General features: G+C 40.3%; 3 protein-coding genes across 7 annotated transcripts; 1 reads left to right on the plus strand and 2 right to left on the minus strand.

The window, feature by feature from the left end:
* The first annotated feature begins 12,988 nt into the window (after positions 1–12,988).
* FBXL4 (F-box and leucine rich repeat protein 4) lies at positions 12,989–92,013 on the plus strand. 3 transcript variants are annotated; one of them, XM_077902997.1, is made up of 10 exons: positions 12,989–13,145; positions 19,473–19,598; positions 29,488–29,605; positions 30,261–30,844; positions 39,038–39,383; positions 46,635–46,879; positions 54,427–54,640; positions 75,279–75,350; positions 79,604–79,916; positions 91,459–92,013. In XM_077902997.1, exons 4-10 carry the CDS (start codon positions 30,333–30,335, stop codon positions 91,620–91,622), a joined length of 1,866 nt encoding a protein of 621 aa, XP_077759123.1. In that variant the 5' UTR covers positions 12,989–13,145; positions 19,473–19,598; positions 29,488–29,605; positions 30,261–30,332; the 3' UTR covers positions 91,623–92,013. The 3 variants fall into 3 exon arrangements, with proteins under 3 accessions (XP_077759123.1, XP_077759124.1, XP_077759126.1); XM_077903000.1 differs by having other exon boundaries at positions 13,006–13,145; positions 19,505–19,598; XM_077902998.1 differs by lacking the exon at positions 19,473–19,598 and having other exon boundaries at positions 12,992–13,145.
* Positions 51,137–118,630, minus strand: LOC144317091 (uncharacterized). 3 transcript variants are annotated; one of them, XR_013382970.1, is made up of 5 exons: positions 118,365–118,630; positions 93,567–93,713; positions 90,969–91,101; positions 52,153–52,324; positions 51,137–51,462 (listed from the first exon to the last, which is right to left on the minus strand). XR_013382970.1 is itself a non-coding variant. In XM_077903001.1 (4 exons), the coding sequence occupies exons 1-4, from the start codon at positions 118,387–118,389 to the stop codon at positions 51,408–51,410; spliced, it is 399 nt and encodes a 132-aa protein (XP_077759127.1). In that variant the 5' UTR covers positions 118,390–118,626; the 3' UTR covers positions 51,137–51,407. The 3 variants fall into 3 exon arrangements, 1 of the variants encoding a protein (XP_077759127.1); XR_013382969.1 differs by having other exon boundaries at positions 90,969–91,152; XM_077903001.1 differs by lacking the exon at positions 90,969–91,101 and having other exon boundaries at positions 118,365–118,626.
* A 4,564-nt stretch (positions 118,631–123,194) lies between these two features.
* Positions 123,195–127,669, minus strand: POU3F2 (POU class 3 homeobox 2). The gene has a single exon (XM_077903002.1). The coding sequence runs from the start codon at positions 127,345–127,347 to the stop codon at positions 126,016–126,018; it is 1,332 nt and encodes a 443-aa protein (XP_077759128.1). The 5' UTR covers positions 127,348–127,669; the 3' UTR covers positions 123,195–126,015.
* Between the last annotated feature and the right edge of the window lie 16,510 nt (positions 127,670–144,179).

Consider the following 144,179-nt stretch of genomic DNA (forward strand, 5'->3'; position numbering starts at 1 on the left):
CCTGCTTCTCCCTCTGCCTGTGTCTCTGCCTCTCTCTCTCTCTCTATCATAAATAAATAAAAATTAAAAAAAATATTAAAAATAGAATTACCATGCGTTCCAATCATTCCACTCCTGGGTATTTACCCAATGGAAACAAAACACTAATTTGAAAAGATATAAGCAAAGCACTCCTATGTTTATTGCAGCATTATTTACAATAGCCAATATATGGAAGCAAACCAAACATCTATCCAAGGATGAATGGATAAAGAAGATGTGGCTATACACCAAAACAGAATATTACTCAGCTATAGAAAAGAATGAGATCTCACCATTCGCAACAACATGGATGGATCTAGAGAATGCAATGCTAAGTGAAATAAGCCATCAGAAAAAGACACTGTATGATTTTACTCATATGTGTATTGAAGAAATAAAACAAATAAAGAAAAAAAGACACAAATAAAAAACCAGACTCTTAAATATAAAGAACAAACTGGTAGTTGCCAGAGGGGAGGTGGGGGGGATGGGTGAAATAGGTGAAGGAGATTAAGGGTACACTTATCATGATGAGCACTCAGTAATGTACAGAATTGTTGAATCACTATATTGTACACCTGAAACTAATACAACACTGTACTAATTATACTTGAATTAAAAAAAGAGAGCTTCTGTTTTCTCTCAGTTTCTAATTCCTGCCCGAGGCCTTAAGAATGTCTCATTTTCCTAAATGATTATGTCACTCACCTGATCCAAACTCTGCAGTCAGTTCTCCACTGCCACAAAACCAAGTCCCAAGTCCAGCGTAAAACCTAAATTCTCAGCATGACATTTAAAGTTCTCAATGATTTATCCCAAGCCACCTCTTCAGATACTTTTATCCTTCCCATACTCCAGGAATATTAATCTATATTGAGTTTGAATTTTGGAAACTCATAATAAGCTAATAACCCATAATTCTCCTAAGCAGCGTCCAGACTTATTAATCCTCTGTCTCTCTCTTCATTTAAGAAACCACCAACAGTTACAAAGGTATAAGAGAGGGAAAGAGAGGGATGGGCAATAGTATTTGTTCTATGAGCTCTATAGGGCCCTGTGGCAGATCCTTTTTCCAAATATGACTATAGCAGTGTTTCTGGTTTGACATGCTCTTAAGAACCTTGCCATTCTTCCTCCCAAGAGGTGGTGTCTCTGTTTTCTCACTTTGGATTTGGGCAGGAGCTTGCAACCACTTCCACAGGTAGCATCACAGAAGTGATGCTATATAACTTGCAAAGCTAGGGCGCATAAGGACATGTGGCCATATGTGGCTCTGTCCCTTAGGATGCTTGCTCTTTAAACTCTGCCACCATATTGTGATGAAGTCAAACGAGCTTTTTTGCAGAGAGACCACAGGTGGAGAGGAACTGTCCAGCCAACAGCCTGCGTAAATGCAAGATATTTGAGAGAATGAGCCTTCAGCTGATCCAGTTAGTCCTCTGCTTTCAAGTCTTCCAGCTGAGGCCCAGATAGTATAGAGCAGAGGCAAGCTAATGTCAAAAACTTGACCCACAGAATCTGCAAACATAATAGTTATTTTTCTCCATGAAGTTTTAGAGTAACTTGTTATACAGTCACACTAAGTGGAATAGGCCCTTTGAGCAAATAAGTCAATAAATAGTATGTTTGAGGGTTTTATTCCCAGAATCTTGAGTTAGAAATGGTTGAAGAAACACCTTGGTTTCAGCAATATTTGCTCCATGCCATCCCAAACTCCCAGTCCCCGTCACCACAGGGCTTCAACTGGAGTATGAATTGGTACTTGGTGCCTGGACTTGTGTCTCAGTTGGCAGATTCTCATCCAGTGGCCTCTTAGGCTTTGCCGGTCATCTTCTCTGTGCACTGGGTTGGTCACATGGTTGCCAACATCATATTATCAGATGATTCTTTTTTCCTTTTGGGTACTCCCTAGGCCCCCATGAATGTTTACGTTAGGTAATGCCATCCTCAGTTGTCTTTGGTGATTCAGAGCAGTGAAATTATTGTGTATGTTCTCCCTGGGGAAATCACTTTCCGCTATAGAATTTCTTCACATATCAATCTGTATTCAAAACCAATTTTTCACAGCATTGATGAAAAGGAGGTAAGATTATCACAAAGTGCTCTGTGTAGAAAAGAAGTAGGAGATACCTGGATAGTCTTTGCAACTCTCTCTCATCACCAATCCCAAAACACTTCTTGCTTTTTTTCCCCCCGCAAGCTTTTTTTTTCATGTTGTTCTCTTTGCCTGGAAATCCCCGGAATTTTTTTTTTTTTTTTTTTTTTTTTTTTTTTTAGCCCAGTTAACACGCCAACTCCTTTAAGCAGCCATGCTTAGTGACAGTTTTGTTCAACTTTATGCTCACACAGAATTTTGTTTATACTGCTTCTAAGCTGTCCTCTTGTGATTAAGATATTTGTACACATGGATATTTGTACATCTAGATAGTGAGGTCCTTGCTGGTTTTTATTTACTCCACAACATTTAGCAGAGTGCTTTTCACATTATAGATTGTGATATTATAATGTCACAATATGATATTATTGAATTAATTTCTAAATGAAAAGGAATGGCAATATATATATATATATATAATGAAAAGCTTCAGAAATGTAAAACTGATTAAAGGCCTCAACTTGAGTCCAGGCTGTGCGTGTGTACACTTATATATAGGAATACATGTACATACATATATATGTACATGTGATGTAAACTGGTATCTCATCTCACTCAGCATTTCTATAAATTATTGTTCCCACTATTTGGGTTTCCTTTTGCATATAAAATCAAAAAAGGCTCTGAGAGACCTACCTGAAATAACTAAGGGATTTTAGTGATGGCAAGCTATCACTCACATCTAGAAGTATTTTATCCGTATAGTTAGTGAAGTGTACTCTAATTATCCAGATCTGATCAGGAATTAATAAGACTGACAGTGATGATGTGAAAATTTGAACACAGGAAGTGATAGAAAACATAGTAAGAAGGAGCGAGGAAGACATTTCAGTGTTTCAACATAGTTTTTGCTTTAAGTTAAAAATATGCTAGCATAATTCCATTTCAAAATATTTCCTAGATACATTGAATAGCTTGTATTTTGGAAGTGAGATAAACTACATAAAATAATTGTTTAGAACAAGTACATGTGAATGAATTATTTCTTACTAACAATATGATATACATTTTCCATTCAAAGATATTAATATCAATCCTTTCATTATGCAAGATTTTTTCCAGCTACAGCATTCCAATTAACATACCCATCTATTTCCATATGAACAGGGATCTGTGCTAATTTTACACTAATTCCTAAGATGAATAATTGAGATATTGGAGTCAATGTCTCAAAAAACTGAATCTTGTTTGGTGTTTGAAGTAACAAGTCCTGAGCCATGAGTTAATCAAGAAAACTATACATAGGTCTTCATTAACATACTAAGAATCAGCCTACCAATAAAGAAATCACTGAACATGCACATTTAATGGTATAAAATTCAATCAAACTCAACTCAGCCTGAAAATATCAGTATCTTAATAATTCCTTATATTTATATAGACTAGAACCTTTCCTGTGGAGAGAGCAAAGTTCTTTTGCATATCTTCTTTGATTAACCACATTTAAGAGGAGATGCTATTATCCACACTTGACAAAATATCAAAAAGGTGAAGTAACTCAGCCAAGGTCACATTGCCGGAGAGAAATCTAAATCAGCTCTAGACGTCTTGGCTGCAATTAGCACTCTCCTGAATCTAGAAATAAACAGGACAAAATATATTTCTATCCTTGGATGCTTCCAAGATATTATAAGGTCTCATTTGGTCTCACCAACCTCTGCTTCCCTCCCAGTGCTGTTTGTGATGAATGAGGAAGTGTGAAAAGAGATGAAGGAGGCACCTGACAGGAGTTTTTGATTCTGGAAAAGGAATTAACTGGAAACCAGAGATTTATCTATGTGTCCCACTATTGTGAGCTGTGGCTTGGTCATAAATATTTTATAGTATGGTTCAAAGGTTGCTGTAACATAATCATTTGGGCACAAAGCACCCATAGTAATATGGACACCTTTGGAAATGCTAGAGGACAAAGGCTGCTGTGGAAGTGGTTCTGAGAAGCCCCAGGTGCTTGGTTAATAATGGAATAAGTAGAAGAAGTTTGAAGGGAAGTGAAATTGATAGAGTTGTCTTAGGCTCTTGATATGACCCTAATCCTTCCTCAGATCTAATTTTGAGGTCTGGTTGGTACTTGTATCTAGGTAGAGAGTGTCAGATAAAGAAGAAAGAAAGAAAAGAAAAGGAAACAAAAAACAAGAGAAGGGAAGCATGGACTAGAAGTTAGGGTTGTTACTAGTTCTCTATCAGAAAATAAAAGGCATATCTGCCTTCATTCCTCTGTCCTATGACACTAGAAGTGAAATCTATGTTATCCTGGACTAGATGCTCTTTAGAAATCCTTCTAGTTATATCATCATCTTATCCTGCTTAAGTAAAGAGCTTTAAAAAATGATAGAACAAAATTTATTTCCCACATGCTATATTCTGTTAATTACCCTCCCTGAATGCCCAGAAGTGCGCTTTTCTTTCTTAAGTGATAACTTAAGGCAAGTGAAGTACTACAAAGTCATCTCAGCAGCAACAGGTAAAAGGGCAAGATGTCCTCTATTTAGATATGTCAACAGCAAAGCTCACGGAGAACGTGAACTGACTGATTCAACACGTCTCCAGAAGATGAAGGTATATTAAAGTCCTGAAGAAAACAAGGCTGAGAAAACTTTGCCCATAAATCAGCAATTACTGGTAGTTAGTCAATATCACAGGTTTGATAAAGTGCCAGAGCCCACTAATGGTATGAGAACATTAAGTCTTTGGTCACAAAGTCACAGCAAGACCTTGCTCAGATTTACTTTGAAGCTGTCTGGGCTTGGAGCTGTTGCTGTGAATAACAAATCTGATGTTTTTCTTATGCCCTCATTTCCCTGCTACACTTGAGCTGGGTGAAAACAAAGGCACGGTGGAGCAGAACAGCAGCTGGAGACATGACATTACTGGTGGACAACTTTGACGTATAAAAAGTTAAATTGGTCAAGCTCATGCAGTGTTGGCATATGTCAGAATTTAACCCCCAAACTGTTCTATTATTGGCTGCTGGATTTCTCAATTACCCTGTAAGATGGGCTCACCACAGTCTTCTGAGCCTAAAAGGATGCCCGCTTACGGCAACACTTCATAGATTTTTCTCTTGAACCTTACTTTTCAGTAAAACAGAAAGAGAATATGGATTGACTGTCCCTATTCCCAAGGAAATCTAAAACCATCTAAAGGAGTCAACACAAATGTTTAACAAGATTCTATCCATTTACTTTATTTGAGTCTCCAGTTGAAGTTGAGGTATTGCTTTGTAATCTTAGTACCTATTCATGGTAAGTCTTCACAGTTCAGATATAATCCTCTGCAGGTGAAATGGCCTAAAGCTTTCTACTGAAAGTGTATTGCATGTTTCAGTAGCATCTGGATCATCTGGGAGCTTGTTATAAGTTTAGAACTCAGGCTCCATCCAGTGAGAATCGTATGATTCTCAGGAGATTCATATGCACATTTAAGGGTTTTTTTTTTTTTTTTTAATGGATGAATTGGATATGTAACATTGTGTGAGTTTAAGGTATACAACGTGTTGACACATTTATATATTGTAACAGGATTGCCAGTGTAGCAATATTTATGGCATTACATAATTATGGTATAACACTATATTATCTGTATTCATGATACTGTGCATTCAATCTCTATGGTTTATTTACTACCTGTTAAAAGTTTGTTCTCTTAAACATCAGCATTTTAATCCTTCCCATTCCATTCCCTGGTAACCAATATTTTGCTTTTTTTTTTTTTTTTACAGGTTTAACTTTTTAAAATTCCACATGTAAATGGGATGATAGTCCTTGTCTTTCTTTCTCTGTCTGACTTATCTCACTCAGCATAATGTGCTCAAGATCCTTTCACGTTGTTACAAATCAAAGACTATCTTCCTTTCTCATAGCTGAATAATATTCCATTGCACATTAAAGTTTTAGAAGTATTGACATATAGGACCATTTTTACCTAAATTGTATTTGTCAAGTATTCCATGGAAAAGAATGCTTGCTTAGATTTCTGTTTGTAATTGGAGGCACAGACAAAATTGGAATAGAAAAAAACATCAAGTACAATTCGTATGTGAATCCCAACTCTCAGTCTAAATGAACATAAATTATTTGAAGAATGAAAACTAATATTGCTCATAGAAATATCAAGGTGCCTCTTCCCATCCTCAAAATATGACCTTCAAAGGAAGTAGCTCAAAGACCCACTCTTCTAAATTTCAAATACTTGTGTTGGTTCTCTGAAGAGGTACTTTTGAGCAATTGCATTAAGCTTGTTTACCAGCTGCACTAAAGGCTATGGAAAAATATTCATTATTAGGGAAATAGGACATGCAAATATGAAATTAGCTCAAGATATCTTATCCTATAAAATAGCCCAACACTATATGAATAGCAATCTACTTAGTAAATAGTAAATAAAGTGCCCAGTTCCATAACAGATCGATCCCAACTGACCATCGTTAAATCTCGTCTGGCCCATCTCCAAGTTGTTTGTGTTGTGCTGGCAGCTGCAAGCATTCTCAGGGGGCAGGAGGCCAGGAGGCGAGCGGAAGGGGGGGAACACTGCCAGCAGGCCATCCTGGCTTCTCACCCTCTTCTCTCAGTGACTTGCTTTATGACTCATTTGATTTAGAGGAAAAGACCCCTACTCAAAAGCAATCAAATCTCTCACCATTAGAGGCTGAAATGATAAGCAAGGAAAAAAAATAGCTAGAGAATAGTATATATTAGGGAGCTTTATCTGAAGTAACATTCTGAGAAACCTATTAAGGAAAAGTCAATTTCTCCTGGAAATTCTGGAAACCTTCTACCAATTTATAATGGGGGGTGGGGGTGGTGGGGAAGGCAAGCCTTATTAGTAAATTTGTTTTCTATGTTTCTTTTTAAATAACTTTGAAATATAGGGATTTTTCTCAGTAAGGCACTGAGGAATCTAACCAAGAAATCCCAAATGGAGTATCTCAAAGAATGTTATTTATTTAAATATTTTATTTATTTATTTATTTATTTATTTATTTATTTATTTATTTGAGAGAGCGAGTGGGAGAGAATATAAGGGGGTATTGGGGTGGAGAGAGGCAGGGGCAAAAGCAGACTCCCCACTGAGCAGGGGGGCCAGAGGACAAGGATGATGAGGGGCTCAATCCCAGGACCCATGAGATCATGACCTGAGCCAAAGGCAGCTGCTTAACCAATGGGGTCACCCAGATGCCCCCTCCAAGAATGATGCTTAAAGATGTACTTTTAGGGAGCTTTTTGCCAGATGACCTTTGTTCTTTTATACACTGTCCATGAGAGATGCAGGATTGTTGGATGAAAGAAGTGCCTCAGCAAAGAGTACTGGGTTTCGTGGAAGCTTTATAATAAAAGTTCAGCAATTGTAAGGATTTCATTTTAAATTATGCTTAATAAATTATTCTTGAGTCATTTGTATTTACTATATACATTTTATTACTCCTATTAACTAGATGGGGAACATATTTATGGCTCAATAACAAAAATAGGATATACTTCTTTGTATTCCAAAGGATTTGGGTTACCCAGAAAATAGCATTTTCCATTTTTTGTTTTAAATATACAGCTTATATTACAGTGAGGAAGGGACATGCACAGTTGTGCAAGGGCATGAATAAATAGGTGAATGATACGTGTTTATCTGGATAATCCAGTCCCCTCAAATCATCCATTGAGGACAAAATAATTCTGAGGGATTAAGGACTGAATTATATGGAACATTAACATTGAAACTCTCAGATATTTGTTTTACCTGTATGGACAGAAAATCTTTGCTTTTTTTCTATTGATCGCCATGTCACTCTGTGAATAGACCACAGGGTTCTGCCTAATATAAATACACAGGAACTCTTTCAAAAGCACCTTTACTTAAAAAAAGGAAAAGTAGGAAGAAGAGAGATTGTAGCCTCAGTTGGCCTTACCAGAGCCCCTGCCCACAAGCATCATTTTCGTGGCTGTGTTTTCCATCCTCATAGAACAATAGGCAGGAAGTTACATCAGGAAGAGATTCGATTTGTCCACTGTCTCCAGTTGGTCTTTCTCCTACGTTAGTCTTAACCACCGACATTTTTTTTTTTTAAGTTGTATTTATTTATTTGAGAGAGAGAGTGCACAAACATGGGGAAGGGTAGAGGGAGGGGGAGACGCAGATTCCCCACTGAGTCAGAAGCCTAAGTCTGGATCACCCAGGCACCCCAACCACCAAAGATGTTTTATTAATGCAAAGTTTTTAAGTAAATGACCCAAGATACAGGAAAAGGAACATTACAAGGCAAAACAGCACAGACAGTATGAGTTAGACAAGCATTTATTTTTAAAATATATTTAAAAACTACTTTTGAAAAGTATTTCAAGATATCACTTCTAGGCCTGTGTAAATTCAGTCTTAAATTTTATCAGGTTGTTTTAAGCCATCTTACTGATAGGTACTTAGTGTTCACTTATCAAACACATTAGAAGTTCATTGAAACTGCACGTTGGGAGACCTAATTCAAGTCTTGGTTTGCCAGCAACTTGCCTTACGTCTTTGGATAAATTATCCAGTCTTTCTAGGGTTTTCCCTCCTCTGGTAACAATCGAAAGGATTAGACTAGAATGGACGTGAAAGTTCTATTCTGACATTTTGTGCTGGAAAGATTCAATTTCTTATCCTCAACATGTTTTAATAAATATTAATAATATTCATGCATCTGCATACTACTTTATAGCTCACAAAGTGCCTTCATATATATGATCTTTTTGAATCTCTCCAGTGCCTGTGAGTTAGGCACATTTCATTGAATTGAGAACAAGCTCAGAGAAGTTGTAACTTATCCAAGATCACAGAGTTACTTACATAGCAGAGCTGGATACACGGGTCTTCCTACTCCCAAGTTCAATTTTCTCCTACTGTATTCAGAGTACTTCAAGGTTATGGTAATAGGACTAGTTAAGCTTCTGTTAAATCATAAAGTAATGCTGTATTGTTAAAAAAGAACCCTCCACATGTAAAGTCAGAGAACTAGGTGTCATGAACAGTCTGATAGAATGTTTTGGAGAAGTCAATCTCTCTGAGTCTTAGTTTTCTCATCAGCAATACAGGGGTTTGGACTACATGACTTTTGGGCATACTTGCTTAAAACTCTTATTTTTTTTCATCAGGCTGCGACTGTTTCTAGGTGAATATTGTGGTAGATTAATATTAAAATAAAACTTGCTATAGATTGTAAGAGGTTTAAGAAAGTACGCCAAGAGATTACCCTTAATGGCTCTTATTCATGCTGTTTGGTCCATGGCTTAATAAAAATCTTGGCTAATATTACTCACCAAAAGCCACTCTTCAACAAACTAGTTAACTTCAGATTTCACAAAGAGGTAAAAAAAAATTTTTTTTTTTGGCTGACTTAGGCAGAAAATGTATAGAGTTGCATTTTCTGAGAGATCTTGACTGGACAGGAGACCTTACTTGGTACCAATGATGGAAAAACATTTTTGATTCTCTCTGCAGTGTGCGGAATGGATGCTATCTCTGCCCCTCTGATCCAGTGTTTTATTGCTATGCATACTCCTCACCCTGAAAGTTTATAACTGGTACATACTTCCTTTTAAGATAAAGACAAATCACTTGAAACGGGAGAGGCTATGATGGTGAGTGTTTTAAGAGTTAAGAGACAAAGAAGAGTTTTGAACCTGCTGCTTCTTTGCCCGCCTCCCCATCTGAGTAGAACATTGTAACTTTTGAAGCGAACATAGAATGGATCATAACCAGCTTGCTGAGCTGGTTCTTTATGCACAATTAAGCTTTGTTGGGACTTTCTTTATTTGTAATAGTGCTGTTATGGCGTGGGATGCTATTCAGCTCCAAACAACATTCCATTTAATAACTAGTTCACCCATTAAATCAGCGCCATCACTAACTGATAAGTATCGCCCCTTTCCTTGGCCCTACTTGGCTCTTCTGCTCAGCAAATGAAGCAAGGCAATGTTATGGCACTTGAGACAAGAAGGTTGGAGGGAGGGTAAATTGAGCAATGATGACCGAAACTCTGGTCACAGAAATGGAATTTTGCCCTAGTTTTTCACTTTCCTAAAATATAAACTTTTATACTTTCCAAGCAGCACCTTAAGTGCCTTAAAAAAACCAAACCAAACCAAACCAAAACACTAAACAAATAATAGCACCAACTACTATATCTCTTATACACCAAGGAGATTAAAATGTATGGGGGGCATGCAAAAGATATGCAACAGAAGATATGAATAAGAATGTCATAACAGCACTGTTTGCAATAATCAAAACCAAAAATAGCTCAATGTTCACCAGGAGTAGAATAAGTAAGTTATGGTATATTTATACAATAAAAACTCAAGAAACCACTACTACACACAGCAACATGAGTAGCTCTCATAGACTTAATGTTGAGAGAAAGAGGCCAGGCCCCAAAGAGTATATAATGTATGAATGCAACTACATAAAGGCAAGAATCAGTCTAGTATTTGTCAGGAAAATGTTTACCTTTGGGGAGGAGTAAAGGATAGAGATTTAAGAAAATAAGTTGGGGTTTCTTTTTTTTTTTTTTTAAAGATTTTATTTATTTATTCATGATAGACAGAGAGAGAGAGAGAGAGAGAGGCAGAGACACAGGCAGAGGGAGAAGCAGGCTCCATGCAGGGAGCCTGACGTGGGATTCAACCCTGGGTCTCCAGGATCGCACCCTGGGCCAAAAGCAGGTGCTAAACTGCTGAGCCACCCAGGGATCCCCCATAAGTTGGGGTTTCTGAGTGCTAGTAATGATATTTTTTTTTTAAGATTTTATTTGGTTGATAGAGAGAGCAAGAGAGAGCACACAAGTAGGCAGAGGGAGAGGGAGAAGCAGGCTCCCTGCTGAGCAGATAGCCCATTGTGGGGCTCCATCCCAAGACCCTGGGATCATAACCTGAGATAAAGGCAGATGCCCAACCAACTGAGCCACCCAGGTGCCCCATGATCTATTTTTGGATCTTAGTGATGAATAAATGGGCATGTTCATGTTTCATCAAACTTGACATTCATATTTTGTGTTCTTTTCTGAATACATTTTATAAAAAATATATTTTTATTAAAAAATTAGAAATAATATATTTTTAAAAATTAGAAGTAAGAAACTGTTTTAGTTAGACTGGGTCTGAGTGCCTAAAGACATCAACTCAATTAAGTCTCATTGGCAATCATAAAAGAGCAGGTTTTGTTTACTCATTAATAAGTTAATTTATTTGTAGTCCATGTGTGATTTTAGAATGTACTTGAGATTTGCAGAAAAGTTGCAATGGTGGTACAGAAGGTTCTACATACCACTCATCCATTTTCCCTTTACTTATTAACATCATATATTATAATAGTACCTTTGCTACAATGAAGAAAGCAACATTGGTACATTACTATTAACTGAATTCCTATTTCATTAGTTTTGCTACTACCATCCTTTTCATGTTCTAGGATCCCATTCAAAATACCATGTAACATTTAGTGGTCCTATCATGCAAATCCCCATCTGGTCTGTGACAATTTCTCAGTTTTTTCTTGTCTGTTTTGTTATATTTTTTTCCATTAACCTGACAGTTTATTCAGGTATTTTGTAGGTTTTTCTGGGTTTTCTGACGTTGTTTCAAGGCCAGATGGGGTTTATGGGTTTTGAGGAAGAATATTATGGAGACGAAGTGCCTTTCTCATCACACCATATCAGAGTGCATACTATCAACTTGGTTTATCATTGATGGTGTTAACTTTCATCTGACCAAGGTAGTGTTTACCAGGTTTCTCCACAATAAAGCTACTTTTTCCTCTCTTCCATATTCTTTGGCAGCAAGTCACTAAGCCACCCACACTCAAGGGAGATTGGAGATTAAGCTTCAGTTCTTTTTTAAAATGTCCAGTTTTGCGTACGATTTGTACTGGACATCATGTATTCTTTTTAAAAATGTCCAGTTTTGTGTAGAATCTTTATTGCACATCATATATCAGCTCAGTTCATATGTGTGCTTTATAAATAAATATATTATTTTGCCTCTTTAGGGGCAAATAAATAGCAAGTGATGTGTTAACATCTCTTCATTTTTCAATGTTTTTACGTCTTAATAGAAATCTTGTAACAAGATCAGTATAATGCAAACTTTAAAAAGTTGATGTTAGATACAATATCGACTGAATTAGATACAATATCTAACTGTATCTAACACTGAATTAGATACAATACCTACTGAAAAGAAACAACAGTAACTGAGTAGGGGAGACGTGAGATCATCTTGTTCATGAGAGGTTATGGACAACAGTTTCCAAATGTGAGGGAAATGAGCTTGCAGGATGGATTCGTATTTGGGGCAGAAGAGGTTTGCAAACTTGGTGAATCAGGCCCTCCAGAGCACCTATAATTTTGTTTTCCGCTTTTGCTCTGAGGACCTTAGGCATTACCCGGCTCGCCAACTCTGGACTGCAAAAGCCTTGGCAGGACTACACTACAGACGGCGGCCTGGTGCAAGGAACGCGTCACTCCCGCAGTGGATTTCAACCACTGCCTGCTGGGTAGTGAGTGAGCAATTTATAGGGCGCGGCTGGGGCTGGGGAGTCAGTAGGAAGCTCCTCCCCGCGGCCTGGGAGGGGGCGGTCCTGGAGGACGCCGCGCGGAGCTCCAGCTGCGGCGGCGCCCCGCCTCCCCGCTCGGCCCCGCCTCCCCGCTCGGCCCCGCCCTCTGGCCCCGCCTCCCCCGCTCGGCCCCGCCCTCTGGCCCCGCCTCCCCGCTCGGCCCCGCCCTCTGGCCCCGCCTCCCCGCTCGGCCCCGCCCTCTGGCCCCGCCTCCCCGCTCGGCCCCGCCCCTCCTCGCGGTCTCCGCGTCTTCCTTCCGGGTCGCGCTGGGCCGGCCTCTGAGCCGTCGCGCCGCAGCGCGGGACTCTGGGAGCCGCCCCCGCGCCCGCGTCTCCCGGTGCCGCCTGGGTCGCTGGTGAGGCCCAGGGCGTGCACCTCTCCCGGACCCGGCAGGGTACGGCCCTTCCTTTACCTCTTTTCCTCCGGCGGGTCTCCGTCTTCCTCCCTGAGCGCTGGGGCGGGGCCGGGCCAGGGCGGAGCGCCGCGCTGCGGGGAGCCTGGGCGCGGGCCGAGGTCCCCGCCGGCCGCCCCTCCCCCCGGGCCCGCGCCCGCCCGCCCCCCGCCCCCCGCCCGCCGAGCTTGCCGGGCCCCCGTGAGCGGCTCACGCGCCGTGCGTGCGGCTTCTCTGCCCCAGCGTGTCCGCACGGCGTGCGGCGGCGGCCCGACTCCCACCCCGCCGGGGCCTGTTTACCCCGCGGGGCCCCCGGGCCCGAGCCGTGAGTGCAGCCCGCGGCGGCCGCCTGCCCGCCCGTGTCCTTGTTGCCCCCGTGCGTGTTGCCTTGATTTCCCCGTAGCATCGCTGCTTTGCGCTAACCAGGCCCGTGGTCTAGGACTGGACAAGATACCGGGCGGCAGCCCTGTTCCCAAGTGCAGGGGTGTCCCTGGGCGTAGTGTTGGCGGTGACCACCCCCTCGGCCTCCCCATCCTCATGTTGGCAGTGGGAGAGGTTTGGGGTCGCCCTGATGGTTCCCAAGGGCTTATTGGCACATAGCCGTGGGCTGCAGTCACTAATCGGGATTTACGAACAAATAGAAAGTCAAGGTGATTAATAAGCCTGTGGTCAGGTAGCGGCGTTGACGGGACACCGTGATTGGCACCTTGCCCTGGGGGATCTGACGCCAGGTGCGGTGATCTTGATTGTTCCGCTTGGAGGACAGCAGCTGCCTTTCCTGCTTCCTGGCGTGCGGTTCCTCGGGTTCAGGCACGCTGTATCCTTTAAAGAGCTCGCTTAATGCCTCTGTAGGTCCGCACTCCGTATTGTACCTGTTGGTGAAGTACAGGGAGATTTTCCTAATGCACCCACGATCCTGCAGCTCCTCAGTAGCTCTTTTAGGTTATTGGGGGCGCCCCGCGGGCGGCGATGTGCCCCATCACCCTGGTGGGCACTCTCGAATTGCTCATTGAGTTGGATTCTTCTTTTCATACCTTTTTTTTTTTTTTTTTGAGTACCAACTTTTTAAGCTCCGATGTTGGCTTTTCTGAGCCCTTCAACTTCCGGCGCTTCTCTCCCGGTTTTACGGACTTGAAAAATCAGAAATCATGCGCAGTGGTTAACTTTCTTCTCTATAACGCCGTGATCGAGTAATGCAGTTATCGTACTGCTCTCACCGTGGCGTCTTAAAATATTGCTAACCGCTGTCTTTTACTTTCAAATATAGTCAGCAAAAACTGTCCCTTTGTTCTCTGCCGTCTTAGTCTCTGCCTCGCGCTCTTAAATTTCCTGGGATCAACATGCTGGTTTTACTTCATGGAAATGTAACCTTGGAGTTTAACTTCATGGAAATGTAACCTTGGAGAACTGCAAATATATATGTACCCACCTGTTTTCTTCTAGTACTTTTAAATTTTTTTTTTAAAGATTTTATTTATTCATCATAGACACACACAGAGAGGCAGAGACACAACACAGGCAGAGGGAGAAGCAGGCTCCATGCAGGGGGCCCAATGTGGGACTGGATCCCGGGTCTCCGGGGTCACGCCCTGGGCCGAAGGCGGCGCTAAACCTCTGAGCCACCCAGGGATCCCCTGTTCTAGTACTTTTAATGAACTTAGTCATCATCCAAAACTCTTTAACTTGCCTCACGTATAATTTAGCGTGAAAAAGGAAGTAAGGCGCTTCCCCCACCCAAAATTGTGAGCCATGGACCCCATCATCATTTGTTGGATTCTGTTTTTCCCAGCTGATAACAAATACTTTATTTATCCAAGGTCCTTCCTCATTCTTGTGTGTTCTAAGGACGTTTTCTGAACTTTTGTTCTGTGATCTCTGGCTTCCTGTACTGATCCCATGCTGCTTTTCTTTTTTTTTTTTTTTTTTTAATTTTTTTCCTTATTTATTTATGATAGTCACACTGAGAGAGAGACAGAGAGGCAGAGACATAGGCAGAGGGAGAAGCAGGCTTCATGCACCGGGAGCCTGACGTGGGATTGGATCCCGGGTCTCCAGGATCGCGCCCTGGGCCAAAGGCAGGCGCCAAACCGCTGCGCCACCCAGGGATCCCCATGCTGCTTTTCTTACTCTAGCTTTATAGTGTGTTTAATGTCTAGTGATTCAAACAGTGTCTGCATATTGTTGACCACTAAATATTTTTGGAATGACGACACTTAGTGGGGTTAAATTGATTTCCTTTTTTATATACCCCCTTTATTTTAAAAGAATTTATCTATCTATCTATCTATCTGTTTATTGTGGGAGCAGTGCTCTAAATAAATAAATAAGGGGCAGAGGGAGAGGGAGAGAGAAAATTCAAGCAGACTCCACACTGAGGGCAGAGCCTAAACCAGGGCTGGATTCCCAAGACCCTGAGAGCACGACCTGAGCCAAAATCAAGAATTGCTCGCTCAACCTACTGAGTCACCCAGGTGCCCTGCCCCCCTTTAAAGTTTCTTCACTATTCTTGAAATTATTATTATTTACTTTTAGGTAACCTGTTTCATGGTACGTTGAATCATTAACCATTGCTAAGTAAATCCCTTCTTTTGATACCTCAGAACTGGTGCCGCATAGAGTTGCTCCTTAGAGTTGTATGTAGAAAAGCAGCTGTTCAAAATCTGCAGGTCTTTTAGCTTTGCATTGTGTTGTTCAGAAGTATAGGCTCTCCTCAGCCATGACTCAGGACTTTCTGTACGGGTTTCAGCAGCTCTGAGGAATAAATGCAGATAGAAGTAACATCCAGGGCAGCCCCTTGTCCATTTGTATTTTACTATCCTAACTGTATGTCTTAGGTGTAAAAACTTAACAGATACTTAGAAACTTTATTAGATTATAAAATGTATACATTCTTCAAAAAAAAAAAAAAATCAGGTAATACAGAAGTAGCCAAAGGAGAACGTTAGTGTTGTGTGCCCACCTATCTCACCTAATTTCCCAGAGATCATCATTAATCATTTGTTCTCCTTTCAGAGACTAGAAATACATGTGTACAAATCTCCATTTGTTTCATAAATGACAGTGTACTCTATGTAATTTTCTATAACTTCCAGTTAGTAATAATTGATGAGCATCTTTCAGTATCAGTGCATAGAAAATTGTTTTTTAAAGGTCTTTTTTGGTATTTCAGTGTAGGAATAACCTAAAACGTGTTTAACTGATTCCCTATTGATATTTAAGCCATTTCAAATTTATTTCTATCACAGACAAACTGCAGGGATCATTTTTGTATTTATCTATTTGCACATTTGCTTATTTCCTTGGTGTAGATGCTTAGACATGTAATTGCTGGGTCAAAAGCTATATATATTTTAAATAATGATAGATCGTGCCATATTGCTTTTCAAATGTAAAATTTGAGTGACTTGAGTAAATTTTTACACTTTATAAGAATGCTGCCACTGCCATATCATTGCCAAGAATTGTCACAGATCTTGAGATTTAACCCTACTTGTAAGCCAACAGTTTCATGGACACTGGCAGAAGACATGAAACTCTTGGGCCAGAGACAAAGCACAGCAACAGCAGTAGCCAGAGTATCGTCATTTTCTTATGCAGCTTGCTTGAACTCCAATTTCTTCTGGGTGATGTGGTAAGGACAAGATGACTCCAGCACACACAGTAGATTACAGGACAGGAACCCTGAGTTTGGAGAACCTGAATCGTTCATAGAGGGCTGCAAGTAAACTTGCTTAACCTTTTCCCTACAGAGAGGCATTATATTTATAATGCTACAGACTTTCCCATTACTCTAAAGGGAAATCTCTCTTTATCTACCATGGATGTTTGCTATATAGACATCCTTGAAAAGATAGTCTGGAACAAAGGCTATCAGTGCCCCCTGCTTATAAGATGTGCAAAAACATGAGAGACCTGTCAAGAATTGTATCAACATGATACAATCGTTTCTTACATTTTAGAAATTTTATGGATGAAAAATGCTGTTTTTACTGTTTTGATTTTACATTTCTTTATTGATAGAGTTAAAAATCTGTAAATGTTTATCAGTCATTTGCATTCTTTTTTAACTTATGTGTTCATCTTCTCAGTTTTCTATTGAAGTGTATCTTTTTCTTATTGGTTGTAATGGCTCTTTATGTGTTGTGGCTATTAGTGACTTGGTACACCATTTAATAGTATTTTTTTTCATGGTCTATTGTTTTAATGCTGTTTCTGGGAACTTTACAGAAATTTTTATAATATTAATGTTGTCCTATTATTCTCTTCCTTTATACCTCTTAAGTTTTCACCTCAGGATTATTAAAATACTTTGTACATATTCTCTTAATTTCATATTTTGTATCATAAATTTAGATTAAAAACGGTTGCTATGGTAATATTCTAAATTATTTTTCTAAATGTCTGGACATTTTTCTAAAACATTTATTTTGATAAGCCATCCTTTCCCTGTTGTTTTCCCTGACACACTTATTATACTACATTATTTATTTCCTCAAAACTGACAAATCAGTAAGCAAAATATGTTGGTTTCCTACTGTGACTATGAATTTGGTTGAATTCATCCTATGTGTAATTATTTGGATTTTATTCTTACAAAATATAATATACCATTTTGCCATGCTTAATTTTTGCCTGGGAGTCTATACTGTCTGATATTACTCTTGCCATCTCTATCATTTTGTGTATATCAGATCTTTATTGCCCATATTTTTAATTTTAGTAATTCTACATCATTTTACTTGCCTCTTGTAAACATCAAACATCATATACCTGGACCTTTATTTCTTATTCTAGTCTTCCCTCCTCCTAAATTGAAAGTTTGTCTTTGGGTTTTTTTTGTTTTTTTGTTTTTTCATTTTAAAACTTTTTTTAGAAAGATAATTATTGAGGGGTGCCTGGGTGGCTCAGTCATTTAAGCGTCTGACTCTTGATTTCAGCTCAGGTCCTGACCTTAGGGTCATGAGATCAAGGCCCTTGTTGGGCTCTCTGCTGAGTGTGGAGCCTCCTTAATATTCTCTCTCTTCCTCTCTGTCCCTTCCATCCTCTGAAGGAAAAAAAAAAAAAAAGAATTATAGATTCACATGCAATTATAAGAGAGAATATAGAGAAATCCTATGTATCCTTCACCTAGTTTCCTCTTGTAATAACATCTTGCATAAAACTACACAGTACAGTATTTTACCCAGGAAATTGACATTGGTACAATCTACAGACTTTATCCAGATTTCATGACTTTTACATGTGCTTGTGTGTGTTTGCATTTAATTCTTTGCTAAGATAATTTTATGTAGATCTTGTGACCACTACCTTGGCCAAAATATAGAACAGTTTCATTACAAAGATCCTTGTGCAAAAGGCTTTATCTTTTAATAGGAAAATTTAACCTATTCATATTTTCCTTTTTTTCCTCTTCCTTGCAATTTCAGAAATTCTAAAATCATCTATAACTGTTTCCCTTATACCTCCATTCAATAGTGACTCCTTGCCTTCCCTACATTCTTTAGGTTTATTGATTTGATTTCTTTTTTACATATGTTCCCTCCCCCCCACCCCTCCACCCCCAGCCATCTTTTTCATCTTCACCAGTACTATATGTGTAAAGATTTAAATTTGACTGTAAGGTCACTAGTTACTTGAATATTACGTCTTTCCTTTTAAAAAATAATTTAATTCCTTTGTTTTTTGACTGGAATACTTTCTTCAAGATATTTCTTTTTTTTTTAATTTTTATTTATTTATGATAGAGAGAGAGGCAGAGACATAGGCAGAGGGAGAAGCAGGCTCCATGCACCAGGAGCCCGATGTGGGATTCAATCCCGGGTCTCCAGGATCGCGCCCTGGGCCAAAGGCAGGCGCTAAACTGCAGCGCCACCCAGGGATCCCTCTTCAAGATATTTCTTAAGAAGAATTTGGGAAGTATATTTGTATGTCCAAAAATATTTTTCATTGTGTTGTTTTTCCTATGTGAATAACAGTTTGAGTCAGGTTTTTTCTTTAGAATTCCTGAAATATACATTATCTTCTAGCATTTCCTTGAATTTCCATCAGCTTCAGTCTCTTGCATTTATATAAGCATTAGGTTTCTTGCATCTGTGTTCTAAGTCACTTATTTTTTCATTTAAAATTGTAATTTACTGCAGCCACCATGTTTTTAATTTCAAAGACCTTAAAATGTTTTTAAATTAGTTTCTACTTGTTTTATGAATTCTATACTCTATTAATTCACACTAAAGATAACAATTATAATTTTAAAACTACTCTTCTATTGTTTATTAACTTTTATTGGAGACCATTTGCTCTAATTGCCCAACTTATTTCTTTGTCTTTAAGATGGATAATTCTGTGCCTACCTATAAATGCAGATCTATGTTGGCTGATTTGTTCCTGGTTGGGAATCTCTGTGAAGTCATGAAGGTCACTGTTCTCTCTTCTAGAAAGGTAGTTCCCTAAAGCCAGGTGAGTGGAAGAGTCTCTGTGATCGGGCTTTGTCCTAGACACAATGAATGGGCAGGACATGTCAACTAATAGATATCTTTCAGAGTATGCTGGTCAAGAACAGACTAATGAAGTAGGACCATAAATAGGCCAATGTGGGGATATTAAATCTCTAGCTTGATTTTGTTTGGTCCAAAACAAAGACTGCAATCAATAGCATACAGGATAGTCCTATCACCCTAGGAATTCCTTTGTATGGACCCTTTGTAGTCATTGGAGTTAACCCATCTTTCCTTTGACTTCCTGGCAATCCCTGATCTGTTTGCCTTCCCTATAGTTTTGTCTTTTCTAGAGTATCATATAAATGAAGTTATACAATATGTAGCCTTTAGGTGTAGCTTCTTTCACTTACAAAATCATTTTAAGATTCATCCGTGCTATTTGCTGAATCAGTGGTTCATTGTATGGATAGATGTATGATGGTTTATCCTTTCACCTGTTGAAGGACATCTTGGATGTTTCCAGGTTGGAGTGATTATGAATAAATAAACATTTGTATATGGGTTTTTGTTTGAAAATAAATTTTCAATACACTTGGACAAGTAATATAGGATTGAGAATGCTGGATGGCTTGGTAAGGGTATGTTGAGCTTTATACTACACTGCCAAAGTTTTCAAAAGTGGCTATACCATTTTGTATTCCCACCAGAAGTATTTGCAACATCCAATTTGGTATCATCTTAAAATTTCATTAATCTGTAATTAACTCGTTCCAGGTTTAAGATATTAAATATTACCTGTCCCAGAGTTACCCTTTTGAAATTATGCTTGACGTTGCTCTCAAGTAAAATGTTTTCTAGGATACCCAAAAATATGCCATAAAGGGAAAAAATGATAAATTGGGCTTAATAAAAATTGAAAAGTTTTTTCTTTAAAAGATATTATCAAATAGGGACACCTGGGTGGCTGAGTGGTTGAGTGTTTGCCTTTAGCCCATGGCGTAATCCTGGAGTCCTGGGATCGAGTCCCACATAGGACTCCCTACATGGAGAGAATGCTTCTCTCTCTGCCTGTGTCTCTGCCTCTCTCTCTCTCTGTGTCTCTCATGAATAAATTTTAAAAATCTTAAAAAAAGAAAAAAAAAACGGTATTATCAAACAGATGAAAAGCCAGGCACAGACTGGGAGAAAATGTTTGTAAAACATTTATCTGATAAAAAACCTTGTATGTAGAATGTGCAGAAACTCTTACAACTCAATAATAAGAAAACAAAAAAACCTGATTTTTAAAAATGGGCAAAATATACATTTCACTAAAGGAGATACAAATGGCAAATAAAGACATGAAAAAATGCTCCACATCATTACTAGTCAATTGATATTTACTACCCACCCGATGGAACGGCTCAAGACTGATGATGTTAACTGTTGATGAAGATGTGGAACGACTAGAATTTTCATATATTGCTGATGGAAATGTAAAATGTTGCAGACATTTTAGAAACATTTTGGCACAAGAAACAACCCAAATGTTTATAAACAGGCGAATGGGTATGTCTGTATCATGAATATGATTCAACAATAAAAAGGAGCAAACCGTGAATATACATAACAACAGGGATAAAGATAGGCTGTGCAAAATAACCTAGACACAATAGGACACATACATATTATTTCACTTATATGTAACTCTAAAGGACAGTCTGATTTATAGTTATATAAACTTCTTGTTATCTGGTGCAAGAAGTGGCTGGATGATTGGGAGGGGGCGGCAGTGAACCTTTTGGGCTGATGGAAATATTCTCTATTTTCAATTTTGGAGGTGATCGCATTGGTATATATCTTTGTCAAAACTCATTAAACTATATACTAATTTTTTTTTTGGAATGTGAATTACACAGTAAAGTTAATTTAGCAGTACTACAACATTTTAGTTCATTGCTCTTTTAGTATGAATGGTTAGCTGTGATGTACCTATGATCTTTTAATTGGATTTTTGTTAGGAAGGCTGAGTATAAATTCAATATATTTCTATTAGGTAAAATGCTCTATTTTACTGTCCAAAAATGTATAGTTAGTATTTGAATAAAGTAAATTCAGTATACTTTATGGTTTTAGTAGCTAGAGAGATTTTTTTTCCTCTCTTCAGTGAGTCCATTTAAATTGCCCTTAGCCAAATATCCCTAATATTTTAGATTTTAATTAAATAATACATTGTGATTCTGCCAAAGTTTTAGGGTTATTCTAAATTCACAGTTCTTCCCATTCAGATGATTTATTCTTACCCATCATTAACAAGAGAATAAAAGATAAAAATAAAGATAATATGGCATGGTGGCAGCTTATCTAAAGTACTTTGTATATCATACCTGTTTTATTAGAAACACGTCCTTCCTTGTCACTTTGTGAGATGGTGCTTTGGGCAGGAAGAGGGTTTTCAGGTCCACTGTGTTAAATCACTAAACATCTTTCCCTACAGCTCTGCTTTTTAAAAGAAAAGAAAACATTGACTCCTTGATTCCTTTCTCTACTAAAGAAAGTTCATGAAATATTTCATAAGTTAAGATATGCTTGTTGTTGTTGTTGTTGTTGTTTTTAAGATATGCTTGTTAAAGAAAGTTTAGGAAAGAGGAGAGAGAACTAACCGTCATCAATTTCTAGGTTAAATTGATTTTAAATCTAAATTTTTTTTAAAGATTTTATTTATTTATTCATGAGACACACAAGAGAGAGAAGCAGAGACACAGGCAGAGGGAGAAGCAGGCTCCCTGAGGGAGCCTGATATGGGACTGTATCTCAGGACCTCAGGATCATGACCTGAGCCAAAGGTAAACATTCAACCACTGAGCCACCCAGGCTCCCCTTCTCCGTTGTTTTCTGACAAGGTTATTCTTGACTTGATTTTTTATGCACTTCTTAACATGGTCCTCACCATTTGTTCATGAACTCAGCAGAAGTTTGGAAATGCCTGCTGCTGCCATACTTTTTCTATTTTTGAGTTCTACTTTGATTCCTGGAAGAGAAAGAAGTACTCTTGGTCTTTTTGTTTTTCAGGATTTTTCCTTGGCCTTTAGGTTTTTCCTTCCTGAGTGGTTCAACTGCCTTTTTTTACTCTATTTGTCTGGATTTTCAAGAAGCTCTGAAGCGGGCTAGGAGGCTGTATTTTCCCTGTCCATACGCATAGTTCAGTTAAGAAGTTTATTCTATATCAGAGTCTTGTTGAATAAAAACTGTGGTCAGAATAAGTGTTTTAACTGGAGGAGAATAGAGGAGGAGAGATGCATGTAAAATCGTAATATTCCACTTCCAATAGTCTCCTTACTGACAGTGGTACATTATTTTAACATAGTACATTGAAATGTAAATAATTACTGTGAAGAAAAAGAGCTGCTTTGCTACCACTCAGCCTTTGCTCCTCCCTAGCTCGTCTAATACCAGAACATATCAACCTGTCTTTTTACCCTTGCTCTTTTATTATTGCCTTCCCTGTCTGGCTTCTGCCCTCTTGTTCCTAGGTTATCACTTTTTCTAAGAACTTCTTTTCCACTCATAGTTTTTCCTGTTCTTCTTAATCATTCTATGGTCTTAACATAGATTTGGAGTGTTAAAAAAAATTCATTGTATTTGAGAAAATAGTTTCCTTTTACCTCTCCAATCATCTCTTTCATGAATCTTTCTTTAATTTCAATCAGAGTTTCTTTGTAGCCAAGGTCAAGTCTCTTTTATGTGTTCAGGGGCTGCTTTTGTACTAACGGAGGTTACTACTTTTTTACATTCTCTTTGAACAGTAAAATTTCAATATGTATACTATTCCTTATTGGATGGCTTCAAAGAAGGTCATACATTTGATTCTTACCTATTGTGTTTCGGTTTTTATTATCCACTTTTCCCCTCTTTTGCTCTGTATCAAGATATGGAATTTTTTTTTGCTTCATTTTTCGGTCGACGTGTTCTTATCTTGAAGAGTCCCTGGTTTCATTTCTGTGTTCATTTCTGGCCATCTTCTCTGCCAGTCTTCAAAAAACAGAACAAATGCTTATTGAGCATATATTGGCATGTGCTAAGCCCTAAGGGTCTAGTTATGATTAAGTCACATTCTCTGAACTTGAGGAATTCATAGTCTGTTAGGATAGAAAAAATCTCTCACCATGTAAGAAATGGCACACAAGAGTGTAAGAGCAGAGAAAAAGTGAGTGGTAGACAAAGTCTGGACCTGACCTTAAAGGATGAATAGAGGGTGCCAGGTGGGAAAGAACAAGTTGTTCCAGCCAGCAGCCCAGCCTCAGTGGAAGACTTGAAGATGCTGAGATGTGCAAGCACACGTGTGGTTGGGGTGAGGCATATATTCTACAGCAAGGGTGCTGAGTGTGGAGAAGTGGAAGGGAAGGGGAGAAGATAGGTGCCAAGGTAGTTGGAACATTCTTGGATCTCATTTTATCAAAAGACAGTCTTCTCTTAATGGTACCTCTGTCTATTTGAGAATGAAGAGGAAGAAGGCCCAGGGAGAAGTTATCAGACAGGCAGAAGGAGACCTAAAAGCATGTGGTGTGTGTGTGTGAGGGGGCAGGCCAAGAAAGAAGGCCAGTTGTGAGTGGCAGCTCTTGCACTGGATTCAAATATAATTCCCTTCTTCTTGATATTTTCTCCATTCACTGATGTCTTGATTCCTAGACTTGTCCAGAAAAGTCCTTTCCTCAAAATAGTGTCTCTTGATCAGTTTCAGCAGGATTCAGAAATGAGAACATTACCAGGTTTGGCTTTTTTTTTTTTTTTTTTAACTGATTTCTTACCACATTATGCAACCCTGTTAGGTTTGGTGTGATGCTGTGGAGCTGCCTAGGCCCTCGTCTTTCCCCTTCACTTCAGCGACTTGTCTCTGTGGGTCATTCTGCAACAGGACTGTGTTGTGGCTTGCCTTCAGTATCTGGCCATGCCTTGTTGCCTGTCCTTTTTCCTTTTCTAGATCTTTTCACCTTAAGTTGAGAATCCTCTTGGAGTTGTAAGCTTGTTTCTAGGTTCTTTCATTGCACTGTGAACCTAGCCTTAGCGTGGTCCTGGCTCAAGTTCATTCCGATGGCCTCCTTTTGTTTATTTTATGGAAAGTCCTTTTCCTTCCTCCTCTTTCCTGTGCTGGAGCAGGAGCCGTCTTCTCTGCAGTTCCTGCCATCCTGCTTCTCTCCGCCTCATCGACTCCCCATCTCACTTCAAATCTCAGTAGAAAACATATGTTCTCCCTTGCCTATACCTCTTAATTTCTCTTTTCCACTGTTATTGCTTCCTCTGTAATTGTATTATTTAACTTTGTTAAGCATTTTATAATATGAAAGATGTAGTTGAAAATAAAGTTGTATTATAATAAAATCATGTCGTGTAGAGCAAGTTGTTTCCCAAGGAGTATGAAAGTCTCAGGATAGAAGTTAAGATGACTGTTGTTCTGTATTCCTTGATTGTGCTGGTATAAAGGTTCCGTGTGTTGCGGAAAATTTTTCCCCTCATAGCCATTGTTGATAAGTAATTGGATTAGACAGCTAATAAAATAGCAATCACCCTATTTCTAATTCTGATTTTTTGTTAAATGGAAAACAGTATTTTTATATGTTGTGAGGGTTTTAAAAAGTAAAGTAGCCCTTTGAATGGACTGAAAAAGAACATATCTCAAGAAAGGTATATTTTACAATCACCCCTTTGGACACTTTAGTGTACCAGGCTAATACTTATTTATTTGCGCCAGGTGGGAAAAGTCATTTTGACTTTGAATCCCATTCTCCTCATAAAGTAGTTATTGTATCTTTTGCATTTGGTTCATTGCCCATTGGGATATTCATTGGTTATCACAAATTGCCTCTATGCCTTGGCAAAAATCCAAACAGTACTTGGACAATTTGGACTTCAGCATTGGCTGTTGCTGCCCACATGAGTCCTGAGACTATGGCTCTATTCCCCTTTTCAGCTTCATTTCCCAGGGAAAAGTAGAGTGAGCTATTCTTTCTCCTCCATATGTTCTTCTCCACCCCACCCCCAAACACTTTTATAGTGTCATCTTAGTTGATTGGAAAGGAGTTGAGAATCAATGAAGGGTGTTAACAGTGGGTTTGCACACTTCCTGTTTATATTTCTATGCCCTGTTTATTTTCAAAAACAGTTTTTAACTTTATTACATTTTTCTGAGCAGTATTGCTGGAAAAGAATAAATATATTTGCTTGTTCAGTGTATCGTACATTGATTTTCCTTCTTTCAAAAACTTGTCAGTTTTAGCTTTATCTTACAAAAAATAATGATTTTTTTATTCATAGTTGGAAAAATCAAGCATCCATTTATATTGCTCTTCTACTCTGCAGAAGTTTGAATATATAATACGTACATTTACAGTTTATAACTCACTTTTACATATGTTGCTTCAGTGTAAAATTTTACTTAACTCTAACGCAGCTTAAAAATGATATTGTTTGGCATTCTTGCTACTTTTTATATTATCTCATAAGTTATAATAGTAAAAGCTAGCTGGGAAACAAAGTCCATGGCTTGGTATGTCAATTAGAATTTGACTTTCAAAAAAAAAATTGACTTTCACAACTTGTCTCCATCTTTTTGGCAAGAATGGTTGTGAAAGTTCACATGAATGATGATATCTTGTTTTGCAGGTATTCCTTTGGTTTTATAAAATTTTTACTTTCTGATAAATGCAATTTTATAAAGAAAGTGAAAGTAGCTCCTGAAGCAGGCCATAGACTGTGGAGTGAGAAGTGATGTCCAAAGATTATATAGCCAGGGGGCTTGGGTGGCACAATCAGTCGAGCTTCCCACTCTTGGTGTCTGCTCAGGCCATGATCTCAGGGTCATGGAATTGAGGCCCCCTTCCATCTCTCTGCTCTGGCTCTGTGCTCTGTGCAGAGCCTGCTTGGGACTCTCTCTCCCTCTACCCCACCCCCCGCATATCACCCCCCTCAAATAAATAAATAAATCTTAAAAAAAAAAAAAAGATTATAAAGCCAAACTCATCCATCCACTTTGGCAAATGGAATTCTGTCCTTCTCATGAAGATTTCCAGGAGTAAAACAGGCAGTCTTCTGTCAATTGAGTTGGATGCTTACCAATTGCTTTTTATTTCCTAAATTTCATTTTTGCAGTTTATTTTATCCTTTTTCTTTTAAGAAAGAGAAGGACCAAGTAAATTCTTTGGGCAATTACCCGTGTTAATATACCTGCGGGCCTGTTCTGAAATAAAGTGTATATTGTAAAAGGTGTATCATTTTAAATTTTGACATTAAAGATTTGAGATTAGTGCATTGGTAATTTGTGACAGATTTATACTTGTGGTAGGTGAAATATTTGAATAAAGAAGTGATATACTAGATTGTTTCTTTCCGACACTTATAACATGATCTATACTTTAGCACTTGGTGTTCTATTTCCTGAGGAGAACCTGACTCTTGATTCGTGGTACATCAGCACTAGGAACGTGTGCTGCAGAAACACCTTATTTATTTTAATACATATTTTGTTATTCTTCTCTAGAAAATGTCTTGTTCAGACTGTTCTATTATGTCTTGTTCCTGGGGTGCAAATTCCTCCATTTAGTGAGTCTGCCTACTGAGTGTCCTTTATCGTGGTTCCTTTTCTCTTGTAGTCTGTGAGTTTTTACTGTGATGTATCTTTAGTAAGGGTTTAGTCTGTCTTGTGTCATGTGTCATGAAAGTATCCCTGCAAAGAGGTTTCATATCTACCCCTAATAGGTTCTAAAGTTTTACCAGTTCAGGACTACTTTATCTTTTTAAATTCTTTTGGCTTGGGGTTGGGGTGGAGATTCTAAATCTCATATGAAAGTAGTGTGAATTTAGGTCCATGTTCTGTGCATGATATATGCCTAATAGGATTCTGTTTTCCCATTGGTGACTTTTCCCCATTATCTAAATTGATGTCATGTCTCCTTAGGCTTCCTGGGCAATGAGTTAAGTTTTCACATTCCTGGTTTCATAGATAGGATAATCAATCTTTCCTGATTTTTTGGCTTTATGAAGCTCTTTCCACATGTGACCTATGGCTTGAAATAACCTTTTTGCATGGATGTTAGAAAGTCCCCTTGTAACCATTAAGGCCTATCTATCTATACCTGATTCCAGGAGTTGTATTAACTTCAGCTCCTGCTCTGCACTTTGACTTTCCTTTGTTTCTTATAACTGTGGATTTTCCTCACTTGTTTCAAGCTCAGTTCTTTATTTACTGTTTCACTGGTTATGTTTTGTCAAGCATTTCAGTGTGTTTGAATTTGGCTGGGATTAAGATGCACAAGAATGCTGTTATATAATCTTAAATTATTTAAGACTTTTATAGTGTGTTTTATTTGTTCATCACCTTTCTATCAACACATCAACTATTATGTGCCTACCACATACTGAATACTTTGAGAATTGAAGATCTTTGGCTAGATCCTGCCTTCAAGAAACAGTCTGATTAAAAAATGGGCAGAGGACCTGAAAAGACACTTTTTTGAAGAAGATACACAGATGGCCAACAGACACATGAAAAGATGCTCAACATCACTACTCATCAGGGAAATGCAAATCAAAACCACAGTGAGATATTACCTGACACCTGTCAGAATGGCTAAAATCAAAAAGACAAGAAATAACAAGTGTTGGTGAGGATGTGGAGAGAAAGAGACCCTTGTGCCCTGGTGGTGGGAATCTTATTGGTACAGCCCCTGAGGAAAACAGTATAGAGGTTCCTCAAAAAATTAAAAATAGAAATACCATATGATCCAGTTAATTCCACTACTGGGTATTTACCCAAAGAAAGCAGAAACACACAAAAAGATGCATACCCCTATGTTCTTTGCAGCATTATTTACAATAGCCAAGATATAGAAGCAACTTAAGTGTCCATCGATAGAAAGTAAACACACACACACACACACACACACACACACACACAGGAATATTATATGGCCATAAAAAAGGATGAGACCTTGCCATGTACGTGATAACATGGTGGGACCTAGAGCACATTATGCTAATTGAAATTAGAGAATGACAAATGATTCCACTTATATGTGGAATCTAAAAAATGAAAAAACAAAATCAGACTTATAAATACAGAAAACACTGATATTTGCCAGAGGAAAAGGGGGTAGGGAATAGGTAGAATGAGTGAGGAGTGAGAGACTCGGGCTTCCAGTTATGGAATGAATAAGTCATGGGAATAAAAGTCACAGTGTAGGCAATGTAATCAATGATATTGTAATAGGGTTGTATGGTGACAGTTGGTAGCTGCCCTTGTGGTGAACATAGCATAATGTGTCGAGATATTAAATCATTATGTTGTACACCTGAACCTAATGTAACGCTGTGTGTCAACTGTACTCAGAAATTTTTTAAAAATAAAAAATAGGGCAGCCTGGGTGGTTCAGCGGTTTAGCACTGCCTTCAGCCCAGGGCGTGATCCTGGAGACCTGGGATCGAGTCCCACATCGGGCTCCCTGCGTGGAGCCTGCTTCTCCCTCTGCCTGTGTCTCTGCCTCTCCCTCTCTGAGTGTGTGTGTCACAAATAAATAAATTAAAATAAATAAATAAATAATAAAACAATGAGATCAACAATACTGTTTGGTCCCTACAATATATGTCTGCCCACACACTTGGATCCATAAGCTATAGGTTTGTATTGTTTATATAGAAAGGGGTCATTATGATGTTTTTATGACATTCCATCATGAAATTTTAAAATTATAGTAGTAATTCAGAATTGTCCACAAAGTCAGAAATATGTGACCTGTTCAATATGAAAGTTCTGCTTAACAAGTAGCTGTTGTTATCTGTGTTTATCTGTTTATCTAAAAGGTGATCTATAATCCTTTTGGGATATTTGACTTCCTAAGTTGGAAATAAAAATATCTTCTAAAACTGTTGTCTTATAGGTAAAAGAATGTGACATTTCAACATTTGAACCTGAAATCAGCATGCAGATTTCAGGCCACATGGATGAATGCCAACTTTTGCATTTCCTGTGTGTATCCTGTGACCATTCTCTCTGGGGTGAGTGATTTCTAAGAGTATCTGGCAGCAAACCAGATGCCAGCCAGCCATGGAAAGCCCTAACAAATACTGCTAAGAGTTATAAATTAAACACTGTCTGGTGATCTGTGATGTGTAAGGCAGTTAATTTAGTTGGTCTGGATTAACTGTCAGCTCCAGAAAACTATATTCCCATAATGTGAAATCTATACTTAGCATGTTTGGAGGTGAGTAATAATTAACAATAGGGCATCATTTGTTAAAATGTGAAGTTATAAAATGCCTTAAGGTTCTTTTGGATTTACAGCAGTGTTTTAGTGGTTGGCCATATTTTTGAAATGATTTTCATTTTAAAAGTTCAAGGACTTTAGTGTTTTCTGAAAGATAGTTATAACTTGGTATAAAATAGGTTCTTTTTTGGGTCTTATACTTTCCATTGCCTTATATTACCAGTTTTGCTTCCCATATAGCATAAAATTGTATACATTTTCGATATTTAGGTTTCTTGAAAATTTATTTGATAAATTGTACCAGAGATTTATATTTACAGTGAATTTTGCTTTTTCAGTTTCATTCTGGGGGATTACATTGGGGGAAAAACTTGATTATTACCGTATCCATGAATTTTTCTGCATATTTAAATTATTTTACTTTACCAAGCCATTCATTTTTTTAGAACATCCTTCAAAGAGTTCATGCGTCTTACTGAGGACACCTGACCTTTTGAAGCTTCATAATTCACACCTAGATGTCACCAGTCTTTCCCATGTTAACAGTTCTGACTATGTTTTATTATATATGCCTTCGGCGCCGAGCCAGGACAGCTGCAAGAGGAGAAATGATGAACAGCCATAGAACTATAGAATCAAACAGCCGGACTTCCCCTCTCAACGCAGAGGTGGTCCAGTATGCCAAAGAAGTAGTGGATTTCAGTTCCCATTATGGAAGTGAGAATAGTATGTCCTATACCATGTGGAATTTGGCAGGTGTACCAAATGTATTTCCAAGTTCTGGTGACTTCACTCAGACAGCTGTATTTCGAACTTACGGAACATGGTGGGATCAGTGTCCTAGTGCTTCCTTGCCATTCAAGAGGACACCGCCTAATTTTCAAAGCCAAGACTACGTGGAACTTACTTTTGAACAACAGGTGTATCCAACAGCCGTTCATGTTCTGGAAACTTATCATCCTGGAGCAGTCATTAGAATTCTGGCTTGTTCTGCAAATCCCTATTCCCCAATTCCACCTGCTGAAGTAAGGTAAGACTCATTTTTTTTTTAATGACCATGGTATATGGCTGAACGGCTTTGGTTGTTTTACTATTAGAAGTCTTTTTGTATTCTTTTAAGTAATTTAAGTAGTTTAGACAAATTGGATTTTTAAAATTTTCCTTGGTTTTCTAATAGGGAAAGAAAGACCACATGTTTAAAGATGTAATGCATTCTTTACACCTTGTACCTTAATGTTCATAGATGGTGAGATTTGTGTGTCACAATTTACTATAAAGAAAATGTGATTTGAACTAATTAGGATGTGGGCAAGTCTGTGAAGTTAGTAGGAAATATGACCTACAAACAAGCATCATGTTATTGCTTTTACATACAGTGAGTAACTCAAAGTAGATCTATATAAAGTGATTGTTTTAGGGAGGGTACTTAGGGAATTAGCTTTAATGTTAGGGGATATCTTTGTAACAAGCATATTCATTTAAAAACAAATGTTGCTTTCAGAAATTCATGCATTCTTTCTAAAAGCCTATTTATTTATATAAATTTGGGTAGCAGTGCCTCGTTCTGTCTCTTTTTCTCTCTTTTTTTTGTAGTTCAGCCTCTTCTTTTTCAAAGAATATAATCATTGACCTGGTAATATATTCACATGGTTCAATAATCTAAAAAGTACATAATGCAGTCTTGTATGTTCTCTCTTCTCCATATGCCAATGACCCAAAACCGCTTTTATCCACTTATTTTTTTTACAGTTTCTTTATGCAGGTACAAGCAAATACAAATATATTTTTTTTTTATATGCAAAAATAAGCATACTATTCATGTCATTCTATATCTTGTTTCATTTAGTAGAGTATACTGTATCTTTCTATGTAAGTGCAAAGAGAGGTCCCTCATTCTTTTCTGTGGTTGCAAGTAATGCACAGTGTATATGTATCCCAACTTATTAACCAGTTTCCTTTTGATGGGTACTTAGTTTTCCCATACTTTTGCTACTATGAACATTAATGCAATGAATAACCTTATTTGTCATGAATCAGTTCACACGTGTGTGGGTTGGGTTCCCAAAAGAATTGCTGGGCCAAGGGGTCTATGTATTTGTAATTTTGATATATAGTGCCAAATTTCTCTTCAAAGAAGCTCTGCTTATTTATATTCCTGCTAGCATTTTTTATGCATACATGTTTTGTCCAAGCCTCACCTACAGAATATGTTGATAAATTTTAATATTTTTGTCATTTTGATAGGTGAAAATGTTATCTCATGTAAACCTTAAGTTAAAAGACTATTGTTATCTCTAAGGTTGAATATGCTTTCATGTTTAAGAGCCATTTATGTTTCCTTCTCCTTGAACTATCTGATCATGTTATTTGCTCATTTTTTTATTTGTTGATATCAGTTTTTAGATCTATCACTTTACTAATTCATTCATTCATTAAAATACATGTGTGTCCACCATGTGCTAAGCATTGATTTGGGTATTGGAGATACATCAGTGAACAATGAACAAAATAGACAAAAAGCCCTGTGCTTTTGAGCTTATTCTAACCCCAGAGCTGTTGGTGGGCACATGTTAAACTGAGTCCCCAGCTGCCACTGGAAGAGGAGTGGGGACAGGATCAGTTACCACCTGATACACTGCTTCCCTTAAGTCCTTTGTGCCTTCAACATTAAGGGAGTATAACTCCCCAGGGTCAGGAAACATTTGCAGAGTACAGCTCAGCTCAAGCTGGAAACTGCTGGAATAATCTTTACTCATTCTTTTCAGAATGTCCTTGATAATTTATCGTGAATAATAGTATTAATGAATCTATTTTTTAAAAAAAACAGAAAACTAGCATCCTTTAATATACAGATTTTTGGTGTTTTTTTGTTTTTTGTTTTGTTTTTTTCTGAGAGAAAAGGTGCTTTGGGCAGGATCCTTTCTTACGAGAAAATTGTTTTATTAGATTCTGTCATTCTTTGTCTTCTAATGACAAATTTACACACTTTTTCCCTTAAAAAGCTAGTCAAATTTGGGAATGAGATCTATGAAACATGTAATATCTTTAATCTAAACCCTAATGTCTGCATAACTGATTTTAAGTATAAATCATGCTCTTGGATTCCTAGCTGAGAGTTGTAGTATATGGTTTAATTAAAGCGACAACTTTATTTACAGATGTATATCTAATTTGCTTAACTGATTTTTAGCTATATTCCATGGAAAATACCATCAAATTTTAAGAGAAAAAGAATCTAATATATATTATTGCAGGATAAGAAAAGAGACTTTTAAATTTTACTGATTATGAGATCAATAGATATTTCATTGTTTAAAAAAGCTTGTTATAAAAGATCAAGAAAGAAAATACACACAAAAAGCCCCCACAATTCTTCTCAGATTCAGTAACTGTTAATATTTGGTGAATTTCTTTAAGCAGTCAGAAACACCAAACACCTTGTCTGTCAGTTCACTGCTGGGAATGGAACAAAGAACCAGACAAACATGGCTCTTGTTCTTTGAGCTTTATAGGCCAGCCTGGAAGAAGACTGGGAGATCACAGGGAAAGTGTGCTGGTGGAGGGAAAACCTAATCTGTGGGCCTCAGACAAGCCTTCCCTGAGGAAGTGACTTAACTGAGATCTGAAAGTTGAGTGAAGCTTTAGTTTGGGTGGGAAAGGTGGAGGGAGAAGAGCACGTGCAAAAAAGTGAAATCATGAGGTGGGGTCTTGGTGTTTAAAGAAGTGAGAAAGGTTTAAATGTAGAGAACAAGCTAGAGGAGGGCCACAAACATGGAAGTGCCATTCTTAAGATTTAGATGACTGGTTTCTAGACTTTGAGAATCCCAGGGGTTTTGGAACCAGTATCCCAGAAACAGACCTTGAGAAGGTTGTTGTTTCACAAGTGATTTGCCATGAAAAGGCTCCTGGAACCAGTAAGAGAGTGGGGTGAGTGCTGTAGGGAAAGGAAGAAGTCCCAGCCAGCCTGGAGGAAAGGTTGCCAGGGAGCTGGACTCTTATACTTCTGTACCCGTCTGTTTTGGACTGTGGGCTGGGGAAGTGGGAAGGAGAATGGGAATGAGGATCTTCCAGGAACATGCCACCCTCTGGATGAAGAGGCTCTAGGAGCCCAAGTAGTTCTCTGAAGAAGGCTGTAGGTGGAAGCCCTTAGCAGCAAAGCAAGGAGATGTGGAGGGTGGGCCCACAGAACTGACCAGGAGGTCTAAGTGGAGTACAGTAGAAAAAGTTGGCTATCATAAACTAACATAATAATAATAATAAAAATTAGAGAACTGATATAGGTTGTCAGATTATTTACATTGCTAAACGAGTACACATAAAAAGACAAACAAATGAAATACTAACATAATTTATCGTCACCATCACTTCATAAAAGAAACCTCAGTTTATAGTGGGAAATTGGCTAGATCAGATCTTAAAGAATGGTTGGCAATTTTACATGTATACATGTGCATATTTTCATGTATACCAATACGTTCCTTATTTTTCACATTTAGTCGTGGAACACTCTGCCACACGCAGTTGTTTGGGAACCATTGGACTGTACTGCCTGTGATTTTAATTGAGCACATGGTTTTATGCCCACCTTAAGAGTTAGCAAACGAGAGAGTGTGTTGGAGTGGCTCAGGAATTTGTTTGCAGGAAATGGACTCGTAGTCCCAGAGTATTCAAAATTTAAAAGCAATCTTTCCCTATTTTGTCTGGTTGCATTTTTTTGTTCAGTAAGTGAAGCAGACAAGTTACAGGTAGTTCTATAAGATCTCACAGTCTCCTGACTTCTTGCCTAGTGCCCGATTAAGAGAAAAGAAAACAGATAGTATACATGTCCTGGTCCTGAGGATAAGATCTTAATGTATGCTTGTGTAAGAGTCAGAAGTTAGGCTAGCACAGGGTTACACATTGGAAGGAGACAGGAAAAGAGGAGAAAGAAAATAATAAAATGAGGTCATATTAAAGGAACTGATTGGAATAAAGTTATTTGGGGATAAAACTTAGTGGTATGGATTTTTGAGTGTGAAAGCACTTAATTATATAATACTGAAGTCAGAGAAAGCAGGGAGAGAAAAAGTGGCTGTCACAGAGGGAATTTGCTGCCAAAGGAAGTTGCTTAAGCAACAATTTCACAAATTGGTCATGGTCTAGTCCTGACTTTGTAGGCCAAGAAGCATAATTTTGTTAAAGCAGATGCTAGTCAGTTCCAATTAGAGATGGGCTGCGAGGCAGGGAGTGAGTAGGTGTACTATGGAAATACTTTTCTTTTGTTTCTGTTGGTGTTCCTCTTCTGTCTCTTTACTTCCAGCTGATGAAATGAACAGTGTTGGCAAGAGAACCTTCTTTGTGCTGGCTACTAGATACGCTTACTAACCAGGCGACATCTTGGTTATAGAGAAGTTTTTTGCATCCATGGGCCTGGCTTCCAACCTAAATGCGCTGGAAAACTTGCTTTCTCTGGTTTCCATTGGTGAATGTCTCTCTTTCTCTATTTACCAGTTGCTTCTGGGGAGCCCTAGAGAAACTCTCTCAATGGGGAAGCAATAGATCAACATCACATTTGTTTCTTTGTTTCTAAGAACTGGACACATAGTAGGCATTCAGTGCAACCAACAGAGAAGTAAGTGGGCTGATGGAGAGAATGCTGTTGGTTACCATCCCAGAATTAAGTGGTGGGAGGTCACAGGCACATGGGTGGCTTAGTTTTTTATTAGGTGTCTGTCTTTAGCTCAGGTCATGGCCCCAGGATCCTATGATCCCTGCTTTGGGCTCCCTGATCAGCAGGGAGCCTGCTTTTCCTGCTTCCTCTGCCACTCCCCTTGCTGTGCTCTCTCGCGCTCTCTCTCTGTCAAATAAGTAAATACAATCTTTAAAAAGAAAGGATTTTTTTTTTGAAATTCCAAACTGAATTTTACATATGTGATACTGTAGATTTAAAATACACAGGACTTTGGAGTTTGTCAGATTTGTCCCACATACATGTAGAGAGTGTGTGTGAGCACATATAGTAAACAGTTTAGTAGCATGACTTAAAGCAGTTTAATTTCATTAACACTGCCCTGGGTCTAGAGGATTAAGAGACTTGGGGCCATCTCACAGAAAAGTGTGTGTGTGTGTACACCCACAGGTGTGCACATGTACATTTGTATTTGCTTGCTTGTTTTCAGTGACTAGATTTTAAGATTCTGGCTTTAGTTTTCTAGAATAAAATAATATGGGCATATTCTCTTATGGAATAAAATAGGTATCTTTCTCGTTCTGACTTTGAAATAATATATTCTAGTTTTATTAGGAAATTTTAAATAATTCATTTTACTGTAGACACCTCAGGATCAATTTGTATTGGTCTTATAGTTAATGTTAGTTTAATTCAGAAGGCCACAGACCTATAAAATAATTTTTTCTCTTTTTATAATTTTTGTTACTTTTCAGGTTATCAAGAAAAAATAAAATATAAATAATTCAGATACATGACAGCTTTTCTATTTAGATATATTTTAAAATATTTCTAAAAACTGATGATGTTGATATTGTTCTTTATGTATGCTGTCATATTTACAACTTCAGATATATGTATAAGTAAGTATATAATATTCATGCTACATAGAAGACACAAAAATGTTGTTATGATAGCATTAATCCTGGTATGTTTAAATAAACTAGAAAGGTTAAAGAAGTCAATTTAAAGCATCATCTAACTTGTGCATTTTGCAAGGTAGGTAGTGAGGACTTTAGTAGATTAATTACCGTATTATAATTAACCTTATTAAAATAGAATATTTCTGCTCTAGTCAGTGCTTTTCTTTAAGCTTACATTTGTAAATTTATAATGTAATTTACATGATAATACAGTTCAAAATAAACATGAAGAACACATTAGTTGTGTATTTATTTATTGCAAAGGACCTGGCAAAGGTGATTTCTACGTCACATTTTCAGTGTTTCTGTTAAGCCTCATAAAAACTTCCCACTGAAGCTAAGTAATAAAATAGACTGGTTTAGAGCATGTGTGTTGTAAACCAGTATGGGCAATTATTTCACAGGGTCCCATTTGGTCCTTATTTCCTAGACACAGGACATTCCTCTAACATTCTCTAATGTCATTTTACTGTGGCAACAAGTAGTAATAGTTTACTATTTACAAATAGTGAAACCATTTACCTCATGATTTTTGGAAATATACTGTCTGAAATTAGGAATGCATTTTCCCTTACCAACATGGTTTTAAATGATTCATACCTCAGTTCCTTGTACCTGTATGGGTAGCTCTATTTAACTGCATAGATTTACATAAGAGTGTTCAAATCAATTCTATTGTTAGAAACCCTCAAGATTTTTGCAGTTAAGCTCATGGGGTATCTAGGTCTAGCCTTCTTTTTGTCTGATGGGTTTTATTCCTCATTGTCAGGAGAGAATCAGCAACAGTAGCAGATACGAGGTGGTTATAAAGATTCTAGTGATTCCAAAAGTTCCTACTATAAGGATTAGTGATATCCTTATATTCCCATGAGCTTCTGCTATATGCTTTTATTCCTAAAGGTAGAAATTACTATATTTTCCTTTTGCATTCTCCAGGATGGTGCTGTATGCCCTTCTTGCTGCCATCTTGGCCTAAAGACCGTTAGGGTATGTGCATGTTGATGACTTCTACAGTTTTGATTCACACTCTTCTATCTATTTCAGTTTCTTAAATGCCTTGCTGTAATCAGTGTTTACTTAAATCTTAATAAGTCAGGCCAAGGAAACGAACTGGCAATGTATTAGAAAAAAAACTCATATGATTAGTAAATTTATGGAAACATTTTAAGTGTTACTAATAATCACATATAAATTATGTACCATGGCGATAGACTTATCATGAAATTACGTATTATTTTCAAAGATAAATAATGCTTTCAGTAGTCATTCTTTAAAAAAAAAAAAAAGATTTATTTATTATTTGGGAGAGAGAGAGAGCCTGTATGAAAGGGGAGGGGGAAGATGGAGAGGGAGGGAGAATCTCAAGCTGAGCACAGAGCCAAAGCAGGGCTCAATCTTAGTACCTGGATATCATGACCCCAGCTGAAATGAAGAGTTGTGGGCTCAAATGACTGTGCCACCCCGTCACCCCTCAGTAGTCATTCTTATATGCTATTGGCATAAACTTTGAAAGCAGTTTGTATTGAGGACTTAGAAACACTTAGTCTTTGACATAAAATCTGTATTAAAAAAATTCTGCTAACTAAAGTAATCAGTAATGGAAAGATGTTTATTGAAGTATTTTTTTGTGTTTCTAATTTTCTCTGATATATCTGGAAACAATATTAGAGAAATAGTTACTTATAACACATATATATGAATATTGTATATCTAACAATGCTATGTTACGAAGAATCTTTAAATAATTTTGGAAAGTAGTTTTATAAGGAGACTTATATGAAGAGATGGAATGTGAGTTGGGCCATGAAGAATAATAGATGGGCAGATAATTGCATATTGGGCATTTCATTGTGGGGAGACAGCATGAGCAAAAACACAAAGGTGGAAATAAATTTATTATCTGGAAGATAATGATTAATCTGACTGGAAAGTAAGGGTCAGTTTGGAGAAGTAGGAGAAAATGTTATTTACCTGATATGTGTTAGGTACTTGCTAGATAACAGAACACACACAGATGACTAAAAGAGAAAAAATGGGAATTTAGAGGAAGAACATATAAAAGCAACAGCTTCACGAAAAATTTGACAAAACTTAATGACTGGATAAAAGAAAATCAGAGATAGCAAACGTTTTCAGTTTGTATGACACTGATAACAGAAGTGGAAAAGCTGGAAAAGGAGACTCTGGTGCGACAAAGTGCTCGGTCTAGTTGGGTTAGGATATATGCACACAGCAGAGCTTTATTCATTCTATATGTCTTGTTTTGACTTTGAGTTTCTTTTTTTTTCTGAATGATGTTCTTCGTGTAGCTCTAGTTATGCCACTTTCTAGCTGACCAGTGTGAAATTTGCCAAAAGGAACTTTCTAGGAAATTATAAAAATAGTTTAAGTAGTCCACATTCTTTCAAGGTCTATGACATTTAATTAATTATTTTTTTAATGTACTAAAAACAGTACTTGTGTTTGATTCTGTTCATCTTATTTAATACCTTTGTGCGTCGCACTGTAACATATTGGGCATGGGGCCATATCCTTAAGATGACAGTAAATCTCATTCCAAAGTGTATTATAGGTAAGTTTCTTTCTTTGGCAGATGGGAGATTCTTTGGTCAGAGACACCGACGAAGGTGAATGCTTCCCAGGCTCGCCAATTTAAACCTTGTATTAAGCAGATAAATTTTCCCACAAACCTCATACGGCTGGAAGTAAATAGTTCTCTTCTGGATTATTACACTGAATTAGATGCAGTCGTGTTACATGGTACGAAGGACAAGCCAGTGCTTTCTCTCCAGACTTCACTTATTGACATGAATGATCTAGAAGATGATGACTATGAAGAAAAGGATGGTTGTGGCATGGACAGTCTTAGCCAAAAGTTTAGCAGTACTGCCCTCAGGGAAGGGCCAAATAATGGATATTTTGATAAACTGCCTTATGAGGTAAGCCAAAGGTAATCAGCAGCAGTACTGGACATACCACTGTACGTTTTAAATGTTCAGATATTAATGTTTATTTTGGTAGGTATCAGAGAAATACAAGCACTGGTAAAGGGTACATTATCTAATGTATTATATACAGTTAACCTTTGAACAACACAGGTTTGAATTGTGTGGGTCACTTATACGTGGTTTTTTTTTTTTTTTTTTTTTTTTGATAGTATAGTACTGTAAATGCATTTTCCTTAGGAGTTTAACATTTTTCTCTTCTCTAGATTAATGTCATTGTAATAATATGGTATATAATAAATATAATACACAACTCTGTTACTCAACTATTTGTGTTGTATGGCTTCAAGTCAACAGTGGGCTATTTGTAGTTGACTTTTGGGGGAATCAAAAGTTATACATGAACTTTCAACTGTGGAGGGGGATGGTGCCCTGACCAGAAGAGGATTGGAGAACAGAGACTGTAAGAGATGAAATTGGATGGAGGCTCAGAGCTGCCTTGATGCCTGACTCCACAGAACACCATTCATGTAGATGACAGTGATTGAGACATCCTACCATTGACAGTGCACAGCCTGGATCAGAGAGGGCTTGTGGGTTTTACTGAGAGATTTGCATTTTATCCCTTCAGCCAGTGTTCCTCAGGGTATTCTGTGTCTTCAGGACACAGCAAAATTAATCGGGGGTGGGAGTGTCCTAGTAATTGAGACCTTATATAAATAACTTTTGGGAAAAAATTGGAGCAGATCCAAGATTATATTTTCACACTCACTATCTTGTGTTCTCTTGTAGTTTTTATAATGCTTTTTTGAGTGGGAGAGAAAGTTATGGCATAGCTAACATTCCAGGAATTACCCATAATATGTAGTCATTTTTTGCACATGTCTTGGCTCACAATTAGAAAAATTGTCCAGGTGTTTGGCCTTCATGTAAATTTTGGCTTTTATATGTGTCATGGTATAAAAAAAAAAGACTGTACACCTTTTCTGCAGTCAGTAGGGAAACATCAAAGGTTTTATTTTATTTGTTTTAAAAATGAGAATAACACAAAAATGAGGCTTCTGGCTTAGTTTACTCTGCTGGTAAATGAAGAGTAGACCAAGAGGAGATCAGGGTGGGAGGCAGGGACACCAGTCACGAAACCACTGCTGTAATTGAGGGAAGAGATGTTGAAGCCTGGATATTGGAAGATTTGGAAAGGAGATGGATAGGAGAAATATTCCACAGATCAGAAGGTAGAAATTGAAAGTAACTAGTAAATGTTCATATCTAGATGAAGCAGAACATCAGAGAGACTTTCAGGTTTCTGGTTAAAATGACTAGGTGGAGGGACATGCCATTAATCATAAAACAGTGAGTGAAGGTGAGAAGGATATACTGACTTTGAGGTGCCTGTGACTCATCAAAGCATCTCAACTGGTTGAGGGCAGTAGGCAGTTAGTATTTCAGTTTGAAATGCAGGAGGAAGATCTGAGTTTATATTTGAGGGAGTCTACTTGAAAGAGGGGAGGGGCACCATGGTAGATAAAATCAACTGGTGAAAGACTGTAGAGTATGAATAAAGGGTCAAGAGCAGAATTCTGGGAATACTAACGTATAGTCCCATAGAGGAAGACCCATCAGAAAAGGCGCTTGGAATAAAGATGAGAGAGTCTTAAAAGCAAAGCAATAGGAAGCAAAAGAGACATAGAAAACATAAAAAGGACATAGTCCACCCTGTTGCTGCAGAGAGCTAAATTACAAGTGCCCACAGGTTTTGGTTTTTGGGAGTCTTTGATAATCCTTTATGATTATTAGTTTAGTGGAGCCATGAACATAAGGTAAGGGATGAGAAAATCTTACCAAATTCGGTTAAGGCATGAAGGAAGGTGAAAGAAAGTTTATTCTGAGTGTAAGCAGAAAAAATATTTTTGCTAATATACTCTATGGGCTGTACCATGGAGAAGACTGTTCACCAGTAATGAGTTATCCTTGTCATCTTGACTAACACTTCACCCCTTTGTGGTGGCACTCAAAAAAGGTATATCAGAATGAGGGAGAGTGAATTATAGGAATTATCTGTGCTAACTTCCCTTCTGAAAGAAGAAAAGAATGGTGGAGGAAGCAGCAGGGTAGTAAGGTTTTTGTTTGTGATGCAAGTTGGGAGAGATTTCAGCATGTTTCTATGCCAAAGGGAAGGAGGCAGTAGAGAGGGAAACCTTCCAGTACAGGTCAGGGGTTTGATCAGTATAACAAAGGAATATGGAAGAAACCTGGAGAAAGAATCTGTAGTCCTGAGGACTTTAACTGGCTCTGACAAAAGCAGAACACCATATCAGTTAATGCTGCAGGACACTGAATGATCTCTCAGTGACTCAAAGGAGAAACTTAAAAAAAAAAAAAAGTTACCCAAATTCCTTTAAGATAATCCAAATTATTTAAAGTGAAAAAAAAAAAAACCCACCCCATATTTAAATATGTCAAGTGACACAGTGTTTCCATAGTTGAAAATAATTGGATTATTGGTAGAGTGGGTTTTGAGGGTAGATAGATCAATTATGTTTTGGGAGTCCTATATTCATTGTAGTATCAAATGATTCTTCATGCTAGGATGCCCCCATGTAAAAACACATTGTGATAGATACTAGATACTAGATATGTAATGATTAATGGATATTGTCTTGTAGGCCTGAAACCAGTTATCTCTTGTTTAATCAAAATCCCAAAGTGTTTTTTCACACATCAATGTCATGGTCTCAGTGACTTTTCGTTATTCCTTTCCTATTTTAATATTTAATTAAAATGTAATATTAAGTATTATAGAATGTTTTCACACAAAATACACATCTTTTAACATTGGTGACTTTTGTTTGGAACAATGCCAGAAGTTGCTGGGTGTTATTTAAATTGCAAATCATCTGGAAAAAGTGAATTATTGATCCTCTGATACAGGGATATATTTAATTTTTAATGCTTTTTGCACTAAATACTTAAAAATTCTCCTGATATAACTTTTAATATTGAAGTTAAAACAAAAGGATTTTAATTCATTCTACAGATAGTTAAGGTCCTACTGTTGCCAAGCCTGGATGCCTCTCATAGGTTCTTTCAAACATTTAAGAAACAGATAAATCTTGTATTATTCAGACTCTTTCATGGTATAAAGAGAAGGAAAGTTTTCAGCTTTTTTATAAAGCCAGCATAATATTGTGGCACAAAAAAAGACTACAGGACCAATTTTACTTCTGCAAACAAATACAATAAATAGAATTATTTTAAAAGATAATACAACAGAATCATTCAGGATGTATTCCTGGAATTCAAGGGTGTTTTGGTATTAGAGAGTTGTTTTTGGTATTAGAGAATTATAATACCATAGTACTAGGTCAAAAGGAGAAAAATCCTATCTCATCATAGCAGATACATTAAATTGGTTGACAAATGACAGCTGGATAGATATCCAAATTTGTTATCCATCTATGTTTAAAAAAATACCTAGTTAAGCCATTCAATAGTAATTGTCTACTACCAGATATTATTAACAAAAAGCTAATATCATATCTAATTATCCAACACTAGAAAAGCATTGTCCAATGTGGTAGCCAGTAGCCACATGTACTATTGAGCACTTGAAATATGGCTAGTCTGAATTGAGATGTGCTGAAAATATAAAATACAGGATTTCAAAGACTTCATACAAAGAAAAGAATAAAATATCACAGGAGTTTTATATTATTACATGTTGAAATGATCATTTTTAATATATTATTAAACTCTATTGAATTAATATCACTATTCTTTTGTCTGTATTTTTAACTTCATTAAGGAATAATTGACACATATAATTGTATATATTTAAAATGTACAACACGATTTCATATATATATATACACACACACACGCACATTGTAGAATGATTACCAAGATTGAGATAAGTAATAATACATTACCTCATATCACTAATTCTTTTTTTTTTTTTTTGCTTGTGTTGAAAATGCTTAAGATCTACACCCAGCAACTTTCAAGTTTACAGTACAGTATTATTAACTATAGCCTTTTGACTTTTTAAAAAATCTCTTTACATACATACATCACATTTGTGGCTCACATTTAAATTAAAGTAGGAACAAGACAGTAATGTTACTTATCATTGTTCTAGAAGCATTAGCCAGTGCTGAAAATATGAGAAGGAAAAGGAATAATTTTTGGAAAGGAGGCTATAAGATCAACATCGTTTGCAGGCAATATGACTATGTACTAGAATTCTTAGGAGAATAGACTAAAACTATTAGGAACAATAAGTAAGTTGGCAGGTTACAAAGTTAATAGATAAAAACCAATAGTGTTAGGAACTCTAGGAACATAAGAGATCATTAAATGATAAATCATACCATGCCCTTGTGTAAGAAGACACAATAAAGTAAAGGTGTCAGTTTTCCCTAATCTTTGTATTCAATGAAGTCCTAATTAAAATACAGAATTTTTAATTGTTTTTTAATTTGAAAGTTTACCTGAAAAAACATGAAAATACTCAGGAAAATTCTGGAAAAGCGATGGAGGGAGCACTAGTCCCACCAGATAATAAAGTGTATTCTGAAGCTGTGGGACTGATATTTGTGGGTCAACAATGAAGATAGATTCTCATTTGCAACCAAACATTCCAGTGCATTTCAATGTGTAAAGTCTATGAAAATTAGAACAAAACTCATTTGACTCAGAGTTCTATTGATATGAGAGAAATAATGGATAAACAAATACAACAGAATGGAGTCCAGAAACAGATCAGCATAAAAGAAAGAAACATTGGCAACTCCCTTGGCAAAGGGTTATATTTCTATAGTTAAAAAAAGAACAGCAAAAAAAACAAAACAAAACAAAAACAAAAACAAAACAGTGCTATACTGTTTTTTTGTTTTCTTTTTCTGCTCTCAGAATGAGGAAATTTGTTGATACCAATGCTGTCTAGGTGACAAGAGAATGGATCCTTTAAAAAAAAAAAAAAGATTTATTTATTTTTAAGAGAGAGGGCTCAGGGAGAGGCAGAGGGAGAGAATCTCAAGCAGACTCCCCACTGAGCAGGGAGCCTGATGCATGGCTACATCCCAAGACCCATGAGATCATGACCTGAGCTAAAGCCAAGAGTCGGTCACTCAACCAACTGAGCCACGTAGGTACCCCTAAGGGGGTACTTTTTTACACTCTTTGTAGTAAATTGATGCAAACACTGAAGGGCAATTTTGTGTTTATGTCAAAACTTAAAAGCATGTAATTTATACTAAGGTATATTTACATCATTTGTGAAGATATATGTACATGTACATACGTGATATTGCAGTATTATTTGAGACAGGGAAGAAAAAACCAGGATCTACATCAGTGAGAAATCAGTTGAATTGTATATATACCACATCTATAAGAAGGAATGGGCTGGATTTCTCTGTGCAGATAAAGAGGTAACTACAAGATGGATGCATCATTAAATGAGAAAAGCAAGGTATAGAACAGTGTATATAGTATCATTCTTTTAGTGCAAATCCAAAATGGGATTTCATAAGTATTTATTGGAAGAGATCAGAAAAATGGTAAATGCTTATCAATGGAGAGAGGGTTCATTAGATTTGAGGATAGAAACTTTTCGTTTTCTACCTTTCTTCAGTGTTTGGGTTTTCTAATGTTTTTGCCCATTTTCTTTTGTTGTTTGTATAATACTTTACATTTCAGCAGTTTACATGTCATCGAAGTGATGAGATTTTAGACTAATTTTTAATTTCCTTTTATTTTCCTATTATAACACATATCTTTAATATTTTTTAAAGTACAGTTCAGTCTTAAGAGCAAAAACACCCCAGCCTTACTGAACACAATCTATGTATTAGTGAGCAATGCTCATATTTTATGTACCTTTTAAGCTTATTTTAAATATCACGTCACTATTTTGTAATTTTTTTTTTTAATTTTTATTTATTTATGATAGTCACAGACAGAGAGAGGCAGAGACACAGGCAGAGGGAGAAGCAGGCTCCATGCACCAGGAGCCCGACGTGGGATTCGATCCCGGGTCTCCAGGATCCCGCCCTGGGCCAAAGGCAGGCGCTAAACCTCTGCGCCACCCAGGGATCCCTATTTTGTAATTTTTTTGGCTAAAACAGTGTAATTATGTCCTGAAATTAATATTGGGCTTACATGGTCAAATAAACTGAAGAGCATCATTTAGGTTAAAGGGCATATTTGCAAAACAAAAAGAGTAGCTAGACAAATACACTGCGTTAAGCAAGAAATGCAGTATTCTCTTTCATCTGAAGATTTTTAACATTTAGCAAACATTTGATCTTTTTTTCCTTTGTTTCTTGGTCTAGAATAGGCTATTTTTAGCAGTAGTTCTAGAAAAGTTAGTTTAGAAGCCCCAACCTGTTCACCATCAAAAACAAACAAACAAACACCAAATCTTGGACTAGTTCAAGGAAACTATTTTAATTAGAGCTAAAAATAATTTAGATTCCTCCTCTTACTACTTTTTGTATCTGTCTGCTGTTCCATCATCACTGCCAGCAGGCCCCTGTTTTCTCTTTCCTCCGGGAATTCTGTAACAGCTCCTTGACTGGTTCTCTTTCTGCCTCCCTGCCTCCAGTGGTATCCCCTGTGATGAGCTTTCCAAACACAAATCTGACCGTGTCATTCTGCAGTTTAAATCCCTTCAGGGGATTTATTGCCTTCGGAATAAATTCACGCTCCTCTGTAAGGCTCTTTGTAACCCAGTCCTTAACCACTAACAAGTCTTTCACTTAGTTTGGCTCTCACCCTTTAAAGCTGAGCCTTCCTGGTACAAGTATACTCTCCCTTTGCGGTTAGGCTGGTATCTTCCGGAGCAGCCTCTGTTCTTCTCTTTCAAAGCTATTAAAACATGTCATTGTGCTTACCAGGTCCCCCCTGGACTCTGCAAAACTCTGAAAATGGGAACTCTCATCTATCACCATGTTGGAGGTGTAGTAGATGTGCAGTTGTTGAGTCTATGAAAAACTGTATTAGATTACCAAAATATATGTTTGTACTATAAAAAAATGGGTCAATATGAGCCAATATGCTTTAAACAGTTTGAAATGTAATATATATTATCTTATGTAAATACGGTTTCTTCTGATTTGGATAATTATGGGGAATTGTGATTTAGTATGTAAAAATATTGTTATAAAATACATGATACTTTTGTTCTTTATTAGACCATATAATACACTTAAGTGATATTGTCTTTCAATCTGTTTGATGTAGCTCATTCAACTGATTCTGAATCATCTTACGCTACCAGACTTGTGTCGATTAGCACAGACTTGCAAACTACTGAACCAGCATTGCTGTGATCCTCTCCAATACATCCACCTCAATCTGCAACCGTACTGGGCAAAACTGAATGACACCTCTCTGGAATTTCTGCAGGCTCGCTGCACCCTCGTTCAGTGGCTTAATTTATCTTGGACTGGCAATAGGGGCTTCATCTCTGTTGCAGGATTTAGCAGGTGAGTGCCAAGCCTCGTTGCACATACTTTACCAGCAGGCAGTACTTACTACGGAGTAGTTTCCATAATAAGAGTGTGAAAGTATCTACCATATACTTTACACAAATAAAAAGGAAATCCATTTTGTGTATCATCATGTTCAGAATGCTTCTATTTATCAAAGTGAGTGAGTTTCATCATCCTGTTCAGCTAAACTTCACAATAATATGAAGGGAAACTTTCCCCTTTACCTCCTTTTATTTAAATTTTTTTAAATCCTAAGTAACTTTCAACAGAGCTCCTTTTTTTCTTTCTCATATTTTCAGCACAGATGATTAACACATTTTAAAAACTATTTCCAAATCAAAATCCACCTCTCTAATGTGATTTGTCAGAAATGGAAAACAATTTATTATAGAACATTTTTAATTAAATCTTAATTACATGTGCAATACATCACCCAAATTTAGAAGCTCATTTAAACTAATTATGTTGAAAATGCAATTGCATGCTAAGTAGGCGACCACACTTGCAGACCTGCCCAGGTGTTTCTGCTCCTTTCTATTTAAGCATTTCGTTTTCTTACTATTAAATGTCACCTGTTAAACATTTGAAAGCTTACACAAGTGCATATTCATTTAGTAATGCTGTATTAATTTTGCTTATGATACAAACAGGTGTTTTTCTCTTAACCTTGATGAGGGTTATTCTCATTGTACATTACAGTATAATCCCATCATTTCATTAAGTTAAATAATGAAGGAGTAGAAACTTTGGGGAAATTACCTGTTATTTTTGATTAATGAATAATCTTCTATCCTGTTTTTAGAAGTTAAAAATGAGCAACCGCTCTCCCTTCACACATCCTCAGTGGATACATTCTTGCACAGTGGTTTATGAATTAGAAATTAGTATATTGAGCCTTGTTTTCCCTTGACTAGACTATAAAAATAAAGATGCAGTTCCAGAAATAAATATTTGATGCCATAAGATTCGGATGAAATAATAATGTTTGGGATAGTAACAGTGTGTTCCAAGTACTAATATTGATAGTTTCTGTATCAAAATAAAAAATAAACACAAGCTGTAATGGCTTACAGCACGTTTTGAAATGTGGATGCATTGAGTTCCTTTCTTTCCCGCCAAAAACAGCCAGGGAAAGGAGTTCTTAGATAAAGCAGTATGGTATTGTGGGTCAGAGAGTACACAGATTTTTTTTTATAGCATGCTATGTATATACAAAATGTTTTCTATTATGTAAATTTGCTTAAGAGGAGATATCTATGGTTAAAAAAAATAGGCAGTTCTTTTTTAGCTTGTGATTTTGGTGAATTTTAATAGAATCCACATTTTTAAAAATTGCTTGACATTTGACAGCTACCAGTTGAAACAGAGCTTAATCCTTTCTACTTCCCCTTGCCATCCCCCACCCACTTCATGTGAAATTTTTCCTCTCTGCTAATAGGGCCAAGAAGAAGTGAAGCTAATGATGACTGTGGGTATTTAGAGCAGCTATGGATCATATAAGTCAAGACTGACTTAGAGTAGCTATTGTCAGTAAGCATTATTTTACATTATAAGGACCTTCCAGGTATTTTAATTCCTCTTATAGCTCCTTCCTCAATGTTCCACAGTACTGGGAATTTATTGTTTATTTTCACCCTTCGTGCATAAGGAATTATAGTGAGTGTCATTGGCCATGTAAAGAGACATTTAACGTAGTTCCTACATCAGGCTACGGAAAAGATAAAGATATAAGGATAAACATGTAAACATCCTTCCTGTATTTTTATTAATAGAATAACAGGATGACAATTAATGAGTGTGGACTGTAAAGAAAACGTTGTAGTGAACAGCTGAAGTCCAGCTTCTTTGGCAAAATGTTGCATGTGACCCTGATATGATGACTAAAATGTAACAGTAATATTAAATCATTGTTTCAGAACTCCCTTTATTTGACTCATTCTGGTGCAGGAACTGAGACCTAACTTGTGAGAAGAAAGTTTAGTAATGCTACTTTTTAAATTTTAGACTCATAATGGATAAAGATCTTCTTTTGCAAGATTAAAGCTCCAATCTACTTTCTCACCAGCAATTTCCTTTCCATTTTCAATTCAGCCATGTTAGTTGCTGTGGGGCTGTTTGAATAATCATAAAGGTACATACATAAATTTAACTTTTCCATATTTTACTGTAGTATTTCAGCCAGTAAAACTGTGAATCTTGATAGAATTCCTTTATGCATAGTCCTCATTCCCATTAAGAAAATAAAAAGTTTACATACCAGGGAGAGAGAATTCTTTTCTGGGTGGAAGACATTGGAGTTTCACTTACTGATTGCTGGTGGCCCCCTTGACTTGACTGCTGAATCGATAGTCATTATGGCTTGTAGGCAGCGTTCCCAGAATAAACAATAAATATTCATGGCTTGATTATTAATGAATAATCTATGAATAAGTATGGTCTATTTATGCTCATTACTGTGAATAAGACTTATTTATAATATTTTAAAGAAAAAAAGTACATTTTTAAACTAGAGCCCAGTGATGATCAGCTGCTGCTTTTGAGCAAGTCTTTGGGAAAAGTTTGATACAGTTTTATCTTTGTTGCCGAAAACCTTTCCTCACAAGTTGGAACTGTTTAACTGGATTTCAAAGAACTTTTAGGAATTTATATTATTCAAAATAGTAGGAAAATAGGCTGAATTGGAATAGCAAGAAGTTAAAGTTTTAATCAGTTATTAAAATCCTATTCTATCTCCAGATTTGTGATTTGCAACTTCAGGTACTGCTCATGCATATCATTACTCATTAGAATTGCATCTTTTATAATTCCACTTTTCTTTTATAATACAGTTCCCTCAAGTCTTGGGTATTTCTTTGCCCCCCTGCCTGTTTGTGCTTTGAGGTTTAATCATATCACTCTGATGCTCAAAAAGCCTTGGGTTTATTTTTCCACTACTATGTTTCTTCGGAGAGTTGCCCAAATTAATCACTTTGATCTCTACTTCAGTTATGTAGATATTCTTACCCTTGACTCCTCTAATTGTTTCCTTCATAAAACATTCTTGGGTGCTTTTTAGATTCAGGAACTTTATTAGATGTTTTGACACAGAGCTAAAATTTTATAGGATAAAGAGCTTATTGCTTATTTGTTTATTCAATTGCCTACCCATGCTTTATACAGTTGTCTCTTTTAGAATATCAGTTCCCAGAGACTTGAGATAATTTTAAGACTTTCTTTCCCCTGCCAACAAAGAGCTTTGTTTTTAATGGCTTTATTTTGAATCAGATGTATTAAATAAAATTCCAAATTTTATGAGATTAAAGATTGATCTTAAATATGCTGTTTTATAAAACTCACAGTCAGCTGACAAAATGTACCATTAGCAATCAGAAGCCATAGATGTTTATGTCTAATTCTCCCCTTACCTTTTATTTTCCCCCCTACCTTTACACATCACACAAGTTGAGAGGATTGGTGTCTTTTATTTTGATGAGTAAACTCAGATTAAATAATTTATTCATATGATTTTATTATTTCATTGTGCAAGTTTACCATTTAGTAAATTACTTCTTATGTACCTACATTACTCTGGACAAATTAATTCACCACATAAAGCCATTTCTTTCTTTTTTTTTTTTTAATTTTTATTTTATTATTTTTTTTAATTTATGATAGGCACACAGTGAGAGAGAGAGAGAGGCAGAGACACAGGCAGAGGGAGAAGCAGGCTCCATGCACTGGGAGCCCGACGTGGGATTCGATCCCGGGTCTCCAGGATCGTGCCCTGGGCCAAAGGCAGGCTCTAAACCGCTGCGCCACCCAGGGATCCCCATTTATTTCTTTCCTATAGCAAGAGACCTAGTTTGGGATTATTCATTTGAAGTTAGATCTTCTCATAATACCCTCAATATCAAGAAATACATTGTGAGCATTCATACCATGGAAAGAATAGGCTGTAGGAAATGAAGCTGTAGTTCTCCTTTCAAGTGACTAGTATCGCAATTGAGATGAATAAATGGATGACCAAGACAAAAACATGCATGTAATTATGCATTAAAATAAGACTTACAAGAGGAGCATTAAGAAACAAGAGTTGTGTTAAGCTAATTGAGTCTGCTGTTACTTCTGCCTTCTTGAACTGTAGATCATGAAAAAGTAGATAGTGTAGATCCTGTAAGTTTAGGAAGATGCAGTATGGGGATATTGACCAAATAATCTGCTCAGAGTAAAAATATGCAATATTGAAAAAGAGAGGGAAAGTCAGAAAGGTAGTATAAGCATGATCATTATCTTTATTGTGCTTTCAAATTTTGTCATTTATTAAATCAATTTGGGGAGTTTTCTTTTTTTTTAAGATTTTATTATTTATTCATGAGAGATACACAAGAGAGGCAGAGACACAGGCAGAGAAAGAAGCAGGCTCCATGCAGGGAGGCTGATGTGGGACTCCATCCCAGGACTCCAGGATCATGCCCTGGGCTGAAGGCAGACGCCCAACCGCTGAGCCACCCAGGCGTCTAGTTAGGGAAGTTAGGGAAGTTTTCTAGTCTGTTAACGAGTTGCTTTCTGCTGATTGGCTTGACATCACTCTGTACGTTCTTTAGAGGAAAAAAGTTCAATAATGAGAGTAATGAGAAAAGAGGTGTTAAAGTATTCCAAGTCCAGCATGAGAAATAATTATAGAATAAACTGCTTAGCCAAATAGTGAAGACCTTCAAGAGATAAGGTGCCTGAAGATTTTGAGTTAATATACTCACTTAATTTTTGTAATCTGCAAATACTTGTAGAAGTATCAGATAAAAATAGAATAGTCTTTAGTTCTCTGAAACTCTACATCCATTTCTAGGTTGTAGCTTACAAAAATATGAAGAAGTACCTATAACTAATGTTTATACTCAAAGTTAGGTAAAATTGTTAATTTTGTCGTATTTCTTGAGAGTAGTTTAACTGTAGTAAGGAAAAAATACCCTGAGTCCATAGAACTTAGTCTCTTCTGGAGTAGAGGAAAGTTAAATTTGTCAAGTGAATTTTCATAATTGAAAGGTACATTCAGTAAACTCTCATCAAATGTTTTTTCCATTCCTGACCTTGTGCTGTGTTAGGTTCACCAAAAATCTGTTTCAGTTGCCAAAGGATTTGAGGCAGCTTATAAACTCAGTATAAACAAATTAGTGGGGAAGGAAATTGTAGTTAAGAGGGAAAAAAAAAAGTAGTGGTTGAGGAATAGAGGAGTCTGAATTCAGTTCAGTGTAGAGAAGATATGTCATCATTTAGTATACATTGCCTACCTTTGAAATGGATCCAGAATCCAAATATTGTGCACCACATTCAGTACTACCACCTGGATCCAGTGCACCCTCTTCTCTTTCCTGAATGTTGTAGTGGTGTCCCGACTGTCCCCCTGTTTATACTCCACTTCCCCTTCTGTCTGTTCTCTACACAGAAACCGGAGTGACCCTGCTAAAACACAAGGAGGTTGTGTTACTCGTCTGCTCAAGACCCTCTAATGATTGAGAATGCCCAAAGCCAAAGTGCTTATGGGACATATACTGAATGAACTGCCTCTTCCTCCTCTGACCTGCTCCTCATCTCTCCCTTACTTTGTACCTCCTGCATTAATCTCTTTATATTTCCTCGCTCTATATGGTGTCCTGCCTCCAGAGTATCCTGCACCAAAGCTGCTGCATTTACCCTTCCCTCAGTCTGGAATGTTCTTTCCCATACTTTGCTTTATTTACCTCCCATACTTGCTTTGGGTCTTGTTCCTCTTCTCAGTGATACCCTTGATACTTCCTATTGCCTTGCCCTGCTTTTATTTCCTCCTCGACACTTTTTACTTTCTAATATAGTATTTGTTTTACTCGTTTACTTATTTATAGCCTGCCTCTCCTACCAAAATATAAGTAAGTTCTATGAGACCAGGGACTTTGTTTTGTCCACTAACTCCCATTAGAGTAATATCTGGGTCAAAATAGGACCTCAGTAAGTATTTGTTAAATGAATGAATGAACATGCTTGATGCAAACTGCAATTTAGCTAATTCAACTTAGCAAAGGTAACAGTAGTGAAACAGGTGGGCAGAAATCCGGGAGAAGGAGTAGCTTGAGGAGTGTTGGGGAATTTTAAGGAAGGGGTAGGCAGTTGTGTGAAATGCCACAATAAGTCAGGTAATTCAAGCACTGAAAAGAAAGGGCATTGAATTTGGCATTTAAAAGGAAAGGGCAAATTTTAGGGAGAACAAAACACATATTGCAGTGGATTAAGGATAAATGGTTGTTCAGGTATAAATAAGATATGTGAGTAATAGTTATTTTCAACATTTAAAATAAATTTGTAGCAATTGAATTTTTAATTGTATAATGTGAGTTGTCCAGGATTCAACTTTTATGTTATGTTTGTGGGGTGCTTTGACCTTTACCAATAGCTTCACATATTGTTTGATGTTCAAAACCATGAGGCAGCGTGGTGAGTGCTATTATGTAATTCTAGTCTGCGTTTTACAGCCGAGAAAGTGCTGAGACTTGGCTAAATGCCTTTTCCAAGGGCACATGCCAGGGAGTGGAACAGGGCAAAGTATTAATCTTTTGACTTAGAAGTCCAATGTTACTTCCTTTATTTTCATAAGTGATTGATTTAGTCAATTTTACTTTATATGTATACTTGAAAGCTAATTAATCCATTCAGGAAAAAAAAGATGTGGCATAAATAAACTAATGGCATGTTACTGATGTGGCCCTGTGATAGGCAAGAAAATGTCAAGAGACCTAGACAGGGATGATTGGTGCACTTAAGTGTTTAATATGCTTAACTGATCAAGTTTCATGGATTCAAATATTCCTAGACTCACATTTAGTTTTATATTATTTTCAGATGATGATTATGGACAGGACTGTTGCCCTCATCTGTACTGCAACTAAGATAAATATTGTTATTACTATTCTGATATAGAGTTTTATGTCTGCCATGTTGAATTTTTCTGTGAATTATTTTCTGTGTATTTCTGCAATTGAATATCTTGTATTAATTTCAACATCAGTCTAGTAAATAGTAACAGTTACAAGGAACATTACAGTAGTACAGTTAAACCAGTTCAGATATTTCTTTAGTTGAGAGGAGGCTAGTCTGATTTATTTTAAGGTCATTTAATTAAAGCTTTCACCTTCTGTGTCGCATTCAAAATAAATTATCCAGAACTGGGTGGATATTGTTTAGGGGAAAATATCTTCTAAAAGTTTTGTTATGTTTTTGGTTTTTGACCTTACCAACTCAGATGTGAATTTTAGATAGAAGATATACATTCTCTGCTTTCTTAATTTTTTACTTAGCAGTAGCTCACTTTTTATATGATGGAAATACATCTTATCGTATCAAAGTGATTTATTTTAGCCTAATCATACCTATTTTGATAGGTAGTAAATGAGAATTTAAGTGAAACAAGTTTAACATTTTCTCTAATAAAAATGCATTCTTCTGAAGGTGTCTACTAAGAGTTGAGGTAATTCAATGTACTTGCAAAAATATCTTTTACTATGCAAAATTCACACGTAACATTATTTTTACAGGTTTCTGAAGGTTTGTGGATCTGAATTAGTGCGCCTTGAATTATCCTGCAGCCACTTTCTTAATGAAACTTGCTTGGAGATTATTTCTGAGATGTGTCCAAATTTACAGGACTTAAATCTCTCATCCTGTGATAAACTACCACCTCAAGCTTTCAACCACATTGCCAAATTATGCGGTCTTAAACGACTTGTTCTCTACAGAACAAAAGTAGAGGTATGAATATCACCATTCACATCTTTGCTAGTGTGATAGCCAACTGAATATTTAGTTGCCTGTAATTGCTCATGATAATATGCTTTCTGATTCTTAAATAAATTTTGATGCCACTTGAGTATTCTAAAATTAATAGAGCTGATTTAGTCATTTAAAAATTATTTAGAGTCTAATCTGTTGTTTTTATAATTACAGGAAAATGTTCTTCTCTATGTTCTTAAAATTTTTATAATGTTGTTCATGTTTTCAGGTAAAGAATTAAGCGGTGAGCTTAGGTGAGCTGAAATGCTGACAAGGAATGAATTAGAGAAGGAGGTAGAATGATAGTGTGCAGGAGAGAGGAAACCCAGTGGAATTTATCCAGGGCCAGACTTAGGAGTTAAATTAATTCTCAGTACCATAGTTTAGGAGTCTCACTAATGAAAAGTGGAATCTTTTCATGTATATTGATCTACTTCCATTTTTCACCAGTATCTCTAGGACTTCTTTCCAGGTGACTACATACTGACTCTTTTCATTAACTGTGTAGTATAGGTTATACCGTAATCTGTTCCACCATTCCCCAAGTGAACAACGCTCAGGGTTTTCCAGTTCTTTTCCTTTTATAAATTATCTAGCAATAACATTCTTTTTTTCAGAGTTTTGCATACACCTACTGCTATTGCTCTAGAATAGAGTCCTGTAAATGGTATTGCTGGATCAAAGAGTGTGTGCCTGGGCCCCTGTAGTAAAGACTCACTTGTCCTATACTCGTTTCCTTTACTCCAGTCATGTTGACCTTCTTTTTATTACTTGAACATTCTAATCTGGTCCCAGCTCATGGCTCTTGGCTTTTCTGCCTGCCTAGAATGTTTTTCCAGCTTATTATGTGGCTACCCTTTTCTTAGCTCAGTGTTCAATTCAAGTTTTTTTTTTTTTCAGAGATCACTTTTGGACATTTATAAAAAGGTAGCCCTCTTTCTGGTTTCTTTCATATTATCCAGTTTTATTTCCTTCTTAGCAACTGTATCACTCTTAAGTGATTTTGTTTTCTTATTAATATCTGTCTCCTTACACTGGGATATAAATTTCAGGAAGGTAGGAAGGAGCCTTGTCTGTCTTTCTCATTGCCATTTTTCGAACATCTAGGATGGTACTTGGTAAGATTGGTCATTTGATAAATGAAATGAATGAGTAAAATAACCAAATTACTTTTCCAAAATTGTATACCAGATACTTCCTCATTGTAGTGAACCCTTGACTGTCTCTAATGGTATCTTAGTCAATGTATTTAACCTGTGGTATTTCAGTTTTCTTTTCTCTAAAATAGTATAAAAAAATACAGATCTCAGGGCCGGGGCATTGTGAGAATTAAATCACATGTAAAATGTTTAGAGGGTGCCTAGAATATAGCAATCTCTCAATAAATACTAGCTGCAAAAAATAGTAGTTGGTACAAATAGTTTCATCATGGGGCAGTTTTGTGGTATGTTTTACTCTGTGGTAGGGAAAGTCTCATCTCTATTTTTACACGTTTGTTAATCCTTGTACATTCTTCTTCCAGTTGTATCTTTCAGCAAAGATTTTATTAAAAGTACATTCATTTGATTTCATTTTTCTCTTTAATACGGCTTCCATCATTCATGTATGCCTTGTTTTACATCCAAGAGCATGTTATAGTTTTCTTCACTTAGGTTTTATATCTTTCTGGTTAAAAGATTTCTCTCTTGCATTTTATAGTGTCAGATACAGTTTCCTCTTCTATTTAATTTTGATTGGTTATTGCTAGTTTAGAGTTTATTGTTTTTTGTGTATTTATTTTGTATCTGCTTACCTTACTGAATGCTCATAATTGTTCTAATAACTTTTTATTTATGCTTTTGTATTTTCTAATACAATTACATAATCTCAAAATTAATACTTTTTTTTGTTTTTCAATGATTAAAGTGTTGCTTCGTTAGATAGAACTTACTAAATATAGAGTTATAGCAAGTATACCGGTCTTATTTTTTATATAGTAGGAATTTCTTTAATGTTTCATTTTTAAAATATCTATACAACAAATATTTGTCTACCTATTGTGTGTCAGGCACTGTTTTAGGCACTGGAACCTTAGTATTGAACTAAAGACACAGTCCCTCATGCAGCTTACTGATTTTATATGTTGTTTGATACTGCTTTCTAATAAGTAATTTTTATCATCCTTGTTTGATTAAGAATATTTTATCAAAAATATGTATTATTTTTAAGGCTCCATTAATGCATTCATCTTTTTTCTTCTTTTATTTATCAGTATGATGACTTATGTTGAATAGTGACTCTTGTATCCCTACATGCTTTTAATTTAATACAGCACTAAGCTAATTTCCTAATATTTTGGAGCCAAATTGCATGAATTTGAACTCCAGCTCTATCATTTATGAATTATTACCTTGAGGAGGTTTCTTGATCCCTTATGCTTCAGCTTTCCCTTCTATAAAATGGAGATAAGAATAGTATGCATCACAAAGAGTTTTTGTGAGGATTAAATGATTTAATATTCATGAAGCGTCTGTAACAGTGCCTGGTTCATAGTAAATATTCTTTAAGGATTTATACTTAAAAATAATTTTTATATCTGCTTTCTTAAGAGCTGTGGTTTTCTTTTTCATGCTGTTTTTATCAGGTCTGAGGCTAGGATCATGACAGCATAGAACAATGATTTGGGAAACTCCCATTTTTCTTTCATCTGGCATCACTTGAATAGATGGAAATTAACTGTTGCAGAATTTACCTATAAAACCATCTGGGTATATAGCCTTTTTTAGTGGTAGATCAGACTATATACCTTTTTACAGATGTGATGTGTTTTTCTAATCTATGGAAGCCTGAAAGTATGAGTATAAGAGCTTCTGTTTAATAAAATATTTTCAATTTGGGGGCAAAATGTTTAGCTAGAGTTTAACTGGTGACCTGGTCGGGTAGAAAGAAGACTGATTTTAGTTCTGGCCCCATGACAAACTTAATGATCTAGGTTGAGTCACATAGTCTCTCAAATTCCTAGATTCATTTTTTTGTAAAATGAAAGGACTATTGTCCCTGAATGCCAGTTTAAAGACAATGTTAGCCTATGTTTTCATTGGTCTGTTGTGAAATGACTTACCATTTGTGAGTATAAAATTGTCAGCTGTCTTTTCTTGGGTAGGTCCATCCATTCTTAGAGTATACCATACCTTATTTTTACTGATATATTTACTATTTTATTGGCCTATGTATTATAAATCTGAGATCCTCTGAGCAAGATAATGCCACATTAAAATTTTTTTTGTTATATTTAACTTTAAGAAGAAATATAGCAAAGTTAATTATTAAATGAATCTTCAGGAAGAAAAATAGGGGGAAAACCCAAGAAATTATATTAATTTGCTATGTACCTTATTTAAAAAAGATATCCCATGGGATACTTTTGAAATGTTCTATATTAACATGATCCAGGTTTTAGGAAATCATTAAGTGGTCCAGCTTTCTTTAATTTACCTTAAGAAACTGATAGAATATAACTATATAGTCCTTAAATCATTTTCTTTTATTTTTTATTAGTTTCAGGTGTACAGTTTAATGATCCAACAATTCTATACATTAGTACTCATCATGTTAAGTGTACTCTTAATCCCCCTTTTCCTTTTTACCCATCTTCCCATTCACTATCCCTCTGGCAACCCCCAGTCTGTTCTTTTTATTTAAGAGTGTTTTTTTCTTTGTCTTTTTTTCCCCTTTGTTCCTTTGTTTTGGTCCTTAAATTCCACATATAAGTATATATATATTTTTAAAGTGTGGTTTATAAAAGACTGAGAAGATTTCCTATCTCAAGAGTAGAGATCTATATATATGTATCTAAGTCTAGATAGCATCAGCTCCAGCTTCCTTCAGTTACTTAAATATAGATGTAAAATCATATGACTCCACTAAATAAAATTTGTGTTGTAACCTACATTACTACCTATTAAAGTCTATTTTTATTAGTCCATTTGCTATAATATTACAAAAATAATTTATAAATTTATACAATTTTTCTGACACTGAATATGTAAAAAATTCATAAAATTAAATTTTAATGATTTACAGTTGACTTACAATAACATAAAAAATAATGCCATTTTAGTGACATAAGAAATTCGAAACTGGGAAAAACTTAGCCAGGCAGTGTTCTCTTTTCCTACTTCTGAAAGTCTGTATTCAGTGCTCTCTACCTATACTCTGTTCACCTCTGTTTTCTCATCCTTGGGCTCAATATCAGACACTGACATGGGTACTCAGTAGCTGACAGGAATAAAGGGAGAAGGCAGCACGATCCGCCGGGCTCTTAAGCAGGAGCTACTACAGTGGTATTAATATCAATCTGCCAACACCTCCCTTGTCACTTAAGCAAAGCATCATGTCACTACTTTTTTCTTCAATGCATGTATATTTCCTGTCCTGTTCTCAGTTGGTGGATGAAGAGCAAACAGGGAATAAGAAGACACAGTTAAGGGGTTTGGATTCTCTCTAAGCCTTCTACATAATTGTTGGCAGTACATTTAGATGTTATAAACTATTTTGAAAAAAAGGAACAGCAATTAATTTTAAATGCCTCTGTTGGCTTTAAGGAAATATACGAGAAGAAAAAGAAGATACAAATTTGAACTTCTTCGGAGAGTTTTTTTTAAACAAGGAATACAAATTATCCAGTGCCACCTTTACCCATTTTTCTAAATTCTACAAAGCTCTAAAATAAGCAAAAATTATTATTATAAAATGTTGAGTCTGTTATAGCATTTAACTTCAGAGAGGTCAGATTTATGATTTGGTAGAGTTACACTTTATGTGCCTATATATAATTTACACTAATAAACATACATCTGTGCCATTTTGTAAGACTTAAGTCAGTCTGTGTACATAGTAAACAAAGATTTAGGGGATATTGGAGACCTGGGTTTTAGTCCCAAAGTTTCGGAAAGCTTCCTAGTATATTATTTGCTGGCCTAGACATTTTGCATGTAATTTAATTCCTTTTTTGGAAGATTTTATTTATTTATATATATATTTGCTTATTTATAATTAATAAAAATTATTAAATATTCATTTATTTATATGAGAGAAAGAGAGAGTAGGAACAGGAAGGAGGAGTGAGGGAGAAGCAGATATCCTGCTGAGCAGAAAGCCCAATGCATGGCTCAATCCCAGGACTCTGGAACCATGACTTGAGCCAAAGACAGACACTTAACCAACTGAGCCACCCAGGCATCCATATAATTTAATTCTTTACACTAGTCCAATGAAAGTAGGTGTCACTCTCATCTTACAGATGATTAAATGAAGGTCCCAAAAGATTAGTAACTTTCCCAGTGGCACAGGGCAATAAGTTAGAGTTGGGATTTGAACCCAGATTCGGTGGTTTCAGTGTTAAGTTAAAATTATAAGATAGGGGATCCCTGGGTGGCTCAGTGGTTCAGCGCCTGCCTTTGGCCCAGGGCATGATCCTGGAGTCCTGGGATCGAGTCCCGCGTCAGGCTCCCAGCATGGAGCCTGCTTCTCCCTCCTCCTGTGTCTCTGCTTCTCTCTCTCTCTCTCTCTCTCTCTATGTCTATCATAAATAAATAAATAAATAAATCTTTAAAAAAATAAATAAAATTATAAGATATATAAAAGCATAGAATGGTAGTTATTCTAATAACTTGGCTGCCTCTATTTTTTTAAGATTTTATTTATTTATTCATGAGACACAGAGAGAGAGGCAGAGGCATAGACAGAGGGAGAAGAAGGCACCCACAGGAACCCTGATTTGGGACTCGATCCCAGGACTTCGGGATCACACCATGAGCCGAAGGCAGACGCTCAACCACTGAGCCACCCAGGTATCCTGGCTGCCTCTATTTAAAGCAGAGAGTTTATCTTACTACCTATTCCTTTTCTAGTTTGCAATTGGTAAGGAAGTATAACATTAGAACTAACATATACAATGTCATGATCCAGTATAAGATATAAACTATTAATTTATATTCTATAAATATTTTCTAGTTGAAACTACTACAGGGAAGTGGAATTTTGGTCTTTTATTTTTATTATGAACAAACTTACTTTGAAGTCTTAGTTTTGCATTTATAAATAAGTTATTTAAATTATATTTAGAAATATTTAAGTAATAGTTTGTGGAATCAGTACATAATAAACTGCTTTAAGAAAACAGTTTATATGGGATCCCTGGGTGGCGCAGCGGTTTGGCGCCTGCCTTTGGCCCAGGGCGCAATCCTGGAGACCCGGTATCGAATCCCACGTCGGGCCCCCGGTGCGTGGAGCCTACTTCTCCCTCTGCCTGTGTCTCTGCCTCTCTCTCTCTCTCTCTCTCTCTCTTTGTGACTATCATAAAAAAGAAAAGAAAACATAGGCCAGTTCTCAATATTATACCATAGTGGACAGTAGCACTGGGACAAATAATCCCACAAATAATTCTGGTATATAAAATGATGTGTTGTTGTTGATATCTAGTGGTGTGTTCTTAAGTGGTTAGGCATACCAGGCATGTTATAGGTCTGATTACTCAATAAGACTGAGGACCCAGGAGGATGAAAGTATAGTAGGGTCAGAATTGCCTTACATGCTGGTAGGTAGATTCTGGTGTGCTGATGGGGCCCCTTCCTGAGCCCCTGGTGAAATAGGCAATGAGCACAGGGCAGTGGGCTTCTCCCTACCTGACACATTTCACCATCAAGGCTGCTGCATTGACCGGTGAGCCTCGTGTGTCACCTTGTCAGAAACTGGGGTTGTATCCTCTCTCTCTCGCTTTTTCCCAAATAAATAAAATATTTTTTAAAAAACAAGGGGATCCCTGGATGGCTCAGTGGTTTGGCACCTGCCTCGGCCCAGGGCATGATCCTGGATCAAGTCCCACATCGGGCTTCCTGCATGGAGTCTGCTTCTCCCTCTGCCTGTGTTTCTGTGTCTGCCTCTCTCTCTCTGTACCTCTCATGAATGAATAAATAAAATCTTAAAAAATAAAATAAAATAATAAAAAATAAAATACTAAAAAATAAAAAAAACAAGTTTACCCTATCACATTGGCTATTGAGAAGACAAATTAAGGTTATATGTTTAAAAAAACTACACACCTTGTGTAGAAATTAGATAAACTTGTGTAAATGTGAAAATGGTAGTTTAGATTTACTCAAATAGATTTGCTCAAGTATTTCCACCTCCATGAAGTATTCTTATAGATCTTCCAAAGTAGGAGTATCTTTCCCATCATGTGCTAAGGGAAATTTAGGCTAAATTCTCTCTCACCTTTTTGATTTATTTCTGGTACAAGGAATGTTGATTCCTAAATTACGAACTCCATAATTAGAAGGACCATGTTTGACTATATACTTCTTCATGACTAGTACATAGAATGGTGTCTGGTGTTTACTGTAGTGAACGTATTAGTAGGTATTCAGTACATTTGTGTTGAATGAATGAGTAATAGCTAGCTCTTATCGGTTCTTTTTTTTTTTCATTATTAGATAAACACATGTATTAAGCAGATGGATAGGTAGATCTGCAACTTGAAAAACTTGTAAGAAAATATTTGAACTGTATTTGTTCAGAATTTTTAGCTCTAAAAAATAGTGAAATATAGTTCAGCTTGTTTTATTCATTTATTTCATGAGATCTTTTTCATTTTTTAGATGTGTTTGCGATTGAGATGAAAAATTGTTTCATCAGAGAAATAACAAATGTCTTCTTATAACTCAACCAAAAAAATCACTAAATAAGCTATTTGCTGAGTTAGTGTTATACATTTGTTGAACTTCAGTGGATGCAGAGCAGTAAACGTACGCCTACTAAAGAACAAGATACTATTATGATAAAGAGAGATAAAGTAGACTGGTGTGCAGTAAGCCCAAATGCATACTAAGAATGTCACCGGTTTGTGCTTCGTTGGAGAATGACCCTTGTTGGGCAACCTTTTTAGATGCAGTGGCCCTTGAGCCAAGACTTATGCCTTATTTTACTATGTGATACCAGAGAAACTAGTGAAATGGATTGGCAAATAGGGTAGTTTTCTTTTTAATGAATTTGATGGATCTTCTAGGGTTGTATAGACAACATTTTAGGCAAAAGATGGAAACTTAGAAAAGAAACTTCTATTGAACTTAGGTTCTTCTGCTATTCATGATGAAGAGATAATTGTAATAGACTTGGATGTATAATGATGGGAATGACTTTGTTTTGACCCCACTGGTCCTTTTCCTCTCTGTTCACAAGATTCTTATTATGTATGATAAACATTAATTACAAGTACTACTTCTGCCATATGTGATGATGTATTTTCACAAGAGGAGGGCTGTAAAAATTTAACTCATTAAATAGACTTTTAAATACTTAAAAGTAAATGTTTTATTTCAAAGTGATTTTAGACTTTAAAAAAGGTAGCATAAAAAGTAGATTCTCCTACCATATGCATAATTTTTTTTTCCTGAACCATTTGAAAATAAGTAGAAGATACTTTACTTCTAAAGGGGCATATATCTGCAACCTACTCTTAAATACTTGTGTTCTGAGCTGAATTGTCTCTCCCTCAAATTCATATGTTGAAGTCCTGTCCCCAGCACCTCATAATGTGACTGTATTTGGAGGAAGGGTCTTTCAAGAGTTAATTAAAGTTAAATGAGGTCATCAGGATGGGTCCTAATCCATTATGATTGGTGTCCTTATAAGAAGAGGAGATTAGGACACAGATATACACAGAAGGAAGAGCATGTGAAGACGGGAAGAATACGACCAGTTTCAAGCCAAGAGGAGAGGCTTTAGAAGAAACTAACCCTGCTGACACCTTGATTTCAGACTTCTAGCTTCCAGAATTGTGCAAAAATAAATTTCTATTGTTAAAACACCTAGTCTATGGTACATTGTTCCAGCAGCCCTAATAAACTAATACAGTTTATAGAGGATAGCATAACAATAACTTTTTAACATATTGCATAAAAAATATCTTTAAGAGAAATCCTGTGCATTTACTAAAACAATCTGGATTAGTGTTAGAAGTTGGAGCCTGTTTACCTTTTCTTTGTTTGTAAAAAAAAAAAAATCTGGAATGGGTGTAAGATGGGGCATGATAGTAGCTCAGTAAGAATGTCATTCTGTTGCTTAGCAGCAGACAAGAAAACCAAGTGTGTTTTTTAAAAGTTGGAGTTATAAATGGAACACCTGCATCCAGTTTTGATTGCCTCACTTCAAGAATGATAGAGCATAAATTGAAAGAATCTGAAGAAGTGAAAAAACTGATTATAGGTATTGTGGGGGACTAGTATATGACAGTAATCCGCAAGTCTGGTTTGGCAGCTGTTGACTTGGCCTACTAGGCAGGGACGACAGTTTCAAGGACCCCACTGCCTTCATCTTCATCAACTAGAAGACAACAAAAGTAGCCGATCTTTACTTCTGTTGCATGTCAGCACTCTCCTCATATTTTCTGTCATCTGTGCCAGTTTATTTGGCAAAGAAGAGATACATACATGAAAATGCATACCATCCTGTGCCTCAGCTGTCCCACAAAGGATACATACACTGTCTTTTGAAAGCAGTATGATTTGATTTAGTGCCATGAATTTGCTTTCTGACACAGAGATAATGGTGGTCTCCTTACCACATTCTTATTTGATTTAAAGAACATGTTATTTTATACTGGTAAGTAGAAGTAGAGATGGCCTTGCCTTGAAGGGAGTCAGTGCAGCTAACAAACTTAAATGAAAGAGATGGCCACTCACGTAACAGAGCTGGTGTGGGTAACAGTCCAAGAAGAGAAATCGAGATAGGAAAAACCTATGTTGGTCACCTAAATCAGCTAATGCAGGTGGTCATTGGCTAACTGCCACTTAAATGCAGTCTACTTCAGACATACTAATTTGGCTGGATAATGTATAAAACAAAAGGATATTAATAATTTCTTCTTACACAGGATTAAGAGTTAAAAATTAAAGTAAACAACTTTTAAAGTCTTTAATATATGTCTCCAGACAAGAATATATCTATACTTTTTTTATCCTGATAGGCTTTATAGAAGTGCCAGTGGGAATGTGAATCTTTTGGTGGGGTTGATTGTATGTGACCCGAGAGAATAGGCTGTGGTTCTTTCAGGGTCAGGGTTCATTTAGGGTCAAGAAGTCTGACTTGTCAGTGCAGTGAGGTGGGATGTGGGGGTAGTGTCATCTCCTGGGGATCAGACTCATTATCATCTACCAGTAAATCAGATATAAAAAAATCTACCCAGAAAGGACATCATTCATTAGAGATAGCTGATTAGCACATTCTCTCACTGTTGGCATATCATAAGGGAAACCAAATTATACTTATAAAACTTAATTTGGTGAGTTTAGAATGAGAACACTGAGAATTAGTTATGTGACTTAAATGATTAAAGGCATCAGCACAGAACAGGTTGACACTTTCATCCTAACAGGAAAGAAGATAGATAAAGTTTTTGGACTAGTGTGCTCTTTTTCAATGGAACAGTGTCAACCAATATATGCCTCAGACTCCTCTTACATGCTTCTTTGACAATCCAACCCTTACTCCTCTGATTGAAACTATATATATATATATATATATATATATATATATATATATATATATATTTACATATAGTCAGTAAGGTCACTATCAAGTTCAGCTGGTATGGAAACTGCCATGACTTTGTAACTGCAGATCTCTGCCATCATCTATTATGGGCTGATATGGAAATTTGTCAGTGTAGTATTCTGGGAGCAAAGCTGTGTTCAACTGTATGATTACAAAAGAGATCCACAACAGGGGCAAAAATAGGTTTTGAAATGAGGCTTCAGGGTGGCCAATGTCTGTGATTTAGTCCAAGATTTTGTTCTATCATACATTTGACCTTTGGGAATTTAATAAATTATTTGAACCATATTCTGATATTCAGTTGTGATTATGTGTCATTATATAACCCATATCACACTGTATATTTAAACTGTATAAAAGAGAACAATTTGTTGTAGATGGTTCATAGCAAATCTCTGTAATTGAATTTAAATATTCTAGAATAATGATTGTCTCTATATATAGTTTCAAGTACTTTAATCAGTTCTCAAAATACTTCAATTTTTATTCTATTTCCCTTCCTCAGATTTATTGAGATTAGAACATTGGGGCAAAAAAAATTAGAGAAAGATTCATACATGTATGTGGTTTTTTTCTTTTCTTTTTTTTTTTTTAAGTAATCTCCATGCCCAATGTGGGGTTCAAACTTATTACCTGAAGATCAAGAGTCAACATGCTCTACCAACTAAACCCATCAGGTGCCCCCATACATATGTTTATTTTAAATTATGCTAATTGATTGTGTTTTTTGGATTTCTTTGGTGGAATCTGTTATGCAAATTTATGAATTTTCACATAGTGAATATACTTTTATAAAATCTCATTTCATTACTTGTAGATATTATTTTGATGTTTTTGAAATATAATGATCAGTGAAAGTGCATTTGTTTGTGATCAGGTGATGTCACAAGTCTCTATTTAGCTAATATATTTCTATAATATATAAACTTTTAACGTTCCTTTAGAATGGTTTCTAGGAATCATTTTTTAGAGTAGAGAATACTGATTTGGAATCCTACTTTCCTATATTAAGAATATTATAATTAAGGGTTGCATTCTTTATTATAGATAAGCAACAATTAATTTTAACTGAGCAACAAAGGTCATAAACTAGTTATAACAACTATAAACCTGTATTAATATAAAATGGTGAACACAGTCCTGCACACATTGATTAAACAATGTCTCACTGTATTATAAAATGTACATGCCATGCATAAATATGACTCTACTAAGCCATAAATCTGGACTGTCTAAAACTTACATGTGAGTGTAATAAACTTTAGTTATCATCTTATTAAATATTGTTGGTTAGGACTTTAGAAGTCTGGAGAATGGAAGGTTATGTAGTTTATAGGTTGCATTTCTTTAAAAACTGTGAATGAAAATTTGAATTTCCTTCTTTTACCTCTTAATAAATTTCCTTATAATGAGGAGAGGCATTAATAATAATTCTCTATGCCATATAGTTATCCATTGGATTTTGAAGCTGGTTTGTAGTTAGATTTTAGGTGGAATGCAAAAGAATTCTTTCTTTAGGAGCATATATTCTACTACTAAATGCCAGCCTTCACCTACAGTATGTTTTGATAATTCTTTTTTGTTGTTGCTGTTTTAAGATTTTATTTATTTATTCATGAGAGAGAGAGAGAGAGAGAGAGAGAGGCAGAGACATAGGCAAAGGGAGAAGCAGGCTCCATGCAGGAAGCCTATGCAGGACTCAATCCCGGGACCCGGGATCATGATGTGACCCAAAGGCAGACGCTTAACCACTGAGCCACCCAGGCACTCCTGTTTTGATAATTCTATAGGAGAAATTAACATGGATCCAGTCACTCCTTAGTGAATTCCTTTCCATGGTGATTTAAATAAGGTTGGGCCTTTGTTTGAAAATTACAAACTCAATTGAAAATGAATCAGCTGTTTTGCATTATTAAAGCTGAAAGCTATTTAAATTGTATTTTAATTTTATAGAGCTACTCTTGTGCTTCTATTGAATTTTACAGAACTAATCAGAATTTGTGGACTTGGGGATCTAATAGATATCTTAAGTCTTAAATAAGAGATTCATACAATTTTTCACTTTTTATTTCTGAATTCCTTTTCTATAGCACATTTGATAATGTAGCTTTAATCCATCCATTTATGTGTTCTAGACCTGTAGAAATGCTGAAAGCACTCATTACGGTAGAATCGTTCTCTTAAGTAGTGGCGGACAAACTTTTTTCATGAAGGCCCAGGTAGTAAATACGTTAGGCCTTGCAGGCTATATGGTCTCTGTTACAACTACTCAACCCTGCTGTTGTAGTGTAAAAAACAGCCATAGACAATACATAAATGATTGGGTGTGCCTTTGTTCCAATAAAATTTTATTTACAAAAGCAGGCTGTAGGCTGGATTTGGCTTGCTGGCAATAGTTTGTCAACTCCTGCTCTAAATCATTGAATCTGTGGTCTTCCCCAAATCGGGCCCTTTTATATCTGGAAACAAAGAGTTCATTTTTCTTTAGTTTCTCCTAGTTTCTCCTCTTCGTTTCAGCATCTCTAGCAGTCCTTTGATTCTGAATTGCATAGAGAAATAATGTCCTAAAGATACTCAGGGAGGAAATTAGTTAATTGGACCTAGAGAAATTGCACACTATTGTATTCTCTAAACCTGGGTACTCCCACAGTTTCTGGCTTCTCATGAGCTCTTCTGGAGAAAGTCATGAAACTGTAAACTTGTACTTGTTCACCTCAGTGCTACCTGTTTGTCCTTTTGTTTATCTGTTTTTGACTCCTGGTTGCATTCTTCACAGCATCTCTCCCAAGGTCATCCTTGTTTCCCATAGCCATCACTTCCATCCCCTTGTATGGGAGTCTCAGCACTTCAACTCCCATCTCTTATTTAGCAAAGTTGTGTAATATCATTTGACATGAATCTTTTTTATTCTGTGTTCCTTCTTTAAGGCGGGCATGAAAATAATAGTTCTCTCTACTATTAAATGAATTTTTAATCCCCAATTTGTGCATACTGTAAGTTATTGTAAAATATTTGCATAAATATGTATGGTATGCCATGAATTCCTCTTCTGTGGCTTGAAATTCATCCAGAATGCATCTACCCTTACACAAAATATTTTCTAAATATATAATTATGAGAATTTTAATTCAAAAGTATGTTGCCTGTGCCTCAAAGTCACAATCTTTAAGCTAAACGGTAAGCAATAGATAGGCTCCTCTCCTTAGAGAGGAGTCCAGACAGGTTGATATGCTGTTCTTGGCAACACATTTTTTTTTGTCTTACTCTTAATTTTAATTAGAAGAACTTATTTAATAGGAATGTACCTCAAACTTCTCAAGAGAATCTTCTTGTCCCAACATGGGGGTAGTTGGAGCTAGGTGAGTGTGTTAGATGGCTGTCCAGGCCACCCCAGGGATTGGATGGAAATCTTAGAGAAGGGAGGGATTTGGGCCTGGGCACATATACCAAAAAGTATATAGTACCCTGGCATGAGTTGGACCTTGTGGTCAGAACTGAGCCAAGCCTCTTCTGGTTCTGCACTATCCCTAGTACCACTGCAGAGCAGGACCACTGCACTTTCAGTAGAAGTGCTAGTTCTGGGTGGGGGCAATCTGCAAGACTATTAGACAAGGAAGAATAAAAAGAGTGAAGTCAGGGAATAGGAGTTCAAAGAAGTAAATGAAAGCGTCTTTTAAAATGGAACAAGAGAGATGCCTGGGTGGCTCAGTGGTTGAGCGTCTGCCTTTGGCTCAGTGGTCCCGGGATCGAGTCCTGCTATGGGGAGCCCGCTTCTCCCTCTGCCTATGTCTCTGCCTCTCTCTGTGTATCTCACAAATAAATAAATAAAATATTTTTTTAAAAAAGGACTAATAAATTATAGAACATAGACTGAAATAGCAAGAACAAATAGTTGTGGAAAAGAACTAGTTAGGGGCACCTGGGTGGCTCAGTGGTTGAGCGTTTGCCTTTGGCTCAGGTCAAGATTCCCAGGGTCCTGGGATCGGGTCCTGCACCAGGCTTCTCGCAGAGCCTATGTCTCTGCCTTTCTTTGTCTCTCATGAGTAAATATATAAAATCTTTAAAAAGAAAAGAACTAGTTAGAAATGTAGGAAATAAACAATAGTCATTGTAATAAAAATTGATTAAGTTCTACATTGAACAGAGAGATAGAATTGCTAAATTAGAAGGAGGTTTGAGGAATGCACTTAAACTTAAGTGCATTCAAAAGCTCTGAATGTCAGGCACCACTCTCCATTGTTTGTATAATACACACACACACACACACACACACACAAACACACAGTTAATCATCATCATAATCCTATTCATTGATTTAATAAATATATATTGTGTCTACTCTATGCCAGTCACTATATTATTTATTTATTGTTGTATATAGATTACCCCCAAACTGAGTGGCTTAAAACAATTGACATTCATGATGTCACACAGCTTCTGTGGGTCAGGGACTGGGAGCTGTTTGGCTGAAGAGTCTTGGCCCAGGGTCTCTAACAAGGTTGCAGTCATCTCAGAGCTTGACTGCAGCTAAAGGACTAGCCTCCAAGCTTATGTGCATGGCCATTAGCAGACTTCTTCCTTTGCCATTGGTCAGAGGCCTCTGTTGTTCTCTATAGTATGGGCTTCTCGATAGGCTTTCTGTGTGTCCTTATGACATGGCAGCTGGCTTCTCCTGAGTGAGCATTGGGGGAGGCTGGAACCAAGAGGAGCCATAGACCTGTTATAACAGTATGAGGGTTCTCCAAAGACACAGTAATAAGAGATGTGTGTGTGTGTGTATGTGTGTGTAGCTTTATTCTAAGGAACTGGCTCACATAATTATGAAGGCTGGCAAGTCAGAGGCCCACAGGGTGAGTAAGCAAGCCGGAGACCCAGAGGAGCCAATGGTGTAGTTCAGTCCAAGTCTAATGACCTGAAAACCAGGAGAGCCAATGTTTCCAGTCTGAAGGCTGGCAGACTTGAGACCCAGGAAGAGTTGATATTTCATTGTCAGTCTGAAGTCAGGAATAAGCTGATGTGCCAGGTTGAAGGCCATCAGGCAGGAAGAATTCCCTTAACTTGGAGGACGGTCAGCCTTTTGTTTTATTCAGATCTTTGATGCTTGGATAAGGCCCATCCACATTAGGGAATTACCTGCTTTCAATCTACTGATTTGAATATTAATCTCATCTGAAACCACCCTCTCAGAAACACCCAGAATAATATTTGAGCAAATATCTGGGCACCCTGTGGCTCAGTCCAGTTTCCTATAAGTTAATCACCACAGTAACCTAACATACCATCATTCCTACTATGTTCTTTTGTTGGAAGTAAATCACTAAGTCCAGCCCCCACTTGAAGGGAGAAGAACTAAGGAAGGAAGAAGTATAGAATAATTTGTGGACATATTTTTTATTTTTATTTATTTATTTTTTTGTGGACCTATTTTTTAAACTACTGTAGGCACTGGTCTTGGGAGACTCCAGTGTTCATTATTAGGAGTTCCAGAAGGGAAAAAAAAAGGAACAAATGATAGGGAAGCAACATTTTAAGAGAAAATTGTTAAGAATCTTCATCTTTCTTGATGAAAAATGTCTTTGAATCAACAATGTTTGCTCAGGATACCAAACAATAAGTGAAAATAGATCTTTAGATACATTGTGATGAAACTGCAGAATATGAGATAAAGGGATAAGAGCTTCTAGAGAGAAAAGAAATATTACCTACAGGGGAAGACAAGGCTAATGATAGACTTCTTATCAAAATAATAGAGGCTAATAGGTAATGGAGTAATACTTTTAAAGTAATGAAAGAAAGTGAGTATCATCCTAGAATTTTAAGTCTGAATAAATTTCCATTTAAGATTGAGGGAAAATATAAAGACAAAATAAGGTATTTAACTTTCTGTGACTTAAAGGAGCACCTGGGTGGCTCAGTCAGTTAAGCATCTGACTTTGGCTCAGGTCATGATCTCAGGGTGCTGGGATCGAGCCCCTCACTGCGCTCCATGCTCAGCAGGGAGTCTGCGTGTCTCTTTTTCTCTGCCCCTCCCCCTGCTCATGCTTGCTTTCTCTCTGTTTCTGTTTCTCTCAAATAAATAGGAGCCACCTGGGTGGCTCAGTCTGTTAAGTGTCTGCCTTCAGCTCAGGTCATAATCCCAAGGTCCTGGGATCAAGGCCCACTTCGGGCTCCCTGCTCAGTGGGGAGCCTTCTTCTCCCTCTCCCTCTGCTGCTTCCCCTGCTTGTGCTCTCTCACTCTGTCTAAAATAAATAAATAAAATCTTTTAAGAAAGATATAAATAAATGGGAATAATGATATGTACCTTATGGGTTATTATCTGCTGTGTTTACTGATATATCTCAAGTGTCTATACAGTCTCTAATACAGAATAGACATTCAATAAATATTTGTTAAATGAGTAAATGAGTGTGTAGGGTTGCTGTGAGGACTAAACATAATAGGGTTGTCGCAAAGATTAATATATATAATTATAGCAGTACCTAACATGTTAATAATGACTGTAAATGTGTGTTAAGATTTTACCACTCGCAGACACTAAAAGAACTATTAAAAATATTCTCTAACAAGAGAAATTCAGTGAGAAGTTTTCATATATAATCAGTTGTGACACAGAAATTATTAAAATGCCAATAAATCAAATACAGTTGACCCTTGAAGAACTTGGGTTGACTTATATGTGGATGTTTTTCAGTACATATAGTTCAGTAGTCTGCATGCATTTTTCTCTTCCTTATGATTTTCTTCATAACATTTTCCTATATCTAGCTTGCCTTATTGTAAAAATACAGCATGTAATACATACAACATACCAAATATGTGTTTAACTGACTGTTATTGGTAAGGCTTCCAGTTAATCATAGGCTAGTAGTAGTTAAGCCTTGAGGGTGTCAAAAATTATACTTATGGGTTTTTGACTGTGCAGAGGTCAGCACCCCTAACTCTCATATTGTTCAAGGATCAACTATAATGACCATGGGGGAAGAAAGTAAACTAATCTTTTCTGTATTTTAAAAGTTAGGCTGAAATCTTTAAGATGATTCTAAAATTCATACAAAAGAGCAAAGGACCAGGAACAATTAAGAGTTTTGAAAAATGAAAAACCTTACCACATTTATAGACTCATTACGAAGTATAATAATTAAGATGTAAGTGTTGGTGCAGAGAGAGGCAAATGGACAAGAGGAACAGAATGACCCAGAAATAGACTCATTCACATATGGAGATGTGAAAATATGACAAAAGACACCACAAATGGGTGGATAAGGTAGAAGTAGAATCTTCAACAAATTGAACCAGGAAAAGTGGTTATTTTTAAAGAAAGAAGTGAAATTTGATATCCTGCCATGTATAAACATCCATTACAGTTGGGTTAAAACCTAAGTGTAAAAAAAAGAAAAACTTCAGTGCTGTCATTTAAAAAGAAGAATATTCTTCCTTGGATAACGAGGAACTTTTTAGAAAAGACAACAGAATACAAACAGAAAGGAAAAAGATTGACATGACTATATTAAAACTTAAAATTTCATGTCTCAGAAGCTTCTGTAAACAAAACAAAAGCCAAGTCTCACATTTAGAGAAGATACTTGTAATGGATAGAGCGGACAAAGATTCATATCCAGTGTAGAAAAAAATTCCTACAAGTCAAGAAGGAAGAAACAGCCTAATGGAAAAAATCAGCAAAGGATATGATTAAGCAATTTATGGAGCAGGAAATAGGAGTTGCCCATAAACATACGAAAAGATCTTCAGCCTTGCTAGTAATCATACTAATGCATATCATACCATTCCATGCTCATCAGGTCGCACACGTTAAAAAGGATGAAAAGACTATGTTGGCAAAGATGTGGAGACCCAGCACTCTTGCTTTGCTGATGGGAGAGTAAATTGATGCAGGCACTCAGGAAAGCTGTTTTGCAAAATCTAATAAAGTCAAAGCATACTGTAAACCTAGAAATTCTTCCTTTGGTATGTGCTGTAGAGAAATATTCTTCTATAAAAAGCACAAGAAAGCACTTATAAAAACGGTTATTTTAACATTCTTTGTTATGATGAAACATAAACTTCATCAAATGAGCATATATGTTGTGTAATATATTTGCATAATGGGATAGTATACAACCGCTAAAAAGTCAGTGAACAAAAGCTGTGAGTAGCGACATGGACCTCAAATACTTGTGAGGAAGATGCAAAAGTATATGTGCATTTATATAGTACCCTTTGTATAGAAACCATGTAGAACAATATATGCTATTTATGGATCCATAATGTGTAATAAAATTATATAATTTTCAAGCATATTTTTAAACACCAAGTCATGATAAAGGTTGCCTCCAAGGAAGTATGTGAATGGTTGTAGGGATTCACCAATAGAGAAAGGTAAGCAAACAAAGTAAAATGTTAAGGTTTGATAAATCTGAGTTACAGCTAAATGGGTATTCATTATATTGGATTCTATTCTTGTCTTGAGATTTGCCATTAAAATAGTTTAAAAATAAATTCCCAACAGGTTCCTTGAATGAGATGTGTGTATATATATTTTTTGTGAGTCTTCATCCACGAGAATATATGGAATTCTCTAAAAATTCTCTAGTATGTTCTAGATCTTGCTTATGAGAAAATCTTAACAAACAACCTTGTCATACAGATCTGGTATTTTAATAAAACAAACCTAATGTCATTTTACCATCTATTAGTAAGTTAAAATAGCTAAATATTATAGGGAACCTGAAAATTAACTTATCTTCATAGATCTCAGCATTCTGAGAGCTACATGGTTATTAGCTACATGCTTATAAATGTGATAAGTGGTATTGAAACTCAAGCATAAAATCATAAAATCAAATAAGCTTTTTTTTTTAATCTTTCTTTTTTTTTTTTTTTTTTTGGCTAAATTTAAAGAAATACCCAACAGTGAAACAATTAGCCTTGAATCTGGTTTTGTTCTGGGACTGTTTGAACTATTATTTTATTTTTGCCTTATTTACTTTATCTGTATTTTATATGAAATAGCTCATTATTTTGTCAGTGAGAATCTCATCTGGGTTTGAACTCCTGTTTTGTATTGTCACTGACACATTCTTCATCCTTTCCCTGACCGGTACTTTTCAGTTTCTGAACTGAACAGATTAAACAGAGGTGGTCCATTATCATTTTCATTTTAATTGGATAGGATTTAGTTAAAATGTTTAAAACGAAATTTTGCCACATAAGTTTGAGTAGGTTTTTTCCTACAGATTAAGAAAAAAAATGTGAATGCTTTGCATTTTTTTTTTTTTTTTTTTTTAGTAATTTTTCCTGGCAGGCATTCCATCGAGATATTTTAGGTACGTTGATTATGTAGCAGTCCAGCATACCTTTGGGTTTCTTTAGTGGTGAGACCGTTTTCATTGCACAGAGCAGATGGGCTTAAATGGCAGGAACATGACTAGAAAGTGCATGTTATATATGTTCCGGTCAGCATGTCGCTGGTGACAGGTGCTCAATGGTTGTTGGTATCGTTGTCAGCAGAGAGAATCCTTTGACATTAAAGTCACTAGCTCGATCCTGATTTGGGGTGACTCTATTGGCAGCTCCATCAGGCAGCAGCTGATCAGTGAATGTCAGAGCTGCCGCTGTTCTTCAGAGTGGCATGAGCCCTCTCTGGGTTTTGGCTTTTTTTTTTCCTTTTTTTGAGGGACAGCCTGTTTAGCTTGTCTTATTGTTCAATCTTAAGGAGACTTTCGAATTGCTTACCTTTGGGAAATGGGCTGAGAGGTCACAGGGAATTATAGGTTTCGGTGGGGCATGCAAAACCATATACGAAGTGGCGACTCACATGGAAACTGTAATGATTACCTTGACTTCAAGCCAATCAATGGTGAGAGCACCTGGGGACTCATTAAATGGCAATTGTGGTATCTGTAACTTAGGTTTTCAGCTCTATTCCAGGAAAAGCAGTGACAGCCTTTAATGTCTAATTGACCTCTTCTCTTTGTTTCACTTTCTTTCACCTTCCATATTTGCCACCAACGTGGTCCCCGATGGCAGCAAACAGCGCTGCTTAGCATTTTGAACTTCTGTTCAGAGCTTCAGCACCTCAGTTTGGGCAGTTGTGTAATGGTAAGTATTTGACAATTCTTTTTGCTCCATCGCTTGTTCTTTTTCTCTTCCCGTGGGTGAATTTTATCCTGACCCACCCACTCTGCACTCACCCACAGCCTTTCAGATTTATGGTGAACTACTGTGTACCCTGCTTTCAAACATTTGTCTTAAATTGGAGAGCATGTCTTTGAAACATTGACATTATTTATCTAGGAGAGCAAGGAAAGAAGTGTATGTGGCAAAAAAAAGTTTGGTTCTGCCTCAGGCCAGATGTTATTTCAGACAAGCTGTTTACCTCTCTGGGTTTCTTTACAAAATATCAGTTATGCCCAGATGACAGGAGCTCAGTAAGTTTGTCACAAAGCTGATTTTAAAGTTCTGAAATTCTTTCCTGGAAATGTCGATGATTTAGGTACATTTGGTTCCTGTTTTTTGTTTGTTTGTTGTTGGTTTTGGTGTATGTTTTATTGTCCTTATTGGTTAAGATAAAAAGGATGGATACCCTATGTTAGAACTCAAATTTTTTTGAAACGTTACTGGTCCTTTAAACCCAAAAGCATAGGGACGTTGGACTAGATCATCTTTAAAGTCCTTCCGGATTTAAAATTATGATTTGATGTGCCATTGAATGATATAATGGAATGAGCTAAATTTTTTTCATCTAAATTATGTGGCTTATGAATAAATACTGAGACTCAAGGGACAGTAGAATTTTTGGTATTTGTATGCACACCTTAGGAAGTACATCTCCCACTGCAACAACAGTCCATCCTTCTTTACTTTCTTTTTTTTTTTTTTTAGATTTTATTTATTTATTCATGAGAGACAGAGAGAGAGACAGAGAGAGACAGAGACACAGACAGAGGGAGAAGCAGGCTCCATGCAGGGAGCCCGATGTGGGACTCTATCCCGGGTCTCCAGGATCAGGTCCTGGGCTGAAGGCAGTGCTAAACCGGTGAGCCACCCAGGCTGCCCTCTTTACTTTCTTACAAAAGTAAACTAGATTCAGGAGATTCCAAACCATTCCAATTTTGTGTCCACTTATTAGGAAGACAGACATGTGTAAGCAGGATGGTTGCTAGATCAGAGAAGTTCTCCTGGAGTCCTGAGCTTGGATTCAACCTAAAAGAAATCCCATGTGAATACCTTTTAGAGCTCAATAATGGCTTCTGAGATGCTCCAGGATTTGGCAGTGTAGGCTGGAGAGGCATGTTATGGCCACGTGTTTATGTCCATATCCCCATGTGAAAACCATCCTGGTGGTCAGGCCTGATTAAACCCCAGGTATGGGCTTAGGCTGACCCCAGTATCTGGAAACAGTCTTGGGAGCCCACTAACTCAGCATTAGGCTTTCCTTACTTTTGATCAAATTCTTACCTTTAGCAAGCCATTTCATGGGCTACTATTGGGTCCCTCTGATGACTCTTCTAGATGGGCCTGGTGACATTCGATGGCACTGTCTATGATTACAGACCAGCCAGTTCCTGCCACTTGGATCTTTGCTATTGCTCACCCACCCGTTTTAGATTGAGAAGCACCTTGCTTAATCATGGCTAGAGATACTTTTTCTGCCTGTCATTTACCTCCCCTTAAACTGGAGCAACATCCTCTAGAAAAGCAGGCCTTTGGCCACAGACACTTTGTATTTGGAATTATATTTATGTTTGTCTTTAGAATGAGATGTATTTTAAGTCAGCATTTTCAAGTTGACAATGGAATATTAGTCCTAAAAGATTTTTGATCAAGAAAGGATGTATATTAGGAGGCAGTGAGGTAGGGATTCCTGGTCAAAAATAGGAAATAATGCTCCTCTATCTTCCTCCTGGAGTTTTCAGTGGTATGTCCTACAACAAAGAAACTATGCCTTTGTGTAAGCCAGTGTTTTCCAACTTTACCTGACTACTACTACTACTAATCTCTTAATATATGATATACTGTAGAAAATGCTACTTAAGCATTACTTTTCTTAAGCATCAAGATAAATAGGCTATTTTATTGGTTTATTTATTTTTTAAAGATTTATATATTTATTAGAGAAAGAGTGCAAAGCTGGGGATGCAGAGGGAAAGGTAGAGAGAGACAAACTTTAGTAGACTCTATGCTCAGCAGGGAGCCCAAAACAGGGCTCCATTCCATGACCCTAAGAGCTCCACCTGAGCCAAAACCAAGAATTGAATGCTTAACTGGCTACACCACCTAGATGCCCCCCCAAATTGGCTATTTTTAAATTAAAGTATGTAGTTATCAGTAAAATATGGCTGCTATTGATATTTGGTTGTCAGGAAATTAAGTTTTAAGGACTTGACATTGAAGTTCAGAACTACTACTAACATTGTTGATCCCATTACTAGCATTGTGGCTGAAACATCCCGCACCTGTCATAGAAATACTGTTCGCATTTCACAGCAGGTCCAGGGTTCACCAGAACAGTAACACACAGATCTTTGTTGACACTTTAATACCATGTTTATTACAGTTTCTCTTTTGTCAGTTGACCAAAAGGGAGGAAGATTCCTTTGATTTTATTTTTGACTATCAAAATAATAGCAATCAGAATTATGGGTTTTGGAAAGTTTTAAAATTACTTCTTTATAAAGAATTGGCTGCACTAATTTTCAAAGCTACGGGTTTGTATTGTTTGGGTACAGTCGAGTAGTTACATTCCCCTCAAATCTGTTACTCATGGTCTTTTGCATGATTCTCCCATACACAGTTCCTGGAGATCAAAACCTTAGAAATCATCACAACGACATCAAAGCCATCAGGCCTTAGTTCTGACTCAAAATCTAGCCCCAAATCTGTCCAGCAATTCCACTGCTGCAAGCTTAATCCAAGCCTTTGCCTCTCTACACTAAGCTCATGCAGGCCTCTTCTCTGGGTTTTTTCGATTCTTACCCACCATCTACCATCCAAACCAACCCTTCTGTTTTAATGTAAATCATATTTGTCTCAAATCCTCTATTGTTTTCATGGCCTGATCACCTGGCCCCTGCATAACTCTCTACCCTCACCACTTCTCTCCTTACTCCCCTTGGGTCTCCTCACTCCCCTTGGGCCGTACTCAGTCCTATTTCTTTTCCTTGAATGCACCAGGTTATTTTCACACCACTTATCACTCTGAATTTATTTTGCCCATTTGTGTACATCTTTCCCCAAAATGTGCACAAAGTCTTTGTGTTTTGACTCACTGTTGTTCCTAGCCCCTGGAGTGGTGCTGGCACATCGTGGTTGAAAATATGAATAAAAAATGAACAAAAGGAAATAATAATTGGACATGTTAGCTGTTTTGTTTCCTTTTAACTTCTGGTGATAATTTTGATTCCTGATTATAAAACAATCAAATGAAACTCTTAAACCTGTTTTGGGATGCCTGGGTGGCTCAGTGGTTGAGCATCTGCCTTCGTCTCAGGACTTGATCCCAGAGTCCCAGAATTGAGTCCCGCATCGGGCTCCCTGCATGGAGCCTGCTTCTCCCTCTGCCTGTCTCTCTCTCTCTCTCTCTCTCTCTCTCTCTGAGTCTCTCATGAATAAATAAATAAAATCTTTAAAAAAAAAAAAGAAAGAAACCTGTTTAAAGAAGCATTACTAAAGCATATAAAGCCCGTGAACTGAAAGGTTTAATCCTTATTTAGTAGAGGATTATCCTGTGATTGTGAAGGAAATTAGCGGACACCTGCAATAACTGACACCAACCTATCATAATCTAAATTATTTTTGTGTTGCATATTCAGTCCCCAGATGCCTCATTTAACCCCAAACTAGTATCATTATTAGTACTGTCAGCATATTTACATACTACTTTAGAGCCTGGTGAAGGGCACACCCTCATCAGGGAGATCTTCTATACCTACCAAAGCTGATGGATTATATATATAAAATAGAAGAAATGAGGCCCTGTCATCGAGGAGCAGCAGCAAGGTGAAAATGTAAGGCATACAAGAACAACACAAAATCCTCAAATCCTTTATGAGGGACTGAGGATTTCATACTACTTTGGGATGTAATTCATAAAGTCCTCTGTCTGGAGCTGTGGTAAATGGATTTTTAAGTAAGTGATTATTCTTGCTGTTTTATGAAACAGTGGCAGATCTGTGAGATGAGTGGGCAGATGTGTATTAACAAGAATATGGGTCTGTTTACATGGAAGCAAACAACAGGAGATGATTAAGGATGCTTCAATTTAAAAAAAAAAAAGGAATGTTTTAACTTGCTCTACACAGTTTGTATTTCTGAGCATAATATGTAAGAGACTGGAATGATTTGATTTCCAGATTGAAGACTATGATGTGATAGCCAGCATGATAGGAGCCAAGTGTAAAAAACTCAGAACTCTGGATCTGTGGAGATGTAAGAATATTACTGAGAATGGGATAGCAGAACTGGCTTCTGGGTGTCCGCTTCTGGAGGAACTCGACCTTGGCTGGTGCCCCACTCTGCAGAGCAGCACCGGATGTTTCGCCAAACTGGCACGCCAGCTCCCAAACTTGCAAAAACTCTTTCTTACAGCTAACAGGTCTGTGTGTGACACAGACATTGAAGAACTAGCGTGTAATTGTACCAGATTACGGCAACTGGACATACTAGGTAAGCGTACAGTATATAAATTTATTTTAAAGCCTTGATGTAAAAGCTAATCTCAGACCTTTTGCAAGGAAAAGACCACCTCTCGGATACAAGAAAATTTCATCCTGGTGAGACTGCTTGGTTTGAGGAAGTGCAAGATAGGCCAATTGATACGGAGAGTAATTATATCTGTACTTAAGTAAAAGGGTAAGGATAATAACAGAATTTTGCAGTTGAACTAACAAAGCTCTAAATAAACATTAATTCTTGGTCTGGTAAGAAGAGTGAGAATTTATATGAGCTGTGTTCTGCATTTTTATGAAAGAAGAAATTAATCCATTTGTATAATGAATTTTATATATATGCATAAATAGATACATTTATGTATATACAAATACAAATGTACATAAAGCTTCTTGATGTTAAACTTGTGATTAAGGAAAATTGCCAAATCTTCATTCCTGATAATTCTAGATTTTAGGAATAATTGTATACCAAGGCAGATCTATTGAGAAGCCTTCCCAGTTTGAGATTTCTTGTGTCCCTATTGCAGCCCATCAGCTGGGAGCCCAGTGAGGTTATGTTACTTCCTACTTTAGCCAGGAGTGCTGGCAACACCATGGCTCAATCGTGCATACAGTTGGTACTTTGTGAACTCACATAGCACTTGCACTGTGTTCTCTGGTCATCTCTGAGTGTTCACAGGTTAGCCCATGAAATGCTAATTATATCCTTTCCTGTTTATTAAACATTCAACAACAGGAAAACCTGAAGATTTTCAGCGTCTGAATTTGTGGTTTCCTTGAAAATGCATGGTCCAGGTTTATAATACATTTGTAGGTGTTGCTTATATGGTTGCATGTTTCTTGTTCAAGCTACTTGTAGGCAGAAATTCTTGCCTAAAAATTTAGGGGAGGAATTCTTGCCTGTTACATATACACTTTGGGCTAGATAGATACCTCATCTATGTTATATTTTCTTTGTTCTTTATAGCTCAGGGAATTGGATATCATCTTTTTGTTTTGTTTTGTTTTGTTTTCATTGAAGGGGGACTGAGCTCAGCAATTAGTATATGGCAGAGCAGGGTTGTTCAAATGCCAGATTTGGGGCCCCAGCTGGTACTATCTTTTCATACCACCACAACTGCTTTTCTTATTTCTTTTCCCTCCTACCCACATTCCACCTTGAATTAGTCTAGACCTTTTATAAGGGGAATATTCTGGGAAGTTCAAGAAAATGAGAGAGAATGAGGAAAGGGGACTGAGGCCTTTATTTTTTGTTTTTAAGATTTTATTTATTTATTCATGAGAGACACAGAAAGAGAGGCAGAGACACAGGCAGAGAGAGAAGCAGGCCCCATGCAGGGAGTCTGACATGGGACTCGATCCTGGGTCTCCAGGATCAAGCCCTGGGCTGAAGGCGGCGCTAAACCGCTGAGCCACCCGGGCTGCCCCAGGACTGAGGCCTTTAAAACTGGATCACTAATTGCATTAGGCTTCACTTCAGAGGATTGGTGGTATTGTTGGTTAGTCTCAGTTTTACAGCACTCCCACTCAGTAGAGATGAAGAGTAGCCAGCCTCTGAAAGAGATGCTACAGAACCACAAAGGTAGTTGGTAACACTGATCCTACAAGGAAAGCACAATTGTGGTGAACAGGGGGACTGGTTGTCAGGCGATCTAACTTTAGCCAACAAACGTATAAATTACTTGGCAGAGACATAAAAGAAAAATAAGTAAGAAGTATAATGGCTTCTTCTTGAAAACATTTGTAACTTTCCTAAACATAAGAGCAAGGAAATATGGAAGGTTCCAATCCAAGATGGCAACATAGGAAGACCCTGAACTTCCCTCCAGGGAACACAGCCGTTTCTACCTATTTATAGAACCATTCCTCCTGAAGAAGAACTGGGGGCTGACTGAACAGCTTCTGCAGGACCAAAGATAGAACAGCAAAAAAAAAAAAAAAAACTGCAACACAGTAACAAAAGGAACCCCGCCCCTGACAATGCCAGCTGCAGTGGGGAGCAGTCTATCCTTGGGCACAGATAAAAGGCCTCCAAATAGCATATAAATGAGACAGCACTGAAACTCCCAAACTGCATTGGAGCTGCGTGCTTACTCTCTGGGTCAGAGGAACTAGATTCCCACCCCGCCTCCAAAGCCTTGACCCCAGCAGGATCTGGACCAATGGTTGCAGCCGTCACAGTGAACCAGGTACCGCAGTGAGACCAGGGTCCACAGGCCACACCCGCCTTAGGGGTGGTGGTGCTGGAGCATAGAAAGTAAGCTGTGTGGGAGTTTTTGTCTGGTTTTGTTCTTGGTTTAAAGAGTCAGCCCTAGAACTGCACCCAATATTTTGGGGCGGGGGCTGCTAGAATGCTCTCAGTGGGCAGAGCTGACGGACATAGTCTACACACCCTCTCCCCCTTAAAAACATAGACCAGTATACGATCTGGGCCCCCTAAATGGCCTGGTGCCTCAGTGAGCCCTGGGCCCTTAGCCCACACCAGCCCTCCTGTCCTACTAAGGCGATCACAAAGTGGTGCACACCAAGGACACCCCTGGTCAGTGCTCACTACAGCCCCGGCCTTTACACCAACATGACACAGGAGCACAGCACCCCAAAACACTCCAGGCCTATACCACTTTGGCTTCAGATGGCTTGCTAGGGTACCCACAGTACAGAGTGGTTCAGACCATCTTGGCTGGCATCTGCTTCACACCCAGCCACTCTGCCAGGGTACCTCCTATATGGAGCACCCCAAATACCATAGGCCCATGGCTGCATTGATTTCAGTCCAGGACACACCCTGTGTGGAGCACCCAGAACACTTCCACCTTTGCCGGGCTCAGCTGCGGCCACGCAACCAGGGCACTTGCTCCATGGGATACTATGGGACAACCCGACTTACACCCAATTCAGTTTCAGCTGTCCTGCCAGGACATATCTTGTGTGGAGACCCCAAGGACTGCATTTTAGTTTTAGTTGTCCTGCCAAGATGCCCTCTGTGTAGAATGCCCCAGGACCTCCCAGCTCATACCCATCTCAACTACAGTCACCATTCAGGGCACACCCTCCATGTGGAGAATCCAGGAACACTCTCAGTTTATATCCATTTCTGCTTCAGCTGTCCTCTGTGTGTAGAGCCCTGTGTGCCCCTGACTTTTGCCCACTTTAGTTTCAGCTATCCTGCTAGGGCCCCTCTGTGCAGAGAGCTCAGGACCTCCTGGCCTGCATACATCAGTTCCAGCCACTCAGCCAGGACAGCCCCTGTGCAGAGCACCCTGGGACACCCATTTGAACATTAGCTATCTTGCTAGAGTGCTATCAGTGCATAGAACCCTGGGACACCCTGGCCTACATCTATTTCGGTTTTTGCTGTCCTGACAGGGCACTTACTATGTGGAAAATACCCCACCTCCCAGCCCCAGTCCATGCCAGCCACAACCCCAGCCAGCCAGCAAAGTCATCAAGCACACAGTCTACATAGGGAATAACCAAACACAAGATCATTCCTTCAAATTTAGAAGTAGCTGTTCAGCCTAATCCATAGAAACAAACACAGAAAGCAAAATGGGGAGACAGAGGAATATGCTCCAAAAGAAAGAAAAAGAAAAAAAAAAAAAAAACTCAGGAAAAGGACTAAATGAAACAGGAATAAACAGCATGCCTGAGAAAAATTTAAAGTAACGATCATAAAGATACCAGGCTAGAGAGAAGAGTGAAAGAACCCAGTGAGAACTTCAATAAAGAGATGCAAAATATAAACAAGAACCAATCAGAGTTGAAGAATACAATAAAGTACAAAACACACTAGAGGGAATCAACAGATTTCAGATGCAGAAGAATGTACCAGAGATCTGGAAGACAAGGTAATGAAAATCACCCAAGATGAAGATGAAAAAGAGAAAAGAATTTTTTAAAATGAAGATAGATTAAGAGATCTCTTGGACAACATCAAGCAAACAAACATTTGCTTAATAGGGGTCCCAAAATAAGAGAGAGAAAGTAGTAAAAAACTTATTTGAAGAAAGAATAACTGAAGACTTCCCTCTTCTAGGGAAGGAAATAGACATACACATCCAAGAGAGTTCCAAGTAAGATGAACCCAAGGAGGTCCACACTACAACACATTATAATTAAAATGTCAAAGGTTAACAATAAAGAGGGAATCTTAAAAGCAAGAGATAAAGAGTTAAAAAGAGTTAAAAAGCAAGAGATAAAGAGATAAAAAGTTGTCTACAAGGGAAAACCTATAAGAATATCAGCAGAAACTTTGCAGGCCAGAAAGGAATGACATGATACTGTCAAAGTGTTGCAAGGAAAACACCTATAATGAAGAATGCTCAGCAAGGCTGTCATTCAGATTTGAGGGAGAGATAGTTTCCCAAACAAAAAACAAAGGAGTTTATCACCACTAAGCCAGACTACAAGAAATGTTAAAGGGACTTCTTTGGGTGGAAAAGAAATGGCCATAATTAGACATAAGAAAATTATTAATTAAAAGATATAAAATAGGACAACATATTCATAAAATGGGGGAAAAGAAAAAAATGTTTTGTTTTTACAATGTGTATGAACTTAAAGATCATGAAATTAATATAAACTGCTATATACTTAAGATGCTATATATGAGAATCATCATGGTAACCACAAACCCAAACCTATAATAGATACACAAAAAATAAAGAGAAAGAAGGCCAAACACAACACTGTAGAAACTCATCAACATAAGAAAAGAGAGCAAAAGAAGAAAGGAACAGAGGAGAACTACAAAAACAATCAGAAAACAAATAATAAAATGGCAATAAGTACATGCGTATCAATAATTACTTTAAATGTAAATGGCCAAAATGCTCCAATCAAAAGCCATAGGGTGGCAGATGGATAAAAAACAAGACTCATCTTTATGGTTACAAGAGACTCCCCTCAGAACTAAAGAATACATATACTGAAAGTGATGGGATGGAGAAACATTCACTATGCAAATGGAAGTGAAAGAAAAGGAGAGGGTAGCAATACTTATATCAGACAAAACGAACTTTGAAACAAAGACTGTAATGAGACAAAGAAGGGCATTATATAATGATAAAGGGATCAGTCCAACAAGAGGATGTAACATTTGTAGATATCTACACACCCAACACTGGAGCACCTAAATACATAGAGCAAATATTAATGGACATAAGAGACAAATTGATGTAATACAGTGATAATAATTCCACTTACATCAATAGATAGATCATTCAGGCAGAAAATCAACAAGGAAATAATGTCTTTGAATGACGCATTGGACTAGATGGACATAACAGATATATACAGAACATTCCATCTGAAAATAGAATACATATTCTTTTTCATTGCACATGGAACATTCTCCAGAATAGATCATATATTAGGCCACAAAATAAGCCTCAATATATTTGAGAAGATTGAAATCATATGATGCATTTTTTTCCCAATCACAATGGTATGAAACTAGAAATAAATCACAAGAAAAAAAAACTTAGAAATAAATCACAAGAAAAAAACTAGAAAAAGATGCAAACACCTGAAGACTAAACAGCATGATACTAAACAACCAATGAATGGGTCAATGAAGCAATCAAAAGAAATTTTTTAAAAATGGAGATGAATGAAAACAAAACATAAATCTTTGGGACATGGCAAAAGCAGTTCTCAGGGAAATATATAGTGATACAGGCCTACCTCAAAAAACAAGAGAAATCTCAAATAATCTAACCTTACACATAAAGGAACTAGAGAAAGAAGAACAAACAAAACCCAAAGTGAGTAGAAGAGATAAAAGAAAGATCAGAGCAGAGATAAATGATATAGAGACTTAAAAAAAAAAGTAGAAAAAATCAATAAAATCAAGAGCTGACTCAAAAGATAAATCAATGAATGCATAGCCAAGACTCTTCAAAAATAAAAGAGAAAGGACTCAAATAAAATCAGAAATAAGAGAGGACCAGTAACAACTGACACCACAGATATAAACTGAGAATTATAAGAGAGTATGTGAAAGCTTATAACAAACTGGACAACCTAGAAGAAATGATTAATTCCTAGAAACACAGTCTTCCAAAACTGAACCAGGACAAAATAGAAAATCTGGACACACCAATCACAGATAACAAAATTGAATTGATAATTGAAAAACTACCAAAGAACGAAAGTCCAGGATCAGATGGATTTATAGGTGAATACTACCAAACATTTAAAGAGTTAATATCTATTTTTCTTCATCTGTTCCAAAAAATAGAGGTAGGAAAGCTTCCAAATATATTCTATGAGGCTAGCACTACCTAATACCAATGCCAGACAAAGAGAACATGAAAAAAGAAAACTATGGGCCTATGTCCCTGATGAACATAGATGCAAAAATTCTTAACAGAATATTAACAAACCACATACAACAGTACATTAAAAAGATCATTCACCATGACCAGGTGGGATTTATTCCAGGGATGTAAGGATGGTTCAATATTTGCAAATCAATCAATGTTATGCACCACATCAACAAAACAAAGGATAAACATCAAAATTATCACAATTAGAGGCAGAACAAGCATTTAACAAAATTTAACATCCATTCATGATAAAAACTCTCAACAAAGTGGAATGAACTTACCGTAACATAATAGTAATTATTAAGTGGGGAACATATCTCAGTGTAATAAAGGCCAATATGAAAACCCACAGCTAACATCATATTCAATAGTGAAAAACTGAGATATTTTACTCTCATATCAGAAATAAGACAAGGATGTCTGGATGTCAAGGATGTGTCTCACCATGTTTAACATAGTACTGCAAGTCCTAGGCACAGCAATCAGATAAGAAAAAGAAGAAGTTGAACCCTTGCTATTTGCAGATTTTATATAGAAAGTCCTAAAGATTCCACCAAAAAACTAGTAGAAGTAATACATGAATTCAGTAGAGCTGCAGGATATAAAATTAGTACCTAGAAATGAGCAGTATTTCTATGCACCAATAATGAAGTAGCAGAAAGAAAAATTAAGGAACATCATCATTGACAGTTGCACCAAAAAGAATAAGACACCTAGGAATAAAGTTAACAAAAAAGGTGAAAGAACTGTACATTACTTAAAAACTATAAAACACTGATGAAAGAAATTGAAGATGACACAAATAAATGGAAAGATATTCCATGCTCATGAATTGGAAGAATTAGTTTTATTAAAATGTCCATATTTCCCAAATCAATCTGCAGATTCAGTGCAATCCCTTTCAAAATACAAACAGCATTTTTCACAAAACTGGAACAAGTAATATTAAAATTTGTATAGAACCACAATAAACCTCAAATAGCTAAAGCAACCTTGAAAAAGAACAAAGCTGGAGGTAACACAATTCCAGATTTCAAGATATACTACAAAGCTGTAGTAATCAAAACAGTGTGTTACTGGCACAAAAATAGAGACATAGATCAATGGAACAGAATAGAGAGCCCAGAAATAAACCGAGGATTCCATAGTCAATTAATTTACAACAAAAGAGGCAAGATTATACAATGGGGAAAAGGCAACCTCTCAATAAATGATGCTGGGAAAACTGGACAGCTACATGTAAAAGAATAAAACGTTTTAATACCCTACACAAAAATAAGCCCAAATGGATTAAAGACCTAAATGTAAAAACCTGCAATGACATAAATCCTAGAAGAGACCATAGGCAGTAATTTCTCTAACATCAGCTGTAGCAAGATTTTTCTAGATACATCTCCTAAGGTGAGGGAAACAAAAGCAAAAATAAACTATTAGGACTATATCAAAATAAAAGGCTTTGCACAGCAAAATAAGCCATCAGTAAAGCAAAAAGACAACCTACTGAATGGGAGGAGATACTTGTAAATATCCTGTAAGGGGTTAGTACCCAAAATATAGTAAAGAACAATACCAAGAAAACAATACAATTAAAAAATGGGTAGAGAGTTTGAATAGACACTTTTCCAAAGAAGACATACAGATGGCCAACAGACACATGAAAAGGCTTCAACATCACTAACCATCAGGGAAATGTAAATCAAAACCACAATGAGATACTACCTTACACTTATTAGAATGGCTAAAATCAAAACCACCAGAAATAAATATTGGCAAGAATGTGGAAATAAAGGAACCCTCATGCATGCACTGTCACTGGGAATGTGAATTGGTACCGCCACTGTGGAAAACAGTATGGAAGTGCCTGAAAAAAATTAAAAATAGAATTACCATATGTTCCAGTAATTCCACTATGGGGTGTTTACTCAAAGAAAACCAAACTACAAATTTGAAAAGATATATGCACCCCTATGTTTATTGTCGCATTATTTATAGCAACCAAGATACAGGAGCAATCTATCAATAAAAAAAAAAATGGATGAAGAAAATACAGTATAGAGATAGACAATGGAAAGTTACACAGCTATAAAAAGGGATAAGATTGTGCCATTTATGATAACATGGAGGGCATTTTGTGACATGACATGTCACACTGAGAAAGATAAATAACATTATTTCACTCCTAAGTGGAATCTTAACAAAAACAAAACATGAATAAACAAAAAGCAAAATCAGACCTCTAGAGAACAAACTGATGGTTGCCAGAAGAAAGGGCACTGGAGGGAATGGGCAAAATGGTTGAAAGGGAGTGGGAGGTATAGGCTTCCAGGTATGGAATGAGTGAGTAAATCATGGGAATAAAAGGCACAGCATAGGGAATGTAGTCAGTGATACTGCAGCATTGCGTGGTAACAGAAGGTAGCCACACTTGGGGTGAATGGAGCATAATGTGTAAACTTGATGAATCACTACCTTGAAACTAATATAACATTGTGTGTCAACTCTACTCAGAAAAGAAGAGCAAGGAAGTGTCATTATTATGCCAAAACAAATTTTAGATGGGAGAGGGCCATCATGCAAATATATTAGAACATCTTATTTCAAATGTGATCAAGTCCCGCATCAGGCTCCCTGCAGGGAGCCTGCTTCTCCCTCTGCCTATGTCTCTGCCTCTCTCTGTCTCTCATGAATAAATAAATAAAATCTTTAAAAACAAAACAAAACAAAAAACCAAAGCTGAGTTAGATACAGTCTCTACCTTCAGAGAGTTTATAATGTGGCAAACAAAACAAAACAAAGCAAAACAAAACAAAACAAAAAAAACCCAAAACAAAAAACGGGAAATCAATATATAAATAACTTTAATGGAAGCCAGAAGCGAGTCCATTTGGGGGCTCAAAGAAAAGAGAGTATCTATAATTAGAGAAATAAGAAGTTTAATTAAAAAGGTTAATAGGTATTTGAAAGGCATCATTGAAAAGTGAATAGGAACTAGGGGGAGGGGAGCATTTTAAGCAGAATGAATAGTATGAAACAAAAGCATAGGAATCAAAAATACAGAGTATCTTCAGAGAATAGGCAATCTAATTTGACTTAGAATGTTAGTATAATGGAGGCTTTCACGGAGAGTTTTGAACACCAGAATGAGGAATCTGCACAAAATTAAACAAGGACGAGCTATTATCAGGTTTCAATTCCGGGCATAAGTGATATATTTAGAGCTGTGTTTTAGAGATATTAATCTAGAAACAAGTGGTAAGTGAATTGGAGAGGGAGGAGATCAAAATGAGGGAGATTAGCTGCAGTCATCCATCTGATAAGGATCTAAGCCAGGGTGATGGCATTGGGAAATTAAACACCATCCCTTCATCCCTTCATTTATTACACACTTATTGAGCATATACTGTGTCAGGCATCGTTTCCAACACTGGAGATAGGCCCGTGAACATGAAGGAGGTGGCCCCTGCTCTGAAGGAACTGAGAACACAGTTGTGTCATAAGTGGATAAGAAACAAAAGCACACAGTGCTCTGGAAGAGAAGACAGGGTGCCCTTGTCTAGTTAAATTTTCATCTCCCAACTTCCTTCCCTGACATTCTCTTAGGCTTTTAGGAACTTCTAATTAATCAGGAAACTCAGATTGTGGGACGCCTGGGTGGCCTAGTGGTTAAGCCTCTGCCTTTGGCTCAGGGCCTGATCCCTGCGGAGAGCCTGCTTCTCCCTCTGCCTGTGTCTCTGCCTCTCTTTGTGTGTCTCTCATGAATAAATAAAATCTAAAAAAAAAAAAGGAAACGGAGATTCTAGTGACCAAGTCTGTCAAACAGAAGACAGCCACAGCCGTGGGTAAAGAACACCACATAGCCAAGTGTCTTAGTTGAGGTTCTCTGCGCTTGTATAACAAAACCCACTCAGGCTAACTTGTACATAAGGGAAAGAAAATTATTATGGAGATAGAGCTGTCTCTCTGAGATCCACAGGCAGAAGCTAGCTATGGTCAGACCTCAGGACAGACTAGAAAGCCATCAAAAGGCAAGGAAGCTGTTTTCTCTTTTGTTCTTTCTTTTCCTGTCCTTCATGCTCAGACACCTACACCCACCCCCTCTATCCTTGTACACTCACAGATGCTCTTAGGTCTGCTTCTCCCTTTGGCTTTGCCACCTTCTTTTCTTGTCATGCTGGCCATCTCTGTCTAGGTACAGGTGGCTAAATATGACAGCCCCAACCAGATTCTCGCGTCTTTAGTTCAAGAGATCTATGGACAGTGAAGGCTTTACTGAATTCCCATTCTAAATTCCCAGGAGGATCCGGGGGGCCAGCCACAGTCGAGATGGCAGTATAGTTGCCACTTCTGGAACCCATGGCAGAGAGGGGAGTAGAAGGGATTTCTCAGGGAAAAGGCATAGGTTAACACTACCAACACTTTGGTCCCTGTCACAGTAGACGTGCATGTATATGTGATATAATTGTGATTTTTTTTCTCTCTAGAAAACCTGTAGTTAAAGTAAGGTTTGTTTTACAACAGATGATATCTTAAAAGCCTACTGATATGTGATATTTGAGTACCTGCTATGTAGCAGGTGCTTTTCATAATGTATATAATTTAGCTTCTATCTGAATGTCCCATAATCTCATCAGATTTGACATGGGCTACACAATACTCATCATCCGTCATTTGACTTCCAGTAATGCCATTTTATACCTACCACTTACTGTAAAACTCACCAAACTGTATTGTAGTTATTTGTTTCCAGCTTTGGTCAATGAGCTCCTTAGGGCAGACCCATGTCTTACTCATCTTTGCATCTCCAGGGCCTCACACAGAAGTTTCTGCAGGGGTGGTTGCGTAGTAATTGCACTGCATGGAATATGAGGTGGAATCACTGTAAGCCCTTCTGTCTGATTTGACCTATGGGTTGAGGAAAAGTTGGGTGACAGAAATAGGAAGGTGTGGAGGAGCTGATTGGAAAGGGTAGGAGGTAGGAATGAAGATAGTGGGTAGAGTATGGACAAAATCCAGGTCCTAGATACCAAATTGGCTAGGAGAATTCAGTTTGTATTTTTTTACAAGACTGTTTCAGTATGTCTTTTGTTTAAAATGCTTTTAATTTTTAAAAGGCAATTTATTTTAAGTGCATTTTAAGCAATAAAAAAGGGGTTTTATCAGGACATCATATAAATATTATATTGATGGTATTTTGTTTTGTTTTGACAGGAACAAGAATGGTAAGTCCAGCATCCTTAAGAAAACTTCTGGAATCTTGTAAAGATCTTTCCTTGCTTGATGTGTCCTTCTGTTCACAGATTGATAATAGAGCTGTGCTGGAACTCAATGTGAGCTTTCCAAAAGTGTTCATAAAAAAGAGCTTTACGCAGTGACTTAATATGTGTTCTATAATAAAATCAATGTGCTTTTGTAGGGTTTTATTTTAGAGTTGGTTTTGTTTAGTTTTTATGATGGTGGGAATGTCTTAATATTCCATTAAGGCATTTGTAGATTTTTGAAGAAAAAAATATGAAATTGTCCATTAAATCAAGTAAAAATGTAAACAAGTGTTTTGAGAAGATATTGCAAGCACTTTTCTTGAAGAATATGTGAGTGGCTCACATTATGTGTACCTTATGTTAATCAGTAATATTATTCTTTAGTCAGTAATTACCTGTGTAATAAAAGAATAATATGGAAACCTTTTAACTTATTTTTAAAGGAACATGTTGAGCCAGAAAGTATCATGATATTTAAAAATAAAAATAATTTTTCACACCTCCATGTAAGGATGTCTTATTAATAAGCCTTATGACCTGGCCAGTGTTTTGTTTGGGTGTATACAGAATTTCCAGAGTTAACTGGAGAAATTAATGTGCTATGATTAATTTTTAAGCTGATAAATCAATTCTTCAACTTGAGAATTTTAGTTTTTCCATTTTTCTTCTGACATATATATTTTACTACTGGATAATACCAGTATAAAAATATGAGCATAATCAAGAACAGAGGTAAACTACTAAAGAAAACAACTTTCCAACTGTTAAGCTGATGCCTTAAAAATTTGCCAGAGAGAAAAGTTTAAGACTTCTGAAATATATGTGGATTTCATTTATTTATATATTTTTTTCCTGTGCCCCAGCACCTTAAATAATTAGAAAGCTGTTACAGCAGATAAAAAAACAAACAACATTGTTTTGTTAAATAGTGAACTGATTTAGTTCTGCTGCTCTGAAAGTAAACAGAAAAAATTTTGTGGCATAAAATGACAAGGCCATTTTGAGTAGAAAACTAATATTAAGGATACAGTATACCAAAATTTATTTTCCCACATAGGGCAATATGTTAAATTCCAACATCTGCACACCCTAGAATAATCCTGGAGAACTCTGCTGTCCAGTATGGCAGCCACTAGCCATTTGTGGCCATTTTATTTAACTGCAGTTAAATGTAATTAAAAATTCCATACTTCAGTTGTGCTAGCGTTCAGGAGTCACCGGGGGCTGGTGGTTATCATATTGGACACCATTACTGTAGAATTTCTTGGAGTCATTTAAAACACACACACACACACACACACACACATTTAGCTAAAAAAATTAGCATGATTAATATTTGTCTCTAGGCAATTTTTGAGGGTATTCTCAACAGTATACATATGAAAGCATTCCCCCCAAAGTACTTAAGCTAGTGAATTTATACATATGACAAATATTAGTCATTCCGTAAATATTTATTGAATAAGAATATATTATTGAGTTAGGCCATACAATATGTCAAACTTTAAAAATGTAAAGGTTATAAATTATTACTAGTAGTAGTGCTGTGTTTATTCTTTTATAGAATATAAAGAATGTAATATCATGACATTTAAAATATTAAAATAGTAATAGTCTCCTCCATGTAAGAGACCATCTGTATGAGGATTGCTGTCACGTGTATGGTACGCCCTATTTTCCAGTTCATGGCAGAAGCAAGGGGCAGTTGGGAAAGGGCTGGGTTGACCTACATTGTTACCTTCATGCACTTGGATTTGCTTTTCACTGACAAATGTATGTCAACATTTTAAATGTTTTATCTGGTGGAACTTTTAGGAGGAAGAGACTTATAAATTGACTACCAACTGGGTGAAATAGTACTTTTATCTTGAATTAGCAACTGGCATGGAATTAGTGCTTACTTTTGTGCCAGATGCTCTGTGTGCTTTGTGTTTACTGAGTCACTGAATCTTCACAACTGCGCCATAAGGTAGATACCATACTTACACGCCATAAGGTAGATACCATTACTTACACGAACTTACAGGTGAGGAAACAAAGAAAGATCGAAGAACTTACTCATGTTCACATAGCTGCTAGTGGCAGAGCCATTATACACGCCTCGGACATCTGGCTTTAGAGGCGGTGCTTTCACCCTATGTTTTAAGTGTCCAGGGTGGCTTCTGATTCTAGAGCGCAGGTCAAGCGAACATTTTCTGTAACGGACTAAGAGGCAAAATTGAGGTTATTATATAGGTATTATAGTAATGATAGAGAAAGTGAATTTCCACAAAATTTTGAAGGACAGAATTCAAAACATAGTAATTGAGAAAATTTTTTTGTGATATGGTTCCACTAACAAGTAGAATGAAATACTCTTGGGGAGGATAATATTTCACTTAGTTGGGATTCAGAGTTACTATTTCCTGTCATCAGAATTGATTGTAAGTATTCATCTGGTAATGTTGATCTCTGGTATGATTTTACATATTTTTGTCTTTGAAAATATCTTTTCATACAGATAAGTATTGCCAAGTACATATGTTAATCCATGAGAATATTTTCACTGAGCATATTTATCGCTTGGAAGACATTGATAGAATTCTATTAGATTCCTTCTTCTCTTGGTATTTTCCTTTTAGCATGCCATTACCTTGCAGATTAATCGCTTCCAGTTGAAGGTTGGGTGGAGCTCCTCAATTGCACAATTGAATGGATTTGAAAAATGGAGATTTCCTTCATATTTGCATCGGGGTTCAAAAAACCCACTGCTGGACGTATGGTTTGAGCTCAGAAAAATACATGCTGCAGATTCCTGTGAGAACGGAGATATTGCTTCTTGTCTTACCTTTTGGTAGCACAGGAAATGTATAAAGCTGCTTGGTGTTACTTTGTGATTCAAATTATATTAGTTGTCATCAAAATTACTTTAGTGTAAGTTTCGCATATGAACACGGTTTTGCTGGCTCCACCTCCAGACCTTCTGATTCAGTAGAATTTGCATTTTAATGAGCAGCCAGTGGATGCTGACTGCTGCTGGTCTGAGGGCCACCCTTTGAAAAGCACCACTCCAGAATGCTCTTTGGGTCCGGAGGAGCCCTTTCCTGAATCCCACATACAGTGGGAATAACTGTTCCCACTGTTTTGCAGTGTTTCAATTTTGGGTTGAATTCATTACAAAACATGATCAACTCTGCAAGAAAAGCTACGTTCCAAAGCCATTTGGCGTTCTGTAGTTGTGGTTGAGGGTATTTCTTCTGGTCCAGAAAAATTGCAATATCCGTTCTGAACTCAAAAACTCACGATAAAACTACCACTGTTAAGCCAACAGACTGCAGTGTGGTAGGAGAGATCCGAGTATTCAGCTTCTATAGCTGACGGGTGACAGCTGAGGATGGTTCAGTGGCATTCACTGCCTGCCGAGAGCACTAGGTCATTAACACAAGGTCAAGTCACATATATTCCACAACTACTTGCCATAAATAGTACAGTAAATAACCTTAGGTTTTCAACACTTTACGTTTTCACAAGTTCTTCTAAATTTGACCAACTAAGTCTTTTTTTGCTCCACATATATATATATATATATTTTTTAACACATCTTAGCAGATTCTACTTCAGGGTACACCGAGGTCCTATTTTCTTAACTTCTGAGAAATGCTCTTGCCTGAAGTTGCTCCACACAGACTGTTTGTAGAAAATCACTCTCCCGTCACTTGAGCCTTAGCACGGACTTATCCAATAAACAACAATAACGGGGCAGTAGCAGTAACATCTGTTGACTCAGCAAGAGCCAGGGAAAACCACTCAGAATCATGTGCCTTGTTTTTTTTTTATTGACTATTGATGTTGTTCCCAGTGTTCTCAACTCTTCGAGCCACTGTCCTTGCCAAAAGCCTAATTACATAGTCTAAGCAAGTTTACTTTGGACACTTTTCTTTAGCTGATGAATCAAAAACAATTTAACTCACCATTGGTAAAAGGCTTTCCTCGCGGGGCTAATGAATGAACCATGCAGAAGCTTGCTTTGGCTGCAGCTTTTTCATTTTTTTTTTTTTTTAAGAAAGAAATTCTGTAATGAGATACCTTGTTTCAAATTTCCTAATTTTTCTGGCCACTGTGATCATTCCATTGTGTGTATAGTATTTTTCCGGAACAGTGACAGTGTCATGGCATGTTAAACACAACCTTTGCCATCTCATGTGGCAACAAAATTATCCATACTGTCTTAAACATAGGAAACTTGGAAGTCCACATTTCTTTTTTTCCTTTTCCTTTTTGTTCTGGCACAATGGGTGTCCACTGGTAATAAGAAAACATTGTGGTATGGCAACATGTGTGGCATGCAGAATGCAGAAGAGTCGTAACTGCATCCCTGCCATTTGTAACGTGCGGAGCAGCAGTGTGGACCGCCGAGAACCCGGTAGGTGTGTGCTGTGGCTACTCACCGCTTCCACTGCAGGCCAAAGCAACCATAGACCTGAATGAATGAATGTGGCCGCATTCCAATAAAACTCTTAGTTGCTTACGGACACTGAGAGTTTAATTTCATGTGATTTCCGTGTGTCATATAATACTCTTCTTTCTTTGATTTGATTTTATTGTTTTTACCATTAGAAAATCTAAAAACCATTTTCAAGTGGCAGTCTGAATCTGGCCGGTGGACCAAATCTGTGAACACTGTTCTGGGATATTCGCAAGTCGTTACTGAGCTCAGGTTTGCCCATTTCTAATTTTATACACTAGTCTCAAACCTGTTCTCAGCCTTTATCTTTCTCACTTTACCACTTAGATTTTAATATGAAAAACAGTATTTTATTGACTTAGGAAAAAATTTTTACCATTACAGTGAGAGAATTTTGTATTTTTTCTTTTTTTCTGAGGTGTATTTGGCCAGTAAGAATTGTATATATTGAAGGTATACAATTTGATTATTTGATATACATATACATTGTAAAGTCATTACCACATTCAAGCTAAATAAGGTATCTCTCTTCAGATAGTTACCACTTTTTTTTTCTGATGGTGACAACTGAGCACATTTCAAATACACGATAAGTTTTGTCAACGATAGTCACATTGTACATAGATCTCCAGAACCTATTCATCTTGCATAACCAAAACTTTTTACCTTTTACCCAGCATCTCTCCCTATTTCCCTTCCCTTAGTTCCTGGTAACCATTGTACTTTACTTCTATGAACTTGTTATTTTTAGATTCCACATATAAATGGGATCATGCAGTATTATCTTTCTGTGTCTGGTTTGTTTGACTCAGCACAACGTCCTCCAGGGGCCTCCATGTATTTGCCAATGGCAGCATTACTTTCTTTTCAAGGCTGAATACTATTGCATTACCATATGTGTGTGTTATATATGTTATGATATAATAACATATACGTGTGGGCTGTGTATATATAATATATACACACACCCCACATTTTCTTTATCCATTCATCTGTTGACAGACATTTAGGTTGTTTCTATATCTTGCCTATTGTGAATAATGTAGAAATGATTATGGGAGTACAGTTATCTCTTTGAGATCCTGATTTCATTTTCTTCAGATATATACCCAGAAGTGGGATTGCTGGATCATATGGTAGTTCTATTTTTAATTTTCTGAGAAACCTCTATACTGTTTTTCATAATGGCTGTACCAATTTACATTCCCACCAGCAATGTATAAGAGTTCCCTTAACAAGAGAAAATATATAGACTGTCCATTAAAATTTGAAGCCGAATGACCCATCACTATTAATATTGTCAATTGACTTAAAATTTTTAATATTAGCATTTTGGTAAGATAAATTATCTTCCCAGTGGCTAGTAATAGATAAAGATATATCCCTAACTCTGTGAGCATAAGTAAAGGAGCTTCTTAATTTAAACTGCCCTGAAATAAGACCCTAAAAATACACAATATATAGAAAAACATTTAGACAGCTAATATTCTTCCTTTCTTTCAGGGTGATTAATTTTCAGCCAATATGTAGCAAAGAAAAAAGTGAATTTTTAAAAGAAGTGTTTCTATTTTTTTGGTGTTTCCCAGGAATTAACTAAAGACTGAAAACTCATATTTACAAGTATACTAATACTAACAAAGAGATATGAAACGAAATAAAAAGTTCACTTGGTTACCGTGTAAATTAATAATGAATGTTTGACTTTTCATTTTTCACTTTACAATATTAAAGGACACCATTTCTGACACAGTAATTTTCATTTTCAAAGCCATTTATCACAGTTTTCAGTGTTATTTCTAGTTTGTCCCCTTTCTTAGCACATTTAATACTAAATTAATACTTCAGAGGAAATTTTTTTTCAGCCATTCTGAAAATTTTGTCAGTGACCCTTAACACAGTGTTAGCTATTGCTAAAAAACTATTCTAGCAGCTGTGATTTTATCCATGCAGCCCAGTCCTCTAGCAGTACATTAATGTCAATAAGCAAAAGAGGTGATGATTGACAGCAATAGCAACAAGTCAAAAGGGAAAAGATAAATTACTTTAATCAAGGATCATGATTTATTATATATGTTTTATAAATGTGGATAGAGGCCAAGATTTTTCCTTTGGCACGGCGGAAAGTGTATTGAAGATTTTTGCCTATAAGTCTGAATTTTGGGCTTGAATTTTATACGCATGAATACTATTAATGGTTTATTACGTTTTGAAAGGAAAAAGGTAATTATGTTGAAAGTGACACTTTGAGAGGAAGGAAGATTTTTATCAGTGTATTTGGCGAAGTAAATTGGTGCAGTCCTAGCTATAAAATTTTCAAGGAAAAATTTAAAAGCAAAGCAGTCATATGATCAGATAAATTGAGTAGATTACACCAAAGATAAAACAGCTCTTTCTGTTACAAATGAGAATCTGTGCAGACAACTAACTGAGATGTTTTAAATTTTATTTGTATAAAAATGCTGTTCAATGTCTAATGATTTTTATTGTTTGTATTATTCTGTACTTCAGAATAATAAGATAAGCTTGAGTATCTCATTAGCTCACTTTCAAAACTGATCATTTCAGGACACCGCTGAATATAATGGAAGGTTTGGGTAAATAGGTTTGTGTCACAGCCTCTATGAAATTAGACGAGGATAAGCCTGGTAGATGAACCATCATCTATGTGCTAAACACTCACAATCCATCCTTATGTTATGAAATGACATCAGCTCATTTTAAACTCTAAAATTACACGAATCTGCAATTAAACTGCAGACTGCATTCACACTGTTATTTATTTCTCTCTCCTTTCTCTGTAATTCCCCCAAATACGAATTTATTTAAAGTTTGTTTTGTTTGTTACTCAAACCAGAGTTTGATACAGTGTTTTCCTGCTTTTACTTAGAAGGTATCATGTACTGTGGCATTTGCTTTCTCTGAAAGCGAATCCCTTCATTACTAATTAGCCCCCAGATTCTACAGTTCTTGTTGCACCCCAACTATTTTTGATGAACTAGAATGGAAAGAATAACACAAGATTAAGACATATTCATCCATCTGCTTAGTCAACAGTATATACAGACAACAAATATATGTGAGATCTCTGTGCTAGGCACATATTCAGGTGGGAAGGACCAGATGTATGGAATGCACAGAGATAATCACAGAGCAATTTTTATTTTTATTTATTTTTATTTTTTAAAAAACACCTAATTTTATTTATTATTTTTTTTAAGATTTTATTTATTTATTCAGAGAGAGACACAGAGAGAGAAAACACAGGCAGAGGGAGAAGCAGGCACCATGCAGAGAGCCTGATGTGGGACTCGATCCAGGGTCTCCAGGATCACGCCCTAGGCTGCAGGTGGCGCTAAACTGCTGGGCCACCAGGACTGCCCCACAGAGCAATTTTTAATGAGTGGTCAGGTGCCAAGAAAAAATTCTATGGTGAAAAAAAATAATGAGATCCCATGGTTTCAGCACAGTTAGGCAGATTTCTTTGCTTCTGAACTTCAGAACCTTTACTGTCTAGTGGAGGTGAAGAGGTAAGGTGAGATGAGGTAAGGTTTGTAGTATTTCCCAATTTTCCATGGAATACTGGTCAATGGTATTGGAAGCGATAGTCTCTCAGGGTACAGTTTAGAAAGTACTAAAGCAGTATTATATGGTGTCTTACAGAAAGTATTCACTACAGGGGCGCCTGGGTGGCCCATTCGGTTAAGAGCCTGACTCTTGATTTCTGCTCAGGTCATGATCTCATGGTTGTGGGACTGAGCCCAGCATACGGCTCCGTGCTCAGCGGAGAGTCTGCTTGAGATACTCTCTCTCCCTCTCCCTCTGCCCCTCCCCCCGCTTGTGTGCTTTCTCTCTCTCAAAATAAATAAATCTTTTTTAAAAAGTATTCACTACAGTAACTTTCAAGATATTTCCTCAAGATCATGCATTATAATTTATTTCTAATAAAAATATTTTAAATGTATCATTTAAGAGAAAGATTAGGAAGTTGACTAATGCTTTGGTGATGTGATTTAAAAAATTTCTGGTGGCACCTGGATAGCTCAGTGGTTGAGCATCTGGCTTTGGCTCAAGTCGTGATACCCGGGGGTCCTGGAATCGAGTCCTGCCTTAGGCTCCCCACAGGGAGCCTGCTTCTCCTTCTGCCTATGTCTCTGTCTGTCTCTCTGTGTCTCTCATGAAAAAAATAAATAAAATCTTTAAAAAAAATTTCTGAGCACGATTACTTTTTATTTTGGCCAATAATTTCTAAGTTAATTTTTCTTCCTTTATTAGATCTTTGGAATATGTATTTATTTTTGGTATCCTAAAATTTTGTGAACATGATAGTCTAGTCATTGGGAATGGCTAAAGGAAATGCTGTACCATCTGAGGATTTTTAATATTTGTAGGATTTTACTGTTATGCTCCTTATTCAATATTTATATGTTGTGCTACTCCATAAACTATTCTAATCATCAATTCTGTAGCAATAGAAAAAGAAAATCTACATTAACTCCTGATCGGTGACTACTTAAAAATATTGAATATAAAGTTAGAGTAACAACAATTCAGAACTAGCACCTGTTTTGCTAAAGTCTATGATAGAAGTTGGTAATTTATTACAAGATCAGGGCGCCAGGATGGCTCAGTTACTTAAGCGTCTGCCTTTGACTCAGGTCATGATCTTAGGGTCCCGGGATTGGGGCACATCAGTCTCCCTGCTCAGCAGGGAACCCGCTTCTCCCTCTCCCTCGGCCCCTCCCCCTGCTTGTGCTCTCTCTCTCACTCTCTAATAAATGAATAAAATCTTAAAAAAAAATTTATTACAGGACACCTGGGTGGCTCAGTGGTTGAGCATCTGCCTTCAGCTCAGGTCATGATCCTGGGTTCTGGGATCGAGTCCCACATCAGGCAACCTGCAGGGAGCCTGCTTCTCCCTCTGCCTGTGTCTCTGCCTCCCCTCTGTGTCTCTCATGAAGAAATAAATAAGATCTTAAAATTTTATTTTAAGATAAATTTTAAATAAATTTTAAAAATTTATTACAAGACTGTTTCTTCCCAAAGAGATACTTTCATGTGAACCTTATTGTATGTGTAGTCACACACACACATGCACACGCACACACGCACATACACATTTCAGTCTCCTAGGCAAATATGTGTTTAATTTCGTTAACTTTTTTTTAGTGGGAAGTTATGCTTCCTCCTATAGAATGTTTATAAATTGCTGCTAAGATTACAACCACAAAAGCTAGAGAATTACTAAGGCTAACACAGAGTCTGGCACACCATTGTTCTTATTTGAGATGTTTTTGCTGACAAAACCCCCAAATACAGGATTGATAGTGCTGAAGCCCTATTTCCTCTGTTTAAAAGTTCTAAAAATTATTCCACCCAGTCAAACCTAAAATAAATATTCATAAGTCCTTATAATCAGAAATATTCATAAAATTGAAAGACCTTAAAATGTGTGTCTCCAGCATATGTTTCCTTGGCATCTGTCCGTAGTGTCTGACCACGTGTAGCTAAGAGAAAAAAAAATCTTAAGACTCTTTGACAACTGTTCTGCTTTCGTCTTTCAAAATATCTGCTGATCGCCCATCTATGTACACGCTTTAACCAAAGTCAGGGGTCCCGTGTCCCACCCTGTTCCCTCCGTCGTACCACGGTGTCCAGTCTGAGCGGAAGGGCCTTCCTGGAGCATCATCGGGCCCTATTCCTCAGCACCAACAGTCCTAAACTGTCAGAGCCACTAGCTCCGGTTTTCACCCGGTAGCCTCACATCCTCCCTCAGAAATCAAATTAGGCCATCTATTTTCTGATGTTTTGAACATTAAAGTATCGAGTGTTAAAGAACTTTTTAAGCCTTTTGATAAATGTTTAACCACTAACTCTCTGGTGAGGGGAGAAGCCCTGATTTGTAGCACTTTCCAATTTTTGTCATGTAAATATTCCCAGCGTGACCCATTTCAGGCTTTCCACGTGAAGTCACTGGGTGCTGAGTTGGGAGGAGATGCACACTGTTCTTTTGAGTTGATGTGAACTGCCTCCAGCTCTCGGCTGCCAGACGGAGAAACAGGCATCAGAAGCTAGAGCTAGTTTCCCCGCAGAGGCTGCGTCCTCTGTGGTCAACTGGTCCTTCAAAATCTATGAAGTTCTTCCTTCCACTGAATACACCAAAAAAATTAAGTTAAAATAGATTTTCCTAAACTATTATCAGATCGTCACTAGTCAGAGAATTAAGAATACTAAAAACTTTGCAAAAACTTATAAGGAGAAGCAAATTCTTGTTGCTGATGTCAATCTGACACTGGTCATGTAAATGGATAGAGCAGTGTGTATTTGTGGGATTATAATAAAAAAAAAACTCCCCTGTATTTCCATGGACTTTGAAAATTATATCCCCAGATAAATTGTGACATTTCCCTTCTGCGTGTTGCTGCAATTTTACATTACGAAATTGTCATGGAGATTCATTACACCTATTTTCCAAACACAAATGACCATAACTCAAATATGTACCTATCATATACTGAACTCTGCGTAAAAACATACTATCACTAATGGATATGCAGGCACGCTGATGAGACACGTCTACATTTTTATAACAAAGATTCTTGGAACCTCAGAATTTTTAACTTTTGATATCTTCCTGCCTCAGGTACTGGATTTTTGACCCAAAGTCGGAAGCATTTATGTATTAGCCTTTATCAGGCTACAGGGAACAACAACCTCAAATGTGTCAGTGGCTTCCAATAACACATTCCTCACTCATGTGGCGTGTTGGCTACTGTGAGTTGGATGCCATAGCTGTTCTCCAAGGCTTGGTTCAGGTTCAGGTCTGCTCCAGCCAGAACCCAGGCTGAAGGAGAAGACCCTAACTGAGATGTGCCCCTCTAGTGGCAAAGGGCACTGGCGGAAGGGGGTTGGCAGCAGGGTGAAATGCATCTCAAAGTGTTCCGGTAGATATACTGCTCATTGAGCCTGCTCACATTCTGTTGGCCAAAGCAAGGCATGTGGCCAAGCCCAATCATAGGGCAACAACACTACTCTCCTTCCAGGGAGCCGTTATACGTCATGGCCAGAGGTGCTGGGAACAAAGAATTCTGAACAGTAATACCCCAGGTACCACAATTTCCCACAAATATTTGAGTTCACTCTAGCCAAAGTAGGTCAAAATAACATAAAAGGAAATAACATCTTAATTTTTAAAAAAGGAATCCGTTGGTTTAGGTTGAGAATTTTTAGAAGGATCCTCACTCTTTGTATTTCATCCTTTAAAAAATAAAAAGATTCCCCCAAATATGACCTAATTGTGTGGGAAATAAACAATATGATAAACTAATTGGAGTGGCCCTAGCTAATTGATGCGGTAGTCATGGGAACAATGGAAGGGAAACAGGAGGGGATCCCTGGGTGGCTCAGCGGTTTAGCCCCTGCCTTTGGTCCAGGGCGTGATCCTGGAGTCCCGGGATGGGGTCCCACATCAGGCTCCCTGCATGGAGCCTGCTTCTCCCTCTGCCTGTGTCTCTGCCTCTCTCTTTCTGTGTCTTTCATGAATAAATAAATAAATAAATAAAATCTTAAAAAAAAAAAAAAGAAACTGATTTAAAAACAAAAAAAAAAAAAAAAGGAAGGGAAACAGGAGTCCCAGGGAACCCAGCCAGGGTCTGGACTGTGCTACTTTGTGGCCGTTACTTAACTCTTCTGCCTCTCAGGTTCCTCATGTGTAAAATAAGAAAATTGTTCCACAAGCTTCCTAAGGTCACTCTTACTATAAAGCTCTCATTCGAATGCTTTTTTATTGTCATCTAATTAACAAAGCATATCCTTCTGCAATTTATATTATGGTTTAACTCGTTGTTTTTCCTAGAATTATAGCAGAGCAATGGAATCTTAATTTTCTTTTATTCATATCCCACCCTATTAAAAAAGGGATTTGAGATAAAGTAATAGAGTACAACTCTCCTTGTTTTTAATCTTAATATTCAAACTGATGTAATTCCATTACTCTGAGCTTTGCTGGTTTAGGCAACATTATATATAAGAATCATTGGGGAGCTTGTTTAAAATGTAAATTTCCAGCCCCCAAACCCCCAGGGACGCCAAGCCTAGACTGCATCCAGAACACTACATTTCTAACAAGCACCCCATAGGTAATCGCACGCTTCTCAATTACACATTCCTTGTCTGGTGGTTGTATTTTGTGAATTTAACTTTAAAAAAACCCCACACATTTAGCATATCGGACCTCTGTAAATGATAGGATTATGTTCAGAAAGAAATTTTAGAAACTTGGAAACCAAATATCTTAATATTCCTTTAAAAAATTTTTTTAAAGATTTATTTATTTATTCATGAGAGACACACAGAAAGCGGCAGAGACTTAAGCAGGGGGAGAAGCAGACTCTCTGCGGGGAGCCTGATAAGGGACTCAATCCCAGGGCCCCGGGATCATGACCTCAGCCGAAGGCAGACGCCCAACCACCGAGCCACCCAGGTGTCCCTCTTACTATTCCTTTGAAGTGAAAGTGCTTTGATTAGTATTAGATTCTCCAAATCCATAGGGTAGACCCACCTCAGGTTGAAATACTGCAAAATTGGAATGGCTGTTAGATGGTGACGTGCACTCTCCCTGCTTCTTCCCTTGTTCCCTCACAATCGAATCTCCACATCCACATCCTCACATCATGCCCTTTCTCTGCTTAGAACCCTGCAGAATAAAAACCAAAACCTTTGTCCTCTGGGATCTTATCTCCCCAACCTCCGCCCTTGCCTCTGCACCTGCTCCTTGCTGCAGTGCTCTTCCCCGTGTGTCTCCTCCCCTGCACAGCTTGCTTTCCTCGGGGCTCTGCTCCAATACTGACTGCAGAGAGAGCCCCTTATTGACACTCTGCTAAAGTAGCATATTCTCCCCCACCCATCAATCACTAGCCTTTACCCTGAATTTTTGTTTAGAGCACTTATAACGATTTGACATACTATGTGTTGATTTATAACCACCCCTCTATGATTTTTATCTCAATGAGAACAAGAGCTTGGTTTGGTTCTGCTCTGTCCCCTGGGAATTCAAATAATACCTGGCACAGAGTAGGTACTCAGTAAATATTTGTTGAACAAATTCTAGAGATTATACACAGCTTGGCCTGTCTCCAGTATAAGCCGAGACTATTAAGATCCACGCTTTATAAAACAGGAATGTTTTTAAAGGCAGTTTTATTTTCTCTTAATTTCCCATCTATTTTGAAAGTCATTTTAATTTATTACTTTTAGATTTATCATCCCTTTTGCAAACTCTCTTCTTTCCATCTTTCTTCTAGTCTATTTTTTAATTATGTGTGATACTTTATTTTGAATTATGGCAATTTAAAGATGATATTTCATTTCAACAAGTTTTAATTACTTAATTGAAATATGAAACTCCAACTATGAATTCAATGCTGGTGAAAGGCACCAGATTTACATTCCCATAAAACTGAGCACTTATCTTCATGTGATACATATATGGGATAGGTATATGAATGTGTAATAGCACTCAAGATTTCCTCTGAAAACTAGAAATCTTCTTGATTAAAAAAAAAGAACTAAAAGGATAACTGATTTCTCAACATCCTCTGATACATGCTCTCTAAAACCAACATATGTCTGATAGAGGCTTTTATGCCATAAAAATACACCTGACTGGGGGCAGCCGGCTGGGTCAGTCCATAGAGCATGTGACTCTTGATGTCAGGATTGCAAGTTCAAGCCCACACTGGGCATAGAGCTTACTTTAAAATAAATAAAAATTCAAAAATAAATAAATAAATAAATAAATATATATATAAATAAATAAATAAATAAAATATAAATAACAATAAATGCCTGGCTGGAATAGAACTGAGGTTATTAAGACAAGAGGTCCAAAGCACTGAAAACTGAAAAAAAAAAATAGCTGTTGCAATGCTTACATTTTTAGTAAAATAAGATTAGACCAGGGGCACATGAGTGGCTTAGTTGGTTAAGCGCCCAACTCTTGATTTTGGTTCAGGTCATATCTAGCCCTACATGAGGTGCCATGCTCTGGGTCAGAGTCCACTTAAGATATTCTCTCTCTCCGTCTCCCTCCCCTTCTGCTCCTCCCTCACTCATGGGTTCATGTGTTCTCTCTCTTTCTCTCTAATAAATAAAATCCTTAAAAAAAAGAAAAGATTAGACCACATTGAAACAGTCCACCTATTTGGACATTTCTCCCTCCCTGGCCCAGATTTCCCTAATTGTTACCTACCTCCTGGTCTGGTGCCTAGAATTTCCTGATGTGCCAGTACACGGTCAGGAATGAAGGTTTGGGTCACCTTATCACATTAATAACCAAGACCAGCAGAGGTGCTTGCTAAAGGAAAGGGGGAAAGCTATCGGGTAGAGGAAGGAGGTAGTCATGAATCCCAGCTATGACCACGTGACCAGTTACAGAAATAAGGACTGTAATTGTCACGAGTACTTCCTCTTTATTTCATTATGAAAATGTTTGTGTGCATATTTCTAAAGCATTTAACTTTGTTTTAGTCTCTCTTATCTCCTTATCATGTAATATAAGCTTTATTGACTTTATATCATGGTATTTAAGTATTGCTAATTTTACATCCTAGTATTTATATTACAGGATATCAGGAAGAGTAAACATCATCTAAGAATGGTGTACTTCTCTTTTGGGGAAACGGTTAGTGGGTTTTGGTTGTATGCAGGATAGTTGCATCATGTGAGGTGGAATTTCGACCTCATTTTCTTTATTTAGAGATTAAGCATAGTTTCAGAACATATGTATGGATGCCAAGTGTATAAGGGGTACACTACAAGTGTGGTTAATTTTGTGTGTCAAAGTGGTACCACCAGGTGCCCAGATATTTGATCAGACATTATTCTGGGTGTTTTCTTTGTGTTTCGATGAGATTAACATTTATACTAGTAGACTTCGAATAAAGCAAAATGCCTTCTGTAATGTAGGTGGGCCTTATCCAATCAGTTGAAGGAAGGCCAGAATAGAACAAAAAGCTCAGCTTCCCCCAAGCAAGAGAGAATTTCTCCAGCATGCTGCCTTTGAGCTTTACTTGCAATGTTGGCATTTCCTTGTTCTACAGCAAACCGTCTTTGGAATCAAGCTGGAACACTGGTTCTCTTGGGTCTCTACCCTGTCATCATTCCCTGCAGATTTTGGGATTTGCCAGCCTCCATAATACCATGAGCCAACTCCTTTTACTATTGTACAAATATTTATACATATATACATACATACATATTCTGTCAGTTCCATTTCTCTGGAAAGCCCTGACTGACACGCTTCTCAACAAGACCAAAAAATCTTGTGACCTACAAATAACGTATGAGAAAATAAAAACTTTTTATTAACTGGAATCAAAACATTGTATACATACTAACGACCATGTCATATGATCATTTAAAGCTAGCGGCAGTTCGGATTATATAAATTTTATTGGAGAGATCTAGTCATTCACTGAGCTTTAAATCACCATGCACTTGCCTATCTTACAAATATCTATTTTAAAATAAACATCATTTTTGTAGGACTTTTGTTTTTTTTTTATGAACCTGAGATCCAAAATATTGAGGTTACTTTATCACTGCAGACATTTTTTTGTAAATTCTGCAAGTTAACACTGATGCATAACAAAATCTATTTTCAACTTTATGTATTCTCAATACTGGTAACTTAATTTTTTTCTTATAAAATAGTAGAAAGTGTTTTTGTTGTGTATGGTCCTACCTACTACTTGTAGGATAAATACAAGCTAGGAAGACACATAAAAATCAGATTTAAATATGTTGGCTAGTATGTTCTTTAAATCAATTACATGTGAAATTGAACCACAGAAAAAGGTAAAACAAAACAAAACAAAAACAAAAACAAACCTGGGATATGTTTTCTGAATCATTTCAGAAACTTCTGTGAGATACTGAGGCTCTGTAGGACAGTTTACAAAACAACATACAAGAAATTAGAGTATTAGCATTAGGAGGCTTCCTACAAGAAAAAAAGAGCAATTTTTGAAGTTCCTTCAAGGACAAAAGATAATGGATGTTTTTATAGTTTGCATCTGGACTAACTCTATTAGCATCATTAGTGGTAATGTATTCCAGAAGCCATTTAATGTAATTATGCAGATAATATTTTTTCGTTAAGAATGTTGTGGAATTTCAAATAAGTACATTTTTTAGATGAAATCTTTTAATCTTCTAAAAGTAGTTTCTTAGAAAAGTCTATTCTCTCTACAGTAAGAAATGAGGAAACTATAGGTTAAGAGACTAATAACGTTCACTTTTGTAACTCACTTAAATTATGATATAACCCAGTTTTTTTAAGTTGCTAAGTCAAGATAGAAAAGTAAGAATTCTGCAAGTACCTTTACTTTTAGGTCTTAGCCTAGAGATGTTTAAAATATAAGCATACCTGTATCAAAAGTACATTTATTGTAAACACCTTTTTTTTTTAATTCCTTTTTTTTCCTGTTCACACTACCTTTTAACACTTCTTGCACTACCACCCTGACTTTCTTTGGGAAAAAAACCCATCTCAGACTCTAGGGACATATGATTTAGATGGAGCTGATTCCTTGGTTTTAGAAGTTATCACGTGAACTCAGGACTGACCTATCAGAGCACTGCAGCTCTTTTTACGCATGTGCACACACACACATGCACACACACATGCACACACACACTACACACTGACTGTTTAAAAAGAATGAGCAGTAAGACTAATTCTTGGCCTCAAGTGGAACTTTTCAGGATTAGGCTCTTTGTAGTACCGGATACAAACCTGACTTCTATCCTCAAGCCAGCAGTTTTGGTCACCAGAATGAGTTCACCTGCCAGGAGACGAAGAGAGCCTGACTCCGTGCTGATGATGCCATTGGTCCCTCTGAGTCAAGTCATTTAAGAAGTTTTATGTGTTTTTTTTTTTTAAAGATTTTACTTATTTGTTCATCACACACACACACACACACACACACACACACAGAGGCAGAGGGAGAAGCAGGCTCCCCGCTAGGAGCCCAATATGGGACTCGATCCTGGACCCCGGGATCACGCCCTGAGCCAAAGGCAGACGCTCAACCACTTAGCCACCCAGGTGTCCCTCAGAAGTTTTATGTTGCATGATCCATTAAATTCCTTGGTGTGTGTGTGTGTGTGTGTGTGTGTGTGTGTGTGTGTGTGTTGTGGAGGTGGTCAAGCCCACTTTATTTAGTTTCAGTGACTTGCAAAAGGAAGAGTTCTAATAGTCAACTACTAGTACTTTGAAGAAAATATTCTTACAAGGAACTACTCCTCCCACCCGTTTCCTATAAAAGGGCAAGTTTCCTTTGCCTTTTCCAGGTTTTCCCTCTGTAAAGTATCAGCCCACTTCTGCCAAAGTACATCACCTCATCTTCTTAAAGGCTGCTAAATTGTTTTCTTATATTATTCTTCTTAGCTTTGAATGCTCCTCCAACTAAGAATCCTGAATCAGTTTACACATAAAATTCATATGCTTCCGTTGTCCTGGAAATTGGTCTGGATTCATGTCCTCGGATGCTACACTCCTTGTGGCAGTTATAAATACTACTGATGCCAGAGTAGTTCAGGGTTCCCCACACATTTAGCAATAAGTGCAGTGCCATTTGGACTGGTTATTTGAAAATTTTCATCTATGATAAGTCAAGTCTCTTTTGCTCACAACTGACACACCTCAGAGGTCTGTGAGTTGGGCGGAAATGGCACCCTAAGAATTTTTTATTTTTTTATTTTTATTTATTTTTTTAATTCTTTAAATATTTAATTTCACTGAGATACAGAACTGGTAAGACTTTGTCTTGTGAGCACTTTTTATGACTTCCCTCTACAGCGCAAATATGCCAGGCCTATAGCGCAAACCCATTCTCCTATTACTCTCTCTTTCAGTTATTTATGGCTGCATTGTAGTTAGTTCAAAATGTATGGCTTGAAACAATAATGATTTATTATCTCTCAAGAGAGATAAATAAATAAATAGATAAAAAAACAAACAAACAAATAAGTCTGGACAGTTTGGCCAAGTCTTCTGTTCTTGCCTCTAATCACTCATGGCTTCATTCAGCTAGCTGACTGGGCCAGGCTTGGGTTCAGCCAGGTTGTTGGCTAAGGCACCTCATCTCTCCTCTCCCCTGGGGGTTCCAAGAGCTCAAAAATAGGAGTTACAGGGACTCTTAAATCTTAGTTTTGCAAGCCATGTGGAGTCGTTCCCATGGTCGCATTTTCTTAAGCAAAGCCAGGGCCAGCCCAGCTTAGATAGGATGGTGGTAGGGGTTAGTAACTCCACCATGTGAGGAGAGAATGGCAAAACCTCAGTGCAGAAAGTGTGCAGGATGGGGACTATGGTTGGGGCCATCTCTGGAAACCACCTGTCGTTCTCATTCAAAATTGGAGAAACTACCTCTCATATCTGAATTCTCTTAATACATGCAAGTAGGAGCCTCCTTGAACCATTTAATACTTTTCAAAGTACTGAAAAGGAAAAAATAATACCTCCATTGGGAAAGAAATATTTCTGAAGTGACAAGTATTGGGGCATGTAGCTATTTGCAAGTTCACACATATGGTAGTATTTGGCTTAATATACACGACTAAGCTGATAATTTATAAAATATGTAGGTTTTGCTTATTGAAAAAGGCAAAACATAAATATTACAATTGCTATTCATTCTACCTTTTACAATATCGTATGGAGCTTCAATTTTTAAGAGCATAACTGGTTTTAAACTGGGTGGCTCAGTGGTTGAATGTCTGCCTTTGGCTCCAGTTGTGATCCCGGGGTCCTAGGATCGAGGCCCGCATCTGGCTCCCCGGAGGGAGCCTGCTTCTCCTTCTGCCTGTGTCTCTGCCTCTCTGTGTCTCTCATGAAGAAATATATAAAATCTTAAAAATTAATAAATAAAGTAAAAGCTGAACTGGTTTAGAATAGCCATACAGGTCTTTGAAATAATATATTGCATTATGTAAGCCTGAAAAGGAGAGCAGTATATCCGAAGATACCTGTCTTTTGCATTTGAGGTCTTTAAAATTTATTCTACAAAGTGTGGTGTATTCAAAAGTTTAAAATCATTTATAGAAAGTTTTAAAAACATGAAAAACTCTTAAGAATTAAAATATACTTTGGGGCACCTGGCTGGCTCAGTTGGTGGAGCACGTGACTCTTGATCTTGGGGTCATGAGCTCAAGCCCCACCCTGGGTGTAGAGACTACTTAAAAATAAAATCTTAAAAAAAAAAAGAATAAAAATGTATGTGTAAAGACATGAAGAAATTAATGGGCGGAAAACACTAAATTCGGGATAGTGGTTACCTCTGGTGGAGAAGAGAGGAGAAAGCCACCAGGGAGTCATAACTGAGAGGCAAATAACATACTGAAAACGTTTGATGTCTCAGGGTGCGGTAGGGATGCGGGGATTTGTGATGTATTTCTTTAGATTTTTCTATATGAAATACTGAAAAAATTATAAAGAGAATTCTATACTTTATCATCTGATTAAGATACCATTCAAAATCTACACTCCCTGAAACTCAGGAATATTTGTTTAATGGGTTTCTAAAATGTTGCTTCACTCTACAGGCAACTAAGAACTCAGCCCCCATGCTGTACTATTTAATAGTAGCTCTTTCTCTTTTTTCCAAATTAGCTGCGTGCTGATGACAGGCAGAGGGGACAGACAGGCAGCATGGGCAGCGTCTGTGCTCTACGCACACATCCTCTACCTCAGGACCAGTCGCCTCACCTGCTCACTGCGTTACCCCTGAGAGATTTTTACAGGATGCATTTGGTGAAGTGCTTCAGAGGCTGGCGTGGGCTGCGAGTAGAACATCTGAAAAAGTGCTTGGGAAAGGACTCTGGAAACTTTAATTCCCTTAACAAATTAGGATTAAATTTTATTCTGACAAATATGGCTGAAAATAGTGTCTCATTCCCATCCCCCCCATATCCCCTAAATATTCATTTCTAACAAACATGTTCAGGTGCAAAGTTCTTTTCTGAAAAATGGAGCTCCCAAGGGAAAAAAAAATCAAGGATATCTTGATTTTACATGGGAAGTGGAAAATAAAAGCAATGTAGGTTGACTGTCTGTGGTATACAAAAGAGGAAGAGAAATTATACGAAGTTGGTTCATGTTCTGTCTTTTAAGCTAGGCAGTCTCGGCTGCTGTACACCACATTGGAGGGAATATTGGCGGACTCCTGGGCCACTGGTGTCTATTCACATTGCTCCCTTCTTCCTAACGCAGAGTAATCTAGTACACCATTCTTAGTTTTTGCAAGGCTAGGAAATCTTGGAGAGGCGTTTGCCCACTTTTATTGGGGGGAATCTAGCATTAAATGTAAACAAATATATTACCCCCCAAGTCTAACCCCCATTGTTTTAGATACTTGACATGTTAAATAAGGGAAGTTTCATGTACATCTAAATTTCTTCAAAACAGACTTCTTAAAAAAAATAAAAATAAAAAAATAAAAACAACAACAACAACAACAACAACAACAACAAAAAACAGACTTCTTTAACTCCCTTAGAAGCAAGTAAGGATTCAGATGAAAAATATGTGGTAGGAAATACATGAAAAAAAAAAAAAGCGACATGGCTTACGCAGGCCTCCTTCTGGGAAGTTACAAGAACCCTGGCTGTGGTCTGTCTACAAAGGTTTCTGCACACGGTTGGCACCTTCTATGTACGAAAAACTTGTGACTTCTGATATATGTTCATTTTTCTCTCCCTTCCTATTCTTTCCAGCTCGGTGACAGAGACGTCCTTCAGGAAAGGGTCTAACATCTGAGAGGCGCTTCATAAAAATTTGCTGAATTGAAATTAAGTTGATTTAACCAGCTTAGCCTTAGAACCTACCTTACAGGTAGGTTCAACACATAGATAAGTATTGCTGCAAAACCTGCTACCCTGATGGCTTTGTGATACTGTGTGTGTGTGTATGTGTGTAAGAGAGAGAGAGAGAGAGACTAGTGAAACTAGTACCTCTCAAACTGAGCACAATTTCTTTGTTCCCGTCTGTCTCTCCTTGTCCATCCAAGAATGTAATCATGGTCTGGCAATTTTTTTTTATCTCCCCTTTAGCGCCTCCAGCCATGTCAGCACCATCATCTGCCTGCCTGTCTCAGACTTTGAGTCAGGACTGCTCCCCGCAGCCCCCTCGCTAACCTCCCCGCTTTTCATCCTCTCCAATCTATCTGATGCACGGGCGCCAACTCTCTTCCTCTCTGAAGCATTATTTTCATCGGATCACTCCTCTACAATGGCTCTTAATTGCCTTTTGAATCTAATTAAAACTTCTTCAAGACCCTCTACCAATTAACTCTGTCTGCAGGCTCCTTTAGCAGCCTTCTCATGCCGGCGCGGCTCCTGTTCTCAGGCCCAGCAGACCAAACCTGCTCACCCTCTGCCTTTTCCTGCTCCCCCTGCCTTGCCTGGTGCCAGCCGCCTCCTACCTGGAGGGCCCGCTCCACTTGCTGCTTCTTTCTGCCAAAGCACTCTCTCTCTCCCTCTCTCTCTCTCTCCCCCAAAAAAGAAAAGAACAAAGAAAAAAAAAAGATTGCTACATTACCTTTCCCTTCCAACTTGGATTATTCTAAGAATCCTAATGGATTGAACGTGGGTCTAGCCTTTGGGAAAGGCGTGTGCTCTCATGCACCTGCGCTATCAACGCCTTGCTGCAGGGAGCAGAGCCCACACATCTTGGCCCAGGGACTCCACGCCCTTGGAAGAAGTCCTGGCTCGCTCTCGGGCTGGTGGCTTGGCTTGTCCCGCCACCAGGTGAAGGGGCACCTAGTGTTCAGCCTTTGGCTCAGGCCGGATGGATGGGCGCGATCGGGGACGTGCTGGTGCCACCTCACTTCTCTCCTTCGCCTCCGGGGGCCTTGGGCAGCCTGGGCCTCCTCTCCCTCCCCAGCCCCGTGAGCCAGGACAGGGGAAGCCTGGGGGCGGGGGGCTGGGGCGCTCAGTAGTAACCGTCTAGGCGAGAGCCCCGGGAGCACCGCGGGGCCCCAGCGCGGCGGATCGCAAGGCGCAGGGCGCTTCCCGGTCGGGCCACCTCCTGGTCAGCGCGCGGTGTCTTCGCCGGGTCCCGGGGGTGCCCCGATGGTGGCGCCCGGGGGCCGGCGACAGAGGAGACAGAGGGTAAGAGCGGCCCCGCGGTGCCAACAAGGAGAAGGCCGGGGAGGTGGCCCGGGGCGCAACCCTTGCTCCGCCCGCGCCTTCGAGTCGCCAGCGCAGGGACCCGCGATCGCGCCCCGGGGACACCGGGCCGAGGCTTCCGCGCGGGCGGGGAAAGGCCCAGAACCTGTCCCTCTACCCCGGGCCGGCTGGGCGCCCCAAGGGGCCGAAGGAGGGACTGGCCGGGGCCACAGGGAGGCTGCGGGACGCTGCGCGTGGGGTGGATCTGCGGAGTGGCGAAGGGTCCCCCGGAGTGTCGGGCCGGCTCCCTCCACAGCGCCCCTCGGGGGCGCCCCCGGGGTCGCCGACAGCCTTCGGGATCCGAGCTGTCTTTATTTCCTCTCCACAGGGGGAGGCCTGCGTGGGCTCAAGCTAACCTGCGGGTGGTTGGTGCCCTCGCTGCTGGTGCTGCTTCATGTGGATGTGGGGCTGTGCAGGCTGCTCTAAATGACACCGAGAGAAGGACGCTGTAAATGTCAAGAGGTTGTAAGATGTTAAAGTGGGGGCGGGGGCGGGGGGGGGGGTGTTGCTGGAGTACTAGGCTGGCCCTGGCACCCCAGCGGAGCTACAACCCCCTGGGATTGCTGTGGTGTGGCGCTGGAGGCCTTAATGATGGTTTTTGCCAGAGTCTGAACATCCTAAATTAACAAAAAAAAAAAAAAAAAAAAAAAAAAAGTCCCATGCAGTGGAAGTCCTGATTTAAACCTAATCAGTTCAGTAGTTCCTTTCGGAGATAATGCAATTGAGATGGCCATCCCTGCATTTTTTTTTTCTTTCTCCACACTGATGAGACCTAAAGCTACGTCATTATTTTTAAGCTAAAAACATCTTTTGCTGGACAGTCACAGCAGGGGCTCCAGGGGAGTTGGCGACAACAGAAGGTCACATTGGTTTTGCGCTTTACATGCTTTCCGGTGCGTTATTTCATTTGAGCCTTACTTAGAACCTTGTTGTAAAGAAAGAAGTGGTATTATCCACTTCTGAGATTTGAACAACTGAGACTTGGGGGTGTCTACTGACTTCTGGGTTGCTCACACATAAGGGCAGAGCTGGCACACGAATGCAGGGGTTCTGAGCACAGGCCCATTTCCAGCTCCAGGAGTACTGCTGCGAGCTGCTGCTGCTCCTTGCTCTCTTCTCCCTTCTTATAATGTTACTTGGGATAAAAGCAGAGGGAGAAATTATCGCTCATGGCGAGAATGGTCTATCGTGTGGGACAAGGACTAACTCACTGGGCTCTGAAGGAAGCAAAGTTCAGCCCCCTATGCTGAATTGATACTCTTGGTGGGTATTTTTCAGGGGACGGTCCCTATTCTGGAAGGCTCTTCCATGGATAGGTCTCTGTTCCAGCAATAGCTAGAAATTCACTTTTGAAACCTAAGACTGAACAAACCTACTATATAGGAAGCAGTCACAGGTGTAGCCTGGGCGGGCGCATTAAAATAGCCATTTACTGGGCACCCTTCCTCCTGATGAAGCTTCCTATTTAATTATCAACCATCGCTTCTAACCTGCTATTCTGGGCTGGATGCCCCTGAAAGCCTGGGGGCTTCTCTGAGAGGCTGAAGACTTGCCAAAGTCCAAACATGTAAGGACCAAGGGTTGGGGAGGAGTTCTTTCTTCTTTCCTTTTTTTGGGGGGGAGGGAGCGGGGGGGGGGGGGACCTTTCCGGTCCTGAATGTCTGATCTCTCCAGGTGAAGCAGTTCAAAACCCTACTCAGGAACTACCTAGAACTGGATGCTGAGAAACCTTTGTAGGAGCCGTATGTATAAAGTCACCTTCCCAAGTATGTGGCTAGGAGCAGTTGAGGGAAGGAGAGCAGAGCGAGGAGGGAGAGGAAGAGGAGGGGGGAGGCCCCCGGAGCTGAAACAAAACCCTTGCACAGATCGGGAGGCTGGAGAACCGAGAGTAATTCCGAGCCGGTGCCACTGTGGGGCGCCAAAGTTCTACTCGGCCCAAGCCTGCGGCCCCGGTGCGAGGTGCGAGGACACAAGTCCTGGCGAACAGATGCACTGGGGGAAGAAAAGAGGGGGGAAGGAGGGGAAGGGACAGGAAAGGAGGGGTGGGGCTGGGGTGTCCTTTATTCTCCAGTTAACTCGCCGGGGAGACTTTGTTACATAACAAGTCCGTGCGTGGTGTTAGAAGACTTTGTTGGGAGGGAAGAAGGAGGGTGCGAATGGGGCGAAGCTCTTAGGAAAGACGACGGTCCCGGACCACTGAGCTGACCCTTGGCACACACGCTCCTCCTCGCCCCTGAAATCCTCGGGCTTCTTCTCAAACTGGGGCCGCGACCTCTTTTAAGGGGGAGGGGGCGGGGGCTTGGAGAGGATGTGCTCCCCACAAACACACCGGCCACCCCGCCCCACTTCCTCGCCCCCGCCCCTCCCCACCCCACCCCCGTCTGGGGGCTGCAGGCCCCGCCCGGGCCCCGGGGCTCGCTCTCTCCCCCTGGGCGCCGCAGGGCTGCCCTGCTCCATCTGCAGCCCCCCGAGGACGCCTCGGCCCGGGATAAAGGGCGGCCTCGCTCAGCCTGCGAGCGTCCTGGATGCTCAGCCGTCAGCTGCCGGGAGGCGCTGATTTCATTCCCGCGCGGCTGTGGCGGCGGGGGGCGGGGGGCGGGGGGCGGGGGCTGGAGGGGGGCGGGGTGGCTGCGGCCCAGGCCGCGGAGGCTGCACCGCCCGGCCCCGCCTGGGTTTATTACATCCCAGCCACCCGCAAAGGTTAGGAACGCGCGTTTAGAGACGGGATAATCCGAGTTTAAATATTAACAGTAAAAGCAGAACCGGTGGAATATTTACCCAGAAACTGAGCGGATCTCCCTTTTGGCAGGGGAGAGGCGCGCCGAGGAGGCCCGGCTGCCCGGCCTGCGGGGCCCTGGAGCGGCGCCTTCCCGGGGCGTCGCCGGCGGCCGGGACCCACCTCGGGAGCCTCCTCGGGGCGCTGCTGGAGGGGGGAGGCCGCGGACCCCCGCGTTTTGCAAGTCGATCCGAGTCTGCGGAACTCGGTCCAAGTCTTCTGCTTTGTCACAGTCTCCTTTTTAAGGGTCTCCCCGACCAACACAAAAGGTGGAGGAAAGTACGTTGGATCAATAGCAAAGATTGTTATTTAGATAACGAATTAATCTCCCTGTTATAATACTTTTATAGTGAACTTTGCACCCCTTCCATAAGAAAAAGGAATTTAAAGGGGGGGAAAAAAAGTCTCAAACAGGATTAAGGTTTTAATTACAATTCCCTATCGAAATAGTATGTTTGATGAGCTGATCTTATCAATTAATAGTAACATTAAAGCTCAAGAAACAGATTCACGGAAAATACGCTTAAGGGCGTCTTTTAAAAGTAATCGCAGCCGGGGAACTGGCGGGGCAGCGGGCCCGGCGCTGCGGCGTCCAGGCGGGTTTCGGATCCGCGTCTGCTTGGGCTCGGCCAGCGCGGGGCGCGCATCTGGGGCTCCGGATGGGGCGGGGGCGGCGGGCCTGGGAGACTCGGGCCGCGCGCGGGGGGTGGGGGGGGTGGTGGTGGAGGGAAATAATAAATAACAAACGCCTCTTCCAAGCTGAGGCCCACATCAAAGTTGGGGCCCCCGCGAGGGCCGTGCAGTTCACTGCGTTTGGGTCAGCGTTATATTCCAGGGGCAAATAAAGTAATTTGAACATGCACCAACAGTTTTCCATAAAATACGAGTTAAAAGAAGTAATAGAACTAATCACTGTCTCCTCAAATCAAGTAGAAAACATTTCAATGCACTAATTAGAGTAATTAGAATAATAAGCCTCTGCCTATATGTGGTAAGACAATGTGTACAAACAACTTTATTTAATGTATACTGGTAATCAGCGATGCGTGCCTGCTTGAATGCTTAGCGCAATAAAACTACCCTCCGTCCGCCCAAACAATCAAATACAAATTAGTTTAATGATTGTGCCTGCTGAATGTCTTAGAAATCCACAGGCAGAGGCGAGTAAATAGAAGCATCCTTGTTTGCGTGCGTCCCCGCCCGGGCTGGCCGCGGGGCGCGGAGAGTGGCCGCGGGCCGGCGCGGCGGGAGCGAGCGGGAGGCCCAGCGCGCCCGAGGAGCCCGGCCCGGCGCCAGCCCCGACCTGCGCCCCGCCCCGGCCGGCTCCCCACCCCTCCTCGGCCAGCCCGCCGCCCCCGTGGCCCCGCCGGCCCCCCCCCCCCCCCACGAGCCCCTGTTCCCCGCCAGGCCTCACCTCCTCCGGAGGCAGAGGGCCGCATTGGAACTCGCGGCGCCCGTCTACGAGGCTTTTAAGGATGGAGTGACTTCCTCCCACTAGGCGACTCCTCCCAGGCGCCTTGGAGGGTTAGGGGTGGGGGGTGGGGGGTGAGGGAGTGGAGGGGGGCGTCGCCCCCGCGCTGCAGAAGCCCGGACTGCAGAGGAGAACCCCAGGCCTCCGGGTGGGGGGGTGCGCGCGGCCCCTCCCCGCACGTCTCCGACTTGGGAGCCTGGGGTGCCCAGAGGGGCTCCCTGGTTCCCTTCGCTGGGGAACTGCTTTTCCTCCCGCGTAGATGAAAGGGCGACCTGAGGCCCAGCAGGGAGCGGTCGGGGTCCGGGGTGGGGGGGTGCTGAGAGGTCAGCTCTCTTCCAGGCTCCAGCTCTTGGCGGGTAGGGTCTTCTTCCCCGGAGGCCGGGAGCGGGGGTCAGAGGCAGCCAGAAGTTTGAGGGGTGTGGGGTGTGGGCTGGAGGGAACGTGCTTCAGAACTTCGCTCGCCAGCTCGGGGCTCCCTGGCTCCGCCGCTCCTGCCCCCCGCCCTGCTCGCCCCCGGACAGATCAACGAGAAAAGGCCAAATTACAGCCCCGGGCCTCCCTCCCCAGTTTCCCTGCGCGGGGGGCGGGGGGCCTGCCCTCTTCCCTGGGGGCACCTTCCCCCGCCACCGCCTCTGTGGTGCAGGAGCAAGCGGGGGGCCCGGGCCCAACTTTGCAGAGTCAGGCGGAGGAGCCGCGCGGCCCGAGAGATGCGCTCGCCCCGGAGCCCGGAGCCCGCAGCCCCCTGGGCGCCCCTCGCATCTCTGCCCCCGCCCGCACGCGCCCCCAGAGAGGCCCCGGCAGCTCGCCGCGACCGTCCCCAACTCCCCCAGGGGCGGCAGCTGCACCCAAGGCATCTGCCCTCCTCCCGCTAGCCGCCACCTCACCCCTCAGCCCCCACCGATCGTCGGCTGCCCCCCCCAGGGTGTCCCCGGAGAGTGAGAGTGATGGACTAGCCCGCGACGTCGGGGCTGCGATCCCTCCCCCTAGAGATCGGAGGTGGGAGCCGCGGAGTCCCCCGGTTCCGGGGCCGCGGCGGGGCTGCCCGGGGTCCCGGAGCGAGGGCCGGGCTTGGGGTCCGGGCCCCGCCCGGCTGCCGGCGCCCCTCTCCTCCCGACGCCGGCGAGCGGGGCGCTGCGGGCCTTCCTCGGAGCGGCGGGGCCTGCGCGGAGGCGGGGGGCGCGGGGGGCGCGGGGGGCGCGGGCGCCCAGCACAGGCCCGCCTCGGCCGGCCGCTGGAACAACTTTGCAGGAATATTTTGTTAGGGGAACAAACAGACAGAAAGTTATTAGTGTCAAATCACGGTCTCCAGAGTCGTGTGCTGTGGAACGTAAAGATTCTTCGGACGGACTGAGATTTCCAAAACTGGGAGAGGGAAAGAACTCCGCACCCTTTGCACGAGGATTTGCCTGAACCTCCAAGCCCAGGGATTTACAACAGGCTAATCTGTGTTACAGACCCGCAAGAAACTTTTTCCTTTTCTCCACCCACCCCCCACCCCACCCCACCCCCGCCCCTCCAACTCTCTTGCCAAACTCTGGCCATATTTTTGTGCGTGTGGCCTCCCCCCCCCCCCCCGTTTAAACAACAAACCCAGAGGAAACACTGGTGGGAGGAAAAATATATGCCCCAAATCAAAAAGGATGCAGATTCAAATTTACTCCACAGCGAGGTTTCCTATTGCCGTCGTTCTGCACACCGAGAGTTAATCGTATACAATTTATAACAATCAAAATCCCCTCCATATTGCTCAGATGGGGTCCTAATGCTCCCCTGTCTTTCTAAAATCAGTGACAAGTGAGTCTTTGTGGGGCATTTATTTCCTTCTTTTTTTCTAGATGACAGCTCCCCATTCTGAGAGCAGGGAGCTGTTTGCCGCCAGCTACAGACCACTCCAGAGCCCAGGCTCTTCACGTACGAATCGCATATGGAAGTTTTTGCCCCCCTCCCCCCAAATCCCAGACAAAGAGCTATAAAAACTCAGAAAGACGTGAAAGGAATAAACTTTAAGATATAGATGCACTTTTACTGGTGTATTAAATAACATTTCAGACATTTTTTTTTTAAAAAAAGAATTACATCTTCATGTTATCAACAACCAGAATTCTAACAATAAGAGGCCAGGGTTGTTTTGATGGGATATGATATTGTTTCTAAAACCTCTAACAGCTAAGCCAAGCAGAGTTGTTATTAAGGTAAAGTACTACGTGGTAGAGTTAGTTAACTTTTCTTTTTCTTAAAAAATAAAGGAGGAAACAAATTTCCTAGCTTCCCACAAAACACAAGAACAATGTGAAAATATTCTGATTGTTTATCTCCATAACCAAGCGAAGCCTTTAAGAAAACTAAAAAGCCATTTTTCTGGCACTCCTGTACCCGCCTCTAGATGAGGAAGCATTGAAATAACTCTGGCCCAAGTTCTACAGAGGTGGGCAAGTTTATTCCTTGATTTTTCTAGCCAAGTGGCAAGCCCCTGCCACTTTTGCATTATTTCCTGTACTGAACCAAGTGGCCAGAATAGGTACCAGGAGCCCTGGTTCTCTCCTACCACCCTCTGCCCCCAGTTAAGAGATGATGCGTCACTGAAAAAGTAAACTTTCTTGCATTAGGGATACTGTTGGTATAAAATTTAGCTGAACATCCCATTTAGTCATATTGTCAAGATTCACTGCTAGTACCTCCAGATGCATTCTTCACTTTAAATAGACACTGTCCCTTTTGCCTCGTTGAAATATCCAAGCAGACCCAAAGAAACCCTTTTACCTTTGACCCTCCCTTCACCATCCTTCTTTTCCTGTTAAAAGCTCGGTTCTTTATCTCATTCTTTAACTTGTCTAGGAATTCAATAGAATCTAGAACAGGGTTCTATAAACTGATTGAAAAATCAACAAAGACAAATCACAGAAACCAGTGACAAAACGGTAATTTCTCTCACCCAGCACCCCAGCACTACAACAAGCTGCTTCACAGGAAGGCAAATGAGAGGCAGAAGAAGGCAGCATTTACACAGACGTGCACAGGTACCAAAGGACTCACTTGCCATATTTCCCCATTGTTGCTGTCGCATCTCTTTACTAGTTGCTCTTGGAGAAATAAGAAGATGAGAAAGGTGAGTGCCTTTATTAAAGCCATGTCATCGGAAAACCCTGCCAACCAGTGTGTGGCCTCCACTGGTAGGAGCAGGAGGTGAAGAAGAGTGCTTTTGTTGCTGCCATCTCAGATATACAGGAGGTAACTTCTTGGGAACCGAGAAATGGCTACAAGTGCCAAGCATAATATTATTTGTGGCCATTCCCTCTATCTGACCTTCACATAACTCTCCCACATGATCGTTTCTCCCCCATCTTATGCCATAGATTTTAAAAAGTGACACATTTTGAGGAAACACAGGAGCTCTTTCAGGATGGCCGCATTCTGCATTTATTGTCTTTGGGGGGAAAGAAGGGGTTTGTCATTGTGGCTAGCCAACATCTTAGGGAGGACTGCCCCACACATTTCTTTCTCCCAGTGGCAGTGATAGAGGTTTTCACTCTGGCGTGTAATACATTCCCCCAAACCGGCATTGAAACTGCCTGAGTAGCTTTAGGATCTGAACGGCAAGCATGGGTCAAAACCATGGCGTGTCCGTTTAACACGTGATGGTTTCCAGTCAGTAGCCCCTGTGGCTAAGAACAAAAACCGCCTTCTCAAGGTCCACTAAAATGCCCTGCAGAGGGCAGATGCTGCTTGTTTTCTGCCTACAATGGAGGAGGATATTGACCCAGAACTCAAATCTATACCCAGCTTAAACATTTTACCCATCAGCATGTCTGCGGTCACAAAACACTTCTTCTTTCTGTCACTTCTCGTTCAGACTATTGATAAGATCATTTGGCTGAATCTGTTTGGGACCTGTGTAATATTGACTAGGAGTTAGAAAAGATGATCAGATGTAATAAGCCCAGAAACTGCCTTTCAAAATGGACATTTATACTTAAACCAGTGTTCCAAGGAGGACTTTAAATACATCAGCAAACTTGTAAACTAACCCAACACTGCTTGGATGTGGCACTAACCTTAAGCTGATTTTGGTAAGTATACTGTTCCCTCTAAGAATATCTGAAACAATCTGCTATTAGCATCACAGCCTTGAGTGTCTTCCATACATTCTTTCTTTCGTTTTTTTTTTTTTTTTTTTTTTTCTCTCTCGCCCTGCTTTGGAGCCTATTTGCTTGCCCGAAGAGAAAAAGACACTAGTATATAAACCATTGCAAAATCCATTTTTTTTTCTGTAAACCTAACAGGCATCATACATGGGACCCACCAATAATCACTTGGTAAACACACATCTTGCACATTGTCAGAGTTATTCTTTGTTGAAAGGTATTTGTTAATGATTAAAAAGAATACCTTTAACTAAGCTTTGCTTTTAAGATCCCAAATTTTGTGAGAACATGTGGGTAAAGATTAAAAGTCCACCTAGTTCCATTGATGCTCTCCAAAAAAAAAAAAAAAAAAAAAAAGCACAATCAGTCAAGGTAAAGGTAACCTGGAAAGAAGAAGACGTAGGGATATCTGCATATATTTAAAGGGGACAAACATCTCTTTGTCGGACCATGAAATGGCAAACAAATCGAGGCTCAAACCCAATGACCATTTCAATTTAATGCTATAGGTGTAGTGACTGAAAGGTCTGGAACTGATAGTTTTTTGCAAAGAAAAGTGAATTAGAATCAGAACAGTAGTCTCTTAAAAAAAGAAAAGAAAAGAAAAGAAAAGCTCTGAAAGTTATAAACATGAAACCTGGCAGTATACGCATAAAATTTATTCCAAAACTTTATGAAGTATAAAGGAAGGGAAGTATTTTACACACAACTCAACTCAGTCAGTATAAGGTCTAGGGTTTTCTCCCCCCCCCTTAAAACTTGGCACTATCTTTAAAAATAAAATAAAGATATTTCAATAATTAGAACAAACTATGAAGGTATTGTGCATTTCTGTTTTATGTAGATAATAAAATATTACTTTAACATAAATATATAAGGATCTCTGCGTTTTTATTTTCCCCACAAGCACAACCAAATGTACCAAAACAAAGTATTCTTAAAGAGACTGAACAAAAAAAAAAAATTACATCCCATATAGATTTTGCTCATCTACTCATTTAAAGCTACAGAAAAACAGTTTCCAGAACCTTTTTGCTTTAAAAGAAATAAATATACATTGAGGCAGGCCACTTAAAAATGATATGAAAATATTTCCCTGGGTAGCATTAAAAAAAAAGAAAAATAGACAAAGAAACATTTAAACTATTTCTGCATTTCAAAAGACAGATATTAAACATATATACATCGTGGTAAGGTTCAGTGGTAACTTTCATCTTAGTAAACCTATGAGAGTTAGAGGAGCTATAGACTCGTCCCCTGAACTCCAGCATCTGACCTTACCCACTTGGTAATAAGAATCTGAAAATTCATTTCCTCCCTTTACCATTGGCTATCTGCCCTGCTCTGGATTGCTTCACTAAAGGCCAGTCCCCACACCTCAGGAACAAGCAGCGTGATGCACCCCGAAGCAGCAGCTCCGTGCCCATCTCCTTGTGACATTCGTTGGGGGAAATGAAATACAGGCAAATAAATATGCCCATTATAAGTCATCATTTATCTTGCAAAAACATTGAAAATGAAACAATCACAGGTGTTTGAAGAGACAATATAAAGCATATTTCCTAAAACCTTAACTACTGAGTGCAATGCTAATCTGATGCTGAACCATAATTTTATGGTATTGAGAATTTAATGTCTTAAAAGAAAAATTTGCCTAATATTTAACCAGAAAAAAGCCCCAAACTTTGAAGATTAATAAAAAGTGTTTTCCCTTTGAGCGCCCTTTTGTGCTGATTATTTTTAAATGTTTTAACTGATCACAGTTTAATGGTATTTATTTTCAATACAGTTAGAAGTTTTTTTTTCACCTACACTTCCCAGTAGAGTCTTTTGTTATGGGAGTTAACCATTTTCCATCAAGATAAGGTAAAAAACGCACTTAAAACTATTAACAAAGGGAGAAAAGGAAGGATAGAAAATAGCAATTTTTTTTTTTCCCCAGTTCATTTGGCTTCCTTAGTGAAAGAGGGAGAAAAAAGCTGTCCAGGTCAAACTGGTATTTTCTGTAATAAATTATAAGAGAAGAGGGTGTGGGACCTTAAATATGATTTGATAAACAAATGAGCTAGTGAAAACAAAACCAGTCTAGAGTGGAGATATCCTCTGTATGCATGTGGGTATTTGTGTGGTAAGACACAGTCTATGCATACACCATTAAGTTCCCAGATTATTTTCTTTATGTTAAAAAAAAAAAAGCTATTAGAGGAACAAAGTTTAACTGCTGCTGTCAGCACAAATAATTCCTCCTAATTAAGTTATTAAAACTGAAGGCAGAGAACTATACAGGGGCTTCTGAAGATATATATTTCCCTGGTTCTCTTCAAAGTGCCACTTTCTGTTGGACAACTCTGGAAATATATTTAACCTCCACATTTCCTCTGAGCTCTTTCACAATGGGCCCGCCTGATAAAATGAAGCAATCAGTCACTCACTATCGATTTTTCTTTTTCTCCCCTCCTGCAACCTCCCCCAGAAACACTGCCTGAAAATGAAGTTTACTTTGTGGCTGGTAACAAAAACCAATGCTTGACTCATTTTTGTATTCCAAACTGGATTCTTGCCTTGGATAAAGCGGGTAGACCATGCACGTTTCCTGAAAGCAGAGAAGGATTTATTTTGTACGAAGCCAATCATTTTTTTTTTTTTTTGCTTTGGTAAAAGAAGCAAATAGATGTTACACCAATGTTGGGGTGGGGTGGGGGGACCGAAAGTAACCAAAGTTCACAAACAGTAAGAACAAGGGGGCAACGCGACAACGTTAGAAATGGAGAGTAGCCAAGGGCTGGCTGCAACTCTCTCTGCTGGATAAAACAAAACAAAACAAAACCCGGCAATTTCAAAATTAACGGTGGGAGAAAGAAAAATCTGTTCATGAATTTGTTCATGTAAACTTCAATTTTCTTGCAGTGCAAATTTATGTGGTTAAATTTTGACTACATCAAAGCACATGTGTATTTTTCCCTCTTTCCTGATGAGGATCCACATTAAATCAACACAGCAGCATGTGCCAACTCCGAGCATCAGGAAGCTGTTTTGTGTTTATCACGGTTTGGTGGATTTTTTTTTTCCTTTTTGGTTAATTTATTTAGTTTTGCCAGGTATTTAACTCAGTGCTTGCCATCTCTCTCTCTCTCTCTTGCTCTCTCTCTCTCTCTCTCTATTACACACTCTCTCCTCACTCTCTCTATGAGACACTCCACTCCATTGCCTGGGTACTAGCCTGTAAAGGTCAAAACACATCATTACACCTGCTACCGTTTAAAGGATAGTCCAGTGCTTTAGTTGCTTTCCTTATTATTATTAATCTTTTTTTTTTCCTTTTAAGGGACGGGGAAATAATAATTAAAATAAAAGAACAATCAGAAGTTAGAGAGGGAACAAGGGGGCCGGGGAAGGGCCGTGGACCGTAGGGGAGGGGGAGCCCCGCGCTCTGCCCCTCCCCCCGCTCGAGTTCACTGGACGGGCGTCTGCACCCCGTGGTGTGGTGGCGTGTCCCTACTCCCCCCGTACACATCCTCGGCGCCCGGCAGAGTCCCTCCGGGAGGGGTCATCCTTTTCTCTTTCTGTCTCCTGTTACAAAACCAAACTCTCACCACCTCCTTCTCCAGCTGTAAGCTGTCCGCGAGGGAGGTGATCTCCTGGGCCGAGGGCTTGGGGCATTTGAGGAAATGGCTCTCCAGAGCCCCCTTGACGCTCACCTCGATGGAGGTCCGCTTTTTCCTCTTGCGCCCCTGCGCTGCGATCTTGTCTATGCTCGTGGGGCTGCCCGAGGACGAGTCCGCCTCCTCCAACCACTTGTTCAACAAAGGCTTCAGCTTGCACATGTTCTTGAAGCTCAGCTGCAGGGCCTCAAACCTGCAGATGGTGGTCTGCGAGAACACGTTGCCGTAGAGGGTGCCCAGCGCCAGCCCCACGTCCGCTTGGGTAAATCCCAGTTTGATCCGGCGCTGCTTGAACTGCTTGGCGAACTGCTCCAGGTCATCCGAGGTCGGCGTGTCCTCGTCCGAGTGCGGGTCGTGGTGCGCGCCGGGGTGGCCCGGCGGGCCCTGCGGGGGCGGCGGCGGCGGCGGCTGCTGGTGCGGGTGCGAGTGCGGGTGCGGGTGGTGGTCGGCGTGGTGCGGCTCGTCGTGCGCGTCCCGCAGGCCGTGGTGGTGCAGCCCCGCCGGCTGCCCGCCGGCGCCCAGCATGCCGTTCACCGTGAAGCTGGGCTGCGAGTAGAGCAAGCCGCCGTTGGACGCTCCCATGGAGGGCGGGAGGTGCGCGGCGGCCGCGGCGCTGCGCCATGCCCCGGGCCCCGGGTGGTGGTTGGCGGCGTGGTGCACCAGATGCGGCGGCCGCTGCTGCTGCTGCTGCTGTTGCTGCTGCTGCTGCTGCTGTTGCTGCTGCTGCTGCTGCTGCTGGTGCTGCTGCTGCAGGGCGCCCGGCCCGTGCAGCTCGTCGCCGCGGCCGCCCTGCTGCACCACCACGGAGGGCTTGATGTCCGGCTGGCCCAGGGGGCTGGTGGACCACGGGGAGCCGTCGCCGCCGCCCCCGCCGCCGCCCCCGCCCCCGCCGCCGCCGCCGCCGCCCCCGCCGCCGCCGCCGTGGGACAGCGCGGTGATCCACTGGTGAGCGTGGCTGAGCGGGTGCCCGTTGCTCTGCAGCGCGCCGTAGTCGCCCTGCACCAGGCTCTGAGCCTCGCGGTAGCCCCCCGCGCCCTGCTGCATGCCGCCCGGCGGCTCGGCGTGCACGATGGAGGCGCTGGAGGTGAGCAGGCTGTAGTGGTTAGACGCTGCGGTCGCCATGACTCTCGGAGCCGGACTGAGCGCTCCGGTTAAAGGAGCCGCGCATTTGACAGTTACTTTTCCGCCTCGGGCTCCTCTGCTCGCTCGCTCCCTTTCTCTCTCCTCTCTCTCTCTCTCCCCCGGCGGGCAGCTCCGACGCCCGCTCCGACGCCTTCTGTGGCCGCTCCTGCTATTACCGCTGCCGCCGCCGCCGCCGCCTCCCGCCCGCCCTCGCTCTCTTTCTCCTCCTCTCCCTCCTTCTTGCTCTCGCTCACTCTCCGACTAGCTCCGCGCTCCCCCCTCTCCCTGCGCTCTCCAGCTCTCTCCCGCTCTCTTGGCAGCGCCAGCTCGCGGCGGCACGCGCCTGGGCCCCGCCCCCTCCGCCCCCTCCCATTGGCTCCGCGCCCTTTGATTTACGTGGATACCGCTAGCAACCTCCCAGGCCGGCGCCACCGATTGGCGCAGAGGCGCCCCCTCCCCCGCCCGCCCCCCCTCCCCGGGCGCGAGTCCTCTCGGCCCTCCTCCGGTCCCCCCTCTCCACCCAATTCAGATTCTCCTAGTTCTCACCACCCCGGCTCCCCAACCCCGGGGCTCCTCCGCCCCTCTAGGACGGGCCCCGCCCCCCATCTGTCTCCCTAGCCGACGAGCTGGGCGCGGGAGGGGGCGGGGGGCGGCCTCAGCCCTCTTTCGACCACAGCCACTTGGAACACTTGAGGGTGTGTGTGTGTGTGTTGGGGGGGGGTGCGGGTGTGTGTGTCAGTCTACCTCCTCTTCCTATTAGGGCTGCGGTGGAGGGGGTGAAGGAGCGAGAAAAAGAAAGGCCGAGTCGCACGGAGCCAGGGGGGTATAGTCCCATTTTTATTCACCTTGGGACACACACACACACACACACACACACACACACGCAGGCACACCAGCGTTCCTCAAACCTAGAGCCCGAAGCCAGACTTGCCCCCCTGTTGAAGTCTCCTTTCACCCTAAGGTTAGTATTTCAGCATCCACGTGCTCCAAGATGTGCGGACACTTTTGCCCCGAATAAAGGTCCTCCCCTTCCCCCTGCAGCCCGCCGCCAGCGCAGGCTCTCTGCCCTCGAGGTGCCAGGCCCAGTCGCCTCCCCGCCCCTGGGCGAGCACCCCACGCCAGGCAGGCTCAGCCCACGCTCGTCCGCTGGTGCGCCAAACTCCTGTAAAGGCGCGGAACTGCCTGCTCTGACAGCGCAGCGGCCTGGGCTGGAAACAAAACAAAACTCAGAAAGTCTCTGGCAGATGCACACGCTGGGGCGCGCGCACGATTTTCCGTTTCGAAAACCCGGATCCTGGGCGGGCAGACCACTGCCGCGTGCAGGGCCCCAGGAGCGCGGGCGGGAGGTGCTCGGCCTCCGGGGGCACAGGAGGCGCGGAGGGCCGCTCGGGGGAAGCCGGGACGCGGGGCTGCGCGCGCGCTTCCCTGCGCGGCCGGCGGTTTTCGATGCAACTTTTCCGTTAGCTGCCTGGAGAGGGAGGAAGGGTGGGTGCGCGAGGGGAAACGGGCTGCGGCTGGGTGGGGGGGGGGGGCGTCCTAATTGGTAACTTCTACGGGCGCCAGCGGGTGGGGCTGGTCTAACTCCGCTCTCCGGCGCTCGCTCGCCCAGCTCCCTGCGTAGCCTTCAGCCGTGAGCTCCGGAGCGAGGCTGCGGGACCCGACGCTGCTGGCGCCGCCGCTCTGCCGAGCGCGAGCGCGACGCGCGGTCAGTTCCCCCGCGGCCCGGAGCAGGTGCCTGCGGCGCGCGGGGTTAGGCGCCTGCGAGCCGGGGACGAGAGCCTCCGGCGGGGACCCGGGCTGCGGCAGCGGGACCCCCACGGAGGGCCAAGAGAAGGGCGCGGGCGCTGCGGAGAGAATCAGAAGTTGCTGCCGGGGAAGAGAGAGAGAGAGAGAGAGAGAGACCCCCAGGGAAAGTGAATCGCGTCTACACCTCTCACCCTTGGCCCTGCGCGCTGTAGCGCTGGCGCTGCCGGTGGCCGTGTGTTTGCGAAGGAAGCCAAAACAACGCTCAAGGGGAGCACTTTGGGGCCTCCGAGCATCTCAAGCTAGACAGCAAAGTGGCGCGGGCCGGGGAATTCATCACGACTAACGAGGAACGAGCTCTTCGGGGAGTGGCTGAGTTGTTTATAAATCACCACGCTGAGCACCCGCCCGGGCCAGGCGCTTTGGCTGAGAATTTCCACGTGCCCTGTGTTTATGAGTGTGTGTGTGTGTGTGTGTGTGTGTGAGAGAGAGAGAGAGAGAGAGATGGTTAGGGGAGGGGCGAGCCCACAGGCCGCCAACCGGACGGACCTGCATCCCCCCACGCGCGCACCCGCGCGGCGAGGCGAGGACACACACGGAGCGGCGCTCGGCCCCGGCGCACGCGCGGAGCCACTCCGGCCGCGCGCCTGGGGGCTGCTAGGCATCCCGTAACTTTGCCCGGCTTGGAAAAAAAATGCAAAAGTCCTAGCCTCGGAGCGCGCAGACTCGGCGGCTGGCGCCCGAGGCGCCTCGACCGGGAGCGGAGGGGCTGGGCGGCGGGCCGGACCGCCTCCTCGCCACCGCGGCCCGGAGTTCCCCGCGCCGGGCGCGCGGCTCTCCCGGGGCTTCGGGAGCGCACGGGCTGCGTGCCAGCCGCGTCCCGCCCGGGCCTGCCGCTCCCCGCTGCCCCGCCCCCGCCCCGCCCCCGCCCCTCTGCTCCGAGAACTCCGAGATCCCCAGATGGAAGAATCCAGCCGCCGCCGCCGCCGGGAAGGGCTGGGTCCGGATCCTCAGCGGCTCCCCCCCCCCCTTTTCACTCCCCCTTTTCGGGGCAGGTGTCTGCTTTTCTCTGGATTGGATTTCACATTTCTCCAGGGACAAGGCCCTTTTGCAGCCCTTGGGGGTGATACACTCGAGGGAAGAAAAGGGTTTCCAGACGCATCTCCGAGAGAACCGAAGGGGCTGGGCTCGGAGTCAGTTCAAAAGTATCCCCACCTTCCTCTTCTTCGGGTGCCCCCCCCCCGCCGCCTCCCCAGGCAAAGGGCGCTGGGTCCGGGTGGGGGGCGGGCAAGAATATGCTGCACGTGTACATCAAAACTTCCTGTCTGCAGTGGGACTTCACTGGCGATTACCACTCTGAGATCCATCCCACGTAGAGGTCCCGGGTCTCTACTCCACCCCGCCCCCCCCACCCCCACCCCCCATTTCTCCGGCAGGCGTTGGCTCCAAAGCGTTCCCAACAGGGTGAGCCGGGTAGTTCTCTCGAATTAATACACCCAATAAATCCCCGGGAGTACACAAAGCGATGCCCAACCCCCGGGCCTCAGCCTCTGCACCCCACCCCCAGCCTCGGAGCCGGGCCAATCGCCGGGCGGGCAGGGCTGGGCGCGCGCTGGGGTTCCGCGTACCACCTCCCCCCGCGCTCCCCCCGCCTCCCTGCTTGTCGCCGGAGGCCCGGTTGGCGCGAACGCCGGGTCCTGAGTAGCCTCAGCTTCCTGTCTGCCTCCCCGCGCGACTCTTGCCTGGGGCTCCGGGAACCCGGACTCTCCGGGGGTGGGGCGGTGGGGTGGGGGGTCACTCCAGATGGGGGGCTTCTCCCTCTTCCCTTGCCCCCTCCCACCGTCGCGGGCTCCTTTCTCTGCGGCTGACCCCGCCGGGACAGAGTCTGCAGGTCTGCCTGCCTTTCTCCAACCCGCATGAAAGCACGTTGAAGGTGTCTCGGGGAGACACCTCCAGGTTTTGATTCAGCTCATTCCCTTTCACTGTTCAAAGCAGCTGTTCAAATACAGAGGCTGCTTACGTTGACGTGGAGAGGATTTCAAACAACCCTAAAATGCTTTGAACTGACAAGGTGTCTTGATATCTCCCTCACTCCAGTACAGCTCCCTGAGATCACTCGCTAGGACAATGGCTGAGCACGCTGTGCGTGCGGGCCTCGCTGCCTGGGGGCGGCTGCAGGGTCCCCTGGGCCCTTTGGGCGAGAACAGGCTTGAGGCACCCTAAGAAGGGGTGCCGGCAACGGCACTAGCCCATACCCTTCCCCCTAGGTCCCAGGGAGGGCTGTGCTCGGTCGGGATCCCGACCTGGGCTGGTTTGAAGAAGTGATGCGGACTCCCTCCTGTCCGGGTGCATTGCGTGGAGAGGAAACAACTCAGCGTATCCGAACTAAACCGAAAAGACCCGTATTTTATCTCCACATTGTCACACTCCTTGAAAGAGTGAGCTGGGCCTGGCACCTTAACCCATGGCCCCCAGAGTCCTCACTTGAATAACAGTAATGGTATCAATCCATGGCACTCTAACATGTGCTCTAATTTATTAACTCATTCGTCTACTAAACACACTCCACTATATGTTAAATATCACTTATTTGTTTCCATGTACCAGGACTTGGCAGGGGAAAAAAAAAAACCAACACAATCCTTCCCATACATTGTTCTGAAAGGACACAGTTATTAAATAGAGATGAGATGCTATTCATATGATAGATCTTAATGTATTTTGTATTTATGTAGTCCCATGATAATAGAAATCAGGAAACAAAGGGAAATTTCTCAGGAGGTGGCAACTGGTTTCAACTTGGGTAATACTGTCTGCTGGTGTTTCCTTTTTAATGTATCCACCTTGGAGGAGGGTTGTTTTAATCCCTTCTTTTCCCATTCCCCCTCCTCCTTCTCTACCTCTTCTCCCCCCCACCCTTGTCCCAGTCATTCATTCCTGCCCTTGCTGCTCTCCTACTAGCCCCCAGATGATGTTTTATTTGGTGGATAACTCCCCCATATTTGAATGGAACTTCTTTGCTAAGGGCCTACAGAATGTCAAAACTGAGGCTCCCACTTTAGAACTGCAGCTCTAAACAGCCAATCCACACAAAGAGGCAGCTGGCTGCTTTAATGAAAACCTCCTGAAAGCTTCAAGAACTGCAGTCTTGGGGATGCATTTATAAGGAGGATGGAAAATGCATTTTCAAGTTGCTAGTTCTTAGGAGAGACACAATAAACATTTAACTTCTTTAAAAAAACAACAGAAATTAATATCTTTAATTATGTAGCAGCACATTGTCTCCTCAAATTAAAAAAAAATCTCATGCACATTTATATAAATTACTGTCTATACATGTATTCTACAAGTTTCTAAATGTGTCTCTATCTCCAAGTCATAAATGGTCTTGAAGAAGGAAAAGTTTTCTGCAAGTTGAACCTCCCATTCTTTATAGGCTTGGCAACTCTGTGTTCGTCCACGCCTCACATACAGAGGATTCTATTTTATCTTCACTACTGTGTAAACCAGTGAGATGTACTGTTCTAAGTTCAGTATTTGAAATGAAATTATTTGAATTCATGGATATTAATCTCTTCCCCCTTTACTTCCAGTTCTGAATCTTGTCATTAAAAATGATCCCCCCTTTGTAGTCCGCAAGTGAATATTTTATAGACAGGCACGGTTTGAAGACTTCTAAAACCACATCACCCAGGCAGTCTAGCTGTTTCAGGGATTACTTTGAGTAATTTATCAAAGGAAGCCTGCTAAATTTTGAGTGGTGAATATGAGGCCTTACAGGGGAGAAAGCATAAAGGACACATTCCATTAGTGTGCAAGATAAATTCTATTTGGAGTTAATACAGCTTGTTTATATTGAACTATCAGGAACAGAACAGGAGGCAATTGGTGGCTCCTAGTTCCCTTCCTGGAATTTTGTTTTTAAAGGGCTAACTAATGCCTTCCTAGCAATGGAGCCCGAGTGTGCCCACCTCCACCCCTCCCACCACCCCCGCCTTAAAGCAGGTGGATGGCTGACTACCAGGAGGGAATGACAACTCTTTGATAAATTAAAGGGATTTCAACACAAACCTCCTTAGCTCTAAAGCATTTGAAAATGAAGCTCTTGCGCAGTCAGTTTCCTTCCTTAGGCTCTGGAGTAATTTGAGAAGCGGAAGGCGAGGGGCGAGGGCACCCGCACCCACCTGCGCAGAGGCGCAGGGGAAGGGCGTCCTCAGCTATCTCACTGGTGAGGGGTCCAACGGCCAGCGCTGGGTTTCGATCGCTGGGAGAAACAAGGCTGCGTTTGGTTGAGGTTGGACTTCGGTTTTCTTATTGGGGCTGCACAGATCAGGAATGCAAATCCCTTCTAAAGAGTACGAATGCACTTGACAATTGTGTTGTTAGTGTCCGGGGGACCGCATCCAGCAGGGATGGGACGCTGCACGGCAGCGAAGTTTTGCTTAAGGGCAGTTAACCACAGCGGTAAGAGCTGTGGGCCAGGACTTTCTTCTAGGTTTCTGAGTGTTAGATCTGTCATTCATTCTAGGCACCTCTGGACTCAAACAAAGTTAGGGATGACTTTTTTTTTTTTTTTTTTTTTTTTTTTTAGGCAAGTTTCCGGAATGTGGGTCCCGGTGATGTAAAGGGTGGCATTGTCCGGAAGACGACGAAGAGAGAGGAAGCTTTAGGCAGGTTGGAGCAGCGTTGAGAACAGCTCACTCCTCTGGTCTTTCCTTCGAGTTTTTCGATGGTAATCTAGGGCAGCCGGGTCCCGGCGTTAAATGCAAAATAGGAAAACAGGACACGGCCGAGTCACAGGCCTGGTCATATTAACGCCCTAGGTCAGGGGGAGAGAATAATGAATAGGCGCGGAGCTCAGTTCGTGGAAGGGAACCTAATTAACCTTGAGAGAGTGAAAGAAAGTCAGAGATCGTGCCTGGGATCCTCTGTTTAGGATGCTTATATTTACGTGAATGTGAGTGTGTGCGGGTGGGGGAGGAGAGAGGGAGTAGCCTGCTTTGTGCATTATAGGGATGATTGTCCCTTAACCCTGGAAAAGAGCTGGAGTTTGTGCCACTCAGGACCATCCCGCCACGCACACGGTCCCGCGGAGAAGTCCGCGGTGGGGGCCCCCCCGAGCTCTGCCCGGAGGTTCTGCGTCCCGGCCCCGGCCTGCCTGCGGGATGAGCCCCTGGGTCGGGAGCAGGGGCTGCGGCGTCCCCGCGCCCCGGCCTGACCCCGGGAGGGACCGCTGGCGAGCCGAGCGGGAGTGGGGGCGGGGGCGTTCCCCGCCTCGGAGCCGCTGAGCTCCTAGGCAGGTCCTGGCTGCGATCCGGTGGAGGAAGACGAGGGCGAGAAGCGGGAGGCCGGGCCATTGTCCAGGGAGGGCGCATTTTTGTCCGGATGCTGCTGGTTGCTATAGCGAGGAGGGAAATCCAAACAGAAGGGCTCAGTTCGCCTTCTGCGGGCCTGGGAGCAGCGTTCTCTCCTCTCAGCCAAAATAAAAGTGCCGCCCGGGGCCTGGCACCCCTTCCCGGGCGAGCTGACCGCAAGCTCGAGGAGAGGGGGCCCGAAGGATCCGGGGACCCAGCAAGGGGAGGGGGGGACCCAGCCCCGCAGGGAGCGGTTACTGCTGGAGCGGGCGGATGCACCAGCCACAGCGCCGTCTCTCTCTCTCCCTGCCCCCCACCCCTCGCTCGCACCCCGAGGTGACGTCTTTTATTTAGGAAAAACCCCACAACCTCGAACTCCTGTGACTTTGGCAGCGGGTGAAACCCCCTCTGCGCCGCGTCCCGGCGTTGGCAGCGCCGTCGGAGGAGAGCGACCTGCGCGCGGCGCGGTACCGGGAGGGAGCGGCTGTACCAGCGGCAGAAAGACCTGTTTGTGCTCAGTTTAAAAATCACTCAAAGGGAAATTTCACTAGAAAAGAAGGGGGGGGGGAGATGAAAAGATTTGCACATTTAAGAAAGACTTTTATTTTGCAGTAGAGAGTGTGTGTGTGTGTGTGTGTGTGTGTGTTAGTGTCTTGCTATTCAACTTTGAAAACTGTGTCTGGAGGAAAGGTTACAATAAAGACTCTTTATGGCTTATAATTTCTCCCAACAGTATAGTTCAGAATGGCTAAGGGGAAAGACAGCAATATTGAGCTAATTGTGAGATGTTATCTTTAGAAAATCTTGAGTTGACATTTTTAAAATGGAAGATTTTAGTTTACGCTAGGTCAGGTACAAAGTTAGGATATTATTTGTGGGGACAAGTTGTCTACACCAGAAGGGGACAGGATAGTAGGGACTTTAAAAAATTACTTCTCTGGCTCTCCTGTGACTTTTAAGTTCTCTCTCTCTCTCTCCCTCCTCCCTCTCGCCTCCCACCCTCTTCTTAAAATTTCTTTTTCTGTCTCTTCTCTCTGTGTGTCTGTCTCTTGGCTAGAAGCTGCCTGAAAAACTAGAGAGAAAACTTTTATTTGACCAGAGGAAGCCATTTGAAAGGCATAGTCAAGAGCATTTTTCTCCCTCCTCTATTTAAAATACAGCCTTTCCTTCCCAGTGACAAGTCCCTTCAAGAAAAAAAACAAAACAAAAAACAAAACAAAAAAACAAAAACAAAAAAACAGTTCACCCAACTTTGTAAGAAGTTCCTTAATACATAATAACATTCACATTTTTAAAAATGCTTGAAAGAAATCATGTTAATGAAGAGAACATTTGCAGTAATTTGGTGATAATTATCAGAATCGCCACATATTCGCAGAGGCTTGAACAATACGTGTTCGGAGAAAAGCAAAACACATTATTTTAATAGTCTGATATGCAAACTATGGACCGTTCAATTATGTGGCTTAATAATGCATACATGATGTGATCTTGTTATTGGGATGGGAAGGTCTGCGGTGAGTCACTCCTAAGACCAAGTGTGCTTTCACATCCAGTAAAATCCATTGCCATGGATCAGGGGCCCCTGCCAAACTGCATTTAAGAGAATAAAAATTAATGACTGAGAATTTGAGCGTTAAATTAACATTAATTATATGACCTGCATGCTGGAAAGATTAAATTTCTTACGCCCTAATTAGATAACGTCTCCTCATATATCAAACAATTTCCATTTTCATTTCCAGGTTTCAGGAATACAGTGCAAGGTGGGGAGAGGCAGTAGTTGAGGGTTTTCCTTCTGTGAAGTCAGAGTTGGGGTGTCCAGCCACATCTCCACTGCTTTCCTTTTCTGCTTCCCTTGACTTTGCCAGGAAAAGCCTTCAGGTGGGAGGTCATATTACAGACCAGTAAGCTCATTCTCCACTTCTTTCTGCCACTCATGGTTGGAAAGCAGGGGGCTTGGTGGACGGTCCCCAAGTAGACCTGGAGCATTAGAGGGACCCCCTTGCAGCTGTCCCAAAGAAGGCTGGGTCTCAGGCCAGTGTCTCAGGCCAGGAAAACTAGGTGGTAAGATCTCGGGCAGGGATGCAGAAGAAAGCAAAGTCCAGTCAAAATGCACCGTGGACCCTTTTAGAGTAGAAACGTCTGCCCTAGAAGTGCAAGGATGCAAGTGATCCTTAATGCTGTGTTTGGAAAAGAAAAAAAAAAAAAAAGGTTTTCTTAGGTGGGGAATAGCCAAAGGCCAAGACATTTTCTTTTGTGATGAGGTCCATGAGAGGTTTGTCTGCCCTGACCCTCTGAAATCTCACACCATGCTGGCCACAGGCACCCACGCCAGCGAGGCTCCTACGGCCTGTCTGACCCTGTCTGGGGCCAACATGTGGCTGGCGGCCGCCACCAGGTGAAGAGTGAGCCAGGTTTATAGGGCCGTGTGTCTCCAGCACTCCAGAAAACCTGTTGCCGGTGAAGTGGGGGCAGGGAAGGGTCAGGATCAGGGTCAGCAGTACCCCTACCCCACCCCACCTCCAGGACAGATGGTCTGTGGTGACGGGTCCCTTCCTTCTATTGCTAAAAATGCAATTGAGGGGGTCCCAGGGCTGGCGAAGAAAGCTGCCATGTGCCTTCAGTTTGGAAACAATGCACAAGGGCTTAAAGTCCTGGGATTAGGATTCGGAGTTTCCTCTTGGATGTTCCGCGGGGGCCCCGGACCTCTCGCGCACCTCCTCGCGCTGGCTGCTCGCCTCCGCGTCCCTAGGGATCGTACAGGCTGCGGGGACCTCTCGGACAGCTGCCCCGAGGCCGGGCGGGACCAGCCGGGCAAGATTAAAACCTCAAGGCGGCGGATTCTAAGTCATCAGAATAGAGTTTTCACGTGTCAGTGTTTCCATTCAGCCACTTTCAGGCTTCTGGGGAAAAGGGCAGGCGTGCGTGAGCGCGAGTCTACGCGGTCGTAAATAGTGTGTTACGTGCCAGGGGAGGGAGGGGGGGGCGGTTAGGAAGTTAGCGGATGCGGGCGGGAGGGGGTCTCCGCCTGCGGGCTCCCCATCCCGCGGAGCCGTGGCGCACCCGAGGGACGGTCGCCGCGGGGAGGGGTCGGCGCCGGGCGCCCCTCTCCCGCGCTCCCCCACCCCCCATCGCCCCGCGGCGCCCCCGCGCGCCCTCGCGGGTTCCTAGGCCGGTGAAAGCCAACCTCACGGTGGGACAGGACCCGAAAGTTAGCCCGCCCGTCATCTGGGGGCCCGACCCGGTCTGCCTCCTCGGTCGGCGCCGAGCCTGGGGCCCCCGGGATCGCGGCGCGAGGAGGCGGGGCTGGCCTCGGGGTGGAGGGCGGGGGGCCGGGAGGGGCGCCTGCACCGAGTCCGGGCCGGGGCGCGGGGAGGAGGGGGGGGCAAGTCTGGCGACGTTTGGAACCTGGCGCGCGCGCTCTCCTGCTCCCCGCGCACCTGCTGCTCCCGGAGGGTAGGGGTGGGGGCGGGGGGCTGGAAGGGAGGGCGCAGGGATGATGGGGCGGGGGGGGGGTGGTGGTGGCAAAGTGGGTGAGGTGGCAGCGAAAACGGATAAAAGATGGTCCTTCCCGCCTTCCCGAAAAATACAGAAATTTCTCTTTTTTGGCAGAGACACGTCTCTCCTGGCAGGTCTACAGAATTAGAACGTCGCAGCTGTTGTGGCAAGAACTTCGCAGCCCCGCTCCTCGGGCAGAGAGAAGCCTCTGTTCGCTCACCACGGCTCCCTCTTCCCCTCTCCGCGGCGCTTTCGCTTGGAAACGTGTTTCTCCTTGACGCCGACCACCCACACCCCCCCCCCCGCAACCTCCCCCCCCCGCACCCCCAGCGCGCCTTTGCTCGAAATGGTTACTCCTTTTAGAAATTGGAAAATCAATACTAGTTTAGCTTCTTCCGTGAGATGATGCACCCGCTAACCTTACAGGGAGGGAAACAGCCGAAGGCACAGCTCCAGCCTCTGGAGAATTTTACATAGAAATTCACAATGAATGATGCTCCGGAGCGCGGCGGAAATATACTTCGGTTAGTGGCTTTGCTGCAAGCCCAAGACACACCTCTCAGCTACGCCTTCGCTGTTTGGTGGTAGTTGAGGTTTTTTGGTTCGAGGATTGATCAGAAGCTCGCGCTGTGGGTGTTTATTCTTCCTGTTTTCTTAAACCTCCTCTTGGATGGTTTCCTGTTAGTTTTCAGATGTCATTTGCAGCACAGACAGATTTCATATGCCTCGTGCAGATTGTCTTCAAAGTTCTAGTTTAAAGAGCATTATGTAAGCCTCCCTCTATTTACATAAGAGCTTTAACTCAAACCTCTCAGAAAACCATTTATTACCAACTGAAACCTATCCAGGGGAGCGGCATAACCGACCTGTATCTTTATGACACTCGCAAGAAACAGCAGTAGTTCATTCATTTTGAAGAAAGAGAAAAGTAGATGTAACAAAGAATTGGAGTATTTTGCATTTTTATTCAGCTCGGTTTTATATCATTTAGGCACTGTTCTTAGGCTTCAGGCAGCGCCAGTATTTATAGGATACGCTTTTTTTCTCTCCAAGGTCAGTATTTAGGCAAGAGAGCTGGCCCTGTCCCCTCAAGTTTAATCCTAATTGTGAGACCAAAGATCTTTTAGTGAGTAGAACCAATTAAGTACAAATTATACTAAGTCCTAAATTACTAAAAGGATTCATGAATACATGATCACCGTAAACAGAAGTCAAGCAATAATAAAATAATATAGGATGGAAGTTTTATTTCTTTTTTTAAACCATCTGTACCTTCATCACATTCCCTTCCCCATAGATGACCACTGCTAATGCTCCCTTTTTCCTGTTGTTTCTTGCCTCCCTACCTCCCTCCGTTTTTTCTTTCCATCTACTCACCAAACTTTGGAGCAGATTTGTATGGTCAGACATTGTTAAATTTCTTTTAGGAAGATGGAGCCTGGTGAGATAGGACATTTAGTAATAATGAGTTAAAAAATTGGGACACTCTAGGAAAAGACAATATCTTGACCCAAACCACATGGGATGCTAGCCTCAGGGTATTGCTCTATGAAGAAAAAAAAAAGCCATTAGATTTTAGCTGAAGGGAAAAAAAAAGCCATTTAGATACTGGCAACTTCATGTCAATAGAAAAGATCAACAAGAGTCCTAGGGACATCTTTGCTTAACTATTAGAAGCAAGAAATACTTCAGGAGAGTTCTTAGAGTCTGATGTTCTTCATGGTGGCCACTGTTTATTTAAACAATCTTCTCTCTTCCTGCAGACCCAGGACAGATACTGTGTTTCAGCCATGTCTCAGATGTGGAATTTGCCTCATTACGGAATTTGTCTTGTTAGGGCATCTTCTCAGAGGATGCCCCTTCTAAGATGTAATGAAGCGCCGTTGCGGGTAGTGTTACCAAGAGGATTTGTGAATCAGACAGGTGGTGTCTCTCACCTGCCACCCTTCTCACCACTCTTCCCTAACACTCTGGCCACACAGTTCTGAGTCGGCTCTTTTTAACCCATTTAGACTCTTTTCTCTGAGAGGCTCCTCACTATTGCCTTCCCGGTCATCATTAATCTGATAAAGTAATCAATGCTAAGGTGTTAAAAGCTGATAAATGCTAAGAGGCATTTTCATTTTCCAGAGTGGTTGGAGGGTCCATTTTATAGGCCCACAACAATGAAACTCAATAGTGGAACTGGAATTTAAGACTGTGGTTGGCAGATGGGGAAGATATTTTAAGCAAGAGGCATTCACAGCATTCCTAAAATAAAGCCACATGGCCGTGAGTCATGTTCTTTGTCCTCTCTTTAAAGACCCGCTCTACCTCTGTGATATATCCAGATATGAAATTCCTACTGGAAGAACAGTGCCCTTGCAGAATTCTTTACTAGTAATTGAGTGTTGGAAACATCTTAATGGGATTGATGTTGTCTTGAGGAACTTATTTCCAGTAACAGGTTCCATGGAACTGATACCACTCTCTGGGGAGAATGACCCATGATTGGCCAATAAAAGTATTAGCACCATAATGATTGGTTCAGAAAGTGCACATGACCTGAGCAGACCAATCAGAGCCAATGAGCATTTGGACTCAAAATTTTGGCCAGAATGATGAGAAAGGAGAGAAAAAAAATACAGCTCAGATGCCTTGTATACTAAGATAGAAGACTTTATTTTCTAGGAACTTTGTTGTGGTGAGAATTTGCTCAGTAGAAACCAATACAGAGAAAATAAACCAATACAGAGTAACATACCATAACATAACTGAGCCTCTGATTCATCTGTGTGGTGTGTGTGTGTGTGTGTGTTTTGTTACTTAAGAGAAGAAATAACCCCCCTCGCCCCATATCTCCCCAAAGTTAAAGTTTCTGTCACTTGAAGTTTAAACAGCCTCGACTCATGTTTCTTATGCTTTTCAGGGCAGAAGGTTGAGTTAATCGTGCATCTCAGTTCATGGCACATTATCATCATTGATCCATGCAAAGCCCTTTTTTCACCGCTATCTTCTTTCCTTCCTTCTTCCCTTCATTCTCCTTTAACCCGTATCCCACTCTGGTTCCCATCTCTGCCATAAGCCACCATTCTAATATGTTATATGTATTCTTGGAAATGTATATTGTTTCTCTGAAGGAATGGTTTTTAATTCATGTAAATGACACTGGATTGAATATTTTGTTCTGTTTCTTGCTCTTTCACTCAGTACCGTGTATTTAATATCTTTATGTGTTGTTTACGTTTACATGTAATCTATTGCTTCCAACTGCTACATAGTTCACCCTCATGTGTGTATTAGTCAAGCTCCAGTAGGCAAAACAAAAACAAAAACAAAAACAACAAAAAACCAACCCACACTAGGCATCCCAATAGGGAAGTTAGTATAAAGAGTTGATTACACAGGTTAGAGAGCTGAAAAGACACAAAGCAAAGACTAATGGAGTATGGACATAATAATTGCACAAAGAGTGGGCTGGGAGAACAAATATAAAAGATCCAGGCTATTAAACCTTTCAAGTTTGGAGGAGAAGCCCCAGGGAGATGGGACTCAGACCTCTGAAGAAGGAGTGCTCCTCAGCTGGTGCAAATACCCTGAGGTAAGAGGAATAGTCTTAAAGAGTCGGGACTCAAACCTCAGGAGGCTCTGAGGGCAGGACTAACGAGGCTGCTTCTAGGAGTGACAAAAGGCACTGGAGGTTGAAACACACTGCTGCTGCTGGGGTAAGGTGTCTTTGCTTGGGGGGATACTGACAGGTGTCAAATACTTGGCCCCTTTCATGTTTTGCTTTTATGTAATACACTTATTTATTTTGATTTTGCTTTCATACCAATTGGTACACACACACACACACACACACACACACACAACCTCCTGTGAAAATTTTCTTAAAAGTGTTATGATAATCCCATCAAACATTTGATGGGTATGAATTTACCAAATAAATTTACCAATTTATTTACCAAATAAAAATATTTACCAAATAAAAATAAATAAATCGGTGAGAAGAAAACAAATAAATACACACCTATGCTTTAAGCTATTTTCAATGCTGAAGAAATAATTTTGCAGGGAAATTTAGTTAGCATTTCGTACTCAAAAGGGAGAGTCTCTGGCTTTGTCTTGCAGAGTTCAGGAATGTTCCAGCCTTATTTAGTCCAGGGGAGCAAGCAAACCTCATCTAATTCACACTGTGGGGGACAGTATAAGAGCAAGTATTCACTAAAGCGGGCTTTAGTGGCTGGCTACTCAAAACAGTTTATAAGAAATGACCATGCAGTAAATCATGTGTGGTTTATATTACTGTTAGTGAGACGGTCCTCCTTGGATGACATGCTCAGGCTCTTCCAGGAGAGCCCAAGGAAGTCCAGATAAAGGCCACAAAGGATGCATTTTCCCTTTTGCTTCATAGTTTTCTCTGGGTACTCAGCCAAGGTTTATTGTACACTGGCTATTCAGTACATGGCTCCCTATTTATGAGGTTGCCACAGTACATATGAAGGTGGAACCCTTTGTTCTATTTTTCCATCTGAGATACATGAGCAAAATCTAATCTTTTTGTATACTCTCTTTTTCTGCCTAAAAATCTTTAATGGACCAAGGCAACTCTTTTTGCCTTACTTCACATTGCCTTCCTCAACCAAACATTGAGCTCTTAATATATGCCAAAGGATGTAACGTGAATGAGCCCCTCTGTTAGGAGATGAGGCTGGCAAACAAATACAACCGTGTTTCTCACAGATTAGTGGGGGAAGATGGACAGGTAAATATTATAATGTGGTCTGTGACATCTTTCACTCATTTACTGGCTAAATTTACATATTCATTCCATTTAACATGTCCCTGTGCATCACATACTGTGCTAAGCCTCTATAGAAGGGGTTTTAACTCTTGGTTCACATTAGGTGAGCCACCTGAGGAAACTAGGAAAGACAAGTTGGTCCAACCTCAGGAGTAATCATGTAAGTGGTTAAGCTTGGGCAGTGCTAAGTGAAATGAGTAAGTCAGAGAAAGACAGTTGTCATATGACCTCGCCCATACGTGAAATTTAAGAAACAAAACCCAAGAGCACAGAGGAAGGGAGGGAAAAATAAAACAAGATGACATCAGAGAGGGAGACAAACCATAACAGATTTTTAACCACAGGAGATAAACTGAAGGTTGCTGGATGAGAGGGAATGAGGGTAGGGAGTAACTGGGTGATGGGCATTAAGGAGGGCATGGGATGCGATGAGCCCTGGGTGTTATATGCAACTGATGACTCACTGACTCTACCTCTGAAACTAATATTACATTATATGTTAATTAATTGAATTTAAGTTAAAAAATATATTTTTAAAAGCTTGGGTAGTGTGAGTTTGAAAACTGCCCAGTTTTCGAATTCTTATATACAAAGTTGAGAACCACTGTTCTAAAGAGACAAAGACATTGTCCCATTCCCCATAATTCCATGGCATAAACAGACAAGTAACTAGACAATTGTAATCCATTATGAAGAGCCTTAGAACAGAGATGAGTATGGGGAGCAATGGCCTTTCTTCCTCTCATTTTTACACATGAAGAATCTAAGAGTCTCACATGTTAACAGATTCGCCCAGAATCATGGATTGATAGAGCCAGGATATAAATCCAGGTAGGTCAAATCTGACTGATCTAAACCGCTACGCTACTCCCAATAGAAGGAAACTGTACTTCCCCATAGAAGGAGACGAGGAGAGCCAGGACTACTATTTTCATTATTTTACAAGGGTATTCATAGTGTTTTTGTGTGTTCTAATACGGATATAGTACTCATATGAGTTTCTAAAGGTTTGCGAGTGAAAAACCATAACAGTTATAAAAAAATACTCTGGTGATTCCATGTTCTCAAAATATTTTCTGAACTAGATACCCATAAGGAAATCCCGCAAAGGTGATATTTTTACATCATGATTCCTATGTGTCTTGGAATACCCACCTAACACAATTGGACAATGTTTATTTACTTATCATTCTCATGAGAGTATGATAAATAGCAAATACAATTCTGGAATTCAGGGTGGAGGCCTCTTTGAAAACCTGACCCATAATGATTAACTCTTGAAATATACAACACAATGTAATTTGGACATCCCCTAGGCCTTCTCAAATGTCATTCTAGTTAGTCATTTTTGCTTTCCTAGAGACTTCACAGCATCCTCTTATTTTTTATGCAGGAAACTGTAAAAATCTGAATGCAAAGTTTCTGTTTAAGTTATTCTATTTTAGGTTTTT

Source organism: Canis aureus, chromosome 7 (assembly GCF_053574225.1).
Source record: "Canis aureus isolate CA01 chromosome 7, VMU_Caureus_v.1.0, whole genome shotgun sequence".
In the NCBI taxonomy this organism is placed as follows: Eukaryota; Metazoa; Chordata; class Mammalia; order Carnivora; family Canidae; genus Canis; species Canis aureus.

Bases quoted from the DNA above. Each gene is read 5' to 3' on its own strand.
- FBXL4 (XM_077902997.1), top strand. From the start codon at position 30,333: ATGTCACCAGTCTTTCCCATGTTAACAGTTCTGACTATGTTTTATTAT. The intron at 54,641-75,278 runs GTATGAATATCA...CCCCGATGGCAG, and splicing joins TCTACAGAACAAAAGTAGAG to CAAACAGCGCTGCTTAGCAT. The intron at 79,917-91,458 runs GTAAGCGTACAG...TTGTTTTGACAG, and splicing joins ACGGCAACTGGACATACTAG to GAACAAGAATGGTAAGTCCA.
- LOC144317091 (XM_077903001.1), bottom strand. From the start codon at position 118,389: ATGCGGCCCTCTGCCTCCGGAGGAG. The intron at 52,325-93,566 runs GTAAGTTCTTCG...CTTGTGTTTTAG, and splicing joins TAGCAGCTATGTGAACATGA to CAGGGTCACTCCGGTTTCTG. The intron at 51,463-52,152 runs GTAGGCAATGTA...TTTCCTCTAAAG, and splicing joins ATTCTGGATCCATTTCAAAG to AACGTACAGAGTGATGTCAA.
- POU3F2 (XM_077903002.1), bottom strand. From the start codon at position 127,347: ATGGCGACCGCAGCGTCTAACCACTACAGCCTGCTCACCTCCAGCGCC.